The 121,896-nt window shown below is 47.3% G+C and overlaps 1 long non-coding RNA gene across 1 annotated transcript; it reads right to left on the bottom strand.

The window, feature by feature from the left end:
* Positions 1-19,550: 19,550 nt before the first annotated feature.
* Positions 19,551-117,497, bottom strand: LOC138510866 (uncharacterized). Its single transcript, XR_011280437.1, has 3 exons — positions 117,448-117,497; positions 74,533-74,685; positions 19,551-19,812 (listed from the first exon to the last, which is right to left on the bottom strand). It is a non-coding gene; the product is annotated as an uncharacterized lncRNA (long non-coding RNA).
* Between the last annotated feature and the right edge of the window lie 4,399 nt (positions 117,498-121,896).

Below are 121,896 nucleotides of genomic sequence, written 5' to 3'. Positions count from 1 at the left end.
AGGATCCATTTGCGATCTCATGGATTATACGAGGGCTCTCTGGGTCCTCAGGCAGCTCTTGCTCCCCATGAAGTGGCACTGTCCTCTGGGGCGTCAGTTTTTGGGGGCTTAGGATGTTTTCGATACGGGGCGTCAGCTCCTTAATCACTTCAGTAATACCGCGAGCCGCCTTTCCCGTGTTAGTTGGGACCTGCGGTATAGGATACTCAATCCGTTTTTGTTTAGAAGCAGGCAAGCAGTCGTTCAGGGCTTCTAGGATTTCCAGGTCAGTAAGTTCGGCCCTTCCAGCGTTGATGAGGGATGGCCGAAGGTTGAAAAAGTTTCTCAAGTTAATGGCATTATCGTTTGTGTTTGTAATTTTTTTCTGGGCTAGGCCTTTTCCTTTGGTTTGTTGCCCCTTTTTCGTTTTTTTTATGCTATTTCTGTTGGAAACGTTCCCGGCTTTGTGGGGCTGTGCAGGTCTTTGGCGTTTTCTGTTATTTGATGGCCAGGTTTCATCTGTTTCTTGGCTTACGTCCCCCGGAGATGGCAATGGTCCTGTACTCGGCTCAGCATGGATCAGAGCCTGAACTTCGCTAGTAGTTGCCAAGGGCAGAGCTTCGTCCGCCTTCTGGGCGAAGTCTAGTTGTTGGATGTCGATGAGAGAGGCCGACACTTGCTGGGCGGGCTCGACCCCCCTCACAGTCTCCACGTGGGTCGCGCCCCCCCCCCTCTTTCTCGAGGCTCGGGGATCCGGGCTGTCTCTGGAGGGAGCGTTCGTTCCTGCTCGACCGCCACCTCCTCCACTCCCCGTTCCTCCTCCCCGGGGGTTAATTCGGTAGCTGCCAGAGGCGGGAGGCTGCGGTCGAAGCCAGGAACGCCTGGCGGGGGAGAACTTCCCACTGGAGCTTTTCCGACTTGGTCGTCTCCACGTCTCGTCAGTGAATGCGTCCGCCCCCTCGCCTCCTCACCAACCTTAGCCGGAGCCGAATCCCCTCCGGGAGACGACTCCGGCAGGCGAGTGGGAAGCCAGCCTGGGGCAGGCGCGTCGACACCGGGCTCCTCTCTGCCCCGCCCCACCGCAGCAACCAACTGCTCCATATTTGTGTGGTCGATGCAGGTGGTTTTTGGTGATAGTGTATTCGGCAATTTGGTAACCTTAGGTCTCCCTTTTGGTCTTGTGCGTGATGGCTGGTCCATCGTTATGTTGGTTGTCTCTTGCAAAGTTATTATTTTTTTTGTCGGTGTAGAGACTGTTGCCAGCGTTTTTAGACCGGCGCTGCAAAGACATCGTCCATCGTCGTCTTCCAGGAGGGGAGGGGAATCCATGGCGGCCCTGGCTCTGGCTGCCCGGCCTGCCAGGACTGCAGGACTGTCACTCTACGTCCACTCCGCGGCCGCTCCGCGGCTCAAATGATCTTTTGTACTGTGGGTCCACCCACCAGCACAAAAATGGTAAAAAGACTCAGGAACAGGTGAGAGCAGGTAGGAAAGGCGTGCAGTCCTCTCTAGCAGTGCAGGACTGTCACTCTACGTCCACTCCGCGGCCGCTCCGCGGCTCAAATGATCTTTTGTACTGTGGGTCCACCCACCAGCACAAAAATGGTAAAAAGACTCAGGAACAGGTGAGAGCAGGTAGGAAAGGCGTGCAGTCCTCTCTAGCAGTGCAGGACTGTCACTCTACGTCCACTCCGCGGCCGCTCCGCGGCTCAAATGATCTTTTGTACTGTGGGTCCACCCACCAGCACAAAAATGGTAAAAAGACTCAGGAACAGGTGAGAGCAGGTAGGAAAGGCGTGCAGTCCTCTCTAGCAGTGCAGGGCTGTCACTCTACGTCCACTCTTATTATTGTATCCTCGTGCCTCCTAACCGTCTCTATCCCCGCCCTCATACTCTTCTCACTGCACTTGTATGCAGTCCCTCTATGTGCCTCAATATCAATGAGTCTTATTACTGTATCCTCATGCCTCCTAACTCTCTCTAACCCCTCCCTCATACTCTTCTCACTGCATCCATTACATGCAATCCCTCTAAGTACCTCAATATCAATGAGTCTTATTACTGTATCCTCGTGCCTCCTAACCCTCTCTATCCCCTCCCTCATACTCTTCTCACTGCATTCGTATGCAATCCCTCTATGTGCCTCAATATCCATGAGTCTTATTACTGTATCCTCGTGCCTCCTAACCCTCTCTATCTCCTCCCTCATACTCTTCTCACTGCATTCGTATGCAATCCTTCTAGGTGCCTCAATATCAATGAGTCTTATTACTGCATCCTCGTGCCTCCTAACCCTCTCTATCCCCTCCCTCATACTGTTCTCACTGCACTCGTATGCAATCCCTCTATGTGCCTCAATATCAATGAGTCTTATTACTGCATCCTCGTGCCTCCTAACCCTCTCTATCTCCTCCCTCATACTCTTCCCACTCCACCCATTACATGCAATCCCTCTATGTGCCTCAATATCGATGAATCTTATTACTGTATCCTCTTGCCTCCTAACCCTCTCTATCCCCTCCCTCATACTCTTCTCACTCCACCCATTACATGCAATCCCTCTAAGTGCCTCAATATCAATGAGTCTTATTACTGTATCCTCGTGCCTCCTAACCCTCCCTATCCCCGCCCTCATACTCTTCTCACTGCACTCGTATGCAATCCCTCTATGTGCCTCAATATCAATGAGTCTTATTACTGTATCCTCATGCCTCCTAACTCTCTCTAACCCCTCCCTCATACTCTTCTCACTGCATCCATTACATGCAATCCCTCTAAGTACCTCAATATCAATGAGTCTTATTACTGTATCCTCGTGCCTCCTAACCCTCTCTATCCCCTCCCTCATACTCTTCTCACTGCATTCGTATGCAATCCCTCTATGTGCCTCAATATCCATGAGTCTTATTACTGTATCCTCGTGCCTCCTAACCCTCTCTATCTCCTCCCTCATACTCTTCTCACTGCATTCGTATGCAATCCTTCTAGGTGCCTCAATATCAATGAGTCTTATTACTGCATCCTCGTGCCTCCTAACCCTCTCTATCCCCTCCCTCATACTGTTCTCACTGCACTCGTATGCAATCCCTCTATGTGCCTCAATATCAATGAGTCTTATTACTGCATCCTCGTGCCTCCTAACCCTCTCTATCTCCTCCCTCATACTCTTCCCACTCCACCCATTACATGCAATCCCTCTATGTGCCTCAATATCGATGAATCTTATTACTGTATCCTCTTGCCTCCTAACCCTCTCTATCCCCTCCCTCATACTCTTCTCACTCCACCCATTACATGCAATCCCTCTAAGTGCCTCAATATCAATGAGTCTTATTACTGTATCCTCGTGCCTCCTAACCCTCCCTATCCCCGCCCTCATACTCTTCTCACTGCACTCGTATGCAATCCCTCTATGTGCCTCAATATCAATGAGTCTTATTACTGTATCCTCATGCCTCCTAACTCTCTCTAACCCCTCCCTCATACTCTTGTCACTCCACCCATTACATGCAATCCCTCTAAGTGCATCAATATCAATGAGTCTTATTACTGTATCCTCGTGCCTCCTAACCCTCTCTATCCCCTCCCTCATACAGTTCTCACTGCCCTCATATGCAATCCATCTATGTGCCTCAATATCAATGAGTCTTATTACAGTATTCTCGTGCCTACTAACCCTCTCTATCCCCTCCCTCATACTCTTCTCACTCCACCCATTACATGCAATCCCTCTAAGTGCCTCAATATCAATGAGTCTTATTACTGTATCCTCGTGCCTCCTAACCCTCTCTATCCCCTCCCTCATACTATTCCCACTCCACCCATTACATGCAATCCCTCTATGTGCCTCAATATCGATGAATCTTATTACTGTATCCTCTTGCCTCCTAACCCTCTCTATCCCCTCCCTCATACTCTTCTCACTCCACCCATTACATGCAATCCCTCTAAGTGCGTCAATATCAATGAATCTTATTACTGTATCCTCGTGCCTCCTAACCCTCTCTATCCCCGCCCTCATACTCTTCTCACTGCACTCGTATGCAATCCCTCTATGTGCCTCAATATCAATGAGTCTTATTACTGTATCCGCGTGCCTCCTAACCCTCTCTATCCCCTCCCTCATACTCTTCCCACTCCACCCATTACATGCAATCCCTCTATGTGCCTCAATATCGATTAATCTTATTACTGTATCCTCGTGCATCCTAACCCTCTCTATCCCCTCCCTCATACTCTTCTCACTGCATCCATTACATGCAATCCCTCTAAGTACCTCAATATCAATGAGTCTTATTACTGTATCCTCGTGCCTCCTAACCCTCTCTATCCCCTCCCTCATACTCTTCTCACTGCATTCGTATGCAATCCCTCTATGTGCCTCAATATCCATGAGTCTTATTACTGTATCCTCGTGCCTCCTAACCCTCTCTATCCCCGCTCTCATACTCTTCTCACTACACTTGTATGCAATCCCTCTATGTGCCTCAATATCAATGAGTCTTATTATTGTATCCTCGTGCCTCCTAACCGTCTCTATCCCCGCCCTCATACTCTTCTCACTGCACTTGTATGCAGTCCCTCTATGTGCCTCAATATCAATGAGTCTTATTACTGTATCCTCTTGCCTCCTAACTCTCTCTAACCCCTCCCTCATACTCTTCTCACTGCATCCATTACATGCAATCCCTCTAAGTACCTCAATATCAATGAGTCTTATTACTGTATCCTCGTGCCTCCTAACCCTCTCTATCCCCTCCCTCATACTCTTCTCACTGCATTCGTATGCAATCCCTCTATGTGCCTCAATATCCATGAGTCTTATTACTGTATCCTCGTGCCTCCTAACCCTCTCTATCCCCTCCCTCATACTCTTCTCACTGCATTCGTATGCAATCCTTCTAGGTGCCTCAATATCAATGAGTCTTATTACTGCATCCTCGTGCCTCCTAATCCTCTCTATCCCCTCCCTCATACTGTTCTCACTGCACTCGTATGCAATCCCTCTATGTGCCTCAATATCAATGAGTCTTATTACTGCATCCTCGTGCCTCCTAACCCTCTCTATCTCCTCCCTCATACTCTTCCCACTCCACCCATTACATGCAATCCCTCTATGTGCCTCAATATCGATGAATCTTATTACTGTATCCTCTTGCCTCCTAACCCTCTCTATCCCCTCCCTCATACTCTTCTCACTCCACCCATTACATGCAATCCCTCTAAGTGCCTCAATATCAATGAGTCTTATTACTGTATCCTCGTGCCTCCTAACCCTCCCTATCCCCGCCCTCATACTCTTCTCACTGCACTCGTATGCAATCCCTCTATGTGCCTCAATATCAATGAGTCTTATTACTGTATCCTCATGCCTCCTAACTCTCTCTAACCCCTCCCTCATACTCTTGTCACTCCACCCATTACATGCAATCCCTCTAAGTGCCTCAATATCAATGAGTCTTATTACTGTATCCTCGTGCCTCCTAACCCTCTCTATCCCCTCCCTCATACAGTTCTCACTGCCCTCATATGCAATCCATCTATGTGCCTCAATATCAATGAGTCTTATTACAGTATTCTCGTGCCTCCTAACCCTCTCTATCCCCTCCCTCATACTCTTCTCACTCCACCCATTACATGCAATCCCTCTAAGTGCCTCAATATCAATGAGTCTTATTACTGTATCCTCGTGCCTCCTAACCCTCTCTATCCCCTCCCTCATACTCTTCCCACTCCACCCATTACATGCAATCCCTCTATGTGCCTCAATATCGATGAATCTTATTACTGTATCCTCTTGCCTCCTAACCCTCTCTATCCCCTCCCTCATACTCTTCTCACTCCACCCATTACATGCAATCCCTCTAAGTGCGTCAATATCAATGAGTCTTATTACTGTATCCTCGTGCCTCCTAACCCTCTCTATCCCCGCCCTCATACTCTTCTCACTGCACTCGTATGCAATCCCTCTATGTGCCTCAATATCAATGAGTCTTATTACTGTATCTGCGTGCCTCCTAACCCTCTCTATCCCCTCCCTCATACTCTTCCCACTCCACCCATTACATGCAATCCCTCTATGTGCCTCAATATCGATTAATCTTATTACTGTATCCTCGTGCCTCCTAACCCTCTCTATCCCCTCCCTCATACTCTTCTCACTGCATCCATTACATGCAATCCCTCTAAGTACCTCAATATCAATGAGTCTTATTACTGTATCCTCGTGCCTCCTAACCCTCTCTATCCCCTCCTTCATACTCTTCTCACTGCATTCGTATGCAATCCCTCTATGTGCCTCAATATCCATGAGTCTTATTACTGTATCCTCGTGCCTCCTAACCCTCTCTATCCCCGCTCTCATACTCTTCTCACTACACTTGTATGCAATCCCTCTATGTGCCTCAATATCAATGAGTCTTATTATTGTATCCTCGTGCCTCCTAACCGTCTCTATCCCCGCCCTCATACTCTTCTCACTGCACTTGTATGCAGTCCCTCTATGTGCCTCAATATCAATGAGTCTTATTACTGTATCCTCATGCCTCCTAACTCTCTCTAACCCCTCCCTCATACTCTTCTCACTGCACTCATAATATGCAATCCCTCTAAGTGCCTCAATATCGATTAATCTTATTACTGTATCCTCGTGCCTCCTAACCCTCTCTATCCCCTCCCTCATACTCTTCTCACTGCATCCATTACATGCAATCCCTCTAAGTACCTCAATATCAATGAGTCTTATTACTGTATCCTCGTGCCTCCTAACCCTCTCTATCCCCTCCTTCATACTCTTCTCACTGCATTCGTATGCAATCCCTCTATGTGCCTCAATATCCATGAGTCTTATTACTGTATCCTCGTGCCTCCTAACCCTCTCTATCCCCGCTCTCATACTCTTCTCACTACACTTGTATGCAATCCCTCTATGTGCCTCAATATCAATGAGTCTTATTATTGTATCCTCGTGCCTCCTAACCGTCTCTATCCCCGCCCTCATACTCTTCTCACTGCACTTGTATGCAGTCCCTCTATGTGCCTCAATATCAATGAGTCTTATTACTGTATCCTCATGCCTCCTAACTCTCTCTAACCCCTCCCTCATACTCTTCTCACTGCACTCATAATATGCAATCCCTCTAAGTGCCTCAATATCAATGAGTCTTATTACTGTATCCTCTTGCCTCCTAACCCTCTCTATCCCCTCCCTCATACTCTTCTCACTCCACCCATTACATGCAATCCCTCTAAGTGCCTCAATATCAATGAGTCTTATTACTGTATCCTCGTGCCTCCTAACCCTCTCTATCCCCGCCCTCATACTCTTCTCACTGCACTCGTATGCAATCCCTCTATGTGCCTCAAAATCAATGAGTCTTATTACTGTATCCTCATGCCTCCTAACTCTCTCTAACCCCTCCCTCATACTCTTCTCACTCCACCCATTACATGCAATCCCTCTAAGTGCCTCAATATCAATGAGTCTTATTACTGTATCCTCGTGCATCCTAACCCTCTCTATCCCCTCCCTCATACTCTTCTCACTGCATCCATTACATGCAATCCCTCTAAGTACCTCAATATCAATGAGTCTTATTACTGTATCCTCGTGCCTCCTAACCCTCTCTATCCCCTCCCTCATACTCTTCTCACTGCATTCGTATGCAATCCCTCTATGTGCCTCAATATCCATGAGTCTTATTACTGTATCCTCGTGCCTCCTAACCCTCTCTATCCCCGCTCTCATACACTTCTCACTACACTTGTATGCAATCCCTCTATGTGCCTCAATATCAATGAGTCTTATTATTGTATCCTCGTGCCTCCTAACCGTCTCTATCCCCGCCCTCATACTCTTCTCACTGCACTTGTATGCAGTCCCTCTATGTGCCTCAATATCAATGAGTCTTATTACTGTATCCTCTTGCCTCCTAACTCTCTCTAACCCCTCCCTCATACTCTTCTCACTGCATCCATTACATGCAATCCCTCTAAGTACCTCAATATCAATGAGTCTTATTACTGTATCCTCGTGCCTCCTAACCCTCTCTATCCCCTCCCTCATACTCTTCTCACTGCATTCGTATGCAATCCCTCTATGTGCCTCAATATCCATGAGTCTTATTACTGTATCCTCGTGCCTCCTAACCCTCTCTATCCCCTCCCTCATACTCTTCTCACTGCATTCGTATGCAATCCTTCTAGGTGCCTCAATATCAATGAGTCTTATTACTGCATCCTCGTGCCTCCTAACCCTCTCTATCCCCTCCCTCATACTGTTCTCACTGCACTCGTATGCAATCCCTCTATGTGCCTCAATATCAATGAGTCTTATTACTGCATCCTCGTGCCTCCTAACCCTCTCTATCTCCTCCCTCATACTCTTCCCACTCCACCCATTACATGCAATCCCTCTATGTGCCTCAATATCGATGAATCTTATTACTGTATCCTCTTGCCTCCTAACCCTCTCTATCCCCTCCCTCATACTCTTCTCACTCCACCCATTACATGCAATCCCTCTAAGTGCCTCAATATCAATGAGTCTTATTACTGTATCCTCGTGCCTCCTAACCCTCCCTATCCCCGCCCTCATACTCTTCTCACTGCACTCGTATGCAATCCCTCTATGTGCCTCAATATCAATGAGTGTTATTACTGTATCCTCATGCCTCCTAACTCTCTCTAACCCCTCCCTCATACTCTTCTCACTGCATCCATTACATGCAATCCCTCTAAGTACCTCAATATCAATGAGTCTTATTACTGTATCCTCGTGCCTCCTAACCCTCTCTATCCCCTCCCTCATACTCTTCTCACTGCATTCGTATGCAATCCCTCTATGTGCCTCAATATCCATGAGTCTTATTACTGTATCCTCGTGCCTCCTAACCCTCTCTATCTCCTCCCTCATACTCTTCTCACTGCATTCGTATGCAATCCTTCTAGGTGCCTCAATATCAATGAGTCTTATTACTGCATCCTCGTGCCTCCTAACCCTCTCTATCCCCTCCCTCATACTGTTCTCACTGCACTCGTATGCAATCCCTCTATGTGCCTCAATATCAATGAGTCTTATTACTGCATCCTCGTGCCTCCTAACCCTCTCTATCTCCTCCCTCATACTCTTCCCACTCCACCCATTACATGCAATCCCTCTATGTGCCTCAATATCGATGAATCTTATTACTGTATCCTCTTGCCTCCTAACCCTCTCTATCCCCTCCCTCATACTCTTCTCACTCCACCCATTACATGCAATCCCTCTAAGTGCCTCAATATCAATGAGTCTTATTACTGTATCCTCGTGCCTCCTAACCCTCCCTATCCCCGCCCTCATACTCTTCTCACTGCACTCGTATGCAATCCCTCTATGTGCCTCAATATCAATGAGTCTTATTACTGTATCCTCATGCCTCCTAACTCTCTCTAACCCCTCCCTCATACTCTTGTCACTCCACCCATTACATGCAATCCCTCTAAGTGCATCAATATCAATGAGTCTTATTACTGTATCCTCGTGCCTCCTAACCCTCTCTATCCCCTCCCTCATACAGTTCTCACTGCCCTCATATGCAATCCATCTATGTGCCTCAATATCAATGAGTCTTATTACAGTATTCTCGTGCCTACTAACCCTCTCTATCCCCTCCCTCATACTCTTCTCACTCCACCCATTACATGCAATCCCTCTAAGTGCCTCAATATCAATGAGTCTTATTACTGTATCCTCGTGCCTCCTAACCCTCTCTATCCCCTCCCTCATACTATTCCCACTCCACCCATTACATGCAATCCCTCTATGTGCCTCAATATCGATGAATCTTATTACTGTATCCTCTTGCCTCCTAACCCTCTCTATCCCCTCCCTCATACTCTTCTCACTCCACCCATTACATGCAATCCCTCTAAGTGCGTCAATATCAATGAATCTTATTACTGTATCCTCGTGCCTCCTAACCCTCTCTATCCCCGCCCTCATACTCTTCTCACTGCACTCGTATGCAATCCCTCTATGTGCCTCAATATCAATGAGTCTTATTACTGTATCCGCGTGCCTCCTAACCCTCTCTATCCCCTCCCTCATACTCTTCCCACTCCACCCATTACATGCAATCCCTCTATGTGCCTCAATATCGATTAATCTTATTACTGTATCCTCGTGCATCCTAACCCTCTCTATCCCCTCCCTCATACTCTTCTCACTGCATCCATTACATGCAATCCCTCTAAGTACCTCAATATCAATGAGTCTTATTACTGTATCCTCGTGCCTCCTAACCCTCTCTATCCCCTCCCTCATACTCTTCTCACTGCATTCGTATGCAATCCCTCTATGTGCCTCAATATCCATGAGTCTTATTACTGTATCCTCGTGCCTCCTAACCCTCTCTATCCCCGCTCTCATACTCTTCTCACTACACTTGTATGCAATCCCTCTATGTGCCTCAATATCAATGAGTCTTATTATTGTATCCTCGTGCCTCCTAACCGTCTCTATCCCCGCCCTCATACTCTTCTCACTGCACTTGTATGCAGTCCCTCTATGTGCCTCAATATCAATGAGTCTTATTACTGTATCCTCTTGCCTCCTAACTCTCTCTAACCCCTCCCTCATACTCTTCTCACTGCATCCATTACATGCAATCCCTCTAAGTACCTCAATATCAATGAGTCTTATTACTGTATCCTCGTGCCTCCTAACCCTCTCTATCCCCTCCCTCATACTCTTCTCACTGCATTCGTATGCAATCCCTCTATGTGCCTCAATATCCATGAGTCTTATTACTGTATCCTCGTGCCTCCTAACCCTCTCTATCCCCTCCCTCATACTCTTCTCACTGCATTCGTATGCAATCCTTCTAGGTGCCTCAATATCAATGAGTCTTATTACTGCATCCTCGTGCCTCCTAATCCTCTCTATCCCCTCCCTCATACTGTTCTCACTGCACTCGTATGCAATCCCTCTATGTGCCTCAATATCAATGAGTCTTATTACTGCATCCTCGTGCCTCCTAACCCTCTCTATCTCCTCCCTCATACTCTTCCCACTCCACCCATTACATGCAATCCCTCTATGTGCCTCAATATCGATGAATCTTATTACTGTATCCTCTTGCCTCCTAACCCTCTCTATCCCCTCCCTCATACTCTTCTCACTCCACCCATTACATGCAATCCCTCTAAGTGCCTCAATATCAATGAGTCTTATTACTGTATCCTCGTGCCTCCTAACCCTCCCTATCCCCGCCCTCATACTCTTCTCACTGCACTCGTATGCAATCCCTCTATGTGCCTCAATATCAATGAGTCTTATTACTGTATCCTCATGCCTCCTAACTCTCTCTAACCCCTCCCTCATACTCTTGTCACTCCACCCATTACATGCAATCCCTCTAAGTGCCTCAATATCAATGAGTCTTATTACTGTATCCTCGTGCCTCCTAACCCTCTCTATCCCCTCCCTCATACAGTTCTCACTGCCCTCATATGCAATCCATCTATGTGCCTCAATATCAATGAGTCTTATTACAGTATTCTCGTGCCTCCTAACCCTCTCTATCCCCTCCCTCATACTCTTCTCACTCCACCCATTACATGCAATCCCTCTAAGTGCCTCAATATCAATGAGTCTTATTACTGTATCCTCGTGCCTCCTAACCCTCTCTATCCCCTCCCTCATACTCTTCCCACTCCACCCATTACATGCAATCCCTCTATGTGCCTCAATATCGATGAATCTTATTACTGTATCCTCTTGCCTCCTAACCCTCTCTATCCCCTCCCTCATACTCTTCTCACTCCACCCATTACATGCAATCCCTCTAAGTGCGTCAATATCAATGAGTCTTATTACTGTATCCTCGTGCCTCCTAACCCTCTCTATCCCCGCCCTCATACTCTTCTCACTGCACTCGTATGCAATCCCTCTATGTGCCTCAATATCAATGAGTCTTATTACTGTATCTGCGTGCCTCCTAACCCTCTCTATCCCCTCCCTCATACTCTTCCCACTCCACCCATTACATGCAATCCCTCTATGTGCCTCAATATCGATTAATCTTATTACTGTATCCTCGTGCCTCCTAACCCTCTCTATCCCCTCCCTCATACTCTTCTCACTGCATCCATTACATGCAATCCCTCTAAGTACCTCAATATCAATGAGTCTTATTACTGTATCCTCGTGCCTCCTAACCCTCTCTATCCCCTCCTTCATACTCTTCTCACTGCATTCGTATGCAATCCCTCTATGTGCCTCAATATCCATGAGTCTTATTACTGTATCCTCGTGCCTCCTAACCCTCTCTATCCCCGCTCTCATACTCTTCTCACTACACTTGTATGCAATCCCTCTATGTGCCTCAATATCAATGAGTCTTATTATTGTATCCTCGTGCCTCCTAACCGTCTCTATCCCCGCCCTCATACTCTTCTCACTGCACTTGTATGCAGTCCCTCTATGTGCCTCAATATCAATGAGTCTTATTACTGTATCCTCATGCCTCCTAACTCTCTCTAACCCCTCCCTCATACTCTTCTCACTGCACTCATAATATGCAATCCCTCTAAGTGCCTCAATATCGATTAATCTTATTACTGTATCCTCGTGCCTCCTAACCCTCTCTATCCCCTCCCTCATACTCTTCTCACTGCATCCATTACATGCAATCCCTCTAAGTACCTCAATATCAATGAGTCTTATTACTGTATCCTCGTGCCTCCTAACCCTCTCTATCCCCTCCTTCATACTCTTCTCACTGCATTCGTATGCAATCCCTCTATGTGCCTCAATATCCATGAGTCTTATTACTGTATCCTCGTGCCTCCTAACCCTCTCTATCCCCGCTCTCATACTCTTCTCACTACACTTGTATGCAATCCCTCTATGTGCCTCAATATCAATGAGTCTTATTATTGTATCCTCGTGCCTCCTAACCGTCTCTATCCCCGCCCTCATACTCTTCTCACTGCACTTGTATGCAGTCCCTCTATGTGCCTCAATATCAATGAGTCTTATTACTGTATCCTCATGCCTCCTAACTCTCTCTAACCCCTCCCTCATACTCTTCTCACTGCACTCATAATATGCAATCCCTCTAAGTGCCTCAATATCAATGAGTCTTATTACTGTATCCTCTTGCCTCCTAACCCTCTCTATCCCCTCCCTCATACTCTTCTCACTCCACCCATTACATGCAATCCCTCTAAGTGCCTCAATATCAATGAGTCTTATTACTGTATCCTCGTGCCTCCTAACCCTCTCTATCCCCGCCCTCATACTCTTCTCACTGCACTCGTATGCAATCCCTCTATGTGCCTCAAAATCAATGAGTCTTATTACTGTATCCTCATGCCTCCTAACTCTCTCTAACCCCTCCCTCATACTCTTCTCACTCCACCCATTACATGCAATCCCTCTAAGTGCCTCAATATCAATGAGTCTTATTACTGTATCCTCGTGCATCCTAACCCTCTCTATCCCCTCCCTCATACTCTTCTCACTGCATCCATTACATGCAATCCCTCTAAGTACCTCAATATCAATGAGTCTTATTACTGTATCCTCGTGCCTCCTAACCCTCTCTATCCCCTCCCTCATACTCTTCTCACTGCATTCGTATGCAATCCCTCTATGTGCCTCAATATCCATGAGTCTTATTACTGTATCCTCGTGCCTCCTAACCCTCTCTATCCCCGCTCTCATACACTTCTCACTACACTTGTATGCAATCCCTCTATGTGCCTCAATATCAATGAGTCTTATTATTGTATCCTCGTGCCTCCTAACCGTCTCTATCCCCGCCCTCATACTCTTCTCACTGCACTTGTATGCAGTCCCTCTATGTGCCTCAATATCAATGAGTCTTATTACTGTATCCTCTTGCCTCCTAACTCTCTCTAACCCCTCCCTCATACTCTTCTCACTGCATCCATTACATGCAATCCCTCTAAGTACCTCAATATCAATGAGTCTTATTACTGTATCCTCGTGCCTCCTAACCCTCTCTATCCCCTCCCTCATACTCTTCTCACTGCATTCGTATGCAATCCCTCTATGTGCCTCAATATCCATGAGTCTTATTACTGTATCCTCGTGCCTCCTAACCCTCTCTATCCCCTCCCTCATACTCTTCTCACTGCATTCGTATGCAATCCTTCTAGGTGCCTCAATATCAATGAGTCTTATTACTGCATCCTCGTGCCTCCTAATCCTCTCTATCCCCTCCCTCATACTGTTCTCACTGCACTCGTATGCAATCCCTCTATGTGCCTCAATATCAATGAGTCTTATTACTGCATCCTCGTGCCTCCTAACCCTCTCTATCTCCTCCCTCATACTCTTCCCACTCCACCCATTACATGCAATCCCTCTATGTGCCTCAATATCGATGAATCTTATTACTGTATCCTCTTGCCTCCTAACCCTCTCTATCCCCTCCCTCATACTCTTCTCACTCCACCCATTACATGCAATCCCTCTAAGTGCCTCAATATCAATGAGTCTTATTACTGTATCCTCGTGCCTCCTAACCCTCCCTATCCCCGCCCTCATACTCTTCTCACTGCACTCGTATGCAATCCCTCTATGTGCCTCAATATCAATGAGTCTTATTACTGTATCCTCATGCCTCCTAACTCTCTCTAACCCCTCCCTCATACTCTTGTCACTCCACCCATTACATGCAATCCCTCTAAGTGCCTCAATATCAATGAGTCCTATTACTGTATCCTCGTGCCTCCTAACCCTCTCTATCCCCTCCCTCATACAGTTCTCACTGCCCTCATATGCAATCCATCTATGTGCCTCAATATCAATGAGTCTTATTACAGTATTCTCGTGCCTCCTAACCCTCTCTATCCCCTCCCTCATACTCTTCTCACTCCACCCATTACATGCAATCCCTCTAAGTGCCTCAATATCAATGAGTCTTATTACTGTATCCTCGTGCCTCCTAACCCTCTCTATCCCCTCCCTCATACTCTTCCCACTCCACCCATTACATGCAATCCCTCTATGTGCCTCAATATCGATGAATCTTATTACTGTATCCTCTTGCCTCCTAACCCTCTCTATCCCCTCCCTCATACTCTTCTCACTCCACCCATTACATGCAATCCCTCTAAGTGCGTCAATATCAATGAGTCTTATTACTGTATCCTCGTGCCTCCTAACCCTCTCTATACCCGCCCTCATACTCTTCTCACTGCACTCGTATGCAATCCCTCTATGTGCCTCAATATCAATGAGTCTTATTACTGTATCCGCGTGCCTCCTAACCCTCTCTATCCCCTCCCTCATACTCTTCCCACTCCACCCATTACATGCAATCCCTCTATGTGCCTCAATATCGATTAATCTTATTACTGTATCCTCGTGCCTCCTAACCCTCTCTATCCCCTCCCTCATACTCTTCTCACTGCATCCATTACATGCAATCCCTCTAAGTACCTCAATATCAATGAGTCTTATTACTGTATCCTCGTGCCTCCTAACCCTCTCTATCCCCTCCTTCATACTCTTCTCACTGCATTCGTATGCAATCCCTCTATGTGCCTCAATATCCATGAGTCTTATTACTGTATCCTCGTGCCTCCTAACCCTCTCTATCCCCGCTCTCATTTTCTTCTCACTACACTTGTATGCAATCCCTGTATGTGCCTCAATATCAATGAGTCTTATTATTGTATCCTCGTGCCTCCTAACCGTCTCTATCCCCGCCCTCATACTCTTCTCACTGCACTTGTATGCAGTCCCTCTATGTGCCTCAATATCAATGAGTCTTATTACTGTATCCTCATGCCTCCTAACTCTCTCTAACCCCTCCCTCATACTCTTCTCACTGCACTCATAATATGCAATCCCTCTAAGTGCCTCAATATCAATGAGTCTTATTACTGTATCCTCTTGCCTCCTAACCCTCTCTATCCCCTCCCTCATACTCTTCTCACTCCACCCATTACATGCAATCCCTCTAAGTGCCTCAATATCAATGAGTCTTATTACTGTATCCTCGTGCCTCCTAACCCTCTCTATCCCGCCCTCATACTCTTCTCACTGCACTCGTATGCAATCCCTCTATGTGCCTCAAAATCAATGAGTCTTATTACTGTATCCTCATGCCTCCTAACTCTCTCTAACCCCTCCCTCATACTCTTCTCACTCCACCCATTACATGCAATCCCTCTAAGTGCCTCAATATCAATGAGTCTTATTACTGTATCCTCGTGCCTCCTAACCCTCTCTATCCCCTCCCTCATACACTTCTCACTGCACTCATATGCAATCCCTCTATGTGCCTCAATATCAATGAGTCTTATTACTGTTTCCTCGTGCCTCCTAACCCTCTCTATCCCCGCCCTCATACTCTTCTCACTGCACTTGTATGCAATCCCTCTATGTGCCTCAATATCAATGAGTCTTATTATTGTATCCTCGTGCCTCCAAACCCTCTCTATCCCCGCCCTCATACTCTTCTCACTGCACTTGTATACAATCCCTCTATGTGCCTCAATATCAATGAGTCTTATTACTGTATCCTCATGCCTCCTAACTCTCTCTAACCCCTCCCTCATACTCTTCTCACTGCACTCATAATATGCAATCTCTCTAAGTGCCTCAATATCAATGAGTCTTATTACTGTATCCTCGTGCCTCCTAACCCTCTCTATCCCCGCTCTCATACTCTTCTCACTGCACTTGTATGCAATCCCTCTATGTGCCTCAATATCAATGAGTCTTATTACTGTATCCGCGTGCCTCCTAACCCTCTCTTTCCCCTCCCTCATACTATTCTCACTCCACCCATTACACGCAATCCCTCTATGTGCCTCAATATCAATGAGTCTTATTGCTGTATCCTCATGCCTCCTAACCCTCTCTTTCCCCTTCCTCATACTATTCTCACTCCACCCATTACATGCAATCCCTCTAAGTGCCTCAATATCAATGAGTCTTATTGCTGTATCCTCGTGCCTCCTAACCCTCTCTATCCCCTCCCTCATACTCTTCTCACTCCACCCATTACATGCAATCCCTCTATGTGCCTCAATATCAATGAGTCTTATTGCTGTATCCTCGTGCCTCCTAACCCTCTCTTTCCCCTTCCTCATACTATTCTCACTCCACCCATTACATGCAATCCCTCTATGTGCCTCAATATCAATGAGTCTTATTACTGTATCCTCGTGCCTCCTGACCCTCTCTATCCCCTCCCTCATACTCTTCTCACTCCACCCATTACATGCAATCCATCTAAGTGCCTCAATATCAATGAGTCTTATTGCTGTATCCTCGTGCCTCCTAACCCTCTCTATCCCCTCCCTCATACTCTTCTCACTCCACCCATTACATGCAATCCCTCTATGTGCCTCAATATCAATGAGTCTTATTGCTGTATCCTCGTGCCTCCTAACCCTCTCTTTCCCCTTCCTCATACTATTCTCACTCCACCCATTACATGCAATCCCTCTATGTGCCTCAATATCAATGAGTCTTATTACTGTATCCTCGTGCCTCCTGACCCTCTCTATCCCCTCCCTCATACTCTTCTCACTCCACCCATTACATGCAATCCCTCTATGTGCCTCAATATCAATGAGTCTTATTACAGTATCCTCATGCCTCCTAACCCTCTCTATCCCCTCCCTCATACTCTTCTCACTCCACCCATTACATTCAATCCCTCTAAGTGCCTCAATATCAATGAGTCTTATTACTGTATCCTCGTGCCTCCTAACCCTCTCTATCCCCTCCCTCATACTCTTCCCACTCCACCCATTACATGCAATCCCTCTATGTGCCTCAATATCAATGAGTCTTATTACTGTACCCTCGTGCCTCCTGACCCTCTCTATCCCCTCGCTCATACTCTTCTCACTCCACCCATTACATGCAATCCCTCTATGTGCCTCAATATCAATGAGTCTTATTACAGTATCCTCGTGCCTCCTAACCCTCTCTATCCCCTCCCTCTAACTCTTCTCACTCCACCCATTACATGCAATCCCTCTAAGTGCCTCAATATCAATGAGTCTTATTACTGTATCCTCGTGCCCCCTAACCCTCTCTATCCCCTCCCTCATACTCTTCCCACTCCACCCATTACATGCAATCCATCTATGTGCCTCAATATCGATGAATCTTATTACTGTATCCTCTTGCCTCCTAACCCTCTCTATCCCCTCCCTCATACTCTTCTCACTCCACCCATTACATGCAATCCCTCTAAGTGCCATAATATCAATGAGTCTTATTACTGTATCCTCGTGCCTCCTAACCCTCTCTATCCCCGCCCTCATACTCTTCTCACTGCACTCGTATGCAATCCCTCTATGTGCCTCAATATCAATGAGTCTTATTACTGTATCCTCATGCCTCCTAACTCTCTCTAACCCCTCCCTCATACTCTTCTCACTCCACCCATTACATGCAATCCCTCTAAGTGCCTCAATATCAATGAGTCTTATTACTGTATCCTCGTGCCTCCTAACCCTCTCTATCCCCTCCCTCATACACTTCTCACTGCACTCATATGCAATCCCTCTATGTGCCTCAATATTAATGAGTCTTATTACTGTTTCCTCGTGCCTCCTAACCCTCTCTATCCCCGTCCTCATACTCTTCTCACTGCACTTGTATGCAATCCTTCTGTGTGCCTCAATATCAATGAGTCTTATTATTGTATCCTCGTGCCTCCAAACCCTCTCTATCTCCTCCCTCATACTCTTCTCACTGCACTCATATGCAATCCCTCTATGTGCCTCAATATCAATGAGTCTTATTACTGTTTCCTCGTGCCTCCTAACCCTCTCTATCCCCGTCCTCATACTCTTTTCACTGCACTTCTATGCAATCCTTCTGTGTGCCTCAATATCAATGAGTCTTATTATTGTATCCTCGTGCCTCCTAACCCTCTCTATCCCTCATACTCTTCTCACTGCACTCGTATGCAATCCCTCTATGTGCCTCAATATCAATGAGTCTTATTACTGTATCCTCGTGCCTCCTAACCCTCTCTATCCCCTCCCTCATACTCATCTCACTCCACCCATTACATGCAATCCCTCTAAGTGCCTCAATATGAATGAGTCGTATTACTGTATCCTCGTGCCTCCTAACTCTCTCTATCCCCTCCCTCATACTCTTCACACTGCACTCATAATATGCATTCCTTCAAAGTGCCTCAATATTAATGAATCCTGTCACTGTATCCTCATGCCATCTAACCCTCCTGTATTCCCTCCCTCAGACCCTTCTCACTGCCCTCATAATATGCAATCCCCCTAAGTGCCTCAATATTTATGAATACTACTGTTACTCTAGCCTCATGTCATCTAACCTCCTGTTTCGCCTCACACCTTCTGTTTCTTAATGCGTTGTTGCTTCTCACATAGCTCTGGCCAATATAAAACCAAATACACACATACACCAGTGATGGTTTTAAATTCCTCAAAGTATCAAGGAAATCGAGGTCAGCCGTACATTGTGCGACATTACATATTTTGCATTCTTTCATTGTACACAAAGATTCTGGAAGTGGTCTATGAAGCTGACAAATTTCCATTACTCATCACAAAGGTTCACTCGCCATAGTTTGGGCAGACAGGGGCATCTCCTCCACGATTACACACCAGCTGGATCTGGGAACGGTCCCAGTTGATCTCGCGGATATAGAACGTTGGCCTGTCCATTCCGGTGTATTGCCGACACAGGTCTGCGTATTGTCGACAAGTAGAGCCATCATGGCCTCCAAATTTCACATATAGAAGACTTATTATTTCTCGCTGCTGGGATACAATGGTCTGACCGGGTGCGAGGACAGCTTGATCCTAAAGAAGAGAAGAGAAGAGATTGATGCATTTGGGGTGTGGTAAGTCAGACACAGTTGATGGACCAGAGGACATTGTTGAACAAGTTACTTTATTATTTAACTTAAAGAAAACGTACTCTGAGCCCTATTTATACGATGAATTCCCTAAACTAGAAAACAATAAACCTCTGCTCGTCAGGATGTCTTTACAAAAAGAAACTCTGTCCAAAGCTATGAAGAAAGAAAGAAAGAAAGAAAGAAAGAAAGAAAGAAAGAAAGAAAGAAAGAAAGAAAGAAAGAAAGAAAGAAAGAAAGAGAAAAAGAAAAAGAAAGAAAGAAAAAAGAAAGAAAGAAAGAAAGAAAGAAAAAAAAGAAAGAAAGAAAAAAGAAAGAAAGAAAAAAAAGAAAGAAAGAAAGAAAGAAAGAAAGAAAGAAAGAGAAAAAGAAAGAAAGAAAAAAGAAAGAAAGAAAGAAAGAAAGAAAGAAAGACTAAGTCTCAACTTAGCCTAAGGGTTACTCTCCCTTCCCTTGGAAGATTGGTGGTGGCTGGTTTTCAGACCCCTACCCACAATATTCTTGCAGTCTCTTTGACCTCATGGTGTCATAGATTGTTCCCAACAAAAATCTAGTTAAAATAGAAAGATATGTCTTGTGGCTTTGTCAGGTACTCAAAGATTCCTAATTATCCCTTTGGTGGGGTTGTCGTCTCCTGACTCGGGTGAATTGAGGGTTACAACCAAATAAACACAGTCCAGTTTGCAGTGTTGCTCTAGGACTGGACATCTTTGTTGTGTTAGATAGGTTGTGGACCTGTTCTGGCCAGTTGGTTTTGTATCGCCTTTCATCCCCTATTGGGATCTCAGCTACAGGTGGGCTATGATCTTGTTCTGCCCAATGTATATGCATCTATCACCCCTGTGTGGAATGTTCCATTTCTCAGCCCCTGGAGGGCGATGGGCTCCTTCAGCCCAGCTTGGTTTCTCTGTTCCATCCCCTCGCGGGGTCCTCTGTTTATCAGCCCCGGGTGGGCTATGGGCTCTGTCATCTTGGTATCTCCTTTTCATTCCCGCATGAGGCCTTTGGTTTCTCAGATCTACTCGGGTTTTGTTTCTCTCTTTTACCCCCTTACAGGGTCTACAGTTTCTCTGTCATAGGTGGGATATGGGCTAGGTCAACCCTATTTGGTACCTCACTCTGATCCCCTTGCAAGGTCTTCGGTTTATGAGCCACAGGTGGACTGTGGGTTTGTTCAGCCCAGCTCGATGTCTCCTTTTCACCCTCTCGTGGGGTCTTTGGGTTCTCAGCAGCCAGCTCTCTATAGACTCAGTCAGCCCAGCTTTGTATCACTTTTATCGGTCTCCAACCAATCCACCACGTTAGCCGCATACCTTCTTTCCAGCGGTAGAACTCGGTACTGGCATCTGCGGATTCGCTGCCTTTTTTCCTCTTTGGTATTCGAGGTCTGCGTTTCGGTACCTCCCCCTCCCATTCTGAAGTTTGGTGGCTCTGTGTCTGGACACCGGTACTTCGGGATGTTTCTCTGCTTGTTTTCTGCCTCAGAGGCCTCCTTCGGCTTGGGGTCCATGCTTTCCTCCAAGCGGGAGCACACATCGCACAGCACTCTGTCTTCGTCAACTGCGTACTCTGGGTGGCCATTCATTCTTCGGCAGAGGGACTGACTCGCTCCACTGCTTCTCTTTCCGGGACAGGGATTAGCATTCTCCGGCAGAGTCACTCTTCGTCAGCTGACTTCTTCCTGGCTTTAACTTCCTCTCTGGACCACAGAAGAGAAGTCTGTTGGTCATTGGCCTTTTGGACAGGTGATATTGAGTATAGGCCAGTTACCAAGTCATCCACCTTAAAGGGGTCCTGTACGTTGGTAACATCTTCAGTTCCCATATAACCAATAAACATTGGTGTCTTGGAAGGGAAGGGAGGTGAGATGGAGTCCCGGATTGGGCATTCCTTGTCCCTGGTGGAATCCTGCTTGCCCTGACCCCTGAGGAGGTTATTACGTAGCAGGCACACCTCTCTAGTCCCAAAGGGGGTGGTTCCCCCTTGGGGAAAATGGATGAATTTCCTGGATTTGTCACAGGGGATTTTTGCGCCTTCTTCATTCAAAAGAATTGTTTTATAGGGGACTGTTAATATGGATTTCTAGAATCTGGCCTGGTGCACAGATTTTAGGATGCTACCCCAGTTATGGAGAAAAAGGAGCTATGAGAGTTTAGCCAAAACCCAATCAAGGTAGCAATGGAGCACAGTTAAGGCTCAGTCTGAGGAGAATGTGAGAGTAGTTATGGGCCGGCAATGATTGCTCACAATATAATACAAAATAAGCCAATTTAGACAGGTAGTATTAAAAATAAAGTTATTCATTTAGGCCTTAACACACACTGAAAAATGAAATTAGCAGGTAGTAACATCACACAATACTCTCATACAAATATATATAATCATCATTGGATTCCCTTATTAGACATCTGCAAATAACTTCTCAAGCAAAGCTGGCAAGTACTGCAAATGCAATACAATTACGTGAAACAGTAACATGTTCAATATCCTAACTTTAGAATTCCAAACCCTAAGATGAATGGGGTCTTGTGCCCAAAAGTCACAGGGTTCAACACAATGTTTCTCACCAGAATGTGTTCCCTGTAGAAAGAATGCAATGGGCTTGGGGGGATGATTATTTTCAAACTAATTAAAAGTTCAATAACAATTTACCCAAGGATAGGTGAGGGTTCTCCTCTCTTCCAGACTCAAGACTAACCCAGGTGCAGGATACCCAACCCAGGTTCGATGACCAAAGTTAAGTGGAGGGGAGAAAGGGGAAAAAAGCACTTGTTCCTAATGTTAGCCTATGGAGGACAGGGGGTGGGGGTTAAGGCACACTGATGCTTACGTAACCCCCCCATCCCTTGACTCTGATTATTCCAGGTGACTTTGTGGTTCATCTGGGGGTTGCTGGGAGCTTGATATTCTGCACTTTGTTGTGGTGAGAGGTGCCAGGAAATGCGGGTTCGAGGTTTCTTTCAGTCGGGTGCAACTGCAAGATCCGACCTCTGTTAGTGAAGAAATGCAGAAAACACTAAGGCAGACCTCTTCAGGACAGTTCACAGGATGTGTCACGCCACTTACCTGGACACCGGGGTCCTCTGCTCCGACTCGCTCTCCTCCCTCTTGGCGGATCTACCCGCGCTTCCGCTTGCGGGGATCCGCCATGGGGAGAGCTTCTGGGGTTCCCGTCGGGAGTCCTCTGCGCATGCGCGGGAGACCACGGTCTCGATTCCGCGCATGCGCAGTTGATTGGGCTCTCTCCTCAGCAAGGGCTCGCGTTCCGAGCCTCGCTTTGGATGTGCCGGCACCCAGTAACGAGGCGGCTTGCGTTTCAAGCCTCTCTTGGGTGCCGGCCATCCTATAAAGCGAGCCTCGATCAGGAGCAAGTCGCGTCTCAACGCGGTTTGTCCTGATCGTGGTCACGCTCGTTACGCTACTTACCTGTTCTAGCTCTGCTCAGTCTCCAGCTTCAGCCTGCATCCTTCCCTGGGTTTCTTGCCCCTGCAGCCTTTCTGGTCCTTCTCCCTTTAGGGTCTTGGGGATCCTGTTGGGCTTCTGAGTTCTCCCTGGGGATCTGTTTAGTTTTCCCTGGGTTCCCCTTCTCAGTCCTTCCAGTCCTGTTCCGGGGTTGGTTTCCCAGTCCTGTTCCTGGTTTGGTTTCCCAGTCCTGTTCCTGGTTTGGTTTCCCAGTTCAGTTCCTGGGTTGGGTTCCCAGTCCTGTTCTGGGGGTCAGGTTCCCACACTCTGCCTGAGTCATCGCCTGTTTCCTTTGAAGCATTGAGTCTCCCAGCTGCTTTCAGTCGGATCTACCATCTGCCTGCGATCCCTGTTCCTCCAGTGTTTGCGGAAGTTCGACTCTACCACCAACTACGGACTTCGCAGTCTTTGGACTTACTACATCTGCCTCTCCTGTCAGTGCTTGCACTGTCCTGTCGCCACGCAAATCAGGAGAGTGCGTCCCGTGGCGTTGGGAGTAGGTCCATCTTCCACCCTGTTTAAACCTAGGGTGGCGGAGAGGCCGGTTCCTCGCGTCATACGCTCATCGTCAGTCTGGCTGCCACGTCAAGATCTTCTTCCAAGTCTTCAGGTACGCTTCACTCACGAGATACGCAGCTTAACAGGATGGAGGAAGGGGAGTTCCAGCCACGATCACTGTTTGCAGGTGAACATGCTACAGGATTTAGGAACCTGTGTGGTGTTTACACAGCAGTAACTTATCAACACACAACACGTAAACTGGGATGCCATAGCACAAGGCCAAATACCTGATCTCCTGTTGTGTCAGGATAGAACCATCTAGAGTGCCAGTTCTGATTTGTTATTCTCACAGAATCAAAATGTGCATATAGGAGATCCTCTCCTTATATCTCTCACTGCGGCACAAACTGAGTCTAGATCAGAAACCCCCAGTCATGTGAGAAATATCGAATTGGGAACTCTGAGCTGCTACAACAAAACACGTGCCAAAAATGCACTGTATCCCCTATACCGTAGGCGATACTGGAACTGAACACTGACTTGGGTACTCCAAGCCGTAGCAAGGACTGGAACTCTGGTCTGTCTGAAATGTCTAAATACCTAAAAATACCTTGGAACGGAACTGCAGACTTGGATGTGTCATCTAGGCAGTTTGCGAAACAACACGCTCTGCTTCTCCTTCCATTCTTTAATGAATGAAGGAGATGCAGCACTGTTTGCGCACTCGTCTCAACGTGGTTCTCAGACCGGAACTAGAGCGCACCTCATACTTATGTACGGGATGCTCGGTGGCCATTTTGGGTACGAAGCCTCACAACTAGAAGTGCTGTTATCATGGTGGCCATATTGGAAAGGGGATCACAACATGATGCATACAATCATACGCATGGAGACCCTCCCCAGAACTGGCTAAGCTACCCTTCTGTCCAATTAAGGGAACAAATGCTTCCAGGCACCTTGGTACTGACGTGTCCACGTTGGTTGCCATAGGCAACCAGAAATAGGGGCACAGTCCAAGGGCAAATCATAACAACACGTCCCTCTCTAGATTCCCCCCACCGGGGAACATCTTGGTACCTGAATCAGGTTTAACAAGATGTGAGCCATTAAACAAACACAACAGATGAGGCGCATTAACATCACAAGCCCAAACCAGTGACCTCACCTCTGGCCCATAACCCTTTGAAGTATTACAGTGAACCCCAGACCCATCTAGCATCTAGAATCTGAATGATTTCGTAGACTTCATTTGTGCCAACTGCAGTCGTTTTGGGAGGGGTACAATCCAGATAATTCTGAGAATGGATCACCTGTTTGAGCAGAGAGATATGAAAGACGGGATGGATTTTATATGTTTGTGGCAAGGTGAGCCAAAGTGAAACAGGATTAATCACCCTACTGATAAGAAAAGTGCCTATATAGCGTGGTTTGACTTTATGAACACAAGAGGGAATGTGTTTCTTGCAAGTAGACAACCAGACCCGATCCCCCATCTGGTATAAAGGTCTCTGTTTTCTTTTTCTATCGCAAACCGTTTGTAAGCTCCCTGTGCGTGTTACAAATGCTTTTTGGCACGAGCCAGTCCCTCCTGGAGATTTCTCATCAGAGCAGTGGCCTAGTGAACTGAAGTGCCTGAATTTGGGTGAAACCCATAGGAAACATGGAAAGGGGTATCTGTATCACATTGTTATAAACATACTCGGCTAAAAAGAACAACGAAACCCAATCTCCTGAATACTCTGAGATGTAACAAAGGAGGTACTGCCCCAATGTTTGATTAGCTCTTTCCGTTTGACCATCACAAGGCGTGTAGTTGGCTTTTCGGTTAGGATAACCAAAGACATCCTGCCTTATACAATAACCCATTCATTTCGGGACATTCAGAGGAAGCCATCAGAAAGTTATCCTTCTCCTTGGCAGATTAGAGGAGTCTGAGTCTTTTGATCCATGTAGGAAGAGAATGCTGGAGGGCTGAAATAATCTTATCAGGGATAACGGACGGGAGTACTACTTCTCGTTGTACTAGTTAATTGAACATCTTGGACAATGAATCAGCTTTAGTGTTCAATTGGATGGGTTTATAGGTCACTGTAAAATCAAAATGGGCAAAGAAGTGAATCCAGCAGTTTTGCCACTGATTCATAGTGTTGGGAAGGAGCTAGCGCCTTCCTGCACCCCTCAAGCACTTTACAATTAGGCAAGCCTTCTCTAAGCAATATAGCACTGAGAAAGCTTTTCTCATGCAAAAATAATCACACACAGACGTGGCCAGCCACTAAATTAAATAGTTAGTATTTAAATATAAGGTGCAAATAAATATTTAGCTGAATACATTTGTAAAACTGTTAAATTGTTGTTAGCTTTTCTCAGAGCACGGTAAAGAGTTCTTTGCCAAAGAGAATGCAACCTGTGCTAAAAATAGACTACAGGCATTGCGTGGGGCCAGGATAGCTCTGGCAGAGCACATGAAGGGACTGAGCAGCTGTTTCTTGTCCATCAAAAGCCCATGTATACTAAGAATAGGAGTGTAGATGCTTAATGCACGACAAACAGCGTTATGGAAAACCAAGGTTTTTAAGCAGAATTACTGGACCAGATAAAATATGAGAATATGAGTGAAGCGTGAAGAGTACGGCGGGAAGGTGTGTTTATATATAAATGTTTATAATATAGCAAATGATGATAAACAGGAGTTACAATGTATTCCTGCAGAGGCAGCAGTATGCTAAGTAGATTGTAACTTGGCCATGCAAGAATGAAGACTGCAGCGTCCCTTGCAAGGCAAGAAAGACAGTTTTGGATGAGCTATGCCAGTATCCAGTTACCAAGTTGAACAGTATATAAAGGCGCCTGCTTTCCATCAGTCTGGAGGAACCGGCCACGGAATAAGGACAGAAAGCTGGTTGGGGCGCAGTGTCCTTGGCCCCCATCCTCATTTTTGTTCAGATCAAATTTGTTATACTTTCAAGATGACTCTTGGCCTTAATTCCCTAGAGAGATGAACTTTAATCTGGTGTGAGCGTGATTAAGGAGTACCCTGTATACTTAAGGGATACGCCTGTAATTTGGGCAACCTTTCAGTGGTGGCGACCCAACGTGACCTTAGTTTTTTTACCCCCATACTTTGCGAAGCCCCATGCCAGTCAGCCACGCCCATCTATAGTGATCAGACCCCTAAATCAAAAAACCCATGTTTCCTGAGTGACTTTAGTAGAAGCCATTTTTTTAAAAAATCCTTTTTGCTCAATGAAGCAGGGCGTGGCTCCAGAAAGACAGGCCAGCATGGGGACTTTGTAACGGAGGAAAAACTCAAGTGAACAACGCCCACTCTTGCAAGTGATAACAAAATGGGAACATGTATGTATGATATGGTGATGTGAATGATGTATGAGGTCAATGGAATAGATGGAATAGGACTTTTGGTCAAGTATTATGGAATAGGAATTTTTGGTGATGTGTTAAGAAATAGATTGGATAGGATTTCAGGTGATGTGTTAAGGAGTAGATTGGTTAGGAGGTGGGTTATTTATTGAAACGATCACATATTTCTGTTTTTCTACTTTTTGATAATGGAGAAAGGGAACCTCAGCATATAAAAGACTGGGAGGTAAGGGATCCTCAGCGTATACAAGACTGAGATGAAAGGGATCCTCAGCATATACAAGACTGAGATGAAAGGGATCCTCAGCATATACAAGACTGAGATGAAAGGGATCCTCAGCGTATACAAGACTGAGATGAAAGGGATCCTCAGCGTATACAAGACTGAGATGAAAGGGATCCTCAGCGTATACAAGACTGAGATGAAAGGGATCCTCAGCGTATACAAGACTGAGATGAAAGGGATCCTCAGCATATACAAGACTGAGATGAAAGGGATCCTCAGCGTATACAAGACTGAGATGAAAGGGATCCTCAGTGTATAAAATACTGAGATGAAAAGGATCCTCAGTGTATAAAAGACTGAGATGAAAGGGACCCACAGCATATAAAAGACTGGGAGGTAATGGATCCTCAGCCATAACAGTTTGAGACGGTAGTGCCACACATTATTCTTTTATGATGAAAAAAGCAATAGGTGGTTTTACAAAGGATATAAGGAAAAACAGTAGTGGCTCGGTATAAGGAATGGGCCTGGATTTTAGTCTATTATCTATGTATATTTTCTCTTGCTGTTTTTTGTGGTAAAAAGGAAGGAAGGTGGATGAGTCGCAGGATGTGTCGGTATGTGTGAAATCAAAGTGGGAAAAGTTGGAAATCAAAGTGGAAAGAGTATAAGAGGGGTGGGGAAAAAGTTAGTTGATCTGTATTTTTGTGTAAACAAATAGCTGCATGTGCAGCATAGCAGCAGGGTTTAAGTTAAGCATTAAGGACTAGCGCAATATTATGGGGGAAGAGACCCCCAATAAAACATATGCATAGGGTTCTGCCACTGTATTGTGACAGAATAAATAAACAATTGATAGTAGAAACAAAGGAAGGGGGATGTCCTGCTCCTGGCCAGAGCAGGGCTCCCATAACAGAAACATGCTAAAATGTCCATCTTATTACCAGAAAAATATAAAGGAAATAAGTTCCAAAAAAGAAAAGAGATTTTAAATCGCTGGCAATTAGTTGAGAGTATGGGAAGATCAGGAAGGTGAAAAAGAGATCCAATGTAAGGGGATATACCCTGTAAAGCCTAAACCTGCAGTAGGGTGTACAAACCCAGTCTATAAGCCTCCAGTGGTAGAGAGAGTGTCAACGTAATTATCAGGATTAGCAACTAGGAGGGGGGACTCAAGAGCTTTTTGCACCTCCATGTAACCCATCCACAAGCACTAATATGCCCGTAGCTTTGTTGTACCCTGAGGGTGCACAAGTAGACATAGACAACAAGTGAAGAGCATTGCGGGAAAGGTTGGTCAGGTTATAAGAACCTGAAGAAGTATCACCAGAAATAAGGAAACCGGGACAGAAAATAGGGGATTAGAATTCAGGAGATTTTTTGTTTAGATTTAAACCTGAAAAACATGATGGGCAGAAGGTATGGAGGGTCCTGGGACAAGACGTAGAACAAGCCAGGGAAAATGAGTGGGAAGATCAAGGTGGTAGAAATAATGAAGAGGCAGGGCAAGAAGGAGATCAAGGAGAGGAGGTGATAAAACCCGTCCCTGCCACAAGAGGCAGAGAGGAGGGACAGGCCAAGAAATAGACCAGATTTAATGGTGGTAGTTCAAGATCAGAAGAATACTAAAGGGGTAGAAAACAAAATAGATATGCAGATGCCTCTAGTACATAAAGGAGTAGGGATAACGCAGTATGCGCCATGGCCTCAAAGGGACAAAATAATTTGATTATAGCTCTCCCCCAGCTTATAGACGGAGCTAGTAAATGGATCAATGAATTTGAAAAACAAACAGTAGGGGTAGTCTTAGCACTAGGAGATTTTAAGAGTCTACTGGTCACCATAGTTGGGGACCAGGCTGGGGACATATGGGGAAGGGCTGGGGTAAGTCTTGCAGATAATGGACATGATGGAGCAGCCTTTTATGATGTAAGGGCAAGGGTATGGGCTGCCCTACGAAGGATGTACCCAGATACCCCTGACTTACATTCTTTAATGCAGTGGACAATGGGTGATGATGAGGACGCAGTTAGGTTTATTCTTAAGTTACAGGAAATGTGGAGAGTTGAGACAGTACCATGTTTCTATTTTATTGTAAAGAGGGGACTACCAAAAGAGGTCTAGAAGGCACATGGGAATTGAAGCCAAATAGTCCACAATTGTAACAGAATCAAGGAGCAGGACAGGGAGACAGTCCAGAAGCGGCAAACTGACGAGGAAAAACTAGTGGAAAAGAAACTAAATAAGGTTGTCGTCCAAGCACCGGTGATGGCACCGGCTCAGGGAGAAAGGAAAGGAGATACTCAACAAATTGGGAATGCCACAATTGCGGCACTATAGGGTGAAGGGGGACAAGGACAATGGGATGGGGGGACAGTACCCCAACTCACAGTGCCAGTATGAAGTAGCACCAAGGGGAGGATGAGGATTTCGAGGAGCAAGAGGCTTTGGGAGGATATGGCCACAGGGAGGAGGATTGGGAACATCCCAGTACTGGCTTTGCAGGAAATGGTGGAATTTCGCAAGGGAGTGCAGGAACGGGCCTGGGATGAGATTTAATTATGGGCCATCACCTCCAGGGCAGGGATTCCAAGGACCTCAAGGAATGGAGCAGCAGCAATTTGTGCCAGGGGGTCAAAATCAGTTCCCTTATGGGGCTGACAGGTAAAGGCAACATGGGCAACAACTACAGAGGTGTGAGGGAACACAGTTTAACAGGATGGCAGGGGGAACAGGCGCCCCATTCCAAGGAGTGGCAATGACGGGCGGCCCTTTTTCATTCCCCAGGACAAATGCATATTATTTTATTTTATTGTTTATGGTTTTACAACCTTTACAATTATTCTTTCAAATCATACAGAACAAAAACAATATCTCACATAATACACTTAAATCATAAACAAAAACAATAGGCACATAATAAAGACAAGATAACATCTCAACATAATATAGTTTTTCAAAATACAGAACTATAAATAAAACATCAACATCACAGATAACAGAAAACATATCTTAATCGTTACTTGCAAATCACTATATCCTAAATAACTAAAAAAAACTTAAAATTCCATCTGTGCAACTTGGTAGTCATATAAAATCAACAGTTTATTTCCTATTTCCTTTAGTCTAATCACTTTTACTAAAACCAATAACATAAGTGCAAAAATCTTATAAGAATTGTAACCTTGAGAAACGCTATGGGTCACAACTCTCTTATATGAAGCGATCTTACTCTGAACATCTAGATTCTTCATCGGATAAAATTAATAGCTTTTCAGACAATTCTCTTTCAAGAATTAGTAAAAAATGTGTTAGACAAATGATGAGGCTTTGATTTGTACCTGCCATACATCTTTGCCAAAGAGACTCTCTGCTTAGGCTAGATACTGTGTAGAGCTGTGTACCAAATATATGAGTTCTAGTGGATTCAAAATAAGAACAGTAGACTGTGAGATGTTTCAGTGTTTCAATGGTGCTATTCCTATTACAGAATCTGCATTGACCATTATTTGGTTTATTATTGTCTCGTTTCCACGACATCAGTTTCTCATCAGAAAGTAACTGATTCAAGCGAAATCTCAAATACTTCTTCCTCGCTTGATCACAAGGAAAGATGACCTGGTACTTAGGTCGATAGCCCCACTGCCTCGTAAATTTTGCATATTCACGAAAGGATTGGTATTCATTAATTTTCTTGATCAACAGGCACCAATGGTATCTACAATATTTAAGTTTGCAGGAAGGCAAACCCAGTACCAGATCATCCTGAGTGATCATGGCGCTAGATAACAACTCCTCCATCTTGTTCCTAAATTTTAGAAAGGAGGGAGGGTGTCCTTTCTTTATCATATTTGCAAGATCTTCATAAAGGGAATCGTTAGGGGGAGCTAGCGTTTTTCCATAGTGCATAAGTAGTCGCCAATGCCACTTCGCCGATAATGGAATAAGCCTAGGTCATGACACACAATAGCATTCGGGGTGGAATTAGCCAAGCACAATACAGTTTTCAACATTTTACCTTGGATCACGTCAAGAGTTTGTTCCACATCATACAAGCATATATCTAGGGAGTACAATAGAATTGGTTCGATCTTTTGTGCGTAACATTTCATAGTAGGAATCATTAAGTATTTCCCCAATCGATGGTAAATCATTTTCATCTGCATTGTCAGCATTTTTGCCTTATTAGACAAAATTGTCTTCCACCTCTCACTGAAATATGAGCTTGCAAGATGATAGCCTAAATAGCAATACCATTCAGACCCCATTAGAATTTAATAGCTTTTTTTTTACCTTCAATGAACGTGACTATGAAGGATTTTTTTAGATTCATCTCTAGATTGTGGTTACTGGCAAAAGAATGAAACAATGCCAGTTTTGTCTGTATCCCAAAAGGGTTCCTATCAAAAAATAACAAATCATCTGCAAAACTCAGCCAATTAATCACAATTGCCCCTAGTTTGACAGGAAAAATAATGGCATCCTTCCATTGCTCGTCCAAATCTAATAAGTATAAATTAAATAGGACCGCAGCAAGATTGCATCCCTGTTTGAGGCCGATTTCGGTGGGAATAATATCGGTAAATGCCCCCTTTTTTGTCAAACGAATTCGATAGGTGGTTTGCTTATGGAGAGCAGCAATGATTGAAATGAGCTGGACCGGAAAACCATATTTAATCATTTCTGCCCATAGTAATTGTCTAATTACAGAATCAAATGCAGCAGTAAGATCCAGGGTCGCCATATATGCCGGCCCTGCCTTATAAGATCTAGTCTGCTGGTATACATGAGCAACGATCGTTGCATTGAGTTGATAGCCCATATGATGACGAAAACCGTCTGATATTTCGATAAAAGGTTGAACTTTATGATATGCTGATTGATATGTTGGAGTAGCAGACTAGTAAAGATCTTAGCTGAAGCATCCATCAGCGCTATCAGCCTATAGTTCGCCGGTTCATTCATAGGACCCTTTTTATAGATTGGGATGATATTGGCCGTACACCAAGAATTCGGAATGTAGCCCAAGGATTAAATAGCATCAAATTTTATTTTGAAGATTCTTGCCCACAAATCCGAGTTAAGTTTAATCAGGCAAGCAGGAATAACATCAGGACCTGGTGCTCGAGACCCTTTGGATTTCCTAATTATTGTAGTTATATCTTCCATCGTCCATGGACAGCCGTAAACAGTAGGCCTAAATATTAAACTATCCCCATAGACACCAAAAGCAATTGACTTGGTAAATTTAGCTCTGATGTACGCCGTCCAGACTAGTGCAGATATTGCCGATTCTCCAATCGACTCAGCCTTATCAAACAGGGTACGCATAGTAGCTCACATCTGTCTGGTATTATTATTTAATAATAGAGTGATTAAATTCTGATTGTCCATGTTAATCAGTTCATGCCTCATCAATTGTAGTTGTCTTTTATAGGTTGTGATGATATGAGCTTTGCTCTCATAAAATTCAATGGTAGTAGGATTACCCTTGCTAAGTTGTCTGAGCAATTGGCGTTTCTCTTTCCTTAGTGCTACTACTTGTGAATTAAACTGATGGCGATGCGAGATCGTAGGCTTAGCGGCCTTGTGATTTCATCAAAAGTGCCATATGGAGTGCAACTCTTATGGAATTCTGAATCTCAGCGATAACACACAAGATTCCACTAGACACATAACTCGTAATAATCAAGGTACCATTTTGAATTTTAGTGGTAACTTCATTACACCTACTAGAGGTCCACTTAATCGGTGCTCCTACGCGATCAAATTCAATGGCAGTTAGCATAGGAATACTACCAAAATTCGTGGTATTCAATCTGAGCTTAGCATTCAAAGCTCCGTAGATTGTGAATTACTATTGGATCAATTAGTTGTAGCAGCCCTGTTGATACAAAAATGTAGTCAATGAGTGACGAACAGTTCCCTCTTGCCCAAGTATACTGGCAGGTTCCCATTTCAAAAGGGACACTTTGTATGTCCCATGAGATAAGGAATTCCAACCACTTTAAACTATTTACATGAGATTTTTTTTCAGATCATGCGTGGAATATTTCCCATTCTTATCTATCACCACACATGTGGAATTAAAATCACCACCAATTATTACATTCAAAGTTAATTTATGCATCAGTACCTGTTCAAAGATAAGGTTCAATTGGTAATTGTTTCAAAAGACACTGTGACCTCATTCCAGTTTAGATTAACAATCAAAAAACCTCGACGCACTGGATCTTTGCATACAATTTCCACCACCAATAAAGCATCATCAGCCCACACAATAGAGGATTATAATCTTAACTGCTTATCAATCAAAACAGCAAGGCCTCCAGCAGGGCGGCCGTGATCTCCTCTTACCGCGGGCTGGTGATATGAATCGAACCCTTCTAAGACTATATCGCCCATGATCATAGTTTCCTGTATCAAACAGATCCCTGGGCGGCTGTCACTAACTAATGACACATTCCATAACCTCAAATTAGAGCTTCCACATGAGTTCCAAGAGAATACATTAATCCCCGGATTTTCATCCTATTTTCCTCTCATTTTTGTATGCGGGGCAGATGGAGTCAACGCCCCCATACTCATCATACCTGTTAGGGAGGCTGCCAAGTTCATAAATTGCTTCAAAACCTCTTCATTAATCAGAGGTTGAGTACCTGCTAAATTAGAGATCTGCGGGGGTTCCGGAACAGTCGCAATGAAAATTTCTGCGAGTTCGCCGGTATTAAAGAGACAGGGATGTAGTCCCAATAATTCCAGATCTTCTCGTTGTGCCCAAATCAATCTTGTGATGATGTGTGACTGATAGCCGCATATCATCCGCGTGGGATTATTGTGTGCCAAACGAACCCAGTAAATGTCATTGCTTCTGATAGTACGCAACGCTGGGATTTCTTGGAAAACCTTCAGCATTGCAGAGCGATTTAGGCTCGTTTTTGCAGAGGTTACTTGCTTGCTTTCCCATCCCATAATAGATGGCATCTCGGGGGTTAGGGACATTACCTCTTTTTTTGCCATATGGTCATGAGAATAAAATTCAGAGTATACCTCATTAGTCCGGCTTTGGGCTTCTGATTTAGACCTATCCAGGCCCGTATTCACATTATTCGTGCCATGCGACAAACCCAGCTCTTCAGCTATATCCCCATCATCAGTGACTAATTTAGATACAAATTCTTTGATGCCACTATTAGAAGGTCTCACCTGGGGGGGCGAGTGATTAATCAATGACCGATCTTGGTCTGCCTGTCCATTTGTAAGTGACATCTTAGATTTGCTTAGAGTAGGTTTATTCGCAACTGTTTTTTTCATGGTTTTATTAGTCCCTGCAACCTTGATTTTATTAGAGGCCTTCTTCATATATAAAGCAGGAAAGAAAATCTGTTTGCTTTTGTTTGGGAGAACAATCGTGCTCTCGTTGAGCACTACCCCCAACCCAAGATCTCTTCCTGTGTGATTGTTATCCTGCGGCTTCCGTACGTCCGAAGGACTCTGTGTTACATCAATATCCAATAAGGCCCTTGACTCTTTACTAAGTTGCAATAGATCAATCCTCTCCTCTTCATGAGACAAGTTCTTGGAATCAACTTTTAGTGAGTCTAAAGTGTCTTTGGATAAAATTTGACTATTCCTTGATTTTAAGTTTTTTGCTTGATTGATCTTACGTTTAGTGGCTCTCAGCAACATTTTTTTCTGTTTCCTTGACAAGACAGGTTCATAAACCTGTTCCTCAACCATTTTCACTTTAAAAGTTCTCAAGTCCTGCTGGCATAACTGTGCCTCATCTTCCAAGTCAGTTAAATTAGTTCGTGCTGAAGGGCTATCTAAAAGTTCTACTTTTTTAAGATTAGGTGTCGATGGCACCGGTGCGGCCATCACCTCAGCACTAGTCATCTGAGCACCCAACAGTTGTTCACTCGGATTGACCTTTATTATACTGACTAGTATCTGTTGTATGGCCGCTGGATTAGCGGATACCATCTCAGTTAGCTGTTTGATTTCTGCTGCAGCTGACGTATCATTTTTGTTAGGATCACAAGCAGCGACTGCTGCAAAGGTAGTCACTGCATTGGGTCCCAATCGTGGGTCAGCTGGAGTTTGGGAAGCTTTATTGCTCAATGGGGGGCTCTCCCTTTGTTTACCACTAGAGAGGACCGCAACAGCCTCACAAGTAAACAATAACCCCTCTATTCTGTTGACCTTTGTAAGAAGCTCTGTTAACATACTGTGTGAGTATCCAAGTTGGACGTGGGTATGTTCATGTCCTTTATAAAGTAGATTAAGGATCCTGGACAATACCGGAAACTCAGCTCCAATATCAGAGGACTCAATTAGGTTATGTTCTACTTCACCTTCTAGATCAGACAAGGTTAAATGTGGTTCAACAGGGGAAGGTACCATCACCGGAATAAATCCAGACTCCATAGGAATCACTTCAGGGGGAATTTCTACTTCTGAAGGTGAACTGGTATCTGAACTTTTGAATTCCTTATTCACCTCGTTATTAACAATTAGATCATCGAAAAAAGTGTGCACCTGGGCCTTCATGCTGAGTACCTCGTCAGGATCAATATGCACATATACATCCTCCATGCAGTACTTATTAGCTTTAATTGGGGTGGAGGGCCCTCTAGAAAAATGCATCCTCCTATCCAGCAGTGCCTCAATTGCTGTAGCAATTTAAAGACATCAGAGAATCTGGGTTTTCGTGCTAATGACACCCATTTTCATTAATAGGTCACCATTCCGGTATTCTCCTAGGCCCGCACCCATGACCCCATTTTCACAATCATGGTTCATTGTCGAACCATGACTCAGAGTTGTTCTTGGGAATGCTTTCCACTGATATCTCATTTCTAGGCTCTTGTTCAGCCATCTCGGGTGGCGTTATTTGGCAGATCATATCCCCCTGGGTTTCTACACACACAGACGTTCCCACCTTATTAGATAAGTTATTCTCCTCGCTCTCAGAATCCACCATTTCCTCATTACCTGCCTGTGTTCCCCTGGGACCATTTACAACATTGCTCATATTAACGTGGCTTTTTCGCCCGCCTCGGAGACCATTCACCATGATAAATCAGCAAGCAGTTTGCATAAGTAAGTCTCAGTCAGCCAAATCAACCCACCTTACTTTCCAGCAACCAGCCCACCGCACACCGCACAGTGAACAGTAAACAGTACTTCCTCGTACTTCCCACGGTGCGCGCGCGAGTGCGCTGGCTGCTGGGAATAAGTAGGAGGTAGCCAGAGAAAATGGGCGTCTCAATTTGCAAGGGCAGAGCGCAACCAAACAGTCCTTAAGTAAAAGGAGACAAAAGAAAGAAAACAACCATTCAATATACTGGAGTTTCCGTCGGCATACACGCTGACTTAATGTTGTGATCACAGTGTACACAGCGTACACGTGCTTCCCGCGTGCACGATGGAGACACTTAGCGTACACACTATGCTGTGAACACAGTGTACACAATGTACATGCGCTTCCCGCGTGCACAATGGAGACACCAAGCGTACACGCTATGCGCATACAGATAATTGAAAGTCACCTTTTTCAATGCCACTAGATCAGGCAATCCACAGTGTTCACTAAACAGACTTCCTCCGGCTGAAATGTCAGTTTAGATCACGTAGCTTCGTATGAGCAAGGAATGCTCAATAACACTTCCAAGCAATTCCAGTCAGCACAGCACGCCAGTAAACAGTACTTCCTCGTACTTCCCACGGTGCGCGCGCGAGTGCGCTGGCTGCTGGGAATAAGTAGGAGGTAGCCAGAGAAAATGGGCGTCTCAATTCGCAAGGGCGGAGCCCAACCAAACAGTCCTTTTTCAATGCCACTAGATCAGGCAATCCATGGTGTTCACTAAAAAGACTTCCTCCGGCCGAAATGTCAGTTTAGATCACATAGCTTCGTATGAGCAAGGAATGCTCAATAACACTTCCAAGCAATTCCAGTCAGCACGGCACGCCAGTAAACAGTACTTCCTGGTACTTCCCACGGTGCGCGCAGAATGCATATTCTGATTAGGACAGCCCACAGAGAGCACTCGCATGTCCAATCCTATTGATAACCGTTAACCCGGAAGAGGGGCATTTGGTGGATGAGGAAATGGGAAACAGGCAATTTATATTTATGGTAGATTCAGGTGCAACTAAGTCATGCATTATGGAGGGGAACTTTCCATTATCTGGTAAAACTCTTTGCATGCAGGGGGCTAGTTCTATGGTTCCATACACTGAGGAGCTTGATATAAAAGTGGGTGGGGAGGTAGTACAAGCTACCTTGTTATATTCAGAGTGTTCTCCTTTGAACCTGTTGGGTAGGGATCTGTCAGTACAATAAATGTAACTATATCATTAACAGATCAAGGGGTAGAGTGTTCCACTCTAGGGACGTGTGTAGCTCAAGCAATGATAATCATCAATTCAATGGCAAGGGAGTCAGTAGTCCATGGGGTTCCTATGGTCCCAGATATGTGTTTCTATTGTAATTAAAGTTATTAGTAAAAGCAGTGCCTCCAATTGCGACAACATGTTGGCAAGTGCATACAAATTTTATTTTCCGACCCATGGTGGCAACCGAGTTGGTGGCAGGGACAATATTGTCATTAGATTTACAAGGACTAGTAGTGTCAGAAAAAGAGTAGTCCTGATTGGAACAGACCAGGAGGGATGCGAGTGGTGCACATTGTTATGTATAGACCCGACAGTATAATTAAAGAAAATGACTGATGAGTTATTTGAGGAAAATAAGCAAAATGGGGAGATTATTTTGGGGATCTGCATCCCCTGTGATATCATGGTGCAGTATAGGGAGGTACAGCGCCCCCTGATGGCAGTGGCAACTCAAATGTTTTTATTTTTTGAGGAGGGCATGCCATATGTGCCAGCATAATTATGGACTGTTAATCCACATGATGATGGATTACTGAGAGATGGGACCCCAGTACAGATTACATTGATGTCCAGTATGTGGATGATCAGTTGTTATGTAGTGAAAATGAACATCAGTGCAGGAGGGATTCTGTTGCATTATTGCAATTGCTGGCTCTCAAAGGCTACAAGGCAGATACAAAGAAGCTACAATACTGTCAATTTGAAGGATTATACTTGGGACTACTAATTTTTGCAATGCCCCTAGGCCCAGTACTGTGAAGGAAATGAAGTCACATTTTGGACTCATGTAATTATTGTAGGGCATGGATCCTAGAGTACGCAGTCTATACAAGGCCACTGTTACAAAGTCTGAAGAAATGACTAGACAATTTGAAGACTTAAGCTATTTGCACAGCCCCTGTTTTAGCAACTCCGGATTATATACAGGAGTTTTATTTATTTTCCCACTCGGATGAACGGCTCATGCATTGGCGGACGGAGACATATTATATGTTGATGGGTCATAAATAATTGACCAGGGGACGGGACGGAAGCACACAGGGCCGGTAGTGGCATGCGGCAAATGGGGGTAGAAATAGTGACCACCCCTGTAGAAAGTGAGACCACAGTTCCATACACAGCATTGCCCATATTACAACTGGACCATTATTATCTGGGGAACTGATCAGCCTCAGGTTTAAAGGTCCATATGAGGTGGTGTTCTGTACTCCTCTCGCCATCCGAATGAAGGAAGTTGATATTGGGTGCATCTCTCGGATGTCCGAAAAGCACCTGAGACAAGGCAAAGTTCAGTAAGGGCATAGCAAAGGAAGAGACATTTTTGAGGATCCATGACAGGGTGGTATGCAGTGGCACACACATTATTTTTTCTTTTTTCTTTATTTGTTGATTTTTTTCATTTTGTATTGTTTTTTTCTTTATTATCTTTTATATCTCTTTTCAATTTTTCAATTTTTTGAAGGTCCAGTACCCAGTCGGCCCTGGTGGAAAAAGGGTCCCTCTCACTCCCTCCCCCTCTCCCTGGCCTCTCCCTTCGCTCCCTCCTGTCCTCCCTCTCCTCCCATATCCCATAGGGCTCAATGGGAATGGGGAAGGAGCAAATAACGGTACCGCTATTAGCGGTACCGTTATTTGTCCTGAAGTCCCTCAGCGGGTCCCTTCCTTAACGTGTGGTCTGGCCACAGGTTAAGGACGGGACCCACTGAGGGACCTCGTAGTATGGCGCTAAGGGATTACTGGCACCGATGCCCTTACCGGTGCCGGTAATCCCTTAGCGCCATCCGTTTAATGAGGCCCTATCTGTGCACAAATATGGTCCCAACACATCACAAGGCTGACATGGATTGCAACAATGAAGAAGCCAGTGTGAATAAATAGAGCCAAAAACGCTGAACTTTATTTTAGCAATGAAGGAAAAGTTCCTGATGGCGCAAACTCACAGTGCAACCACACTCTTGTGATCCCTGATATGATGAAGGTACGGCCGTGGGTTTGTGGCCAACAAGACTACTTGCATCACACACTCTCATGGAGGGGCAAGCGTTCACTTGCCACCCGGCACTCAGTGCTACTAGTAATCCTGGAAGAACACCTGAAGGGAGAAGAAATGCCTGTTGAGGTGCCAACAGCCACTCTAGTACTTAAAGAAGCAGAAAGAAGCTTGCAGATCACACAAGAATTTGGTATGCTACAAGAGAAAGGACGATGTCAACGGCAGGGAAGAAAGAAGAGATCAAACTGACTCAAGAGACTGTTCTGCACTACTCAGAGGAATACCTGAAAAGTACTGACTTTTTAGCTCTGCAGAGACTTTCTTTTCATCTTTTTTGGCTCCTGGGGTACAAGTAGCTGCTGCATTTTTATACCCCCGGAGGATGCAGAGAATAGGTCACTATCCCACGTCATCAAGGCAGTGCACAATATAGGTGTTCAAATGAAGAAAGAAGGTGGAGTTCAGAACATGGATTGGCTATCGCTTGCCTTTGATTGGGTCCCGTTATGGTTGGGGGCATCAGTAAAACTACTGGTGCCTCTGATCGTGTTCTTCTTGGTTCTCTTCTGTACGTGCCAGTTGGGGCTCCGGTGATGTGTTTATAGTCCCTAATAGTGCAAAGATGATGGTATCAATTGGGGGATATAAAACAACTTGACATACAATGAAAAGCAAAACTCAAACTAATATTTCTGGGATTGTAGATATGTTGGGTGGGGATGAGTTTGTTACTGTAGAAGTAAAAAAGGGGGAAATGTTGGGGAGGAGCTAGTGCCTTGGATAGCACCTTCCTGCACCCCTCAAGCACTTTACAATTAGGGAAGACTTCTCTAAGCACTATATCACTGAGAAAGCTTTTTTAATGCAAAGATAATCACACACAGGAGTGGCCAGCCACTAAATGAAAATAGTTAGTATTTGCAAATAACTATTTAGCTGAATACATTTGTAAAACTGTTAAATTGTAGTTAGTTTTTCTCAGAGCACGGTAAAGAGTTCTGTGCCAAAAAGAATGCAGCCTGTGCTAAAAATAGACTGAAGGCATTGCGTGGGACGTGGCTAGCTCTGCCAGAGCACAAGTAACAGACTGAGCAGCTGTTTCCTGTCAATCAAAAGCCCCTGTATACTATGAATAGGAGTGTAGATGCTTAATGCACAACATACAATATTATGGAAAAACATGGTTTTTAAGCAGAATTACTGGACCAGATAAAATATGAGAATATGAGTGAAGCATGAAGAGTACGACGGGAAGGTGTGTTTATATATAAAAGTTTATAATATAGCAAATGATGATAAACAGGAGTTAGAATGGATTCCTGCAGAGGCAGCTGTATTCTAAGTAGTCTGTAACCTGGCCATGCAAGAAGGAAGACTGCAGAATCCCTTGTAAGGCAAGAAAGACAGTTTTGGATGAGCTATGCCAGTATCCAGTACCCAGTAAGCAAGTTGAACAGTATATAAAGGTGCCTGCAGAGTCCTTTGCGCCCCATCCTCATTTTTGTACAGATTATATTTGTTATCCATGCAAGATGACTCATAGCCTTAATTCCCTAGAGGGATGAACTTTAATCTGGTGTGAGCGTGATGAAGGGGTACCCGTATACTTCAAGGGTACCCCTGTAAGTTGGGCTACCTTTCAATAGCTCTGGACGTTTTTAGGAAATCCAAGTTTCGATGATCCGTAATGATGTTAATGGGATGTCTTGCTTTCTCCAGCAGATGTTGCCATGTCAAAAAAGCCTCCTTGATGGCTAACAGTTCCTTCTTTTCCAAAGATACTGTAATTTCTTATGGACGAAGACAGGCGTTTTGAATGATAGGCAAGGGGATGCATGACTAAGGTGGTTGGATACTTTTGCAGGAGTAGTGCACCTACGGCATGATCGGATGTGTCAGCTTCCATGGCGTAAGGCTGACTGGGATCTGGTAGATGTATTATCGGGGTTGTTGCAAACAGTTTTTTACGCTGTTGGAACACCATCTGGGTCTCAGAGGGCTATATGTACACATTCACTTTTTTCAAAAGACGCGTCAGTGGTAGCAATAAGGAAGAATACTGAGGAATAAGGCATCAATAAAAGTTGGCAAACATAGGAACCTTAGAAGTTCCTTGATATGTCTGGGTTCTAGCAACTCCAAGAGGGGGTTTATCTTCTTTCGGTCCATCTCTATTCCAGCTGGCTCATTATGTAGCCTAGGTAGGCTTTATGATCCTGGTGAAAGCTGGATTTGGAAAGTTTGGCATACAACTGATTCTTTAGGAGATGATGTAGTACTGCCCTGACTTGAATTACATGTTCAGAATAGGTTGCAGAATAAACCAGGATTTCATCCAGTTATATGACTAAGTATACATCGAGAATATCTCGAAAAAAGTAATTTAGAAAATACTGAAAGGCAGCAGGGGCATTACAGAGGCCAAAGGGCATCACCATATGTCTGAAACAAGTGCAGAAAGCCGTCTCCACTCATCCACAGGGAAGACCCTTACCAGGTTGTAGGCCCCTCGTAGATCTCATTTGGTATACAGATGACTATACCCCGCTTGGTCTAAGAGCGTCTGAAAAAGTGGCAGAGGATAACGTTTTTTTTACAGTGATCACGTTCAATTGGCAGTAATCTACACAGGGCTGCAATTTGTCATCGTCCTTTTTAAGAATGAAGAATATTGGCAAATGTGGATTGCCGAATGAAGCCTTTTTGTAGGTTCTCATCCATGTACTTCTTGAGAATCAGATTTTCTCATTCGGATAAGGCATATGTTCGTCCGAATGGTATCTGGGCTCCAGGTATTAAATCAATTCGGCAATCATAAGGCTGGTGAGGAGGATGCTTGTTTGCATTTCTTGTATCAAAGATGGCTATGTAGGCTCTGTATTCTTTGGGTATTTTAGGTTCAGATGTTTTCTCTTCTACCTTTTTCTGTATCGCTGGACTGCACTTGGGTCCTGGGATGTGTACCAATTCAATGGCGTGAGAAAGTTCTATTGACGAGGGGGAACGGAATTGAAGCGTATGGTGTGTCCAGTCTATGAGTGGATTGGTGTGTTGCAACCAGGGAATACCTAGGTTCAATTAAAAGTGCAGGGTGGTTATAACATCAAAGGAAAAAAGTTCCTGGTGTATATAAGCACAAGACAGAGTAAGAGGAATTGTTTGGTGGGTTATGGGTTCATAAATGAGGAAAGAACCGTAAATAGAGAATACATTTTCAGGATGGGTTTCTTACACAATGGTATGTGCTGTTGTTGAGCAAAGACTGAATCAATAAAGTTCACGGTGACGCCACTATCAAGAAGAACATAGAATGTGCCGCACTGCTGGGTTTGGGATCGCTAGAGGACTCGTAAATACAGGTGGGGTGCCTGGTTGAGTACAGAGAGGGACCTATTACATGAAAGTTGTTTTGGGGAGCACATCAAAGACTTCCTTTTATTCAATGAGCTTGTTTGTTTCCCTACAGAAAGGGCCCCGTTTAGGACAGAAACGCACTGAATGCCTGATATCTCCACAGTATAAACATAAATTCATCTTCCTACATCTTTCTTTTTCTTCACTACCCAAAGGCCCCAGGGTACCCCTGATTTGCATGGGTTCACAGAGCTGCCAGAAGCACGGAAACTGCTCTCCTGTACATCCGTGAAGACCTGCTCTCCAACTTTGACTCTAACACTCCCTCTGTCCTCATCCTACTCGAGCACTCCTCTGCCTTCAACACAGTCAACCATATCACCCTGCTCAATTGTATCCGTGATAACTTGGGTATCACCGATCAGGCTCTGGCTTGGCTGACCTCTTTCCTCTCTGATCGACCCTCCCAGGTCCAATGTGGGTCCTTCCTTTCATCTATCTCCCTCTCTATCAGTGCTGTTCCCAAGGAGTCTAACCTTTCGCCCTGGTTTTTTAACCAATACTTGGCAACTCTCACCCACTTCATTGCCATTTTCTGCTCAAATTTTCAGTGCTACGCGGGTGACACTCAACTCATTTTCAGGCTGCCTGTTAGGCAGAATCCTATGCAGTTCCCTTAGGGAGCACTACAGAAGCTTAAGACTAAAGGTATTAGCAATAAATCCCCTTTGGTATCAGTCTGTACCACAAAGATTTAGTTGGTAGCTGTGGCTAAGCAGTCAGACGTATCTCAAGAGGGAGCTGAGCAGTATTCAGGGTTTACACAATAGGACTACAGTACCAGGGTACAAGGAAACACTGACCAAAGCTTTGCATTAAAAATAATATATATATATATATATATATTTATTACACACTTCTAGTTCAACACATTAATCACAGTTAATAAAGCAAGGTAAAATCAGTCAAGAAAAGTATACACAACTCCCTAGTTAAATTATAGACAAGTTTGAGCAAGAGTGAAAACTGAGCAAAACGGCACAGTGAAAACCAAACACATATGGCACTCTAGCAATTTCTCACAAGGGAGGGAAAATACAAGTTATACAGGAATATATTCTTACACACCCTAGCAACACTTCCCATAAGTTTGTGAACAAGTTTAGGCAACGCAGTACTTTAGTATGTATAATACTTAAATGAAATCCCGAGCAAAATGGCACTTCACAAGTAAAAAAAATGGGAAGAAAAAGGTGGTTATAAGAAGTAGGTGCACCAGCACAGTTCTAGTTGAGAAGCAATCTAGAGAAGGCAGTTCTAACAAATTTAGCCAGAGTCAATAGGCCTGTGCCAGAGTCAGTGGTACAGGGCAAGGGCCCAGGAGCAAAATGTTCTTGTAGCTGCAGTCAAGTCTTTGGTTAACGATTCGAAAAGGTGGTTGCAGAAGGTGAAAGACAATGTTAGAGGATAGGGGTGGCCAACCCAACAGGTAGGTAAAGTATTTAAAACACCTTTAGCAGTACCCAACGAAAAGGGCGGCCTGGCGGAACAATGTACCTTGAAATGTAGAAGAGGCTCCTGCGGTGGCGGTTGTTCCTGGCAGTTCCTGCAGTTCGGGTGATCCAGCAGAGGAAGAGGGACTCTCGTCGTGGAGGAAGGTTCGAGTTACTGCACTGCCCAGGGATGAAACCAGCCACGGTGCTGCCCAACGAATAAAAGGTACGCTCCTTTATACGCGGTCCAGGTGGACGGGTGCCTGGCTATCTGGTCTCCGAGTACAAGATACTGGCGATTCGACCAAGGCAGGTCCAGGAAGGTGATTGGCAAACTGGTTGGTCCCACCAGCTCAAGTGAAGAAGGCTCTTGCAGATGAAGATCTTCTCTCGTCGTGTGGAGAAAAGTGGTGAGATGCTGCAGCAGGGCTTCACCGGTGGTTCAGTCGTTGCAGCTGTCTTTGGCTTCTCTCCTCTTCGGTTCTTAGTTCCAGTGGCGACGTCTTCCTCTTCCAGTCCTCAGGACCCTGCTTTTATGCAAAAAGATCCCCATTCATACAGCCTAGCTGTCACTCACACAGTGGAGTGGTCATCCTGGCGGGAGACCCTCCAGCCTATCAGGGCAGAGTGCGACATGAGTTGCTGAGGAAACCCTGTCCAGGGGTTCTACTCCCCCTCCCACACAATGGATCCACCCCAGACTCAGTGGCGCCGAAAGGAGGGCTTCTTGGCAGAAGCCTGCCAAAAGGACGAACAAAGAATCCCCGACCTGGGTTAGGAGTTTAGAGAAAGACACGAGAAAGAATTTCTATCAAAGTTCTGGCAAATAAAACCTACCGGAGTAAAGTTAATATAAGAATATCCCGGCGGTATGTTAGAGGCTGTCAGTAAATGTGGTAGCCTCGAACAATGGGAAAATCCCATAGGGAAATATTTGCGGTCGAATATCTTTTGGTAGTAACCACTGCCAACAGCCAGAAACTTTTGAGAGAGGGACTGTACGGTACTCTCTCGAAAATGAACATAAGGGAAAAACTATTAACCCTTGCCAGTACCTCCATAGTAAAATGGGCTGTACTGGTTTTGTTCATAAAGATTGACTAGTGAAGTCAATGGGGACTTTACATGCCCTGGGAGACAGTAGTCAGTCCCAGGGTATGGACTGTATGTTTGGGGGTCGCTACGACACCCTGTGTCACTGCACGGAGGGTGCTGTGTAACACATGTGCATAAAGATGGTTCCTATGGGGGTGAGATAAACCCCATAGACATTAAACACAAAAAAATAGCCTAAAACACACATAGCAAATATGCCTAAGAGTGGGAAAAAGAGTCTCACTCTTAGCAGGAAAAAAAACAAACCCTTCAAATCCAGCAAAGCTGCTGGGGGACTCTATAGGTAAGGGAAACTAGCCATAGAATGAGAATTCTCCCTAACACTGCCCTCGGCCACCTCCTCCCCTTCTCTCATCTCTGATTGCCTAACTGCCATTCAAGGTTAGTATGCCACCAATGATCTTTGTCTAAATGCCAACAAGACTAAGATCTTCCTCATTGGTACACCTTTACCATCCTTTTCCTTCAGTCTCTGGCCGTCCTCCCTTGGCCCTCATCCTACCCCTACCTGCGAGACTAAGAACCTCGGGTCATCTTTGACTCCACTCTTTCCTTCTCCGCCCACATTTCCGACATCTCTAAATAAGTCAAACTCCTCAGAGGTACTCTGCCTTTCCTCTCCTTCCCTCAGAAGCTCATTGTCTCCCAAGCTCTGGTTCTCTCTAGGTTGGACTATTGTAACAGCCACTTTCTAAATCTACCAGCCTCTACTCTCCGGCCTTTACAACTAATACAGAACAGGACTGTGAGAGTTGTCCTTGGCCACAAGCCCTGGGATCGTATCTCTCCAGCTCTGAAATCTCTCCATTGGCTCCCAGTGGATGCAAGGATTAAGTTCAAAACACGCTTTCTTTTCTTTCTGATTTCATCAGACGTAGCGTGACCTGGCGGGCAGACCGGCAACCACGAGCACAACCCGACGGATGAACCGGCACCATTCATGAATGGTGCCGGTGCATCCGGACTCACCATTCCCATTGAGCCCTTTGGGGCTCAGATGGGAATGGGGAGTAATACTTACCGGCACCCGGAAATGGGAAATTACCCCGGTAAGTGCCCAATGCGGGTGCCGGTATGTTCACGAGTTTGGCAGCAGCCGTGTCTGTATTGCAGGCACGGCTACCGCCAAACTCGTAATGAGGACCAAAGTCTGTAATGGATTCAGGGGGGGTTACGATTTGGGTCACAGCACCTTTTAAATCCCTTGTGAAAGAGGTTTCTTTGTACATCTTACGCCTATAATGTTTCGACTGCCATGTTTTCTGGAACTGGCTATATGGGATAAAAGATCCCTGTTCCCCTGCCGGATTTCTAATTGGCACGAAAGGCATCCTTAGATGCTGCACAGTTGGCCAGCACAGGATCATTGTTGCATAGCTCTCAACCATTTGTGTTGCAAGGGCGGGTGAAATCACCCGATTTTGTTTTTGGCGGGTGAGACGCCCATTGGGATGAATGGGCGTGCAGGAGGCTTGGCGGGTGAGTCAGCCCTTTACAAGGCGGGTGACACCCGCCAAAAGCGTGTGAGTTGAGAGCTATGTTGTTGTCTACGAATGGGGTAACCCAATCAAGGGCTGTCGTCTCCAAATTCAATAATACAAAGGCGACCCTGGCTTGATCGGTGCCATATAAGGCAGGCCTATTGAGGTAGTGAATCTGGCATTGGGTGCAAAAAGCCCTACAGTCTTGGGGATCTTCTCCGTATTTAGTGGGCATAGGAGCAGTAGGTATGTTAGGACCCAATCCTGGTGGTTGCAATGCGGCAGGGACTATAACTTAAGTACCGTCACCCCTAGGAGAAGAGGTTCTAGGGGGACTGGTGACGCCTCCCGCCATTTCCCATGGGTGACCTACAACTGGACCCTTTCCTGAAATCTATTCTACTTTTGTTTCGAGGGTTGTCATAGTCTGGAACTGCACTGCACTTTCTTGTCTAGCAGTGTGGACTTCTGCATGCAATTTCTGTAAGGCACTGGTCAATTCTTTTAGAATGTCTTGCATGGCCCAGAAGGATAAGGAGGGTCTCGCAATCTGTCTGGATCAGGCTGGTTCTCAGTTGCTTGAGGGGTCTTTGGGAACCCTGAAAAACTGAAACCTATGGCTCGATGTAAACCCCCTGATTCCTAATGGAATATATAGGAAAATAAGTGGTTGACACAGTACAGGGGCGTCTTAGTGGCTGCACACCCTTTCCTTGTGGTACTCCAGGTCCCCGAATCAGGAGCTGCAATGGTGACAGTGGTAGAGGATTTAGGAACCTGTGTGGTGTTTTCACAGCAGTAATTTATCAACACACAACACGTAAACTGGGATGCCATAGCATAAGGCCAAATACATGATCTCCTGTTGTGTCAGGATAGAACCATCTAGAGTGCCAGTTGATCTTTTTTTTTTATTTATTTTTTTTATTGAATATAGTTGTATTACAACAACTTTTTCAATTTTATACATGTTACAAAAATCCATTCTTTCTTAAGTAAAAACATTAAATCAATAAAACAAGCGTTTACAATTACAATTACAACCATCTTCCAAATCAAGTTTTCACAATTTAAAAGTGTTGGCTTAACATGGTGTATATCAATCATTCCAGGTTTAGAGATTTAAAAAAATTGATAGTAGCAATCCTTATACCCATACATTCAGTTGCAGCCAGAGCGACCCATCTGTTACTTGGGTCTATTTGTGAAAAATACACAAAATATTTAGCAAAGTGAATATTTCTTAAACTCAAAAGTTTAGGGGCTGTGCACTCCAATAGTAAATGTTGCAAGGTTTCAACAATTGTTGTGTTTTGACAAAACCTGCACCAATTGAAGTCTGATGTGATTTGCCTCCTTCTTACTTTGACTTCCCTAGTGGGCCAGATGTTAAACCGCAGCCTCAGGATATCAGATCTAATGGCAGAAGAAGGCGACAGGCACAAATACGAGGCAATGTCTTTATAAGCTTTAGGACCAAATATCGCAGGATCAAAATCTCTATAGGTTAAACACTTTACTCGGGTCTCAATCCAGTCCATCATGTGGACTTTCTTCTTTGCTCTCTCTGGATGATCTAATAAAAGGCTCAAAGAAATATCGGCCTTTACCATAATAGAGAGAACATTTGAGGACCACTGTTTCGGGAACCTTTCTGCTGAGTTTAGTATGATCTGTTATTGTCACAGAATCAAAAGGTGGATTTAGGAGATCCTCTCCTTATATGTCTCACTGCGGCACAAACTGAGTCTAGATCAGAAACCCCCAGTCACGTGAGAAATATCGACTTGGCAACTCTGACCCGCTACAACAAAAAACATGCCAAACAATGCACTGTATCCCCTATACAGTAGGGGATACTACAACTGAACACTTACTTGGGTACTCCAAGCCGTAGCAAAGACCGGAACTCTAGTCCATCCGAAATGTCTAAATAACTAAAAATACCTTGGAATGGGAACCGCAGACTTGGATGTGTCATCTAGGCAGTTTACGAGACAACACGCTCTGCTTCTCCTTTCGTTTTATAATGAATGAAGGAGACGCAGCACTCTTTGAGCATGCGTCTCAATGCGGTTCTCAGACCGGAACTAGAGCGAACCTCGTACTTCAGTACAGGACACTCAGTGGCCATTTTGGGTACAACGCCTCACAACTAGAAGTGAGGTTATCGTGGTGACATCTCAGAAAGGGCAATCACAACGTGATGCATGCAATCATAAGCATGGAGATCCTCCCTGGCACCGGCTAAGCTACCCTTCTGTCCAATTAAGGGAACACATGCTTCAAGGCACCTTGGTGCCGACGTGTCCACATCGGTTCCCACAGGCAACCAGGAAGTAGGGGCGCAGTCCGAGGGTGAATCCTGACAAATTTGGGGAGAAGGTGGCATGTGGCACAAGCTGGCCACCACCGAAGTTCCGGGTACCACTGTGGAATGTCGATGATTCTGGGAAGTAGCCCATGAGGGAGCTGGTCAATCCATCGGATGGTCCGGGGACACTTCAAAAGGCTCTGGATGGCTGGATCCACAAGAAAGTGTTGAGACTAATTGATCCACTAGTCCAAGGCTGAAGAACTGCTCTGGGTCTTCAGAGATTAGGCACAGGATCAGGGCTTCACCGGGCCGAACAATGGAAGGGATACTGAGCCCCATCACCAGTCGTCTGAAATCTTCAGCAGTCTGCTCCTCTTTGAGGGATTCTTGGCTCTGACGTAGATCTCAAGAAATGGCTGCAGGAGTCCTCCTTTTATCCAAGATTCGAGCTGGAAACAAGTCCAAGTCCACCAATGGTAAGGATCCGTATCAGTCAAACAGGCAGTAGTTGTCCAATCATGGACAACTACTGCTTTCACATGATATAACGCATCTATACACAATTGTTTCAAGGCGCGACGAGGCGGGGGAGGGGAACAGAGGGAAGACAAAGACAACGTTCTTACTAGGCCAGGTGACACTGAGATCATGCAGGTGCAGGGGAGGAGGGAAGGGTGAAAAGTGCCAGGGGCAGGGGAGGAAGGGCTAGTGAGGTCAGCAGGTGGCAAGTGCAAGGGTTAAGGGTACACAGCAGGTGTCCAATAAGTGCAGGTAAGGGGGCTGTAGGGTTGCATATACAGACCCAAGTGCAGGGGTTGCCAGAAGGCAGCGCGGGTGTGCAACTGAGTAGGAAGTGACCTAGGTCCGAATTCAGAGGTGTTAGGGAGCATTCTCAGAAATGTGCTAATTCCCTTCTACCTTAAAGACCCCTCGGGACATTTGCTGGACTTTACGACTTTTTACTTTTTATACTGGTCGATAGTTTGACCGTATCCCCACTCTCTCATGTGTTTTCTTTGATTTGGACCCTGTATTTCTTTTTGGTTTTTGGAGTCTCCATAGGCATCATCTTTGTTAGGCGGAAACCTGTGCAGTTCCCTCTGGGACCACTGCAAAAGATTTAGGACCACAGGTGTTGCGATGAACCCACTTGGTAGCAGTCTGTACCACACAGATTCAATTGGTAGCTGTGGCTGAGCAGTCAGACTTCTCTCAAGAAAAGTTGGTCAGTATAGGGAGCATACAACATAGGGTAATTCTCTGCAGCAAAACGAGTAAACACGCAACCAGGCTTTAGTATAAAGATAGTAAGTTATTTATTGATAACAGAACGTCTACGAAAAATACTAAAGCGAAACACGGCAAATAATTCAAAATACAATTACTCTACAGAATGGAATAAGCTCAATCCCCCGAAACACCCTATCGACAACTCTAGGTTCTACGGCACCACTTATTTTCAGACAGAGGTGTATACCTCAACCCAGATGACACTCGAATATTTAGTGAGGAAGGGAGAGAAGAGAAAGGCAGGTAACGAAGTCAACACGGTTCGTACTGAAGCGGGTAAAAATGCAAGGCAAGAAAGCATTAATCACACTAGATCATACAGTTCGGCGGCCAGGCCCACTCGGTGAGAGGCAAGGCACGATGTCCTGGAAAGTCTCTACGGGTGATGCATTCAAGTCTCGTTTAGCAAATTGGTTAGCGACAGGTGGAACCAGTTCAGAACAAGAGTGAATAAAGCTTGGAGGCAACCCAACGGAACGGAGAGGAATCAGATACCTCACACGAACCGATCGAAAAGGGAAGCCAGGCGGTTACGGTACCTTGTTGTGGAAGACAGCTCCGACGGGGGCAGTTGTTCCTGGTGGTGGATGCACGACGGGTCTTGGCCAAGAGAAGAGATGCTCTCGTCCTCGAAGAGAAGATGTCCGGTGCACCACCAGGGAAGAAACCAGCCGCGGAGTGCTCCGTCACAAGGCACCACCTTTCGATCACGGTGCAGGAGTAGTGGCTATCCGGTTGCCGGGTGCTCTGCACGGGCAATTCGACCACTGCGTCCTGGGCGACCAAAAAAGCACAAAGAAGAAGAAGACTGGTTGTTCCCACCAGCCAGGGAAAGAGCCTCTCCGGCAGGGAGATCTCTTCTGTCGTCGGGAGATTGTGAGACGATTCCGCAGGGCTCCACCGGAGGTGTCGTCGTGCAGGTCGATTCAGCGTTACCCTCGTCGGATTCTTTAGGTCCAGTGGCGACTTCCTGAAGATCCAGTCCCAAAGGCCCTGCTTTTATGCAGACGTCCCCCATTCATTCAGCCTAGCTTGTCAATCAACACATGCTAAGTGGTGAGCGGGAAGGCTCACCACCTGGGCCAATCACTTCAGAGTGCGACCTGAGTTGGCAAGGCAACTCGGTCCAGGGTGTCTAAACCCTCTCCCACACCCCTGAGGTAACCCAGACAGAATGGCGCCACCTTCGCGGGTCTCTGTCCAGAGGCCCGCCAAAAGTGAAACAAAGGGCTCAACCTTTGGTTTAGGAGTCACAGAGAAAAACACAGACGCCATTTTACAACCCGAGTTCTGGCAGAAAATACCACTCGATAAACCTATTTAAGATAAGTAGATCGGTGGTACGTTGGAGATTAACGAAAAAACAGTATCAATCTTCAACAATGGGACGGATCCCATAGGGTTATGCTCGGGGTCGAACATAACAAGTAGTTTCCACTGCCACCAGCCAAAACTCGACGAGGAGGGACGGGACAGTGCCCCCTCGAGTAACAGATCCAGGAGTAATCGTATTACCCCTACTAGCACGTCCACAATAAGATGGTTGGTACTAGTTCTGTTAGTAAATTTAGGTCTAGTAAAGCCAATGGTGACTTTACATGCCCGGGGAGACAGTAGTCAGTCCCCGGGTATGGAGTCTATGGTGGGGGGACCCGCTAGGACGCCCCCGTGTCACGACACGTAGGGTGCAGAGTGACACACATAGAAAAACTTACGAGACCCTATGGAGTAAAAGACCCCATAGCCCATCGAACACATTGACATCTCAAAGGAATTACACACATACATGTCCAAGAGTGAGAGGAAAAGGGTCACACTCTTGGCAGGATGGGAAAAACAAACTCCAGAAATCCAGCAAAGCTGCTGGGGGACTCACTAGGTTAGGAAATTCAGCCTAAACAGAGAATTCTCCATAACACTCGCCCCCCCCAGACTAAGGGACAGGAGGATTTAATCCACTCCTGGATGAATCTCATACCTCTAGTCGATGATGTACATCCTAGAGAGACCATCAGCATTTTGGTGGTGACACCCTGACCTGTGCTCAATGGTGAAATCGAACCCTTGCAGGCAGATCGACCATCTCAGTAGTTTTGGGTTTTCCCCTTTCATTTGCATTAACCATCTCAAGGGTTGGTGGTTGTCTGAATAACAAAAGTAGAACCATACAAGTACGGCCTAAACTTCTTCAGAGCCCACACGATAGCAAAGCATTCTCTTTCGATTGTTGCCCACCTTGTTTCAGGATCCTTCAGCTTGCGGCTGATGTAGCAAACGGGGTGCTCCCTACCTTTCCCATCCAGTTGACTGAGTACGGCACCTATCCCTACATTGGAAGCGTCTGTCTGCACAATGAAGTGTTGGCGGTAATCAGGAGCTCTGAGTACTGGGGTTTGGCAAAGAGCTTTTTTCTGATTTTCAAAAGCCTGATTGCACTCCTCGTTCCATTTAACCTTTTTAGGGAATTTGGGCGAGGAGATGACATTCAGTGGAGAAGCTATGGTCCCATAGTTCTCTATGAAATTCCTGTAATACCCGGTGAGGCCTAGGAAGGCTCTCACCTGAGTCTGAGTAGTCGGTGTTGTCCAATTTTGCACAGCTTCAATCTTACTGAGCAAAGGCCTTATTTCGCCACCGCCTACCTCATGCCCAAGGTAGACTACCTTACTCTGTCCAATTTGGCATTTACTCGCCTTTATGGTCAGATTGGCTCGTCTAAGAGCCTGCAAAACATCTCTTAGGTGGGTTACATGTTCGTCCCAGGAATTGCTGAACACTGCTATGTCATCCAAGTATGCCATGCAGAAGTCCTCCATCCCGGTTAGAACTTGGTTTACCATCCGTTGAAACGTAGCAGGTGCATTTTTTAGTCCGAAAGGCATTACCGTAAATTGGTATAAACCAACGGGGGTAGAAAATGCAGTTTTCTCCTTAGCATGGTTGGTCAGGGCTATTTGCCAATAGCCTGACGTCAAGTCAAATGTGCTGAGGAACTTGGCGGCACCAAGTTTATCCACCAACTCATCTGTTCTTGGCAAAGGGTGGGCATCAGTCGTGGTGACTGCGTTAAGAGCTCTATAATCCACGCAGAATCTAAGTTCTTTAGATCCGGCCTTTGGTACTAACACAACTGGGCTAGACCATGGACTAGTAGAGGGTTCTATTACCCCGAGATCAAGCATCTTGCTGACCTCACCTTTGATGTGGGTTCTTACGTTTTCTGACATGCGATATCCTCTGCTTTTGACAGGCAGACAGTCACCAGTGAGTATCTCGTGCTGGCCCCAAGGGGTGAAGCCTGGTGAGAGCGAGAACAGAGAGGCAAACTGATTCAACATAGACTTGCACTCTTCTTGTTGCTCGGGTGTCAGATTGGAGGAGAGATTTACTCCTTCAATGTTTTCATCTAAAGGTAAGCCTCTGAGGAGATCCGGAAGAGCTTCACTCTCTTCTTCTTCCTCGGCCGATGCTAGAAGCAACGCTCCTACATCAGGTCGTGAGACATACGCTTTAAGTCGGTTGGTGTGAAAGACTGTCGGATAGTTCACCCCGCCGAGCTTACCCACTACTCGGTAGGGTCCCATCCATTTATCTTGCAAGGCCCTCTGCCTTGTGGGGATCATAACAAGAACAAGCTGGTTTTGAGCGAACTCAACCATGTTAGCCTTTTGATCGTGCCAGTGCTTGACCAATGCTTGTCCAGCTTTCAAGTTATCGCTTGCTTCTGTCATCAGGTGCGACATTCTCCTCCGGAGACCTATCACGTAGTCAGTCACTCTGACTGGCTTGGGGGAAGGAGCACTCTCCAACCCCTCCTTAATCAGGGCCAACGGACCTCTGACGGGATGACCATAGAGTAGTTCGAAGGGAGAGTAGCCTACTCCCTCCTGAGGGACTTCTCTATAAGCGAAAAGAAGGCATGGCAATAGAAGGTCCCACTTACGCTTAAGGGGTTCTTCTAGAGCACCTATCATGCTCTTCATGGTTCGGTTGAACCGTTCTACCAACCCATTGGTTTGTGGGTGGTAAGCCGTTGAGAACTTGTAAGTTACTCCGCAGGTTTTCCACATGGCTTTCATGTAGTGGGACATAAAATTTGACCCCCTGTCAGAGATAACTTCCTTAGGAAATCCGACCCTAGTAAAAATACCAAGGAGGGCCTTAGCCACAGCCGGAGCTGTAACAGTCCTCATAGGAATTGCCTCAGGATACCTAGTAGCATGGTCTACTACAACAAGTATAAACCTGTTGCCTGAGGAGGTTGGAGGATCAAGGGGACCAACAATATCAATCCCTACTCTCTCAAATGGGACTCCCACAACGGGAAGAGGCACTAACGGTGCCACATTCTTGGACCCAACCTTACCAGAGATTTGGCAGGTATGGCAGCTTCTGCAGTGTTTTTCTACTTCGGCCCCCATTTTTGGCCAATAGAAGTAGAGTGAGAGCCTTTCCTTAGTCTTCTTGAAACTCAAGTGACCAGCCAAAGGAATCTCGTGGGCTAACTGCAAGAACTGTGGTCTGTTCTCTTGGGGTACTACAAGGCGTTTGTAGTCTCCAGGTGCAGACTCGGTTGGTTCACTATAGAAGAGGCCATCTTCCCAGTGCAACCTATGTTTCCCAGGCTCTTGCCCTTCAGCCTGAGTTTCTGCCTGACGGCGAAGACCTTCCAGAGTTGGACATTCTCTCTGTCCCTTACTGAAGTCTGCCCTGCTGGGTCCACCTTCTGCCAGTAACGACTGCAGCTCAGGATGGTCAACAGGATCCAGATCTCCAATGAGTTCCTGGCCTTCCATTAGCTCTTCTTCAGAGTCTAATTCTACCATACAGGGTTGTACTTCCCCCTCAGCCTCAGCTGGAGGTGGAGTTACGGGTGTGACGTTGGACAACCGCGGGGAAGTCCGTGTCGGCTGCATCAGAATGTGGGCTGTTGGTTTTGGTTTGGAAGTTTTAGGTTTCCCTTTTACTTCTGTGTTCCTAGAGACAGCGGCCGCCATTTCCAATGGAGCAGGAGTGATTTCTTTCTTCATCATCTCCCTGAGAGTACCGCGCAGGGTCCTCTCCCTTGCAGGTCTGGTTAGCTCCTGTAACCGTTTACTAGGAGGTCTGGGAGTATGCGATACAACTCCGAGAGTTTTTAAATCGTTACCCAACAGTACGCGTCCTGGTACCTCACTCTGTATGCTGACAGGTATCTTTACAGTCATGTCGTTACACTGGATGAGAACTGGTAATTGGGGAAGCATCTGCACAGGCCCTCCAGCTAACTTGGTGAGGCGTTTGGGTGCCTTAGCAACATCCTCAGCCTGAAAAAACTATTTATCCACCACAGTTATGCTGGCCCCAGTGTCCCTAATGGCAGGCGTCTCCTGACCATTCACCTGGACACTGTCCTTATAATACTCTTTAGTATTATCGGGGATAGAATTATAGACATCTAAATTCTGTTGTTCCCACAACCCCAGAGATACTAAAGAAACGCTGGCTGAGACTCCAATGGGTTCGTCAGCTAGCAGTAGAAAGTTTCCACTTGCCATTTGGACTTCCTCCTCTGGAGCGAAGGCTAAGGAGACAAGCTGGACCCCTGAAGGTTTACCCTTACATCTGGGATCTCCTTTCACGTGATCAGTCGAGCCACAAACAAAGCATTTCCCGAATGCTTTCTGGAATGGTGGCTTGTTCTGACCTCCTTCCGGTTTGGCACCAGAAGACACACTATTCTGCTGTGGTTTTCCCGGTGGCTTACCCTTCTGGTTTTGTTTGGGGCCCTCTTTGGAATGTGAGTTATTCGAATTCTCTTTTGAGTCTTTTTTAGGCTGTTTTCCCTCGTCCTTTTTCTGAGTTGCCCCAGAATCCTTGTGAGTAGCCCTGTTGGCAACCCACAAGTCAGCAGCCTTAGCTAGAGCCCTGGAATCTAATTCCTTCGAATCAGCCAAGTGCTGTCGGAGCTCAGGAGAACAGGCATCATAAATCGACTCCAACATAAAAAGATTTCGCATACCCTCGTAAGTGTCAACTTTGTAACCCTTAATCCATCCCTCTAAGTTTTTCAACCCTTCACTCACCCAGGTAGCACAAGGGGTACCATCATGCTTTTTGAGGGTTCTAAACCTCTTAAGATACTGGGAAGGGGTCTTCCCGAATCTAGCTATCAAAGCTAGTTTCACACTTTCATAATCCGTCTTATCCACCTCCCCTAATTCCATTACCACATCAGTCGCAACAGGAGGAAGCCTAGAGAACAACCAGGGAAGCAACGCATTCCCGGTGATGTCCTGGAGCCCATGATTGTATTCAAACAGTTTCAACCAATCCAACACATCCAATCTCGGTTCGTACATACCCACTAATTCCTTCGGCATCCGGGGTCTTTTGGGACTGGAGCTCCTAGAGGAACCAGAGGAGAGAGAAGCATTTTCCATAGACAACTTTTTCATTTGTAACTCATGATTAAGCTCTAGTTCCCTGAGTCTTAACTCAGCTTGTTTCTGCTCAGCCTGGGCATTCATTCGTCTGAACTCGAGCTCTTGGTTTCCTTCAGCTTGAGCCAAGAACCGTTTATATTCTAATTCGAGCTTCATTTTTTCAAGTTCAAAATAAGCAGGGTTACTTGTGGGACCTGGTATGGGCCCCGTAGGCACAGTTGGTAAGGCAGGTAGAGGAGCGGGGGAGACAGTTTCGCTAGCCTCGCCGTCCTCGTCAGCCTCTTCATCGCTATTATCAGAATTACGATTCAGATCAACACCATTACTGTTATCTACAGTTGCTGGAGAGTTTGGTTCCTCTGAACCAGTACCCAGACTTTGGTTCGCCAGCAATCTCTCTATCAGTTCTAACTTCTTGCCTTTTACAGGAAGATTCTCTTGTCTACAGAGAGCTCGCAGACTCTCAGTATTTTTATCCGACAAAGACTCTTGGCTGTAAATTTCCATTGTAGACATGTTTTTTGAAAGTTGCTTTTGTAACGTTTTGTGGTTAGTCGTTCTACAGCGTCGAAAAACACTCTAAACCGTATACTCGATACTAATCCCACCGCTGTACACCAGTGTTAGGCGGAAACCTGTGCAGTTCCCTCTGGGACCACTGCAAAAGATTTAGGACCACAGGTGTTGCGATGAACCCACTTGGTAGCAGTCTGTACCACACAGATTCAATTGGTAGCTGTGGCTGAGCAGTCAGACTTCTCTCAAGAAAAGTTGGTCAGTATAGGGAGCATACAACATAGGGTAATTCTCTGCAGCAAAACGAGTAAACACGCAACCAGGCTTTAGTATAAAGATAGTAAGTTATTTATTGATAACAGAACGTCTACGAAAAATACTAAAGCGAAACACGGCAAATAATTCAAAATACAATTACTCTACAGAATGGAATAAGCTCAATCCCCCGAAACACCCTATCGACAACTCTAGGTTCTACGGCACCACTTATTTTCAGACAGAGGTGTATACCTCAACCCAGATGACACTCGAATATTTAGTGAGGAAGGGAGAGAAGAGAAAGGCAGGTAACGAAGTCAACACGGTTCGTACTGAAGCGGGTAAAAATGCAAGGCAAGAAAGCATTAATCACACTAGATCATACAGTTCGGCGGCCAGGCCCACTCGGTGAGAGGCAAGGCACGATGTCCTGGAAAGTCTCTACGGGTGATGCATTCAAGTCTCGTTTAGCAAATTGGTTAGCGACAGGTGGAACCAGTTCAGAACAAGAGTGAATAAAGCTTGGAGGCAACCCAACGGAACGGAGAGGAATCAGATACCTCACACGAACCGATCGAAAAGGGAAGCCAGGCGGTTACGGTACCTTGTTGTGGAAGACAGCTCCGACGGGGGCAGTTGTTCCTGGTGGTGGATGCACGACGGGTCTTGGCCAAGAGAAGAGATGCTCTCGTCGTCGAAGAGAAGATGTCCGGTGCACCACCAGGGAAGAAACCAGCCGCGGAGTGCTCCGTCACAAGGCACCACCTTTCGATCACGGTGCAGGAGTAGTGGCTATCCGGTTGCCGGGTGCTCTGCACGGGCAATTCGACCACTGCATCCTGGGCGACCAAAAAAGCACAAAGAAGAAGAAGACTGGTTGTTCCCACCAGCCAGGGAAAGAGCCTCTCCGGCAGGGAGATCTCTTCTGTCGTCGGGAGATTGTGAGACGATTCCGCAGGGCTCCACCGGAGGTGTCGTCGTGCAGGTCGATTCAGCGTTACCCTCGTCGGATTCTTTAGGTCCAGTGGCGACTTCCTGAAGATCCAGTCCCAAAGGCCCTGCTTTTATGCAGACGTCCCCCATTCATTCAGCCTAGCTTGTCAATCAACACATGCTAAGTGGTGAGCGGGAAGGCTCACCACCTGGGCCAATCACTTCAGAGTGCGACCTGAGTTGGCAAGGCAACTCGGTCCAGGGTGTCTAAACCCTCTCCCACACCCCTGAGGTAACCCAGACAGAATGGCGCCACCTTCATGGGTCTCTGTCCAGAGGCCCGCAAAAAGTGAAACAAAGGGCTCAACCTTTGGTTTAGGAGTCACAGAGAAAAACACAGACGCCATTTTACAACCCGAGTTCTGGCAGAAAATACCACTCGATAAACCTATTTAAGATAAGTAGATCGGTGGTACGTTGGAGATTAACGAAAAAACAGTATCAATCTTCAACAATGGGACGGATCCCATAGGGTTATGCTCGGGGTCGAACATAACAAGTAGTTTCCACTGCCACCAGCCAAAACTCGACGAGGAGGGACGGGACAGTGCCCCCTCGAGTAACAGATCCAGGAGTAATCGTATTACCCCTACTAGCACGTCCACAATAAGATGGTTGGTACTAGTTCTGTTAGTAAATTTAGGTCTAGTAAAGCCAATGGTGACTTTACATGCCCGGGGAGACAGTAGTCAGTCCCCGGGTATGGAGTCTATGGTGGGGGGACCCGCTAGGGCGCCCCCGTGTCACGACACGTAGGGTGCAGAGTGACACACATAGAAAAACTTATGAGACCCTATGGAGTAAAAGACCCCATAGCCCATCGAACACATTGACATCTCAAAGGAATTACACACATACATGTCCAAGAGTGAGAGGAAAAGGGTCACACTCTTGGCAGGATGGGAAAAACAAACTCCAGAAATCCAGCAAAGCTGCTGGGGGACTCACTAGGTTAGGAAATTCAGCCTAAACAGAGAATTCTCCCTAACAATCTTTTACATTGTGACACACAGCACCTTGAGTGCAGTGGCACAGCGAAGTCTTTTAGATTTTCTAAAGGTTTAAATACCTTCTCAGACCTACACTGGAACAGTAGCCAGCTGGAACCAAGTTCTTCATAGATAAGGTACTGTAAAATTAAGGGGACTTACCTCTTGTTGTGTAGCCTTGCTAGCTCTCAGGTGAGACTTGCCCTGGTTGCTTTTGCCGAGTTGCTTGCAGCCAACAGTGATTTCATTTTTACAAACATTTTTAAAACATTGTGTAAGACTTTTTCTGCTTACCTCCGGAAGTGCTTCAGCTTCACCAAGAGCCAATAGTATTCTGTGTACTTAATAAGTGTTGAGGATGACTTGCACTAGAGTCAGGCATAAGTTGTTTACCTGACAGTAGATATCCAACTACAATCCCAGCCCTTATAGAAAGTATGTTTAGATGTTACCCTCGATCCAACCACGATCCTTCATAGGTTTTTCTTATTTGCCACGTAGCTTGATGTCACGTATGACAAATTCTTATTATATAAGTGTGTTTTATGTATTATGCATTGAGAGCTTGTCCTTTGTGACTCCCTGTTTTAGATATTTTATATTAATTAATATTAAAACAGGCGAATGATACTGTGCCAACTTCCTGAGTCTGTCTGATTATTTGGTGTAAGAGTTACTCTGCATCCCATCCTTTGCATTACATGTTACTGATTAAGAACTATGTTTATTATGGTATCAGAGTACTTGCCCAAGCTGTCCCCAAGATTACCATGAAAGAATGGAGGGTACCTGCCGATTTGACTTTCCGACTTGTAGCGCTTCCCGAAGTGGTTGCTGTCACAATCTTGTCCGTAGATCTGGAAGGCTTGCTTGTGTCCGCTAGAAGGATTGTAGTGCTAGGAACTGACCCCGACGGGTGCCAATGGCGCACTGTGTTGTGTATTGACCCAAATTACTTCTACGAGAAGTGACAGACAAGGACCTTTTTGAAGATGACAATAATGATGGAGAAATGATCCTCGAGCTGTGTATACCCTGTGACATAATGATACAATACAGAAAAGTGCAGAGCCCCCTGTTGGCTCTTGTCAGTGAACCACCCCCATTCAGTGAAGGTGATTTGCAATATGTCCCTGCACATCTGTGGACAACAAACCTGCATGATGTGGGCATGTTAAAAGAGGTAGCACTTGTGGAGATAATGCAAAAACCAGATGCAATACTCCCGCGGGTCAAACAATACCCCCTGTCCAGAGAAGCAGAAGAGGGGATTCAGGAAGCACTACAGGCCCTGTTACAGCAAGGGATCATTGTGCCCTCAACCTCACCATGTAATACGGCTATATACCTGATTAAAAAGCAACAGGGGGCAGTTGGAGGATGATTCAGGATGCAAGACCCCTTAATGACATTGTACAGAAAGATTTTCCACTTGTTCGTAACCCAGCATAAATTTTGTGCAGCATTCCCAAAAAAGCCACCCATTATATGGTGGTAGACTTGAAGAATGCATTTTTCTCAGTGCCCCTCCATCCAGACTCGCAGAACCTTACCGCATTTACCCTGGGAGGAAAGCGCTATCAACATACCCGCTTGCCCCAGGGGTACTGTGAAAGCCCCAGTTTTTTTAACCGAATACTGCAGATCTAGGGAACATTCAGGTGCCCAGCACGATCATTCAATATGTAGATGACCTACTGGTCTGCAGTGACAGCAAACAGAGCTGTCAAGGGATTCCGTTGCACTACTACAGTTGCTAGCAAAGAAAGGGTACAAAGTGGACAAGAAAAATCTCCAGTACTGTTTACCGGAAGTGCTCTACTTAGGGCAGCTTATCTCCAAGGATGGCAAAAGGATTATTTGGACAGGATTATTCCGGACAGGGCAGGGCACGGACAGGGCAGCTACAGTGCGTGGCACTCCCAAGCCACTCACAGTGAAAGACATGCAGAAGTTCCCAGAGCTCTGCAAGTATTGGAGAGCATGGATCTTATATTACGTGGCATACACCAGACATCTCCAAAAAGGCCTCAAGGATGCCCAAAAAGAGGGCGACACGATCCAGTGGGAAAATGAAATCATGACCAATTTTAATGCTCGAAAAGAATTGATTTCAACAGCTCCTGTCCTAGCCACTCCTGATTACACACAGGAATTATACATTTTCTCCCGCTCAAATGGCCCACTTATGACAGAAAGTGCTCACGCAAAAGAGTTAAATGGGTCACAAAACGCTAGTGTACTATAGCGGCAGACTCGATTCTCTCATGCAGGAACAGTTCGATTGCAAACAAGCCCTCGCTGCCGAAGCCTTTGCCATTGAAAAGAGTTCCACAATTGTCACAGGAGGCCCAGTAACACTTTACGTCAAGCACTCACTCTTTGATATACTAGATCGCTCCAAGTACACACTCTCCGCACAAAAAGCGTTGGCATATGAAATAATACTGTCCAGATCCCATATCCATGTATTGTGGTGCAGAACAGTAAATCCTGCCACGTTTTTCACTGAGCCATGCATGGCTGCGGACCTACATCAGCATTATTGCGCTTCATATGCAGGGGAGGGTGACGATATCCCCAAAGCTAAAGACAGCCCCATTAGAGGAAGGATAAGTACTTTTCATTGATGGGTCAGCGTCCATTAACCAAGACACAGGTGAGAAATATGTTGGGGCGGTAGTGGTGCACCTAGAAGAGGGAGAATACAAAACACTGGTCATGAAAAGACTGCCCAGACATTATTTTGCACAAGCAGCAGTACTCGTAGCACTGATAGAAACCCTGCAGGCCTCAAAAGGGTGCTACATTACCATCTATTCAGACTCTGGATATGTCACCACCACGGTGCATGCAGGTCTGTCACGTTGGAGAAGGAGGGGTTTCAGAAGAGCAGATGGCTCATCAGAACAACACACAGCCTTACTTAACTCATTGATCTCTACCCTTGCAGAGCCCTCTGTCGTTAAATGCGTAGCACACACCCACAATACAGACAAAATATCATTGGGTTATGCAGCTGCCGATGTGGCAGCCAAGGAGGTGGCATACCTCCCATACCCACATTAACAGAATACATTGTGACCACATCCTATACAGAGCAGCACACGGATGCCTACGCAGCTCCCCCATTAGCACAAATTATTGAACTACAGCGCATGGCACCCACAGAATAACAGGATCTATGGCTCAAACATGGGTGCGTCCAATCACCCACAGATCTCCCATGGAGACAACAGGCCACAGGAAGGGTAGTAATGCCAGTGGAGTTACTCTACACGGTGTATGCACAGTTACATTGTCCATCTCACAGCTCTAAGCAACACATTGCAGCAGAACTTCAGGAAGATTGGTGTATCCCAAATTTACAGGAGCACCTGGCAAACATTGTGGTCCAATGTACAACATGTCAAGTGTTCAGCACTGGAATGACACTGAAAACTCTGAGAGGGACATTGGCCCACCCTGTGGGTCCCTTCTGTGAGCTGCACATTGACTATGCAGACATGGGAGAAAGGTGCAATGGGGCACGATATCTAATTGTGGTGGTGTGTTCATGTTCCTGGTGGGTTGAGGCTGGCCCATGTACCCACCCCGACTCCAAGTGTGCTGCATAATTTCTTGTCAGAGAGGTCTTCACCCATTGGGGGATATGTGATGTCTATGATCAGACAATGGGATGCAATTTTTTAGTGAACTTTTCTAAGAGGTGACTACTCTGCTGGTGATTATATAACGTATGTGTTCCATTTACCGCCCACAAGCAAATGAAATGGTGGAGAGAATAAACGGCCTCCTTAAAAGCAGAGTTTCCAAACTATGGAAAACCTTGAAAAGGAATTGGGTGTATTGCCTGCCCCTAGCACTTTTCCATTTGTGCACACAGCCCAGTAAGGACTACCACCTGGAGATAGTAACAGGCTGACACATACAAACACCCCTGTCACCAGTAAGGAGAGCATCAGAGACGCATAGAGCAGAAACTTTTCCGGGTGAAGAGTTCAAACAGTACCTGACCCAACTCACACGGGCAATCAGATGCATCTCAAAACAAGTGGCACCATCCCACACGGAGGACAGGGAGACTACGACTAACCCACTGTTGCCTGGGGAATGGCTCTATGTAAGAAGCTTTGCCCGAAAATGCAACACACCTAGGTTCCATGGGCCCTATAAAGTGGTGTTTTCCACCCCTATTGTAGTAAAGGTGGAGGGGATGAGATATTGGATACACCTTTCTGGTGTTCGGAGGGTACCACAAGACACCACACCAAACACCCAGACAGAAAACAATACCACTACCTCAAACCAGTGGTTCTACGCTGACCATATTTGTGCATCTGAAAATAAGTACAGTACATGCAGTACTTCTAGAGCATGAGCTATAGAAACTTTCTTACTCTCTCTCTCTCTCTCTCTCTCTCTCTCTCTCTCTCTCTCCCTCTTTCTTTCTCTCTCTCTCTGTCTCTCTCTCTCTCTATCTCCTCTCTTATTCATCCTATTTTACCCTCCCCATCTGCTGCCCTCCACGTTTTTCCAATTTCCACAGCTGCAACGATAATGGAGATGGCACCACTAAGAACTCATTGAAATGTGGCTAGTAGTAGAAGTAGAATTAGTATTACTAGTCCCTACAGCTATGACTGTGGCCTCCACTTTACAGCGATGTTGTTCACAATATGTATGTTTGTTTTGGGTATTTATTGGGGGGCATCTTTTATCTGGCCGGGCCATCTAAAAGAAGGTGTGAGGGGTTTAAATGGACCTAGAATGGGAATACACCCCCAAAAGATTACAAAACTAGATTTCAATTAAACAAAAATGCTTTTAAATGTTACTGCATCTTTCTTAAATGTTACTCCAATGCCGCCCAGTGTCCCCAGTTCTATTTGTACTCTACAAACGCTAAAATCGACCCCCTTTTCTGATTTGAATGAAGCTGAAGTTCTTATAACGCCAACACATGATACAGGTTATAATAATAATATCCTTGTGAATAGAAGCAGCTCCCAAACCACAATATGCAAGAGTACACTGTTCAAACTATTGCTGCCAGGAGTAAAACAAACCCTAGGTAAGGACAACATTACTAAAGAAACAATAGCAGTAAGGACAAGCCTCACATTGTGTAGTGACAGAAAAAGAGGGCAAGTGCACCTACGTTAATATGATGCATATCATGGCTTAAGATTAGAAGTGGTGGGAGACATTCACCACCCCAAACACTCAAACAGTTGGTACTCCAACATGTTCCTTAATACTGCATGTACCCATGATAGAAGCACCATGTCTGTTCACCTTGCACTATGTAGAATCAAAGGCACTTTCCAGACACACAACGTCCACCTAGAACTTCTCAACCCTCATCCCCAGAAGTGCAAAACAAGTTCCAGCAACCCTAACTGTCTCAAAGAAACCCACCGATGTGATTGAGGGAACAAGATACATCAATAATGAATGGCAAGAGCAAACATATAAGAGCAAACATATAAGAGCCCTGCGCCGATCATCAAAGCAGCAGCACATGACCTGGCACCATTTATTACTAACCTTATCAATGCCTCCTTCAAAACCGGATTTGTGCCTGATAACTTAAAAGACGCTTGGGTCATACCACTACCCAAAAAAACAACCCTTGACCCAGCCAACCCATCTAACTACAGGCCGATAACAACTGTACCTTTCTTACAAAAAATACTAGATAGAGCAGCCTACTTGCAAATACAGGCCTATCTAGAATCGAACAATCTTTTGGGACTAAGGCAATCTGGCTTCCGACCCAGACATGGCACGGAAACTGCCCTAATAGATCTCACTACACAGATCCAAATCTTAAAAGATAACGGTAAACTTGCACTCCTCCTACTGCTTGATCTGTCAGCAGCTTTTGATTTGGTCAACCACCAAACGCTCTGCCACCACTTGAAATCTGCAGCACACTTCTCCGACGCAGCCACTGCCTGGATCAGCTCCTTCTTGGCAAACAGAACCATGAGGGTCTTCTCTCCCACTGATTCGGCTGAACCTTCACCGGTACCTTGTGGGGTCCCGCAAGGCTCTTGTGTGTCTCCAACACTCTATTATATATTTACAAAGCCCCTCTTTGATATCCTTGACTATCTGGGTGTCACGTATACTAATTATGCAGACGACACCCAGATACTTATTCCTATCTCTGGTGATTATGCAACACACAGCAAAACCCTTAATGAAATTTACACAGTAATACAAGCGTGGATGGCACATCATGGACTTTGTCTCAACGACGAAATAACTGAGATGCTCATCCTTGGCACCCACGCTAAACTAAAAAAACTAAATACAGCCTTCAAATCCTTCACTATAGATGGTAATCCTATCCCCGTCTCAAACAATACTAAAACCCTTGGTATCTACCTCGATGCCACCTTATCCTTTTCTAGACAAACCAATGCAGTAGCATCATCAGCCGCTTACACTTGTAAACTCAACACCGCATGTAGACCGTTTATCTCCACACCTAACTGCATCACACTTGCTAGAACGTTAGTTTTGTTCAAAGTAGACTACTGTAATGCCCTCTACTTAGGCACTAGCCACAAAAATATTAACAAACTACAAGTAATTCAAAATAATGCCATCAGGGCAGCCCTCAATATCCCTAAAAAGTTGCATATTTCAGAGACTAGACGTAATCTGCATTGGCTCCCAATTGAGCACAGAATATCCCTCAAAACTCTTGCCCTTACACACAAAGCCAGGGCTAACCTGGCACCTTCTTACCTCACCAACCAACTTACCCCACACACTTCATCTAGACCACTTAGAGCAGCTCAAGCAAACACCATGTCCATACTGAGATTCAAACTACACAACTCCGGAGGAGCCAGCTTCCCCGTACAAGCCTCTAAAATATGGAACACACTCCCCGCTCCTCTCAGGTCAGAACCTTCCTTCAACGTATTCAATCAGAACACGAAGCGCTGGCTTCACGACCTAGACACAATGATAGCCTAACTTCCTAAATCCCAGTCCTACTACCTGCCCATTGTACGTATTGTAAATAACATAATAAATACTAAATTATCTGCATCCTCCATTGCCTACCACCTGAACATTGCAACATGTATGCATGTACCTGTAACACCAATGTCTGTATTTATCTGTAACCGTAACCATTGTAACCATTGCCTACTGCATTCAATTGTAACTGTAACCAGATCTAAAATTAGGCGCCCGTAAGCCCCTGGTCCTGGATGCGCTTTATAGATAAACAAATACAAATACAAATATATATGCAAGGTCGAAGGACTTCTGGGGCTGTCTGAGAAAATTACAATACTAGTGGAACAAACCTGAGAGCAAACATGGACAGATCATATCACCAAGCTCACTTGGGTTGCGGCGCTCAAGAAACCAGTGAAGGTACATCTACAGAAATCATAAGAACTTTGTTTTTTCGGCAAAGGGACAGTGGCTGTTGGGTCAAACGAACAATGCAATCAAACTCTCATAGTGCCTGACCTCAAAAGGGGCACAACTGCGCTGATGGACTATTACTGGATCTGCGGCCAGCAAGCATACTTGCACGTCCCACCTTCTTAGAGAGGCTACTGCATTCTGCCATGCTGGTCATGCCAGAGGAGCACCTGAATGGGGACTCCTGTTCAATGCTCCCACTATGCCCCCCACCCAAGAAGCTTGACGCCATCAAACCTTCGCAGGATCCCTGAAAGAGAACCCACTGACTGACTACACAGAAGAAAAAGGGCATCAAATTACATCCCGACTCCTCTGAACTGCTGGCAAAAATACCTGACGGATATAAGCACTACAATTCTGCAGAGAAATGTTTTGCATCCTTGGTACCCAGTATCCAGAGATGGGCCAATGCCAAGTGGCTCCAGATAGTTTGATGGGAATCAATTCAGCTGGCAAACGATACTGAACAGGAGTTCAACATCATCAAGGTAAGTATTGGACCGCCTGACAGCTATGAAGGGTGGTGTTTGAAAAAAGATCGGGAGTTCATGTTGCACATTCATACCTTCTGGAGATGCTGAAAATGGGACATTGTCACACGTAATCACTGCTGTACATGAGCTATCGGTGAAAATGAAGAAAGAAGCTGGGGACAAAGAATACGACTGGATAACCCTCGCCTTCAGCTGGGTCCCATCATGGCTTGGAACATTGGTGAAAATGCTGGTCCCTATTATTGTGGTTATCCTGGTGGTCTTTTGCACGTGCCAATTAGGTCTCTGAGGTTGTGCCCAATAGTGCAATGATAATGGGGACTATTGGGAATAGTATAGTACCTCGTAATACAAAAGAGGCAGAGATCCAAACTGAGCAGAATAATTGCCCCGCACACTACATGGTCCCCATCCTCATTGGCGAAATAGTTGACAACTTGTACCACACAACCATTGTACCTCCCCTGGATCCCTAAAAACTATAAAGAACTGTGGGTGGATTTAGCGGGTGATGGGGGTGTATATACATGACCTGTACACCTGAATAGTATGCGCAGCATGGGGAGAGTTGGAGGCATGTGTCCAGAGCATGGATGCCATAAAGGAAAAATCATCATCGGATGAAGCAGAAAGGCGCACAAATGAGCGGAAATGTGGAGGGGAGAATTAGTTACTGTAGAAATAATGAAAGGGGGAATGTTGGGATGGAGATTAGCCTATCCCACCCCCCTCAGCGCTTCCAGGTAAGGCAAACACCATATGAGGTAATATAACGTACAATAGGGGAGTAATCCGTACTATTATACAATGTGTAGAGGCACTGTAGCGCTTAAAGATAGATGAGTGGCATTTGAAATCCATAGCCCATGTCTCCATTTTGTATTAGGCCCAAAAGGGAAAGATGGTTCACGTTCTCGGCTCACTGGGCCTAATTCTTGCAAGACAGACTGACTTTGCAGAGCCTGTTCCCACCAAAGTCCACTTCCCCCTTGTCCTTCCAGTGTTGCGAATATCTAGTATCTTCTAAAGAGCCCTGCAAAAGCGTTAGACACCAAACTGCCATCAGGCCTCTAACCCCCACCCAGCCAGGCCAGAGCCAGTCCTACACCACTGACTCGAACATCACACCTTTGCATTCCCCGATAAGCAAGTGAACCACAGGTTCTACACAAATCAAGTGTCCACCGAGGATCTAAGCATGCACGAGGTACAGGTAGGAATACATTAAAGATCAAAACTCAGGGTGGAGACCTTGAGTGCGGGAACATCGCTATCAGTGAAGACCTGAATGTGTGGGTCAGCGTGACTGTATTTTATCCGACCTTCCCCTTGGCACCATTTCCTGTGCCACCAGGTGCTTGCCGGAATGAGTTAATATATTCAGGCTTAGCTTCTTTAGTTTAGATAGGAGCAATGTATTCATGTGTGGCCTGACCTATATCGCAAGGATGAGCCCAGCTTACCCACGTGGATCCAGACCTAAGGTAGCAAACTAACCAATTACTGCCTGGCATCCCCTATGGAGTAGGCTCATGTGTAGGGTGCCTCCAATCAGTGTCACCCATGTGTACTGTATATTGTGACACTTTTGGGGCTTTTAAGTCCCTGTTTGTAACTGAAAAGACCAGAGCACTCTCAAGCAGCAGAGTCCTTTGCTGATATTTGTATTCTGTACAATTAAAACCTTGATATCCTTGCAAAGCTCTCTCCTGGACTATTTCCCTAGCGGGTTGTCTTTATTCTGGAGTGTGTGTAAAAAGGGACCTGCCTTCAAACCCCACCCTGTTACCGGAGGGTCCCGTACAGCGGGCTTATTCAACTTTTCTCCCGACCCCCTAGTCTCAGTTTCATAGATTCTGGTTCGGAAATGTTAACTTCCTGTTTCCCAAGGGGCTTCATCATGTCTATCTTTTCCATCAACGACTGTAAGACATTATAGTTAGCTTTGATATCGTCTTTCATACCCTCGTAAAGAGAGACCAGGGTACAAAGAACTTTATTAATTTCCAATAATGTTTTGTTCGTCAGAGCTTGCCAATGACGGTTCTTTGCTGAATTTGAGAGCCACTGAACCCTTGATAGTCAGAGTTTGAGTCACTGCGGGGCAGGAGATCAAAGGATTACCCATGTAGATCAAAAGGTCATCCACATATAGCGTGACCCGGTCTTCTGCACCCAAAGCCATTTGAATCCCTGCCAGACAGGGTCCATTCTAAGTTTAATTACCAATGGTTCTATGGCCAGAGTGAAAAATAAGGGAGGGAGGGAGCAGCCCTGTCTCATCCCATGTCCCAAAAGGAAGGTCCTTGAGGAGACCCCATTACTCTGACCTCAGCCACAGGAAAATAGAGCAAATGTATCCAGCCCACAAAGTTCCTCCTCAAACCCATGTCTTCCATAATTTTCAGTACGGAATCCCAATAAAGAGAGCCAAAAGACTTCTCAAAGTCCACTGAAAGAAGAGCCAAGAGTTCCTTTATCAAGGGTGCTTGACTTATGGCCAGATGCCCTCTACGTATATACATGTGCGTTGATTGAATAGGCATGAACCCACATTGGCCCGGATGAATTAAGGAGCCGATTACCCCTAATAAACCGTCGGCTAGACTTTCTTCAGCCCCACGAATAAGCGATGTTCCCTCGAGTTACAGTATAATGACTCATAATATGCAGCGAATGTTTTGACAATTTCAGCATCTCCCATTAAAACCTCCCCTTTACCATCCTGCAGAGTCTTACATAACCAATTCCCCTAACCCGCCTTTCCAGCCATGCAAACATTTGACTCGATTTGTCACCAGATTCATGAATCTGACTGCGCTTACCCAGCGTGCCTGCTTAGCTTTGTCCAAAGCTACATTACGAAGCATATGCTGGGCCTTCAGGAGGGCCTCCCGTGCCATATGGGATCCGGAGGCTAGGAAATCCTCCTCGGCCACTCTTGAGGACGGTTCTGCCTCCCTCACTGCCAATGTGTGCTGATTCTGTTTTGCCAACACCAAGAAGCCAGACTCACCCTTGAGAACCGCTTTCTATGGCTCCCACAAAGCAACTGGGTTGTCCATTGAGCCTTCATTAATGGCAAAGTATTCCGATGTAGTGCGCGAAATAGCCTCTGTGAATTCAGGGAAAGTTAAATACTACGTGTTCAATCACCACACCGCTGTGGGCTTTCTGCGCCCACTTTTCAATTCAATGAGAAGCGGTGAGTGATCCGAAATCCCTCTAGCCAAACACTGAGCCGAGAGAAGCCTGTGACTATTATATTGTGGGCACATTGGGGTTCCTACTACATTGCAGCTTCGGTCCAAACCTACATCCATAACATCATTGAAATCCCAGCCTAAAACCCACAAATCAACCTGACTGTGTACTGACATCACCCAGAGATCATTCAGTAGTTCCAGCGTGACAGGCGGGGGTGCATAAACTGCCACAATGCATGGAACTGCCCCACACAGCTCCCCCCTGATCAAGACAAATCGTCCCCGGGAGTCTGGCCATAACTCAATATGTTTAAAGGGGGCCCTTTTGTGTATGAGAATCAGTGCGCCTAGGGTTCCCCTAGGGAATCGGGCATGAAAGGCCGTTTTGTACTTAGTTCTCATGAAGAACTTGCCTTCCGACCCAGCCAGGTGAGTTTCTGTGAGAAGGTCAAAATCTGGCAAATACCTATTAAGAAACTGCAGCACCAGCCACGTTTAATGCTAGAGCACAGGCCCCTTCACATTCCATGTTAACAGAGAGACCGCCCCATCATGTGCCACCCCACCACCCCTGGAGATCCATGAAAAAGATCGAGCACTGCGAAAACCCGAACCCCCACCCAGGAGGGAAAGAAGCACCCACCCAACTTAAACTTCAAGCAATTCAGCCAAGCAATATAGGTAAACCAACAGATGTTGACAATCCCCACTACCCCGCACTTCACCCTCAACTGAAGCACCTGTTGCCCTAATGCTGTGTGTAGTATATAGGAGCAAACTAGATCAACCGTGTGCGGGGAGCCGCTGAAACAGTTATAGCAAAGTCAAGAACATATTCAGACCCTTTGATGGCGCCAAGGCCGTTCTAGTTGAAATTACATAAGTGGGAAGAGACTGGTCATGCCTGAAAGCCAGAGAAACTGGAAAAAAACAAACATCAAAAGTGGAGCACAGATTCATCTGTTGCCTGACATTCCATGAGCATCCTGTGTGTCCTCAACAGAGCTGGCACTTGGTTGTTCGGTGGAGTAGAGGGTGGTACCGTCTGCCGCAACCATCGTGAGATTGCTTTCGAGACTGGTTCTGCCTGGATTTGGTTCTCAAACCAATCCCACGCCTCTCAGGGAATGTTGAAAAGCAGAGTATTTGCCCCCTGATATGCTTTCAACTGTGCAGGAAAGAAGAGGGTGCGTATTTGATGCCCCGAGAGATCAGCTTCTTCTTTATAGAGTAAAAGGACTGCCGCACTCACTGTACTTCCATGGTATAATCTGGAAAGAAAATCCAATTCTGGAACCATTATAGGAGATTGGGCGAGCGGAACCTAGCCATCTGTGACAAGGCATCTCTATCTCTATAGTTCAATCGTTTAGCAATCACGGTGCATGGAGGAGCACCAGGTACTGGACTAGCTGCAGGAATTCAGTGGGCTCTTTCTATTGAAAAGAGGTTGGACAACTTTGGTGACATGAGATCAGTCAACCGCTGATCCAGAAAAGGTTCTTTAAGGGCCCTTCTTCCTTCCCTGGCAGCCCTAGGATGCAGAGGTTGGTCAGTTTTGATCGTCCTTCACTATCCTCAGTCCTGTCTTCCAAAGATTTAAGTTTCTGAGGGACAGATGCTTCTCCATCTGTCTTATGGCATGCTCCGAATCCGATATCCGCTATTCCGCCTCCCCCACTCTCGAGGACAGATGGCGGAAGTCTTGGCAGAGGAAGGATCCCTCAAAAGACAACCCATTTATCTTTTCCTCCACAAAGGTTCGCGATTGAGCATTAGCTCCCATTATGACTGTATGCGAGACCCTACGGCTGAAACATTCAAGGCCGAGGGTTGGGAGGGCAGAAGATTGTTCTTTGTCGATTGGTCCATTTTGCTCTGTTGCGAGAGTTTCTTGAGTTTGTTCTTTGCTATGTTGCTATAAAGAACGTTAAAATGAAGGAGTCTCCAACACCTAGTGGAGTCTCCCAAACAGAGAATCAGCAGTGATCAAGTAACGGTGCGGCCCTGGTATACCCCCCGCCTATGGCTCCACAGGCTTCACTATTGATGTACAGCAGGCGAGCAATCCCTTGCCGCTATCAGCCGGCTGCTCTTCTTTGTAGAACGGTTCCAACGATGATTTGTCGATTAGCTGCAGGAGCCCTCCTTTTATCCAAGATGCAGGCTGTAGTCTAGGCCAAGACCAACAATGGTAATGATCGCACCCTTCAATCCTGGACAACCACTGGGCATCACTTCTGTCCAGCAACAGACCTTCGGGCACAAGAGGATGTGGCATGGGACCAGACAGTCCCAGCTCCCTGATCTGGCTCACGCACACAAAGCCCACTTGCCTGCTTTGCTGCTTTCCCCGGGAAAGGGATTACTGTATATGGCAAATCCTGACCTGAGAAGGCAGGAAAGAAGTCCACTGGACAAGATGGCCAAAGAACAAGAGAAAATCTCGTGGAAATATCGTGGGCATTTTAGGGTACGAGACAACTTTAGTAGCAATTTGCTGTAAATGTAAAATTGCAGTAGAAAAATATCACAAAAACTGTAAAAATCACTCAGCTGCCACCAGCTTGTTTTAGGCACATTGTCAAAGTAACCAAAAAGCCAACTTTACTGTAAGGCGATGTGTGCAGACGTAGGGCCTCATCATGAGTTGGGCGGTACCCCTTAAATGCGGTGGTAACGCATTTAAGGGCTGGTTTTATCATGAGTTGGGCGGAAAGTATGGAGTTTTACCTCCAGCTTTTTGCTGAAGGTAACCATCCTGTTTTCTGCCCATTTTAGGCGCAATTACCGCACACTATTACTGCACAGTAATAGTGCCGACAAACCCAATTGGGTCCAATGCACCCAATGGGGAAAGGGGCTTAACTGCCCAGCCACTACTCGTGATACGGTGCTACCAGCGCTGGACCGAGTAGCAGTAATGCTAATAGTGCTGGAGGTATCCTGGCGGTATTACCGTTGGGATACCACCAGACTCGTGAGGAGGCCTTTAGTCTCTCACTACTGACAGCAGAAGACTTTAATGACCTCCAAAAGGTCAAGACAGGGTTCAAAACAGACAGAAAGAAATGCTGTCCAATAGGAACCTGTGGAGAGAAAGGTCCAGAAAGAAAATATTTCCTAGCTGTTTTTTAAACATAGTTTATTTTCCTTCTTTAATAGACAGTATTTTCCAACCCAATTGTGCTTAATTTCTTCGGCTAAATGCAATTCTTTGTCCAGCCAGGATTCAGATGTGTATCTGCGGCTTGCTCACATATCTCACAGCAGACAGATACCCCCCGCAGCAATCTGGTTGACTACTCACCCGAATATCCCAGTCGCTCCCCAGATAGGATCGACCATAGCTGAACTCGTAGGGGGTCTCATTGACGAGGGTAACGCAGTAGTTCCCCATGGTGGCCGCCCAGCGTCACGTCTCTGGGGTGCTATGGGAACGTGCCCCGTGGCTGAATTATCTCTGGGGAACAAAAACAGAAATAATGGCTAAATGAAAGAAAGAGTGAAGCACAAGAGAGGTCGTGGCACTGGAAAAGAAAGAGTTAAGTGCAGAGGAAAGAGAACTGAGTAATAGAGGCAGAGGACTTAAGTGCTTTTCCAGTCACATGAAGACAATGTGCGGCCATTTCACTACATGTAAGGACTTCTGTAGCAGCAGAAAGCCGGTCCCCCAAATTCAGAAATATATCCCCCTAAAGAAGGGGGCAAGGTGGAAACAATACTGAAGCCACATACATAACTAAGCCATAAAAGATTGGTGTTACTCGTATTAATCTCAAGGGCATTATCAAACAGATATGGATGAAAAGAAGATAGCTTCCTTTATAGGCAATGTCGTCAGCGTAGGCCACCCACTGTATATAGGGGTGTCCTCAATCTTCGGAGAAAAAGAAAGCCGATTATCTGTCAGGTGTTAATTAAATCGCATTGGGGCCAGGACACACCTTTGCTGAAGCCCATGGGCAATCACGAGGGGTCTAGTATGTACTCCCATGGTCCCCATACTAACCCTTGTAGTAATAGAATCAGCATCATCAAAAGACCCTTACCGTGCCCCAATGGATCAATTTATTCCGCAGCTTGGACCGGGTAACTCGGTCGAATGCTGCCGTAACTTCAATAAAGCCCCTATAAAGTCCATCTGCTTCTGATTAAGAGCGTCACCCACTAATGTATGCCTTCTTCCGTCGCAAAGACGAGCGAATGTATGCAAGACGGCACGCCTGCCCTAAAGCTGGGGTGCGTTTCTGAAAGGATGCTCCCTTTCCTGCATACCAGGTAATAACCTCGAATAGGAGTTTTATAAATAAAAACATTGCAATTAATCAATAGCGTGAAAGAGATGTTTGCAGTCCCATTTTAGTCATTTAATTTTACGCTGAGTCAAGTCTCCTTTCTACGTTGCACATTTCCAACTTCCTAACAAAAAGGTATTACACAATGGTCTTCAAAGTTTTTATACCAAGGGCCCCTGAGCGATAAAAAAAATAAATTCCGGGCCACCCTTATGCCTGCCCTTCTGTGTCGGTGTCATTTTTATAATTAAAAGATGTTTATGTAGATCGACGCCGGAAGGGCTACAGGAAACATAACTTGTAATGCAAGCTCTGAAAAACGCACATTTTAAGCCTCGGAACAAAAATAGAGAAAGGACTATATTGCTGTGTTACAAGAAGGATGCGGGCAGTTGCTGTGTACCCTGGCCGGACGCCTCCCTGCCCACTGCTGCTGCAGGGGAAACGAGGACCATGGGGGCTCTGATCCATCAGTGCTCATTCCTCCTACAGCAGGGGTTGCACTCACCAAATGCACAGCCACCATTTGCAAGGCCGGACACCTCCCTGGCTTCTAATGGTGCAGGAGAAATGGGTACCATGGGGGCTCTGATCCATCAGTGCTCATTCCTCCTACAGCAGGGGTTGCACTCACCAAATGCACAGCCACCATTTGCAAGGCCGGACACCTCCCTGGCTTCTAATGGTGCAGGAGAAATGGGTACCATGGGGGCTCTGATCCATCAGTGCTCATTCCTCCTACAGCAGGGGTTGCACTCACCAAATGCACAGCCACCATTTGCAAGGCCAGACACCTCCCTGGCTTCTAATGGTGCAGGAGAAATGGGTACCATGGGGGCTCTGATCAGTTTTGACTGATGTCAGCCTTGTGTGCCGAGGGCAGCGCCACGTGAGCCAAATGCAACTCCAGATTCTTGACTTAGTCCAACCAACTAGTCAATGTGAAAGCCTTCAAAGAAACATTCTATGAAGAGAATAATCTTGGATTGACCATTGCAACTGTTTATCTCCTGCAGGAGCAAACAGTGACATTAATTTCCACTGAATTGTCGATATAGTTTAGGAGCAAATGGCAAAGGCTCACACTTTGTAAATTACAATGTATTATTCTCAAGAATTTAAAGATTATTTTAGTAAACGGAACTTTTGTCTTTTTCTTTTTTTAAAGAAACTGTTTTAATCGATTTTCTGCAATATTTTCCACTCACGTGTACACGTGTACAATCCAATCAATTCAACAACAAACATATGTGAGCAAGTCCCCTCCTCCCCTCCTCTGTGCTCCCTCCCCCTTTCAGAAATCACTGCATTCTATACTATAAGGGAACAGCACCAGAAGGGCATCCAGCGATTGGTTCACTTCATATCAGGCCTATCTATTAAGTTCGCCACACAAAGCCTAAGGTCAGGCCATTATAGTCATTTTTCCTATATTCAAGAACCGGGTTCCAGACGGTCATAAACGTTGCTAGCGCATCTCTGACAATAGCTGTAGGTTTCTCCAATGGTAAAGTATGCCGGCTCTTATTCAACTCGGGGTCAGCAGATGGAGGCGCTGTTTGTTTCTGGGGATTTAGGGTGATAAATTGCGCCCCCAACAGAAGATGGGCCATGCACTTGGTCATCCTAAATTTACATACGTGCATTTACGAGGTCCCTTGGGCTCTCAAAATGAACTTTTATTAAGACTTCAATATCCGTTATTGAAATTCATTCTGCAGTGGTCTGAATTGTAGGTGTTTGATGAGCATCAGTCACCAGTTATGTTTGTTACTTATGATGGGATTTGCCATGGTGAGTCTTATTTCATTTGTTAAAAACTAGGGCGTGGGGTTTTTTGTTGGTTTGGCCGGGCCTGCTGTTCTAACTGTGATTGGAATAGAAGAAATACTATACTGTAGAAAGAAAGACTTCATAGGGTGATTTCCATTTTAAGGCAAAGAGAGAGAATAGTCTAGGTTTTGGGATTATTCGATCTTCTGAAGATGATGCATGATTGCAGGTCCCAGGGTATTGGCGGTTTGCCACCGGTGAAGGTCACAGCTTGTTGTGGGATTGCTGAAAATGCAGGTCGTCTCAAGACTGATTGTTCCCACTAATCTAAAGGGGAGAGTCATGCTCCTCTGAGTTATCCTGATGCTTGGAATAAGGGGTCGGACAGATGTGATTACACAGAAGGCATCTCTGGTCACCTGGAAACGACGGCGGGATTCTCTCCTCTTCTTGCTCGTCGATTCTTCAGTTATGATAAGATATGGTATGGCATTTATAACGCACCTATACACAAGTGTTTCAATGCGCGAGGGTGCGTTCCAGGGATCAGTTTACCTTCAGCCTCTAGATTTATGTATTTTATGCAGGAACCCAGCCAATCCGCATCCACGCACAATTCATACTCTGGGTGTCCTTACAGGACAGCCAGTCCCCCTGTTGGATCTAGTTCCAGGCAGGCACACCAGAAGACAAAGAACATTGGAGTTTCGGGGGCCTCCCCCATTTGCTGTCCTCACAGAGACAATGGAGTCTTTGCAGGCTTCACAAAGGATCACCACCGAAGACAAAAGTAAAATCAGAAGCCCCCTCACCCAACACGGCAGAAGAAGGATCAAGAAGGGGCAAGAAATGCAAAAAAAGAACACTTACCATTTTGGGACCCTTCTGTGCACTACCCCGGCTGTCAGTACAACTGTTAGGTAAGGTTTTCACAGAAGTGGTAAATCTTCCTGACCTGGCTCAACTCCAGAACCTTTTGCTTTACTAGTGGGATATTTTTCCTTAATACCTCAGTGAGTGGGAATCTTTTTCCACGCTCACAAAATCTTTGACTCTTTTTATGGGTGTCATTTTTTTGACTCTCCATGGTGTCTTTATATAGTTATCCTCTTTAACAACTTATTGGCAATACGTGCCTGTTGTTGCTGGGTGGCCCTAGGGGCTCCCCTTTTAACTTTCTTTTGCTAACCTTGAGAGAACTGCAGTTCCCAAGGGTAGAAAGGATCTTTGGATCCCTTTTCCATTTTATTCCGTGAAACCAGCACACCCCACCTTATGTGGAGTGCTGGGGAGATACAATGTATCCCCTTTCACATTAAAACTGTAACAATTCTGTTACAGGGACAAGCTTACCTTCAATGGCTGGTGGCAGTGATACCTTGTATTAATTTGGTGCACCTTTAATGTGGGCTGTGTTCACAGCTGCAGTAAAGGCACCTAAGAGTGCTAATTTTACCAAAATGGCCCCTGTCTTCTTTTTTTGCCATTTTAGTGTTTCTTGTCATTTCTTGTTCCTTCCCCTGACATCCAGGATGGGACATTTCCTTGTGTGATTTATATCTTCAGCGGGAGTCCCCTGGACTCCCCACCCAAGCTCCAGTCTGTCTGTGAGGGCAGGAAGAGAGAGAGGAGTCCAAAACTCTACAGCCCTTTGTCTTCCACCTTGCCTGAATGGGGACAAATTCCAGTGGGGGGCTGGCTGTCCTGATTGGACAACCATACCGCCCCTTCTTGTAAAATGAAGGGAGAGAATGCAGAGGTTGTGTTGTAATTCCTGATAAATACTCCGAACCTGGAAGGTGAAGGGTAGTCGACCACTGTAACTTAAACTGAAGAGGAAGATGAAGGCAAAGCGGCTGAGACGATTTCCACCGACCAGAGAGCGTGCTGTGTAACCCAAACCTGCTGCAGCCCTTCCTTCCAATCGACATGGGGACTCCGGAAACGATGACTGTGACCCAGAGCCTGGTGAGACCCACAGAAGACCTGAATTTTGAGCCATCCCACGCATACCTCAATACCCTTGGACCTCAAGCCACTATGCGCTGCATGGTCTTCCAAATTCCGAATCTTGCTGACACTTCGTGGGCATCCTGGTGGATCTCCAGAGACACGAATCGAGTCCAAAAAGTCCCCTCACCAGACTGCTGGACCTTTGTAACGATGAGATTTCAACTGCGATTTTCCGTCTTCTTCTGAGCTCCTTGAAAAGGCGCCAAATTTGCCACATTCAGCTGTGAGGGAAACCTTGCCTAGAGCCTTCTTCATTGATCCCTGCTGAGGTCTTGTTTTCAGTCACCACGACAAGGAATCCACTGACTGGGGTTTTGGCTGCAGATCCTGAAGTCCTCCTGCTGCAATATCTTCTTCAATGCTGAGGTACTGTGTTGGCTTTGGTCTGCACTTACCTTAAGCCTGTTGGGATTGCTGTGTAGCTGTGGGGTGTTTTCTGTGATGGGGAAGCCTCTCATCCAGTGCACCCAGTCCCACTGCTAGAATCCTGCTAGAGTGTCTTCTGCAATGCCCCTGGACTCTCTTCTAACTCTAGAAGTAAAGTACTCACATGTTTGCTCAGTTTTCCTAAAGGAACTCTGACTTTTGCTACTAAAGAACCTAATCTGACACTGTCTGTTGCTCATTAGTCCCTAGTGACCCCCCCCCCTTCTGCCACTGAGAACACTCATGCTCCAAGAACCAGGGAAAGACTTTGACGGGTTTGGGCCTTTTGCCTAGAAAAGAAAATAAGTGTTTAAAAGTTACTTACTTGTAACAGAGTTGGTTGGTAACTGGAACTCTAAGAGTGAACAGTTAAAAAAAGTTCTTACTTACCTTGGATGTGTGATGCACTTTTCTTAAAAGTATGGTTAACATCTTTTCTTCCTTGGCCACTGTTTTTCCAGTCTAATAGAAACTAGATGTGAAGGTGTATTACTCTCCTGTGATTAGGTTGTGCCTCTTCCCAAAAGTAATGCGTTGGTTTCACCAGATTATACCTGCATGATAATTGTATGAGTGTCCCCCAACTGGGTCTTGCTTCCTCTGACTTGCTGTTAGCAGGTTGTTATGCTTGAGCTAAAACATGGCGCTGATGCGCAGTGCATTCTGGGGGCACTCAGAGCTACAATGGATATTTATTCCATGCCTCAGTGAAAACTACACTTGCTTTGCTAAAAGACATGCTTTCAATGTTATTTGTTGCTGAGCCTGGTATGCAGACCTCGGTCAATGACTTTGTGCTGGGAAGGCTGGTTTTGTTATGTCTGGCTATGAGTTATGCAATTGTTTTCCGTGGTGTTTTAGAAGAGGGAAGCTTTGCTCCTTGGGGGTTACTGTCGGTTGATCCGGCCGGCAACCAACGGTCACTCAGCAATGCGCAAGTGCTAATGCCAGAAGGTTCGAAAAATTGCCACCCCTTTTTGAGGAGGGCATGTATATATGGGAAGCTCTGGAGAGGTCAGGTGGAAAAAACACAAAGACCTCAGTAGGAGGGGGGACGCCTTGTTCCGACCTTCCTGTGGGCTGTGGTGCTCTCTGCCTGGCTGTTACCGGGGTCTTTCAGCTGCTTCTGGCGAGATGAGGGATTCAGCTATGCCCATGGTGATGTATCTTCTTTTGAATTCTCTATCTTTTCTGTGATTTATTTCTGTTTTATCACTTGTTGCTTCTTAGCTATGAATAAATAGCTGTATCAGTGCTCATTATTTTGCTAACTGCATATCTGGTTGTGAGTTATTGCTCCGTCTACCTGCGTTCAAAGTAATTTCTTTGCTCTGCAAATGTACTGGTGATAAATAATTGTCAGTGCACTGTTGCGAGCAATACATTTTGGCGCTGTAAGCAGGATATTTGTGATGAATTGTTTCCAAATATTAAAGAATCTGTTTGAACGCAGATAGGCTTTGCTTTCATTGCAAGCGAAAGTTTGTTTTCATTTGGCAGGGAGTGTTGGACTGTGTTAATATGTTTTTTTTTGTGTGTGCGTGGCTGCGCGAGTGATTGCAGTGTGGAAAGAAAACATTTTTTTTAAAGAGGTTTTGCAAATTACTGTAATGATGAATAGTTTGTTCAGGAAAAAGGGTGTTCCCACTGGCGGTGAACCCGAGGTTATGATTCCAGGTTGGGCTAAAAGCCCATTTGATAAATTAGCCCAGGTGTGGTCGTGCGGAGCGGGTCTGAGCGAAACATAGGACTCTAGTTTGGGAGAAGCTGCTCTAACAGAAGTAATGCTTTGTTTAGAGCAGATTTCAGTAGAAAGGGGACGGGAATGCATTGCATTGGGCAGGCGGGGGTGGGTCCTCCTGCATGCCTATAGGAAAATGCTTCAGAAAACCGTGGAAATGACAGAGCATATTTTACAATTGGAAAAAGAGTTAGCTGCCAAGCAGCAAATAGCTTTGATGCAGGAAATTCAGATTAAACTTTTTAAAGACAAAGCTGATAAGTATCAAGCTGTGGCAGAGCGTGCCATGGTTAGGGTAGCTAGCTATAAGTATAAAAAGAGGCGAGGGGGGTCAACCAAAGGAAAGTGGCAACTGTAATCGCTACTGCAGGTGTGGATTGGGAACCTGATAAGTGGGATGGAGACATTTTTGACTCAACAAGCCCAGAGAGTAGCTCAGCAAAGGAGTCTGATTCTAAGGCAAAACTGAAGCAAAAGACAGTGGCAGTGAAGCCGGTTAGGAGACGGCGTGCCGGATCCCACCCGCAGAATCCTGCATGCGGGGTTGTGGATTTAACCACGCTGGAAGATTACACCCAGATTGAGGTTGGGGAAATCATTACTCGTTCGAGGCAAAAGTCAGGGGAACCTTTACTGACATGGATGGTGAGATTGCTAGATGGGGGTGCCGCAGGGTTGTTGGTAGATTCCACAGACTCACCGCGCTTTTTGCCTTTGTCAACTGACACCAATGTACAGGAGGTCTTAAGGGCAGGGCCACCCCCTGATGACAATGGGAAAGATTCACAGGTGTCTTTGTTGAACCTGGCAGCCCAGGCATGTAACCGTAAATACCCCATTACCACAGATTGGCCTAGAGAGGAAAAGAAGTGGTAAACCTTGAAAGAGGTGATTGAAAAGGTGAGAGAGCATGCTATGAAGGAGGAAATTTATTTAGATGCTCTAGGACACATGGGGGTCGTGCCGCTTTCAGTTTCAACCAGGAATATGGTGATCAGAACTGCACCGCCCGCATACAAAAGTGTCATTATGACTTTGCTCGGAGGTATGATGGGCAAACCCACTGATAAAGTAGTGGATGCCATCCGGCAATTGGCAGACTTAGGAGAGTGGGACAAGAGTGATGACAAGGCCTGAGAGAGAGAGGGGCGTAGTGAGAGAAGAACTGAAGGCAGGAGGCAAGACAGTAGAGACTCCCGAGTGTCCAGAAAGGACATGTTTTTGGCTTTGTTGAAAGATGGTGTGCCACGAGAAGAAATTGATGGCATTGAAACCAGGGTAATGTATGAACTATACAAAAAGAGAGGGATTGCGGCAAAGAGCGCTATAAACAGGTCAAGAAACAGGTAGTGACTAAGCCACAGAGGGACACCTCACCTTCCGCCCCTCCTGAGGAAGAACAGGAAGAAGGGCCTATGGGGACACCTTCCCCGTACCAGCCAACATATGCTGATTTGAGGAAGGTGGTGAGTGTGACGTTAAAGGCAGAGTCAGGTCACACGCATTCAAAATTTGACTAGGGTTATGGCCAAGCCCCGGCAGCGTCCGCTCGCATAAAAGTTGATAGGTGGCCCCAAGTTAATGTCAAGATTTTTTGGGGGCCGGGAAATACACAAATGTTGCGAGCATTGATAGACACCGGGGCGGAGGCCTCTCTGATTCATGGAAATCCAACACGATTCAAAGGCAGACACTTTATTACCATTACCGGGCTAGGGGGGAAGGAGACTCCCGCGGTACAAACAGAAGTGGATATCAAAATAGGCAATATAACTAGGAAGAAATACCAAGTGTTGATTGTCCCGATATCCGAATATATAATTGGCTTTGACATTCTAGAAGGATTGACCTTGGGACTTGGAGGTAAAACGTATCTGTTTGGGGTGAGTGCATTGACCTGCACACCCATTACCATAGGCAAATTGAAGATGCCCCCAGTGCAAGTGCCTCTGGTGACCAAGTGGGTCACGATGAAGCAATACCGCATTCCCGGCGGGCACAAGGAAATTTCAGACACCATCAAAGAGTACGTAGAGTCGGGTGTGTTATTCCCTATTACTACCGCGAGGAACAACCCACTCTGGCCTGTCAAAAAAGGGGACGGGTCTTGGAGGATGACGTTGGATTACCGCAAATTAAACAAACACACTCCTCCCTTGGTGCCCGCAGTTCCAGATGCCATTACCTTGATTGAGAATGTCCAAAAGTTTGTGGGGACCTGGTATGCAGTGGTAGATTTAGCCTAGGCATTTATCTCTGTGCCAATTGCTGAAGAGTGCCAAGAACAGTTTGCATTTTCTTGGAGCGGGCGTCAGTACACCTTCATAAGGTTACCTATGGGGTACATACATAGCCCGACTATCTGTCACCGGCTGGTGGCAGAGCACTTAGATAAGATACCGTGTAAACCTGACATTCAAATCTCTCATTATATTGATGATATTTTGATTCAGGGTAAGAAGTCATTATGGAAGGATTGAAGAAGGAAGGGTGGGAGATTAACCCTAACAAAATTCAAGGGCCAGCTGAGACAGTGATATTCCTAGGGATTCAGTGGCATAATGGGCATCGAGAGATGGTGCCGAAGGCCCGACAGAAAATCCTTGAGTTCACCACTCCATTGAACAAAAAGCAAGCTCAGCAGTTCATAGGGCTGTTTGGGTTTTGGAGACAGCACATTCCCCATTTAGGGCAGATACTGGCTCCCCTCTACAAAGTGACCTGAAAGAAATATGAGTTTCAGTGGGGGGAGGAGCAGCAAAAAGCATTTGATTTGGCGAAAGACACTGTGCAGCAGGTGCTTGATCTATGGCCATTGAAGGAAGGCGAAGTGGAATTGAATGTGTCTGTGCAAGACAATTACGCCAACTGGAGTGTGTGGCAGAAACAGGACAGGAAACGTGTACCATTGGGGTTCTGGAGTCGTAAGTTGCCCGATGCTGGTAACTCATCCACTCCGTTCGAGAAGCAGTTGCTGGCATGTTATTGGGCCCTGGTCAATACTGAGCAAATGACAGTGGGGCATGATGTGTTGATGAGGCCTGAAATCCCGATTATGCAATGGGTGCTGAGCTCTCCTAAAACACACAGAATAGGACACGCTCAAGAAGCCGGCATAATCAAATGGAAATGGTACATTCAAGACAGAGCCAAATCAGGGAAGGGTGGGGTTGCCAAATTACATGAGCAAGTGGCCAACATGCCACCCTCAGATTACATACTACCGGAAGTGTCTGAAAAACGCCAATCTCCCGTGAAATGGGGAGTACCTTATGGCGATCTGACCGTAGAGCAGACAGAACATGCCTGGTTTACAGATGGCTCGGCCCGATATGTGGGAACCGAGCGATACTGGAAAGCAGTGTCTTACAATCCCAAGACAAAAAAGATTTTGACAACATCAGGGAAAGGGAAGAGCAGTCAGTTTGCAGAACTTTACGCAGTTTACCAAGCATTGAAACAAGAGACCCCTGGTCGATGTCATTTGTACACAGATTCATGGTCAGTGGCGATTGGATTGGTGGTGTGGCTGCCAACCTGGCAAAAGAATGGGTGGATGATTCATTCAAAAGAGTTGTGGGGAAAAGAACTGTGGCAAGATATTGCTGAGATGTTATCACAAAGTGAAGTCACTGTGTATCATGTGGACGCATTGTGCTGCAGACTCATTAGAACGTTGGTTTAATTCTGTTGCAGATGAACACACCAAGATTTCATCTGTGGATGCGGAGGCTCAGGAGGACGATTCGGATGGTTTGGCCAAGTGGGCTCACCAGAAATGTGGGCACCTTGGCGAAAAGGCTACTACCAGGTGGGCACAAGCTCGAGGAATCAGTATTCCTTTAGAGGTAGTGAAAACAATCATTTTGCAATGTCCAGTGTGCCAACTCCAACAGCACAGGCCTATCCCTCAGATTGTCCAGGGTACGTTGCGAAGAGGAAAATTACCAGGTCAAATTTGGCAGATCGATTACATCGGTCCCCTGCCAATCAGTAAAGGCTGTAAGTATGCATGCACTATTGTGGATACATACTCTGGATACATGATGGTTTTACCGTGCAAACGTGCCACACAACTGAACTCCATTAAGTTGTTGGATCAAATCACGTTACATTACGGGGTGCCTTTGCAGATTCAAAGTGACAATGGGTCACACTTCAAAGGCAAATTAATCCAGGACTACTGTCAGGAAAAGAGTATTGAATGGCTCTACCACATGCTCTATTACCCTGCAGCTTCAGGATTCATTGAACAAATTAATGGTTTGTTGAAAGAACAGCTGCGCAAATCTGGAGATGGCAGTTTAGCAGGCTGGCGTGATCGTGTGTTTGATGCAGTGCAAGTGTTAAACAATAGGCCTGTGAATAATCATGAAACTCCTTTGATGCGGCTAATGATCCCTGCTTTACAGATTCAACCCAACTCAGTTAGAGAAACCCTATTGTATTGGGAAATTACCCGGGGTTCTTTAGCTCCCTGTCAGGCGACTCCAGAGTCAGCAGGGGTAGACTTGCATTTTCATGAGGAAATCAGATTAGACACAAGAGGGATTGTTGTGATTGGAACAGGAATTGGGGTACACATTCCTCCAGAGCAATTGGGATGGATTGCCCCTAGATCTGGCTTAGCATTGAAGGGAGTTCAAGTGCTGGGAGGGGTCATTGATGCTGATTATCAAGGCGAGATCAAAGTAATCTTGATGAATAGTGAGGACCAATTGTTACCGATCCATAAGGGCGACCGGGTGGCCCAGTTGATTATTGTTCCAGTGAAGTTGCCCATGATTAAAAAGGGGGAGCCTCCTACAGTGTTAACTACCCGTGGGGATCGTGGTTTTGGATCTTCGGACAGTATGGTACCGGGTGCAAAGGTGTGGGTTGAAAGACCAGGTGGCCTCACCGGTGCCCGCAGATGTTATTGCATCAGGCAAAGACCAGGTAGTCTTAGTGATGGAGCCCGGTAGAAAGAAATGGCAGTATGTGCACGCAGACAAATGTTACCTGAGAGAGTGATGTGCAACACTGATATCTCTTTTCTGGGTTTGCTTTGTAGATCCTGTGTCTGGCTGGTGTAATTGTGGGACTAAATGGACTCCGTTTGAGAGTCAAATGGTATGCTGCTTCCCACGAAACATGTTGCATCTGTGACAGCGATCCAGGGGAAACCGATGACGATGAGCAATGATGTCCAAAAGCAGCCCTATGCCGATGCCGAAAAGCCAGCCAGACTGAAGAAATGGATTTGTGGAATGCGAAAATCACGTCAGGTGCAGACGCAAACAACGTTGATGCCAGCTATAGAACAGATGTCTTTAGGACGACAAAAATTTTCCCCGATTATTACTCAAACAGAGAATACGTGGGCATATTTGGCACAGCAAGTACTCAACATTACACACTTTTGCCTTACTGACGTGCAACATGCAGAAGCTTTGCTGACTACATGTTTAGTAGCGGTACCGACACCAGTTCCGGTTCTAAAGCACATTTTTGGCATCACGCACAATGATTCTTTGGTTCAGGATTCCGATATTAGACTATCCCTTTCAGTCTATGAGTACTGCAGGTTTTGCCAGGAAACAGATTGCAAGTGGAGGAACTTGGCACGTATTATAACATACACTATAACTCAAGGCGATGTGTGTTACTTTATGACCTGCAATGTAGAAGAAATTGGCAAATGCCAACAGCTGAATTTAACCAAACAGAAAAATCAAACTGTGTTTGAGAGAAAGTTGTGTTCACGAGTCCAAGCACATGTACCAGTGTGAATTATAATATGTCTTGTAATCATACAGTGATAGCTGCCAGTCATTTGAGCCACGTCAAACTTCCAACAGGATGGCTCTTCTCGTATGGCAACATCACATACACTTACATTGCAGCTAACATTTCCGGAGGTCCATGTGCCTTAACTCGATTAGAGCTAATGATGTTCCCTTTACACCCAGCAATGTTTCGAAGCAGAAGGTCAACTTTTGAATCTGTGGGTTTATCCCCATTTTGTGATTCACATGTGCATTTGTTATCAGAGGCTGAAGTTGTAGCATTAGCCCTTTCATTAGTGGGAGTTTGGGGTTTAGCTGTTGGGGGTTACAAATCTCTGATTAAACTAGCATGTTTAGTGGTAAAAGGACTAAATCATACTTCTCAAGCATTAGAAGAGTTGCTCCTTGATAGCAAAGTTATTAGAAAAGCAACTTTGCACAACATGGCTGCCGTTGATTATCTCTTGCCGAAACATAATTTGGGCTGTAACGCAGTTGAAGGGATGTGTTGTTTCAATCTAAGTGACCATTCACGATCCATTGAAAGTCATATTAGAGGTTTGAGGGACCTCATTTCCCAAGTGTCTCAAGATCATACTGGGAATTGGTGGGATTGGTTATTTTCATGGATTCCTGACATTGGGGGTACACTGCGTAAATGCCTTTGCCTGCATTTGCATTATTTTGGCTATTATAATAATTGGTTGTTGTTGTATTCAATGGATTCCTAACTTGGTTCTAATGTTTCGTCGGTTTCAGAGACCGGCTCCTCTGCCACTGGGCTATGGAAGATAAATATACAAGGGTGGAATTGTTATGCTTGAGCTAAAACATGGCGCTGATGCGCAGTGCATTCTGGGGGCACTCAGAGCTATAATGGATATTTATTCCATGGCTCAGTGAAAACTGCACTTGTTTTGCTAAAAGACGTGCTTTCAATGTTATTTGTTGCTGAGCCTGGTAGGCAGACCTCGGTCAAGGACATTGTGCTGGGAAAGCTGGTTTTGTTATGTCTTGCTATGAGTTATGGAATTGTTTTCCGTGGTGTTTTAGAAGAGGGAAGCTTTGCTCCTTGGGGGTTACTGTCGGTTGATCCGGCCAGCAACCAACGGTCACTCAGCAATGCGCAAGTGCTAATGCCAGAAGGTTCGAGAAATTGCCACCCCTTTTTGAGGAGGGCATGTATATATGGGAAGCTCTGGAAAGGTCAGGTGGAAAAAACACAAAGACCTCAGTAGGAGGGGGGACGCCTTGTTCCGACCTTCCTGTGGGCTGTGGTGCTCTCTGCCTGGCTGTTACCGGGGTCTTTCAGCTGCTTCTGGCGAGATGAGGGATTCAGCTATGCCCACGGTGATGTATCTTCTTTTGAATTCTCTATCTTTTCTGTGATTTATTTCTGTTTTATCACTTGTTGCTTCTTAGCTATGAATAAATAGCCGTATAAGTGCTCATTATTTTGCTAACTGCGTATCTGGTTGTGAGTTATTGTTCCGTCTACCTGCGTTCATAGTGTTTTCTTTGCTCTGCAAATGTACTGGTGATAAATAATTGTCCGTGCACTCTTGGCGAGCAATACACATGTCCAGAATAAGTCTGTATTAGGTTGTTGCCAACCTAGAATAACTTTGAGTCATTCAGTAAAGTGTAACTTTAGGGTTAACTTTCCCTGTGATATCTAACACAAAGTATGTGGTTCTTATTGTCCCATATAAGTCATACATAAGTTATCCTTATAGCTGGGAAAGGTCTAACCTGGACTGCTTGTGAGATTGAAAAAGTATGTGGGGGTTCCTTAACTTGTGCTAGCTACCATAAATTACCAGAGTTACTGCTTATCTCTATCTGTGTTTCACTGATCCCAAAAACACCTCTAATTGAATATTAGATCCTTAGGTATTACTCACCTAGTATAACTGTGTGTTATCACAAAGGTAGTTATAGGTTTTTACTGCACCTGGAATAAGTGTTCCACTATCCACAAAAAGTATATTGTCCAGTTTACTGATTACGTGATATGTACTAAGAGTCATTTTACAGCTGCTAGGGTCACTTCCCTTGCATTACTGAATGTAATCTGAAAGTAACCATTGGTTTTTACTCCCCAAGAATAGGTGTGACCTATACTGAATGTGTATGAAAAGGTTTGACCTCCCTAGAACTACTGTTAGGTGTTCCAAATAAGGTTTATACGTTGGACTGTGTACCTTCAAGTATAGTGTTGTGTTTTGAATTGTGATTAGATATATTGTGTGATAGTACTTATTTACCCCTAGATTTATCTGGCCCTACCTGTATTTAAATAAATCCTTTATTTTTACAATAGATAGTGTTTCAGTGTTTGTTTGGACCATTTGTATTACAATTTCATTTGTACTGATTCTACAACCCTCTCTCCCTCCTTAGATAAGCCTAGCTGCTCTGTCTACGCTACCATATACTCAGGTGGTACAGCCTTATACTAAGAGCGAAGCCTAACATGCTTTGAACTCCTTTTACCGAGGTTGGTGAGGGCCACTTGATGATTGCATCGACTTTCTTTGAATCCATATGGACTCCGTTAGGTGACAATATGAATCCCAGGAACTCAACTTCAGTTACGTTGAAAACGCATTTTTCAAGCTTAGCAAAAAGGTTATGTTGACGCAATCATCTCGAGAACCTTTTTAACGTGTCTCTGATGTTCTTCTTCAGATGATGAATAGACAAGGATGTCATTGATGTAGACAACAACACACACATCTATGAGTTCTCTAAGGACATCGTTCATAAAATACTGGAAAGCGGCAGGAGCGTTACAAAGTCCAAAGGGCATCACTTGATATTCAAATAGCCCATACTTGGTGCGGAAGGCCGTCTTCCATTCATCGCCCTCTTTTATTCGTACCAAGTGGTAGGCTCCTCTGAGATCCAACTTTGTATATATACATGCGTCTTTGTCTTGGTCCAGGAGTTCAGGGATCAAAGGTAACGGGTATCTGTTTTTAACGGTGATTTGATTCAGGGCGCGGTAATCTATACAAGTCCTAAGGTCTCCTTCCTTTTTCGGAATGAAGAACAAAGCCGATGAAGCTGGAGATTTTGAAGGACGGATAAACCCGTTAGCTAGGTATTGGTCCAGATATTGTCTGAGGTGAAGATTCTCTGGCTCGGTGAGGGCATAAATCCTACTGCAAGGAGGAGTTGTTCCGGGTATCAGATCTATTTGACAGTCGTAAGACCTATGAGGAGGCAGGGTGTTAGCTTGATCCTTCCGAAAGACATCTTGGAATTCCTGGTATTCGGGAGGTAATTTGGGAACCTCAGAAGAGATTGCAGCCAGTGAAACATCAGGCCGAGGATAACAAGTGGTAAAACATTCTGGAAACTGAACCGTCTTTGCTCGCCAATCGATCTGAGGATTGTGCTTCTCTAACCAAGGGATTCCCAGAATGATCTGGAACTGATGGGCCTTGATCACATCGAACACGATTTTCTCCCGGTGTCCATCTTGGCTCACTAGCGTCACTTCTTGGGTGGCGTGCGTTACTGGTCCGGAGGCTATCTCCGTGCCATCCACTGTAGTAATGACGTCTTTTACTGCCTTAGGGACAAGTGGTAGATTCATCCTTGATACCATTTCACGGTCCACATAATTACCGATTGCTCCGCTGTCGATGTAAGCTTCAATTGCATGCAAACGATCCGGACGTTCAGGACTAATGAGGACCATGGGCACCACGAAATGCGAGGTCACGGGACAGATCTTAAAGCTCGGCAAGAGGACCTCTACACTTGCCGGGCTAGGTCGTTTCCCTGCTCAGAATTTGTGGTACAGGTATCTGCGGCTCCTACAGCCTTCTTAGCTGGTTTCACTGGACAGTCTCGAAGAAAGTGCCCTGAGTTCCCGCAATAGAGGCATAATTGCAGCTGTCTTCTTCTTTCCCGCTCCTTTTGGGTTAAAGGACCTTTCATGCCCCCTATTTGCATGGGTTCCACAGTGTCAGCTCCCTTAGTAGAGGTCTGTGGTTTAGAAAACACTCGGGTATCAAATTTAGAACGATCAGCCTTCCTGTTCTGTAATCTGTGGTCCAATTGGACAACTAAGTCAATATAGTCTGAGCATTCTTGTGGAGGGTTCACAACTTGAGCTAACACATCCTTGAGCTCTCCACGCAGGCCTCTGTAGAAAAGCGTTATTCTCTTATCCTAGGGCCATTGAGTTTCCACTATAAGTCTGTTGAATGAGGCTATATAAGTCAAGAGGTCTTGATTACCCTGTCGTAATGAAAGAAGTTCATTGTCCAAGGCCTGCCCTTGTGCATGTCTTGCGAACAGTTTCTCCATGCTGGACTGGAAGGCCTGGAAATCATGTAAAACCGGATCATCCTGGGTGACTAAAGGGATCGACCAATCTGCGGCGCTGCCACTGAGATAAGAAAGCACGAAAGCCACCTTGGTCTGGTCTGTTGGGAATGCAGCTGGTCGACATAAGAAGTGTAGGCGGCACTGGTTGATGAACACTGCAAATTTCTTTGGGTCACCAGAAAAGCGTTCGGGCGGAGCCAAGGGCACATTACCGGGTAGATTGATTTGCACTGGATTTAAAGATGATGCAGAAGGATAACTTCCTCCTGGAGCGGGCAGAGGTGTCTGCCCTGCCTGCGTTTGTAGCAATTGCCTAGCGAGGTCCTCTGTTCGCTCCTTGGAAATTATCAGTTCTCTTCTTAGAGAGTTTGTTTCCTGACGAGCTGCATGTACTACTGCTCTTAATTCCCCGAGCAACTGGGCTAATTGATCAGTGTCTGAGGTTTCCATTGCGCCTGGGTAGGAGTTTTGCGGTGGGCTTTGCGTTCTGTAACGCTCACCTGATTCCCATGGAGGCGCTGGTCTTGGCAGGAAGGTGTCTGTGACTCGAAAAGTGATATGCAGGACTCGATTGGCTTCTGGGGTCGAACCTCTTCGCACTGTGTGTCGAACTCGTAGGGTGAGGTTTCTGCAGGTGAAAAAAATATGGGGGTTAATGGTCTGGGTTGTTGAATGTCCCTCTCTCTCTCTCTCTTCCTAGCTTCTCCGTAGAGCCCCCAGGTCAACGTGCTCACCTTAGATAGGTGAATGCTGGACTCTCCATCTGCGTCTGATGCAGGGTGCCGTTGCCAGTTCCTTCACTGGTGAAACATACGCCTCTTGAACTCAGAGGATCGTTACCGTCGTTAACTGCACGAGCGGTGAGTTTCCAGACACCTTTTTAGTCTTTATAGTCTTTAGGTGCGTGGCACGTTAATATTGAACAGGACTCTGTATAATGCTTTTCCCTTTTGTCTTGCAGGACTCTTGAGTTGGAAGATGGAGTGAGCACCTGGAAATGCGTAAGTAAATGCAAGTGCTCTAACTGTCTTTTTCCCGTGCAGCTTTATTCGTGCTGAAGAGACGCCGGAGTATTGGCAGGCGTTCTATTGCGACGAGTGCGATGAGCGTAAGTAAATACCTGACTAATGTCTCTTCTTTTGTCTTTCAGAAGTTGGGTTGCAGCGCCGGAGTCCGCGGAATGCCCGTAAGTAATAACAATGCTTTTGTCTTCACAGGCGGCGATGCAGCGTGAAGAATTCCGGAATTCGCGGAGTGCCGGTAAGTAATACAATGCTTTTGTCTTCACAGGCGGAGGTGCAGCGTGAAGAAAAGGCCGCAGCCGATGGATCAGGTGAGTAAGCACTGCGAGTAAAGGTTGCCTTGCTAACCTGTTGTTTCTTCTCTTTGCAGGTGCTGCTGTTGACTGGATACAGGAATGGTAAGTATAATTCTTGCAGGTTCAGGATCGAAAGAAGAAAGGCTGGAACGGACTCGGTGAGCGTTCTGCTGCAGATGCAGAATAACGCGAAGCACGTTTCTTCTATCGGGTGTGGTTTAAATAGCCTTGGAGTGATGAGGCGTCTTCCTCCACGGCCCCGCCGAGGTAAGAAAAGAGTTCCAGTTCCAGAAGAGTTCCAGTGCTGTATCCAGGGAGTGGAGCTTGCCCCACCCAGGTAAGAAAGTAGTTCCTGTTCACAGAGGACTTCTTAGTGGCTGGTAAGAAAGCAGCATGGTCTGCTGCAGGTAAGTCCACCCAAGCATCTTCACACATATTATGAGCCCGGCGCTTCCAGTGCCGGGACCGATGGTTTTGATGAGCCTGGTGCCACCGGCGCCAGGACAAGGTCCAAAAGGTCCCAGTGGGGACCGGATGGTGCCTATGATTAGGGTTAGGGGCCTGCTTCCAAGGACGTTGGGCTGGTCCTGGCTCCTTGGAAGCAGTGATCATGACATAAACTAGATTTTCCAGACTGTTCATCGTGTCACCGTCGCTTCGCGAGGGCGGATCCCCATCCTCTTTGTTTAGAGTATTTGGGTCAGGAACACCGTTGGGACTCCTGTTTTTACTGTGACTCCATTTCGGTCCGGTCACTTCAACGTCGGTTGGAGCGGTGGGAGGAGGTGTTCGGACGGACTCCTCCTTCACATTTTCAGGTGTTCATCGACGAGAAGAAAAACGCCTGGTAAGTTCTTTACTTTTCAGAGCACCCCGGCCGGGGGATACCTTTCCGGGTTCCTCTCGAGCCGGGAGGGACGTTGATCGCTCTGTTACCGGGGTTCGCCCTGAGGTGCCTGTCGGGCCTAATAATTCTACCTGAGTTTTCTCCGAGGGTCTCCTTAAGGGGCCTGTGTCCACCGGAGTACGCTCCGAGGCCCCTCATGTGGGGGCTGTTTGTAGACCCAGTTCTACTGGGTCGTGGGGTACCGGAGCTTACTCTGAGGCTGCTCTTTCGGCTTCCCTCAAAAACAAAACCGGGGTGCGCCCCGAGGTCTTGGCTGGGCTTGAGGTTACCAAACGGATGGTCGAGGCCCGTGCTGATAAGGCTTCTAGGTCCCTCGTACAGAGGCTAAGGATAACAACAGTTCTGAGGGACCGGGCAAGGCCCTGTCGGTGACAGCGCACCATTCCCGCTCTTGTGGTGACACCAGATCTGTTGAGGGGGCAAAGAAGAAAGTTTCTTCTTTTACCGGCAGTGCCGAGGCCCTTCCTTCGACGGCTCAGTTGGCGGTTGGTATGTCGCAGAAACATTCCAGGCCTCATAGTACCGGCTCTGCTGAGGTTCCTTACGTTAAGGCTAAAATTAAGACCCCTGACCCATCGACGGGGACCCCTGCCTCACTTCCTCACGTGCCGCAGTTCCCCTCAGATGAGGACAAAATGACGGCCGTTCCCGCCACGACCATGGTGGCCATTTTAGGTACTACCCCTACAACTACGCCATCGACCCCTGGTGTAGGGTTCGGTCCTTCGGGTGAACCTAAGATCCCTTGTGCGCATCCTTACCAGCCGGTTTATGATTGGAATGCCCGGATGCCTCTTCCGCACAATGTTTCGTTGCCCGCGGGGGCGGCTCCCTTGATTTATGTGGATACGTCGGTGGAGGGGCCGGTGTGGCACACTTCTCCGTTACGTCCCTGGATTTGTCCACCTCATGAGAGGCCTCCTCAGGTTCCGGAACAATCTCCTGAGGACGCCTTTTTCGGTAAATTTCAAGCGCTTATGCGCACCGACCCCATGAGGGAATATTTCAAAGGGCTTTTAAAAGGGAATATGTCCACCCGCGCCTCCAGCTCCACCTGTTCCGACGGTGGTCCCGCCGGCGCCTCCCTTGCCCGTGGTGCCTCCCCCTGCGCTTCTTCCTGTGCCACCATTGTCCCCAGTGGACAAGGCAGTGCCTGACACGGCTCAGCAGGATCCTGACCTGTCAGAAGACCCTCAAGGTGGATGTGGAGAGGTCTGTCGGAGTTTGAGGAGCACATTCCGGTCGAGAAGTTGGAGGATTTCAGAGGAGGCCTTTCCGATGCCAGGGTCTTGGCCCAGGATCTCCTGGAGGCTGCGGCTCATCACGTAGACACCTCGGCTCGGGGTCTGATGCTTGGGGTTGATACCTCGCGGCAAGCGTGGCTGCATTCCACTAAGTTCTCGAAGGAGGTGCAAGACAAGGTTCTGGACCTTCCATTTGATGGTAAGGAGCTTTTTCGCTCTTCTACTGATGTAGAGCTCACCAAAACCAAAGACAGCACTCAGACGGCTAAATCATTGTCTGTTCTGGTTAAAGCTCCCTTCAAGGCTCACAGGCCGTTGTCGCAAGGTCGACCTTCCTCTGATTTTAGGGACTTCCTCGACCGCAAATCTCGCAGAGTGGACACTCCTGCGGGGAATAACCGCCGTAGACAACAGCGTACACAGTATTTCTCCTGCTCCTCAGCCTCCTCATCAGGTGCAGGTGGCACCGCCACCGATAAACCTGCCAAATGAGGGTTTTCCGCGCTCGCACGACACCCCGGTGGGAGGACGCATTGCGTCTCATTGGGAGGCGTGGCAGACCATCACAGAAGACAGATGGGTCTTGTCAGTCGCTCGAGCGGGCTTCTGCTTACCTTTACCCCCTGCCCCCTACCCCGCCCCTCAGCCCTCCTTTTCAGCTGTCGGGCTCACCCTGCCTCAAGGCCGAGGTTCAGAAACTTCTGCTCCTCATTGCTGTGGAACCCGTTCCCCTTGGGGAGCGAGGGGAGGGCTTCTACTCCCGGATGTTTACGGTGCCCAATCCCAACCAGGCTGGTCTGCGCACCATCCTAGACCTTTCCCAGTTCAATCTTTCCCTACCCCAAGAGAAATTCAAGATGATTATGCCAGGCCAAATTTGCTCCTCGTTGCAGTCGGGCGATTGGCTCAGCGTGGTGGATCTTCAGGATGCGTACATGCATATCCTGATTTGGAACCCACACAGGAGATACCTCCGTTTCTCTCTGGGAGAGGAGCACTTCCAGTTACGGGTGCTTCCTTTTGGCCTCAGTTCGGCGTCGTGTGTCTTCACGAAGATGATGTCGGTGATTGCGGCCTATCTTCGTCTCCAGGGTATCCATGTGTATCCCTATTTGGACGACTGGCTCCTACGCAGCCCTTGTCCGTTGGCAGCAGCGGACAACCTCCAGTCTCTCCTTTAGCTCCTGTTCCATCTTGGGCTGTCAGTGAACTGGCGGAAATCCTCCATGACGGTCTCACAGGACCTGACTTTCCTGGGTTTTCGTTGGAACACGATAGACTGCCGAGTGTATCTGAACAGGGACAGAATGGCGGATTTGTTGGCCACGTGTCAGATGTTTGCGCTGTCAGAGAGCATGTCAGCCTGGTGGTTCCAGAGGCTTCTGGGCCTCATGGCCTCGTGTGTACTGGCTCTTCCTCTTGCTCGTCTCAAAATGAGACGGACCCAGATGGCTCTTCGGAGTTCCTGGCGTCAGGCTGTGGACCCGGATTCCAAGCGGATAATGATTCCGGATTCCATGAGAGTGGACCTGGACTGGTGGTCATCTCTCAGCAATCTGTCAGTGGGCGCGAGGTTCCAGGACCCAGCCCCCATGGTGACGATCACGACAGACTCCTCCCTTTTGGGTTGGGTTGCGACGTTAGATCTTCTTCAGGTCTCGGACCTCTGGTCACCTCAGGACAAGCTCCTGCACATAAATCATTTGGAGCTTCTGGCGATTTTTCTGGCGCTCAAGGCGTTCAGACCTCTCACCGCCAGCCTCTGACCGCCAGCTGGATGATCCCCTTCAACCGACATGACGTTCAGACTGCTTGGCTACATCAAGTTAGCGTTGACTGAATTATCAGTCGTGTTTTTAGAAAAGTACTGTGTTTTTCAATTTTCTAATTAAATGGTATTATTCAGATAATGAGCTCGAAACATGATTCAATATGTATATTTTAAACATATAATGAAATACAAATAAAACATTTATGGTTTCTAAATTTCTTTGCTCTTGGTATGGTTTGATCTGTGGTTCTGAATTTGGGTGCCCCCCTCCTAGTTCCATAGACGGGTTCCTCCATAACTTGTTGTTTTTTTCCGCTGACACACTTTACGTTTATTATTGTTCAGACCTCTCATTGTCAACAAGGTGGTCCGCATAAGAACGGACAATGTGGTATCAATGTATTACATAAACAAGCAAGGGGGAACGAAGACTCCCCCTCTCGTGGACAGTGCAGTGCACATCCCGGGCCAGCTGAATGTCACCGCGGATGCCCTCAGCCGGCAGACAGCAGTCAGCTACGAGTGGGAGTTGAAGGCGGAGATCCTCTCATGGTTTTTCTCGCATTGGGGCACACCGGAGGTGGACCTCTTCGCCACGGCGGTAAACAAGAAGCTTCCTCAGTACGCCTCCAGAGGGGGGCTGGGAGCCTCCTCTCTGGGGGACGCACTCAAGATTCCATGGCACAACATGAGAGCTTACGCCTTCCCGCCTCTTCCCCTAGTTCATCGAGCAATTTGGAAGTTGAAGAGCTCTGTCAACTGTTCTCTTCTACTGATAGCCCCGTGGTGGCCGGCCAGGTTTTGGTTCTCAGAACTTCAACACCTGTCGGTGTGTCCGCCGATCAGGTTACCAGTAACTCCCGACCTTCTTCACCAAGGGGAACAGCAGATGTGGCACCCCTCCCCACAATCGCTCAACTTGGCGGCATGGTGCCTGAGTTCACGTCTCTAGAGCATTTGGGTTTGTCTGCGGATAACATGCGCATTATTCAGGCAGCCAGGAAACCCTCGACCAGATCCCAATACAGGAGTAAATGGCTCAGGTTCTGTCATTGGTGGTTGGAGAAAGAAATGGACCCGAGGGTGGCAACGATTGACACGGTGCTGTCCTTCGTATCCTCCCTAGCAGAGTCAGGGGTTCATGTTCTGTCTTGTAGAACTTATCTCTCGGCGATTTCCGCTTACCTCTCTACAGACCGGTGTTCTTATTCTTTAACTAACCCGGTGGCGAAGAGACATTTTGCTGGCTTGACACGTATCTACACTCCGGTTCGTAGTCTGCACCCGCCTTGGGACCTAAATGTAGTCCTGATGGCGGTGTGCCATAAACCCTTTGAGCCAATGGCTACGGTTGACCTCAAGTACGTGTCCTGGAAAGTGTCATTTCAGGTAGCCGTTACGTCAGCGAGGAGAGTGAGTGAGATCCAGGCATTGTCGGTGGAGCATCCTTTTTTGGTCTTTCACAAGGACAAGGTAGTTCTTCGGACGAACCCAGCTTTCCTACCAAAGGTAGTGACCGAATTCCATCTAAATCAGTCGATTTCCTTTCCGGTCTTTTTTCCGAACCCTGCATCGGAGGCGGAAAGGGTTCTACACTGCCTGGATGTCCGAAGAGCTCTTAAGTTCTACCTGGACAGGACTTCCGAGCTTCGGAGCTCTTCCCAACTGTTTGTGACTTTCGGTAAGCCTCAGGGCAGGCCGGCGTCTAAGGCATCCATTTCCAGATGGATTGCCGCCTGTATCACGGAATCTTTCACCTTCCAAAAGCTGAAACCTCCTAAAGGTATCCATGCACACCAGGTGCGAGGCAAGGCAGCCCCGGTTGCTTTTCAGAAGTATGTTCCCTGGGAGTCCATCGCTAAAGCGGCTACTTGGGCCTCCCCATCTGCTTTCTGTAAGCATTACTGCCTCGATATGAGCGCTAGAGCTGACGCTCAGTTCGGACAGGCTGTGCTGAAGAACCTGTTTCAGTAAGGGGTATTTCCATCCACCCATAGTTCCTGTAAGGAGTGCTTGGGAATCTCCCATAAGTATGGAGGAAAGGGGACGGGACGTAGAAGTATTACCAGGTTACTCACCGTAGTGACCACCTTACTCCTTGTCCATAGTCCCCTTTCCTCCATACGCCCGCCCGCCGTCCCCTCTAATAAGGTTCCTCTGTTATTGCTAATAGGTCTCTGACCTGGCGATAGAAAAGGACTGATGGGCGATGTGCGGGGCGGAGCCAAGGTGGGCGGGGTTACGGCCGCGTGCCGGGCCCCACGCAGGAAAGAGAGGAGGGACACATTTTTGAAAGAAATGTGGATGCTTTTTACAAAGTGCTCCGGTCCCGTCCCACAGGACGGAGAGATGTTCATAAGTATGGAGGAAAGGGGACTATGGACTAGGAGTAAGGTGGTCACTATGGTGAGTAACCTGGTAAATCTACCCTATCACAGAGACAAGAAACGTAACTGCAAAACCAGAAGAAACCTGAAGCCAGTGGCTGTATAACTCGGGTAGGTCGGGTGGGGGTAGAGAGAGTGGGGTTGGGTGGGTTGATGGGGTAGAGTAGTGGGAGTAGGGCGGGTGGATGGGGTAGAGAGTCTGGGAATAGGGTGGCTGGGGCTAGAGAGCATGAGGGTATGGTGGTGGATGGGGTAGAGAGAGTGGGGGTAGACAGGGTTGGTGGGTTCTTGTGGCTAGAGAGAGTGGGGAGCTGATGGTAGAGAGCGTCGGGGGATGGATGGGGTAGAGAGAATGAGGCTAAGGTGGGGAGGGCTAGAGACAGTGGTGGTATTGTAGAGAGAGATGGGGGTAGGGTTAGTGGGTGGGATAGAGAGAGTAGGGGTAGCATGGCTGAGGGTTGGGAGAGTGGGGGTAGGGTGGGTTAGTGGAGGTAGAGAGAGTGGGGGTAGGGTGAGTGAGTGGAGGTAGAGAGGGTGTGGGCATAGTGGGTTCGTGGAGGTCCAGCGAGTGGGGGTAGGGTGGGTGTGTTTGTGGGAGTAGTGAGGGTAGGGATATTGTAGAGAGTGTAGAGAGAGAACATGGGTTGGGTGGATGGGTGGTGGTAGAGAGAGTGGGGGTAGAGAGAGTGTGGCGGTAGGGTGGGAAGGGGGTGGTAAAGAGGTGGTAGGGTGGGTAGGTAGGCTAGAGAGAGTGGGTTGGTGGGTGGGGTAGAGGGCGTGTGGGTAGGGAGGGTGAGTGCGTGTAGAGTGAGTGAGTGGGGGTAGAGAGAGTCAGGGTAGGTGGGTGGGTGTAGAGAAAGTGGGGGTAGAGAGAGTGAGAGTAGGGTGGGTTGGGGTAGGGAGAGTGGGAATAGGGTGGGTGTTTGGGGTAGCAAGAGTGGCTATAGTGTGGGTGGGTGCAGGGGGTGCAGGGAGACTGTGTGGGGGTAGGGTAGGTGGGTGCAGGCATATAGAATGTGGTAGAGTGGGTGGGTGGGGGCAGAGAGAGTAGGGGTAGGATGGGTGGATGGTGCTAGCTATAGAGTGGGGGTAGAGGTCGGTGGGAAGAGAGAGTCAGTGGGGTGGGTCGTTGAGAGTAGAGAATGAGTGGAGGTAGGGTGGGTGGGTGAGGGTGGACAGAGAGTGGGGGTGGGGTGGGTGGTTGGGGTAGAGAGAGAGTGGGGGTACAGTGTGTTGGTGGGCCTATTGCAAGTGGGATATGGTGGCTGGATGGGGTAGAGGAGTGGCAGTAATTTGGGTGGGCGGGGTAGAAAGAGAGTGTGGGGGTTGGGTGTGTGGGCGTATAGAGAGTGGGGTAGGTTGGCCGAATAGGGGGTAGAGGAGTGAGGGTAGGGTGGGAGGATGGGGCAGAGAGAGTTGGGGTAGGATAAGCGGGGGGAAAGAGAGTGTGGTAGGGTGCGGTTAGAGATAGTGGAGGTAGGCTGAGTTGGTGGAGGCAGAGAGAGTGTGGGTTGGTGGGTGGCTGGGGATAGAGAGATAGTGGGTGTAGGGTGTGTGGGTGAGGGTAGACAAATAGGTGGTAGGGTGGGTGGGTGGGGGTACAGAGAGTGGTGTAGGGTAGTTGGAAGGGGGTATAGAGAGTGGGGTAGGGTGGATGGATGGGGTAAAAGAGTGGGTGTCGGGTGGGTAGGGGTAGAAATAGAATGGGGGTCGGCTGGCTGTGTGGGGGTAAAGAGACTGGGGTGGGTTGGATGGATGGGGTAGAGGAGTGGGGGTAGGTTGGATGGATGGGGGCTGAGAGTGGGGGTAGAGAGAGTGGAAGTAGGGTGGATGGGATAGAGACAATGGGGTTAGGGAGGGTGGGTGGGGGCAGAGAGAGTCAGGGTAGGGTGGCAGATGGGGGTAGATAGAGTGGGGGTAGGGTGGGTGGTTGGGATGTGTGGGTTAGAGAGGGTGGGGCTAGACTGGGTGGGTAGGGCTAGAGAGAATAGGGGTGGATGGGAGTAGAGAGAGTGGTGGTAGGGTGGATGGGGATAGAGAGACAGGGTGTAGGGTGAGTTGGGTAGAGAGAGTGGAGGTATTGTCGGGGGTGGGTGTGGGTAGAGAGTGGGGGTAGAGGGAGATTGGGTATTGTAGAGAGAGAGAGTGGGGTATGGTGGGTGGGGTAGAGAGAGTTGGGGTGGGGTGGTGGATGGGGTAGAGCAAGTGGGGGCAGGGTGGGTGGTTGGGGTAGGGAAAATGGGGGTAATGTGGGTGGGGCAGAGAGAGTGGGGGTGGGGTGGGTGGTTGGGGTGTTTGGGGTGAGAGAGTGGGGCTAGTCTTTTGGGGCTAGAGAGAATAGGGGTAGGGTAGGTGAGAGGGGGTAGAGGGAGTGGCGGTATTGTAGGGAGAGATGGGGTAGGGTGAGTAGATGGGGTTAGGTAGAGTGCAGGAAGGGTGGCTGTGGGGAGAGTGGAGGTAGGGTGGGTGGTGGTAGAGTGATTGGGGGTAGGGTGAGATGGGTTAGAGAGAGTGGGAATAGTGTCAGTGGGTGGGACTAGGTGGGGTAGAAAGTGGGGGTACAGTGGGTGGGTGGGGTTAGAGAGAGTGGGGGTATTGTAGAGGGAGAGTGGGGTAGTGTTGGTGGGGGTAGTGAGAGTGTGGGTAGTGTGGGCGGGGGGTGAGAGAGTGGAGCTAGGGTGGGTTAGGGAGGTAGAGAGAGTGGGGGTAGAGTGAGTGGGTGGAGGTAGAGAGGATGTGGGCATAGTGGGTTGGTGGAGGTCCAGCGAGTGGGGGTAGGGTGCGTGGGTGGAGGGGGTATAGAGGGTAGGGATATTGTAGAGAGAGAGCGGGGTAGGGTGGGTGGGTGATGGTAGAGAGAGAGGGGGCAGGGTTAGTGGGTGGGGGTAGAGAGAGTAGGGTTATTGTGGGTGGGGGTTGAGAGAGTGGGGGCAGGGGGGGTTAGTGGAGGTATAGAGAGTGTGGTAGGGTTTGTTCGTGGAGGTAGAGAGGGTGTGGGTATAGTGGGTTGGAGGAGGTCCAGAGAGTGGGGCTAGGGTGGGCGGGCGGTGGGGGTAGAGTGGGTAGGGATATTGTAGAGCGAGAGGGGGTAGGGTTGGTGGTTGGTGTTAGAGAGTGCCGATTGGGTGGATGGGTGGTGGTAGAGAGAGTGGGGGCATTGGTAGATAGAGTGGGGGTAGGATGGGTGGGTGAGGGTAGAGAGGGAGTTGGGGTAGAGAGAGAGTGGAGGTAGAGCAGGAGGGGGTGGTAGAGTGGGGGAAGGGTGGGAGGGTAGGCTAGAGAGAGTGGGTTGGTGGGTGGGGTAGATGGAGTAGGGGTAGAGAGGGTGAGTGGGTGTAGAGTCTGAGAGTTGGGGTTAGAGAGAAAGTTAGGGTAGGTGGGTGGGTGGGTTTAGATAGACTGGGGTTAGGGTTTGTTGAGGTAGAGAAAGTGAGAGTAGAGTGGGTTGGGGTAGAGAGAGTGAGAGTAGGGTGGGTTGGGGTAGAGAGAGTGGGAATAGTGTGGTTGGTTGGGGGTAGCAAGAGTGATTGTATTGTGGGTGGGTGGGAACAGACTGTGTGGAGGTAGCATGGGTGGTTGCGGGTACATAGAGTGTGGTAGAGTGGGTGGGGGCACAGAGAGTGGGATGAGGATGGGTGGATGGCGCTAGCTATAGAGTGGGGGTAGAGAGACATAGGGGGTAGGGTGGATAGGTGGGGAGAGAGAGCGAGTGGAGGTAAGGTGGGTGGGTGAGGGTAGAGAGAGAGTGAGGTCGGGTGAGTAGTTGGGAGTAGAGAGAGACTGGGGGTACAGTGTGTGGGTGGGCCTATAGCAAGTGGGGTAGGGTGGCTGGATGGGGGTAGAGGAGTGGCGGTCTCTTGGATGGGTGGGGGTAGAAAGAGAGTGGGTGAGTTGGTTGTGTGGGGGTATAGAGAGTGGGGTAGGTTGGGTAAATGGGAGGAGAGGAGTGGGGGTGGGAGGATGGGCAGAGAGAGTGGGGGTAGGTTGGGTGGGGGTAAAAAGAGTGGTGGTAGGGTGGGGTTAGAGACGGTGGAGGTAGGCTGGGTGGGTGGAGGCAGAGCGAATGTGGGTATGGTGGCTTGGTGGGTGGGTGGGGTGTGTGGGTGAGGGTAGACAGAGAGTGGGGGTGGGGTGGGTGGTTTGGGGTATAAATAGTGGGGTGGGGGGGTTGGGTGGGGTATAGAGAGTGGGTTAGGGTGGATGGATGGGGCAGAGGAGTGGTTGTGGTAGAAAGAGAATGGGGTAGACTGGGTGTGTGGGGGTAAAGAGGCTGGGGTAGGTTGGATGGATGGGGTAGAGGAGTGGGGGTAGAGAGAGTGGGAGTAGGATGGATGGGGTAGTTAGAGATGGGGTAGGTGGTCGATGGGGTAGAGAGAGTGGGGTAGGGAAGGTGGGTGGGGGTAGGGATATTGGTGGTAGGGTGGGTGGGGGCAGAGAGAGTCAGCATAGGGTGGCGGATGGGGGTAGATAGGGTGGGTGGTTGGGATGTGTGGGTTAGAGAGAGTGGGGCTAGGCTGGGTGGGTGGGACTAAAGTGAATAGGGGTGGGTGGGTGGGGGTAGAGAGAGTAGGGGTAGGATGAATGGGGATAGAGAGACTGGGGGCAGGGTGAGTTGGGTTAGAGAGTGGGGGTAGTGTCGGTGGTGGGTGTGGATAGAGAATGAGGGTAGAGTGGGTGGATGGGGGTAGAGGGAGTGGGGGTATTGTAGAGAGCGAGTGGGGTATGGTGGACGGGGTACAGAGAGTTGGGGTAGGGTGGTGGATTGGGTAGAGAAAGTGGGGGTAATGTGGGTGGGAGAGAGAGAGTGGAGGTAGGGTGGTTGGGTGGGGTGTTTGGGGTAGAGAGAGTGGGGCTAGTCTTTTGAGGATAGAGAGAATAGGGGTAAGCTGGGAGTAGAGACAGTAGTGGTATTGTAGAGAGAGATGGGGTAGGGTGAGTAGATGGGGTAGGCAGAGTGCATTAAGGGTGGGTGGGGGTTGAGAGAGTGATGGTAGGGTGGGTGGGTGGAGGTAGAGAGGGTGTGGGCATAATGGGATGGAGGAGATCCAGAGAGTAGGGTTTGGGGGTCAGAGAGGGTAAGGATAGTGTAGAGTGAGAGGGGGTAGGGTGGGTGGGTGGGGTTAGAGAGCTTGTGGGATTGGGTGGATGGGTGGTGGTAGAGAGAGTGGGGGCTGGTTGGGTGGGTCGGGCTAGATAGAGTGGGGGGAGGTTGGGTGGGTGATGGTAGAGAGAGAGTGGAGGTGGGTGGGAGTGGGTGGTAGAGTGGGGGTAGGGTGGGTGGGTAGGCTAGAGAGAGTGTGTTGGTGGGTGGAGTAGAGAGAGTAGGGGTAGGGAGGGTGAGTGGGTGTAGAGTGAGAGAGTGGAGGTAGAGAGAGAGTCAGGGTAGGTGGGTGTAGAGAGAGTGGGGGTAGGTGTGGTTGGGGTAGAGAGAGTGAGGGTAGGGTGAGTTGGGGTAGAGAGAGTGGAAATAGGGTGGGTGGTTGGGGGTAGCAAGAGTGGTTGGATTGTGGGTGGGTGGGGGAGACTGTTTGGGGGTAGGGTGGGTGGTGGGGTATATAGAGTGTGGTAGAGTGGGTGGGTGGGGGCAGACAGAGTGGGGGTAGGGTGGGTGGATGGCAGTAGCTATAGAGTAGGGGTAGAGAGACAGTGGGGGTTGGGTCGGTGGGGACGAGAGAGAGAGTGGAATGGGTGGTTGGGGGTAGAGAGCGACGGGAGGTAGGGTGGGTGGTGAGGGTGTGGAGAGAGTGGGGTAGGGTAGGTATTTGGGGTTAGAGAGTGAGTGGGGTACAGTGAGTGGGTGGGCCTATAGCAAGTGGGGCAGGATGGCTGGATGGGGGTAGAGGAGTGGCGGTAATTTGGGTGGAAGGGGGTAGAAAGAGAGTGGAGGTAAGGCGGGTGGGGTAGAGAGAGTGGTGGTAGGTTGTGTGCGGATAGAGAGAGAGGGATTTGGGGGGGCAGGGAGACAAAAGCCTGCTTAACTTTACCCACAATGGGGAACATGTTTGTCCCAAATCATTTGAAAAGGGGCTGGGGGTGGACGTGAAACCTGCATTTATTGGAGCTCAGGGGGAATGTAAAAAGAAAAGCAAAGGGCGAGCTCGCTGCCACCTCCCCAAACAATACGCAGAACTCCAGGGTGGGGCGCACATATGCACATTGTCCTGGCCCTGCTCTGGTTGCCCCAGGCGAACAGCTACATTGAAATGGAGACAAAGATGGGGGCCGACGCTGAGAAGGGGGTGTCCAAGCTACTGTTCCAAAATACCTCAGGGGAAGGAGGGGTCACCACTTTAGTAGATGAGCGCAATAGTGCCAGGAAAGATAGTGTACATTTGCAGACTGTGTAGAGTCTGTGGGCTGTGAGTCAGGGATTGGTCTGAATGGGTGGGACCGGCGATCTCTCCGCCTCTCCTCTCTGCATTCGCTGATAAAAGTGCAAGCCTGGGGCTGAATCCGGATCCTAGCATGGTGCCCACACACACAAGACATTCCAGTGCGCAGCAGAGACGTACACAGGGTAAGGTCTGAGTGTGCAAAGCCCCACTACATTAGCTTCAGGCCCCACTAGTTAGATAATCCTGGCTACGCCCCGGTGGGCCCCACTACATTAGCTTCAGGCCCCACTAGTTAGATAATCCTGGCTACGCCCCGTGGGCCCCACTAGATTAGCTTCAGGCCACACTAGTTAGATAATCCTGCCTACGCCCCGGTGGGCCCCACTACATTAGCTTCAGGCCCCACTAGTTAGATAATCCTGGCTACGCCCCGTGGGCCCCACTAGATTAGCTTCAGGCCCCACTAGTTAGATAATCCTGGCTACGCCCCAGTGGGCCCCACTACATTAGCTTCAGGCCCCACTAGTTAGATAATCCTGGCTACGCCCCGTGGGCCCCACTACATTAGCTTCAGGCCCCACTAGTTAGATAATCCTGGCTACGCCCCGGTGGGCCCCACTACATTAGCTTCAGGCCCCACTAGTTAGATAATCCTGGCTACGCCCCGGTGGGCCCCACTACCTTAGTTTCAGGCCCCACTAGTTAGATAATCCTGGCTACGCCCCGGTGAGCCCCACTACATTAGCTTCAGGCCCCACTAGTTAGATAATCCTGGCTACGCCCCGGTGGGCCCCACTACATTAGTTTCAGGCCCCACTAGTTAGATAATCCTGGCTACGCCCCGTGGGTCCCACTACATTAGCTTGAGGCCCCACTAGTTAGATAATCCTGGCTACGCCCCGTGGGCCCCACTACATTAGCTTCAGGCCCCACTAGTTAGATAATCCTGGCTACGCCCCGGTGGGCCCCACTACATTAGCTTCAGGCCCCACTAGTTAGATAATCCTGGCTACGCCCCGGTGGGCCCTACTACATTAGTTTCAGGCCCCACTAGTTAGATAATCCTGGCTACGCCCCGTGGGTCCCACTACATTAGCTTCAGGCCCCACTAGTTAGATAATCCTGGCTACGCCCCGTGGGCCCCACTACATTAGCTTCAGACACCACTAGTTAGATAATCCTGGCTACGCCCCGTGGGCCCCACTACATTAGCTTCAGGCCCCACTAGTTAGATAATCCTGGCTAAGCCCCGGTGGGCTCAACTACATTAGCTTCAGGCCCCACTAGTCAGATAATCCTGGGTACGCACCGGTTGGCCCAACTACATTAGCTTCAGGCCCCAATAGTTAGATAATCCTGGGTACGCCCCGGTGGGCCCAACTACATTAGCTTCAGGCCCAACTAGTTAGATAATCACTGCTACGCCCCGGTGGGCCCAACTACATTAGCTTCAGGCCCCACTAGTTAGATAATCCTGGCTACGCCCTGGTGGGTCTTACTAGTTAGACAATCCTGGCTACGCCCCAGTGAGCCCAACTACATTAGCTTCAGGCCCCACTAGTTAGATAATCCTGGCTACGCCCCGGTAGGCCTTACTAGTTAGACAATCCTGGCTATGCTCCGGTGCGCCCAACTACATTAGCTTCAGCCCCTACTAGTTAGATAATCCTGTCTACGCCCCGGTGGGCCCAACTACATTAGCTTCAGGCCCCACTAGTCAGATACACCCCGGTGGGCCCAACTACATTAGCTTCAGGCCCCACTAGGTAGATAATCACTGCTACGCCCCGGTGGGCTCAACTACATTAGCTTCAGGCCCCAATAGTTAGATAATCCTGGGTACGCCCCGGTGGGCCCACGCCGAGCGGAAGGAGACATCTACCCATATGGCTCAAAAATCCTGTTGCTGTGCTCGGGGCAATTTGAGGCACACTGTCGATACTAGACACAGACTATGGACATACCAGTACTCGTGATCTCCACCCCTACAGAGTCAGGGTTCATCATGAGCTTCAAGACAGCAATCAAAATGGGCCTAATTCACATCCTCTACGAGCTCATGGTCCATAAATACAATGATAATGTGGACAGAATAGAACAGCTTTAGCCGGCCCTGTTCAAAGGAATCGGCAAACTACGGAATCACCAAATCACGCTTCACATTGACCCAGAAGTACGACTGATGGGGCAGCATTACTGGGGAATCCCAGTGAATATCCAGTGTCAAGTGGAAGAAGAGCTACACATGCTGTTAAGCCAAGACATCATTGAACCAGAGTCCGGGCCCACGCCATGGGTGCCGTTCATTTGTGCCCGTCCCAAAGAAAGGGTCAGATACCATCTGACTATGCGTGGACATGAGAAGGCCTAATGAAGCCATCAAATGGGGGAGGCATCTAGCCCTCAGCATCACGGACATGGTTCATTTCCTAAACGGCGCAAAAGTCTTTTTGAAACTGGACTTGAATAAAGGGGACCATCAGCAAGTCTTACACCCAGAGAGCAGGTACATTACAACATTCGTTGCTCCGGCGTCTCTTCAGCAACCGTAATCTTCCAGGCGGGAATACACAATGTGATCAAGCATATCCTGAACTGTATCAATTGCAGCAACGACATCTTGGTCTTCGGCACAACAAGGGAAAGGCACAATGACACACTGGCGTCAGTATGCATGGCCCTAGAAGCAGCCAATCCATCCGGAGAAGGTACATGCACTAAACTAGACATCGCCACCAACTAACGTGTCAGAACTTTGTTCGTTTTTGGGCCTGCCGAGTTATTGTGCTTGTTACATCAAGGACTTTGCAACGATAAGTGAACCACTGAGACTACTGTCTAGACTAAGCAACATACTCCTTTTCACTGGTCAACAGAGTGCCAAGCAAGCTTTGCAGCCATTCATGGCAGGATAGCAAGGGCGGAAATCATGGCCTACTTCGACGCGGACAGGGAGACCGAACTGACGGTCGATGCGAGCCTGGTGGGTCTCGGGGCTATATTAGCACAGAAGAGCCCTGATGGCTCACAACAGAGACACATTGTCTCATATGCGAGCAGACTCTGGTCAAAAACTGAACAAGCCTATTCCCAAGAAGAAAGAGAAAGCTTAGATGTCATGTGTGCCTGCAAGCATTTCCACTTGTACCTATACGGAACAACTTTCACAATCATAACGAACCACCAAGCATTGCTGTTCTTCTATGGCAACCCACAGGCGAAAATGCCGCCCAGCATCGCACGATGGGGCCTGTGGCTACAAGACTACTCTTTCAATATCATCCAAAGACCAGGGAAGGAGGACAATCCAGCTGACTTCTTGTCACGCCACCCCAGACAATAACAAACCCCAGAACCGTTGGTGGCCGATTGCTACATCAGATGCCTCATCCAGCAAACTGTCCTGCAAGACATAGAACTCCTAGAGTTAGCGAAGGCGGTGGAGGATGACAGTGCATTTCAGATAATAACGGAGGGGCTGAAGACAGGGAAATGGTGGTTAGCTAAAGAAAGAAGCAAAGGGGAGTCAGCTGCGACAAGGAAGGATGTGGGCGGTCTACTACTGGTTAGAGATGAGCTAGCGCTGTCAGAAGAGAATTTACTCTTAAAAGGGAACAAGAACATCATACCGAATCAGCTCAAGAGACGAGTGCTAGACCTTGCACATCATGGACACTGAGGGATAGTTTCAACAAAAAGAATGCTCCGCTAGAGGATGTGGTTTCCACAACTGGATGGAATGGTGGAAGATTTACTGAAAGATTGCCCCACATGCAGTCTCCTCACCCCTGCAAGTCACCCTGAACCACTGAACATGTCACCATTACCTGAAGGTGTGTGGATGAGGTTGCCATAGACTTCTTTGGCCCAGTGGAAGGGGGAAATATGTGGTGGCAGTGATGGATGAATATTCCAGATACCCAGAGGCACAGGTGATCTCATCCACGGCGGCCCATCATGTCATTCCTGTGTTGGACATGATCTTCACGGCCTATGGCATCCCCCAGCAGGTCAAATCTGATAACGGGCCACCTTTCACGAGCCAAGCCTTCCGTGACTTTGCAGAATGTATGGGCTTCAAACACAGGAAGGGGACGCCATTGTGGCCCTAGGCAAATGGCATGATTGAAAGATTTATGGCCAACCTGAAGTGAACACTGCAAATATCACAATTGACAAGGCAACCTTATGAGCAAGTGCTCCATCAACTATTGAGGGATTATAGGAGAGCACCTCACAGCTCGACAGGCAAGTGCCCTACTGAAGCCATGTTTGCATGGAGTGTTCGCACCAGACTGCATCACCACAATGGGGCTGTTAAACGCAAGGAGGAAGACAAAGAGATGAGAAATAGGGACTTCTAATCAAAAGAAATGGTGAAGGCCTCCGCTGATTAAAGGAGGCAAGCAAGAGCATCCACTCAAGAGCTAGCGGACGTGGCGGCTGTGAAGCAAACCAGGACCAGCAAAGGGGAAACCTTCTTTCATGAAGATCCACTCATCATCACCAGAAAGAAGGGCTCACTTGTCACTGCGGAAGGGAACCAACGTCAGGTGACCAGGAACTCGTCACACTTCAAGAGAGTGTCTGGGACACTGCAAGAGCCACGACAGGGATCACAAGAAGATGAAAGAGGGGATTCCTCAGAAGAGTCATGTCAAGGAGATGGAGAGGAGTTGGATTCTTGGAGCCAGGAGAAAGGTGGAACTGACGACCCGAGGGAGAGGCCCGAACTAGGGACCTTTTGTCCACAAAGGGCTTGATCCAAACCCTGCAGACTCATTGAAGAAATGGAGTAAAGTTGCTTTGTTGATATTGTTGGTAGCGTATAAATTAGGGGGTGGGGGGTCTAGTGTCGGGGGTTGTAGTCCGGGGAGGGCAGGACCAGGGCATGGAGGGGAAGGGGGAAAGGCAGTCTGTAACTGGATGGCGTTGAATAGAGACGGGGAGCAGCTTACTCCGTCTCCGCCTGGTTTTGTTCCCACGCAGCGTGGTGCGCGCAGTCTTATACTTATCCTGTAGACCGGAGGTCCAAGTCAAGGCAAAGGGGCCCGACCTTACACCCACAAGGGTCGGGGTAGGGGTGGAGTTTGGAGGAGGGGTGGAGTTCAGAGGGTGGGCGGAGCTGGCAGTTGAAATCCGCTCAAAGGAAATCTTTAAAATCAAAGAGTAGAAATGGGTGCAATTTCTTTCATGCTACTTCTTTTCAATCACTGCGCTGGTAAAGCATAAAAAGTTCTCACCTTTTAAACCCCACAATCTATAGTGCAATATTTCAAGGAAAAGAAAATATCCAAATATGAGACAATTTCGTGTGCTCTTGTGGGTAAGCGTCAACACTGGGAACGTGACAACCTGGGGGTAATCCTGGTAGCCAAACACTTGAGCAAGCTTGCCGGCCTCAAAACACCCAAGGGGTGCTGCGGCAGCCCACTGAAAAAAAGCGACACTGTCCACACACACACGTTTCTTTTCCTTGGTGGAAAGCAGCACAGGGTCTCAATCAGGGAAAATACCCACTCCAGTCTCCAGGATTGCAAACTCTCTGGCCACACCCTGGGCAAATATTCATGACTTACTTGCCCTCTCATCATTCCCCCTCCTCAACCCCATGTCTGGCTTTCAACAATGCTCCGCTTTATAAAAGATGCCATGAAAAGTACACAGACTATAGTAGGGTAGGCACACACACACATATTATAAGGATTTATATATTAGTGTGCGGCCCTTACCATGGTGTGTGTCGCTTTCAAGTTATCTTTTGTAAACATAAGGAGAAATATGGTACGAAAAACATGTACAATTGTGACATTCCCCAATCTTCACTGTGAGTCAATGCACGTTCCCCGCCATGCTTTGCTGCAGAATATCATGCTTTAGCTTCGCTGCAAACATGAACAGCAACTTGTCAACGAAAAGGCCCTTATCTGAGCACAGCAAGACTGCAAAATAAGCGGGCGTATCAAGAGGGGGGTTGAGGGAGCACTGTCTCTGGCACCAGCTAATTCTCTGTTCTTTCTTTCTGCAGCTGGAGGAGGAGTGAGCACTGTCTCTGGCACCAGCTTGTTCTCTGTTCTTTCTTTCTACAGCTGGAAGAAGAGGGGGCGCTGTCTCTGGCACCAGCTAGTTCTCTGTTCTTTCTTTCTACAGCTCGAAGAAGAGGAAGCGCTGTCTCTGGCCCCAGCCAGTTCTCTGTTCTTTCTACTTTCTTTCTACAGCTGGAAGAAAAGGGAGCGCTATCTCTGGCACCAGCTAGTTCTCTGTTCTTTCTTTCTACAGTTGGAAGAAGAGGGGGGAGCTGTCTCTGGGACCAGCCAGTTCTCTGTTCTTTCTTTCTACAGCTGGAAGAAGAGGGAGCGCTGTCTCTGGCCCCAGCTAGTTCTCTGTTCTTTCTTTCTACAGTTGGAAGAAGAGGGGGCGCTGTCTCTGGCACCAGCTAGATCTCTGTTCTTTCTTTCAACAGTTGGAAGAAGAGGGAGCACTGTCTCTGGCACCAGCTAGTTCTCTGTTCTTTCTTTCTACTGCTGGAAGAAGAGGGAGCACTGTCTCTGGCCCCAGCTAGGTCTCTGTTCTTTCTTTCTTTCTACAGCTGGAAGAAGAGGGAGCGCTGTCTCTGACACCAGCCAGTTCTCTGTTCTTTTTTTCTACAGCTGGAAGAAGAGGGAGCGCTGTCTCGGGCACCAGCTAGTTCTCTGTTTTTCTTCTACAGCTGGAAGAAGAGGGAGCACTGTCTCTGGCACCAGCTAGTTCTCTGTTCTTTCTTTCTACAGCTGGAAGAAGAGGGGGTGCTGTCTCTGGCACCAGCTCGTTCTGTGTTCTTTCTTCCACAGCTGGAAGAAGAGGGAGCACTGTCTCTGGCCCCAGCTAGTTCTCTGTTTTTTCTTTCAACAGCTGGAAGAAGAGGGAGCACTGTCTCTGGCCCCAGCTAGTTCTCTGTTCTTTCGTTCTACTGCTGGAAGAAGAGGGAGCACTGCCTCTGGCCCAGCTAGTTCTCGGTTCTTTCTTTCTACCGCTGGAAGAAGAGGGAGTACTGTCTCTGGCCCCAGCTAGTTCTCTGTTCTTTCTTTCTACAGCTGGAAGAAGAGTGAGCACTGTCTCTGGCCCCAGCTAGTTCTCTGTTCTTTCTTTCTACTGCTGGAAGAAAGGGGGGTGTTGTCTCTGGCACCAGCTGGTTCTGTGTTCTTTATTTCTACAGCTGGAAGAAGAGGGAGCACTGTCTCTGGCACCAGCTGGATCTCTGTTCTTTCTTTCAACAGCTGGAAGAAGAGGGGGCACTGTCTCTGGCACCAGCTAGTTCTCTGTTCTTTCGTTCTACTGCTGGAAGAAGAGGGAGCACTGTCTCTGGCCCCAGCTAGTTCTCTGTTCTTTCTTTCTACAGCTGGAAGAAGAGGGAGCACTGTCTCTGGGCCCGACTAGTTCTCTGTTCTTTCTTTCCACAGCTAGAAGAAGAGTGAGCACTGTCTCTGGCCCCAGCTAGTTCTCTGTTCTTTCTTTCTACCGCTTGAAGAAAGGGGGGTGCTGTCTCTGGCACCAGCTGGTTCTCTGTTCTTTCTTTCTACAGCTGGAAGAAGAGGGAGCGCTGTCTCTGGCACCAGCTGGATCTCTGTTCTTTCTTTCAACAGCTGGAAGAAGAGGGGGCACTGTCTCTGGCCCCAGCTAGTTCTCTGTTCTTTCGTTCTACTGCTGGAAGAAGAGGGAGCACTGTCTCTGGCCCCAGCTAGTTCTCTGTTCTTTCTTTCTACAGCTGGAAAAAGAGGGAGCACTGTCTCTGGGCCCGACTAGTTCTCTGTTCTTTCTTTCCACAGCTAGAAGAAGAGTGAGCACTGTCTCTGGCCCCAGCTAGTTCTCTGTTCTTTCTTTCTACCGCTGGAAGAAAGGGGGGTGCTGTCTCTGGCACCAGCTAGTTCTGTGTTCTTTCTTCTACAGCTGGAAGAAGATGGAGCACTGTCTCTGGCCCCAGCAAGTTCTCTGTTCTTTCTTTCTACAGCTGGAAAAAGAGGGAGCGCTGTCTCTGGCACCAGATAGTTCTCTGTTCTTTCTTTCTACAGCAAGAGGAAGCACTGTCTCTGGCACCAGCCAGTTCTCTGTTCTTTCTTTCTACAGCTGGAAGAAGAGGGGGCGCTGTCTCTGGCAACAGCCGGTTCTCCGTTCGTTCTTTCTACAGCTGGAAGAAGATGGAGCTCTGTCTCTGACACCAGCCGGTTCTCTGTTCTTAACTTCTACAGCTGGAAGCAGAGGGAGTGCTGTCTCTGGCCCCAGCCGGTTCTCTGTTCTTTCTTTCTACAGCTGGAAGAAGGGGGAGCGCTGTCTCTGGCAGCAGCCGGTTCTCTGTGCTTTCTTTCTACAGCTGGAAGGAGAGGGAGCGCTGTCTCTGGCACCAGCCAGTTCTCTGTTCTTTCTTTCTACAGCAGGAAGAAGAGGGGGTGCTGTCTCTGGCACCAGCTAGTGCTGTGTTCTTTCTTTTATGGCTGGAAGAACAGGGAGCACTGTCTCTGGCACCAGCCAGTTCTCTGTTCTTTCTTTCTACAGCTAGAAGAAGAGGGAGCGCTGTCTCTGGCACCAGCTGGTTCTCTGATCTTTCTTTCTACAGCTGGAAGAAGAGGGAGCACTGTCTCTGGCCCCAGATAGTTGTTTGTTCTTTCTTTCTACAGCTGGAAGAAGAGGGAGCGCTGTCTCTGGCACCAGCTAGTTCTCTGTTCTTTCTTTCTACAGCTGGAAGAAAAGGGGGCGCTGTCTCTGGCACCAGCCAGTTCTCTATTCTTTCTTGCTACAGCTGGAAGAAGAGGGGGCGCTGTCTCTGGCACCAGCCACTTCTCTGTTCTTCCTTTTACGGCTGGAAGAACAGGGAGCACTGTCTCTGGCACCAGCCAGTTCTCTGTTCTTTCATTCTACAGCTAGAAGAAGAGGGTGCGCTGTCTCTGGCACCAGCTGGTTCTCTGTTCTTTCTTTCTACAGCTGGAAGAAGAGGGGGTGCTGTCTCTGGCACCAGCTCGTTCTGTGTTCTTTCTTCTACAGCTGGAAGAAGAGGGAGCACTGTCTCTGGCCCCAGCTGGTTCTCTGTTCTTTCTTTCTACAGCTGGAAGAAGAGGGAGCACTGTCTCTGGCCCCAGCTGGTTCTCTGTTCTTTCTTTCTACAGCTGGAAGAACAGGGAGCACTGTCTCTGGCACCAGCCAGTTCTCTGTTCTTTCATTCTACAGCTAGAAGAAGAGGGTGCGCTGTCTCTGGCACCAGCTGGTTCTCTGTTCTTTCTTTCTACAGCTGGAAGAGGAGAGGGCACTGTCTCTGGCACCAGCTGGTTCTCTGTTCTTTCTTCTACAGCTGGAAGAAGAGGGAGCACTGTCTCTGGCCCCAGCTGGTTCTCTGTTCTTTCTTTCTACAGCTGGAAGAAGAGGGAGCACTGTCTCTGGCCCCAGCTGGTTCTCTGTTCTTTCTTTCTACAGTTGGAAGAAGAGGGAGCACTGTCTCTGGCCCCAGATAGTTCTCTGTTCTTTCTTTCTACAGCTGGAAGAAGAGGGAGCGCTGTCCCTGGCCCCAGCTAGTTCTCTGTACTTTCTTTCTACAGCTGGAAGAAGAGGGAGCGCTGTCTCTGGCCCCAGCCAGTTCTCTGTTCTTTCTTTCTACAGCTGGAAGAGGAGGGAGCACTGTCTCTGGCACCAGGTAGTTCTCTATTCTTTCTTTCTACAGCTGGCAGAAGCCCAACCGCACCCCTACCTAGCCATGCACACCTCCCTGCCCACATGCGGGACTGTACTGGGAAATTGTTTCACATTGTAATGGCAGATGTTTCCCCTATAGAAACCTGCCCAAGGGCGCACTTTCCATCGTGACCTTTGCTTTTCCACAAGGCCTGTGGCATCTATTGTACTCCTCTTGGAACTCCCAGCAACCCTTGTCTTTCCGGTGCTGAGGCAGGCAGAGCCCCAAGATCCAGCCAGACATCTGATGCCAGATCTTGGACCCGGCAAGAGCCGGCCCAATGACCAGCGCTGTCTATACCTCCATAATCTTTCCACATACTTTAGGGCCTCATTAAGAGGCGGAAGCACAGCCCGGCTGGAAATAAACAAGGCTCAGCTGGTGCTTCGACCATTTCATCAGCAAGCTGCCAGACAATGCCATACACTGCTCCCGCGCTCCCCTTTCTCCTTTCACCAAATGTGCAAGAAAGGGACAGAAAAGAATCAGATTGCAAATGATAGCTATTGACAGGGCTCTCACGAGGGCAGGTAACTCGCCAGGTCTGTTATTTTGCTTTGGATTCTGGGATTTGTAGTCCTGCATTTACCATGGGAAAAGGTAGACTACCAGTTCCAGAATAAAAAGGACTGCATGAGCTTCTCACACCTGACATGAGGCAAAGTGAGAGGTCTAACCATGTAAACAGCTGGTAAAAAGGACATGGGTGTTCTCATGTAGCATTTGGTGCTGTAGATTCGCAGTGCTGCAAATAACAGACTATTGACCTGTTTCTAACAGTACTCTGCCTCATGGACGGATAAAAGGCTGAGCTGGTCCTGGCAGGTTTCAAATCTGGGACCTGCTGTCCATGCGCCTGCGTAACTCACTGAGCTATCTGACCAACAGGGTGGTGGGTGAGCCCTCCCTGGAGTGCATGATTGCCCCTGCCCCAACCCCACCAGGAAGAGATTGCTGACAACAGCCCAGTTCTTCTGCTGCAGCCCGACTGATGCCTGCAACACCAGAGGTCTAGAGATAAGTTTAGAACTCCGGCAATGCATTCTGGGTCCTGGGACCTATCTATCTGCAACGTTGCCTACCTAAATACTGTCCCTCCCGAGCCCTCCCCTCATCTACCTCCAACCTTCGGTACTCCAAGCAGCGATTTGGAGGGAGATCCTCATCCTCAGCAGGGGCCTCTCTGGAACAGCCTTCCTGCCGCCCTCAGTCTTGAGCCTGATCTTCTTAAGTTCCGGAAACTCCTCAAGACGTTCCTCTTCTCCTCTTTCTCCCTCCCCCTGCTAACCTAGCTCTCGTCTTTCCCTCTCTCCCGCCTCGTTTCCGTATAGCTTGCTGTCTGGCCTCCTGGGGTACCTCAGAGTCCCACAGGTCACTGGCACCCCCACCAGTCCTCTCCCATTCACTCCAGCTGGGTGCACTTGGGCCCACCTGCCCCATCCCCTGGAACAGGCTGTGCACTTGCACATGATTTGTCTTTCCTCCCTTGTCATCATTGCTTGATTGCACTTGGAAAACTGCACTTGGAAAACTGCAGAATCGTAGTCAGGCCTATTTGCTGTACCTACGCCCTTGCTCTGCCTGCACAGACTATTATCCTCTCAGAAGTTCAAGGACCGTTGTTTTCCCCCATGTTCCCACCCTCCTTGAGCGCTTTGAAACACGTGCCTGTGTGCAGACGCTATATAAATACACATTACCATACCAATGCTCGGCTATGGCAAGCCTGGCCGTCTTTCATGTGGGGCCCACTGCCAGGCCTCAAGGAAGCGCGCCCTGTGCGAAACATGTGTTGGCCATCACCAAACCATGCAGAAATGCCTGACGTCATCACTCTGACCTTGGAGTCACTGAAGAGTCACTGAAAAGGGTGGCCCCGTCCAATCCCATGCGCAGAACTGCACCGGCAGGATCCTAGAAGCCCCAATGTCCGCTCCTAGGCGCTTCAGTAATTAAGGGCCAGACTCCCGGGTGTCTGTTGGGCAGACTCCTTGAGTTTACACAAGCGGAGGTGTAAATGCCCTCTCTCCCATACCAGTGAAGTGTGTCTCACACACAGAGGAGACGGCACGCCTCAGAGTACGGTGTTTACGTCACAGAACTCGCTCATTACGTCACTCACTCATCTATCCATTTGTCTATTCTACAGTTTACCCCCCCCCCCTCCCTGCCCCCTGCCCATCACTCATTAATGGGTACTTACTGTCCCGCGTCTTGTCCTGGAGTCTCCTCCAGCCGATCAGAGGCAGAGAGGGCTCCGCACCCTCCCCAGCAGCATTTTTACTCTTAGGGAAGGGTCTGACATGTGACCCCCATCACCTAGAGCCTGCCTGGGTAGGGCCACCCGCCCGACACTGGTCTGACCTGCCCAGCCCTGCCCTGCAACTCTGCACATCAATCACTCCCTCTCTCATCACATGGCAAGTTCATCCCCGCCCCCTCCACCAATAAAAGAAAGCCCCCTCGGGGTGCCCAGAGGTGGGGACGTCCATCCACTCCCAACAGCAGCAGGAATGCAGACAGGCCTTGCACTGACTTTGGCAAGGGGGGGGGGGCTGAGAGGTGGAGGGTGAGAAGTTGGGGGACAGTTTTAAACAGCAGGTCGCTAGTGGTGGGACTGTGAGGACATGACTCCTAGGTGACGAGGAGTGCCCCCCACTCTTCTTCTAAACCAGTAGTGACCCCAATCATAATGGTGAAACAGGCGCCGCCCACAGGGTACAAACCCCTTTGCCTTGTGTGAGGGCAGCTGTAGTCCTCAGGAGGTGCATGGGCTGGAAACAGGCCAACAGTCGCAGCACAAATCATGTATTGGTATTTTGTTTATTTGTAAAGGCACCAAGCCCTGAGGCGTCTGGGCGCATTTCTTAGTGTTACACTACTTACAGGTTTGCAGTCGTCATGATTGGGCATTAGGCATAGTGATGTTAGACATATTTACATGTTAGAGGGAGGTATTGCATATCACAGGCAGGAGTAACGTCTACTGTTGGAAAGCTAATAATCTTGCACTAGGAGCCAGATTGTGACTTTGCTTCTGAAGGAGTGGTAGAATGGTTCAGATCAGAGTGAGTTGGGTAGAGTATTCGCTGTCCAGTCAAAGTTCCGAAACAATATTTTCGAATGCCAAAAGTTCCGACACAAAAGTGCTAGAAAAAAAAGTTTCAAATGTTTTTTTTTATATTAAAGGGTTTATTTTAATTTCGTATTGTAAAACAAGTGTTTTTTTTAAAAAACAGGGTTTTGGGGGGCCATAAAAAATAAAAAATAAATTTAAACTTTTTTTTCAACACTTTTGTGTCAGAACTTTTGCCATTCGAAACTTTCACTGTCAAAACAGTCACTGTGAACCGAGTATTCCACAGTTTAGCAGCAAGCACAGGGAAACTGCTACCCCCCCACCTTCTGAAGGTTGAACCTCAGGATCTAAGGCAGTGTGCTTGTGCAGCTCTGACAGGGCGGTCACAGGTGTTGCGTGTGAATAGATTTGACAAGTAACTCTGTGGGAGGTTTCCGAGGCATTTATGCATGAGTGACACTGATTTAAAAGCAATTCTTTGGTTGACCGACAGCCAGTTTAGGCTGCGTCTGATGTCCGAGATATGATGGGCTCTGGGGATTTTCATTGCTGCCCTAATGGCGTTGTTTTGTACTGCCTGTATTTTGTTTGTATTCTGTCGGCTAGCTCCTAGAAAGAGCGCATTGCAGTAGTCGATTTTTGTCAATACTAGAACTCTGGCTATCGTGGTGCAGTTGTTGGTGATTAAAAATGGTCGGCGTGCAGTGATTAGTTTGCAAGTGTAGGCTGTTGAGGAGGTTTTGCGTTAGTTTGTCTGTCTAAGGTAAGAGTAGAGACTAGGTAGATACCAAGAGTTTTTGCGTCCTTAGAGACCTTGATGGTGTTGCCATCTATGGTGAAGGATTCAAAGTTAGAATCTAATTTGTAGAGTCTATGTTGTGAACCAAGGAGGAGTAGCTCTGCCTTATCATCATTAAGACAGAGCCTGTGTTGTGTCATCCAGGCATGGATGACAAGGTAAATGTCGTTGAGTGCTTTGGAATCTACTTTCTGGTCATTGGTGATGGGAATGAGTATTTGGGTGTCATCTGCATAATTTGTGTAGGTGACACCCAAATGATTGAGGAGGGGCTTCGTAAACACATTGTAGAGTGTTGGAGATATGCATGATCATTGGGGACTCAGCACATGACTGGTGCAGGTTCGGCAGAGGCTGTTAGAGAAAAGACCATAATTGATCTGTTCTCTAGAAATGATCTGATCCAGGTAGTAGCTTTGTCTGAAAACTGTGCTACGGAGATAAGATGGTTGCATAGTACCTGGTGATTTACCAAGTCAAATTCAGCCGACAAGTCAAGCAATAGGAGTAGGGCCAATTTGCCATTGTCTTTTAGTTCTTCTATTTGAGTTTTCAAGTCAATCTAGGCGGTCTGATTCCAGTGCCTAGGTCTGAAGCCTGATTGCCTGATACCAAAGAGATTGTTTGTTCCTAAGTTTTCCTGGTTCTGCAGATAAGCTGCTCTATCCAGAATTTTCAGAAGAAAGGGGATTGTGGTGTTGGGTCTATAATTGGTGGGGATACTCAGCCCTAATGATGGTATCTTAAGTAAAGGGAGCACCCAGGCATCTTTAAGGTTGTTGGGGATGATGCTGGTATTAAATGAGGCGTTGATTATGGAGGTGATGAAAGGAGCTCGTTCTTTGGTTGCCTCCTTGATGATTGGGGCTGGGCAAGTGTCTCCCTGGCAGTTAGATGGTTTTAGTTTGAGGAATATGTTATCTACATCTTTGGTGGAGAGTGGGGAGAAGTTGAATAGCTTGTGGGTATGTTGAAGTGGAACTAAAGTGGTGAATTGTGATGTGTCGAGTGAGATGCCAGTTCTTTTAGATTAGATTTTTTCTTGGAGCATGGTGATTTTATCAAGAAGTGCTTTTTGAATGTTGGAGCTCCGCATGGTGCCTTTGATGCATGTGTTGGGGGGCACTGCTGGGGATTCTAGTTCTCAAAGTATATTGAAGAGTCCTTTAGCACTCGATTTGGCTTGGATGATTTGATTATTGTACGTGTCTTTTTTGGCCTGAAACATCGCCTCTTTGTAATTGATGGTGCTATCAGGAGGTTGTCCTTATTAGTTGCTATGGGGAGGCTCTTCCAGAGGGCCTCAGCATTTCTTTTTTGTTTGCGTAAAGCTCTGAAGTGCGGTGTAAACCAAGAGTTAAGGTGTGTACAAGGTTTCGGTTTGCATAGTTTAGGTGAAGCAATGGAGTCGATAGCCTTGAGGAGGGTTTGGATGTAGATGTCAACTAGCGCAGTGGGATCTGTGTGTGAGTCGATAGAGGTGTTGAAGATGGGTAGTATCAGTGGAAGCAGTTTCTCCCTAGTTATATCTCTGTTGTTCCTCGTGCAAATGGGAGGAGAGAGGGTCTGGTAGGTGCGCTGATAGTCATTCTTGATAGTGAATGTGATCAGATGGTGGTCTGCCCAGGCACAGGGCATGTTGGACAGGATCTTGATGTTGCAGTTAAGGTCTGCAAGCCAATCAAGTGTCCTACCTTTGATGTGGGTGGGTTCCGAAATGCGATCAATGAAACCAAGTTCCGTTATCGTGTTGGCAATGTCTAGAGCTTTAGCATCCTTGGCGTCTTGGAAACCGAGGTTAAGGTCGCCCAGTAGGATGATATGAGAGCATAGCTTGGTTTTTGTGGAGAGAAGAGTTGTTATATCTTCTTCAAAGGTGGATACCAGCTAAGGTGGCCTGTAGATGAGATGCATGGTAAGTGTTTGGGTAGCTGCGAGAGGAGGCTTGACGGACAGTAGTTCTGCTGAGGGGAGTGGTTGGCACGATATAGGTCTGAGGCATAGGGAGGTTTTGGATATGAAGGCGACACCCTCGCCCCTGACATTACACGCTGTAATCTAAGAACAGCGGGTAAAAATAAATGAAAGCATGTCGAAACCAAGGTTCTGTTAAAAGATAGACTAACGATCAAAGAATAAAATGCAAGCATCTAATTAGGGAACACTAGTAAAAGCCATCACTGTAAATACAACTAAGAGAATGCCAACTATTGCAGAGGGACACTCTGGGTCGATGAACAGGGTTGTGCAGGCACTCACTGGACACAATGTCAGGGTTCACGAATGTCTGAAGAAAAGATCGGGGGCTTACATGTCCCCATGGGCTCAAATGTGGACCGGGGGCACGGGTCCTCTTCACAGTACCTTCATTGTTACTCTTAGGTGCTGAAATCACTGAGTCTGCTTCTTGCTTTCGAGTCATTCTGAACCAGTGCCAAGTTGACATCAAGTCTGGGTGCTCTTCACTAGTGCAATAGGGCATCGAGAGAGCCCCAAGGGACAGGGAAGAAGCTCGAAGTTCACAGAGTGCCACAAGCAGCACCATGAGTCCAGTGCCAAATCAGCTCACAGTGAAACAGGATTCCAGCTGCTGTTTGTCTCTTGGGTTGCTGGGAGTCCCAAACTAGGGGCACCAGGATGGGATTAGTCCTTTTGGTTTGCACTCCCACTCAAGGGAGTTTTTCTGGCACCTTCAGGGAACAGCGTCCTGGTCCCAGTGCAGCCAGCAGTGTGGCCTTGGTCCAGTAGAAGCGAAGGCAGGCCCCTAAACGCTC

This window comes from Ambystoma mexicanum, chromosome 6p (assembly GCF_040938575.1).
Source record: "Ambystoma mexicanum isolate Mex_15411 chromosome 6p, UKY_AmexF1_1, whole genome shotgun sequence".
Lineage (NCBI taxonomy): Eukaryota > Metazoa > Chordata > Amphibia > Caudata > Ambystomatidae > Ambystoma > Ambystoma mexicanum.
The sequence above is the reverse complement of the archived record's forward strand: the minus strand, read 5'-3'. Positions and strand labels throughout refer to the sequence as shown.